This window comes from Pecten maximus, chromosome 15 (assembly GCF_902652985.1).
Source record: "Pecten maximus chromosome 15, xPecMax1.1, whole genome shotgun sequence".
NCBI classification, from domain to species: Eukaryota; Metazoa; Mollusca; class Bivalvia; order Pectinida; family Pectinidae; genus Pecten; species Pecten maximus.
Genome location: NC_047029.1, coordinates 7,645,913 through 7,790,091, shown reverse-complemented (window position 1 = coordinate 7,790,091; position 144,179 = coordinate 7,645,913). Strand labels below are relative to the sequence as shown.

General features: G+C 37.2%; 2 protein-coding genes and 1 long non-coding RNA gene across 3 annotated transcripts; all 3 read right to left on the bottom strand.

The window, feature by feature from the left end:
- Positions 1–24,060: 24,060 nt before the first annotated feature.
- LOC117343952 (protein atonal homolog 8-like) lies at positions 24,061–25,809 on the bottom strand. Its single transcript, XM_033906519.1, has one exon. The coding sequence runs from the start codon at positions 25,448–25,450 to the stop codon at positions 24,758–24,760; it is 693 nt and encodes a 230-aa protein (XP_033762410.1). The 5' UTR covers positions 25,451–25,809; the 3' UTR covers positions 24,061–24,757.
- A 53,865-nt stretch (positions 25,810–79,674) lies between these two features.
- Positions 79,675–83,932, bottom strand: LOC117344375. Its single transcript, XR_004536167.1, has 2 exons — positions 80,801–83,932; positions 79,675–80,748 (listed from the first exon to the last, which is right to left on the bottom strand). It is a non-coding gene; the product is annotated as an uncharacterized LOC117344375 (long non-coding RNA).
- A 6-nt stretch (positions 83,933–83,938) lies between these two features.
- Positions 83,939–141,241, bottom strand: LOC117344130 (kinesin heavy chain-like). The gene is given in 24 exon segments (XM_033906777.1): positions 83,939–84,951; positions 85,494–85,604; positions 86,217–86,296; positions 89,358–89,494; positions 89,954–90,070; positions 93,915–94,040; positions 94,646–94,808; positions 97,062–97,092; positions 97,761–98,070; positions 99,007–99,156; positions 99,620–99,895; positions 100,404–100,542; positions 100,544–100,592; positions 101,159–101,307; positions 101,838–101,986; positions 110,101–110,205; positions 110,447–110,571; positions 110,959–111,046; positions 111,351–111,406; positions 111,796–111,844; positions 112,282–112,386; positions 130,527–130,600; positions 139,345–139,432; positions 140,762–141,241. Coding segments are annotated over 23 exon segments (2,796 nt in total). The 5' UTR covers positions 140,888–141,241; the 3' UTR covers positions 83,939–84,951; positions 85,494–85,500.
- Between the last annotated feature and the right edge of the window lie 2,938 nt (positions 141,242–144,179).

The window sequence follows — 144,179 nt, the reverse complement described above, 5'->3', positions numbered from 1 at the left end:
GTTGTTGTAACACGTGGTCCGGCCTATTGTACACATTAGACTGAATAACATAAATACACATTATTCTGCTTTTTCTTCTTCTCTCTTTCTTTTTTTCTTTTTTTTAGATATTTAATAACTTGCTGTGTTGACCATTAATGACATCGGTGTTCCAGGACAAGTCTCGCTCGAAGTCTCTTCCTTCACGAATGTTTTAAACTTACAATAAAGTCAGATTAAAGACTCATAAAGGCGAGTTCCCCTTTTAATTCAATAATTTGATCCTTCCATTTCTTCTGTTGTTCATGTGGTTGTCCTTACAACCGTCTTGCCGTCCGAACTTTGACCTTTAACGGTAAAATGGCTGTTTGCTATCGATCGTTGCGCCATCTGGGAGCGTATTGATCATGCGTTAACACCGAAATGCAAGGTGTTACCCCAGCAAGTCTCGATATATGATATTCAAATATATGCTGTTGGTTTATGGTAGGGAGAACACTATGTCCCCAACGTAACACGTGTGTTTCTGTGTTTACGAGCTGGTATTAAAAAGAATCTATCAATTCTTCCCATAACAATGGCGACCGTCATCACCATGTCGAGTCTCTACATACTCAACACGTGCAAATGCACGACAGTTATCTTCACACTGCGGCGTGCGGTAATTCTTCTACGCTTGTTTTGTTATAATCACAATTGTTTTAGATTATTGTTTTTTTTTTAAATGTTTGTTAATGAAGAAAGGAACAATAAAAGATAAAAGCATACATTTAAAAAAATATATCCGAAATGTTCATTTCAAACTGAACACAGATCATTGATTTTTAAGTTCCTGGGTGCCACCGCCGTCCTGTTAAATTAAAAGTCTATTAAATGTACATAATTTACTATCCTGGTCATCATAATGCTTCTATATTTGCGATAGTGTGGATTGATATAGTAACTTCACTCGTTTTAAACAACAGATATTTAAAGAGTCTGCCTCCATGACGGATAATGAATTTTCTATTTTTTTTTAATTTATTGTAACACATTGAGTTAGTACTTTTCCGCTGTTATGTCTAAATATTACATTCCCACTCGGCTTATCTCACTATATACACGCCCCCCCCCCCCCCCCCCCCCCCCCCCCCCCCCCCCACCCCCCCCCCCCCCCCCCCCCCCCCCCCCTCCCCCTCACCAAATGTGTCTGTGTGATGACAGTGTTGTCTTGGTATAATATGTCTGTGTGATGACAGTGTTGTCTCGGTATAATGTGTCTGTGTGATGACAGTGTTATCTCGGTATAATGTGTCTGTGTGATGACAGTGTTGTCTCGGTATAACGTGTCTGTGTGATGACAGTGTTATCTCGGTATAATGTGTCTGTGATGACAGTGTTGTCTCGGTATAATGTGTCTGTGATGACAGTGTTATCTCGGTATAATGAGTCTGTGTGATGACAGTGTTATCTCGGTATAATATGTCTGTGTGATGACAGTGTTGTCTCGGTATAATGTGTCTGTGTGATGACAGTGTTGTCTCGGTATAATGTGTCTGTGTGATGACAGTGTTATCTCGGTATAATATGTCTGTGTGATGACAGTGTTATCTCGGTATAATGTGTCTGTGTGATGACAGTGTTGTCTCGGTATAATGTGTCTGTGTGATGACAGTATTATCTCCGGTATAATGTGTCTGTGTGATGACAGTGTTGTCTCGGTATAATGTGTCTGTGTGATGACAGTGTTATCTCGGTATAATGTGTCTGTGTGATGACAGTGTTATCTCGGTATAATGTATCTGTGTGATGACAGTGTTGTCTCGGTATAATGTGTCTGTGATGACAGTGTTGTCTCGGTATAAATGTGTCTGTGATGACAGTGTTGTCTCGGTATAATGTGTCTGTGATGACAGTGTTGTCTCGGTATAATGTGTCTGTGATGACAGTGTTGTCTCGGTATAATGTGTCTGTGTGATGACAGTGTTATCTCTGTATAATGTGTCTGTGATGACAGTGTTGTCTCGGTATAATGTGTCTGTGTGATGACAGTGTTGTCTCGGTATAATGTGTCTGTGATGACAGTGTTGTCTCGGTATAATATGTCTGTGTGATGACAGTGTTGTCTCGGTATAATGTGTCTGTGTGATGACGGTGTTGTCTCGGTATAATGTGTCTGTGTGATGACAGTGTTATCTCTGTATAATGTGTCTGTGTGATGACAGTGTTGTCTCGGTATAATGTGTCTGTGTGATGACAGTGTTGTCTCGGTATAATGTGTCTGTGTGATGACAGTCTTATCTCGGTATAATGTGTATGTGATGACAGTGTTGTCGCGGTATAATGTGTCTGTGTGATGACAGTGTTGTCTCGGTATAATGTGTCTGTGTGATGACAGTGTTGTCTCGGTATAATGTGTCTGTGTGATGACAGTGTTGTCTCGGTATAATGTGTCTGTGTGATGACAGTGTTATCTCGGTATAATGTGTCTGTGTGATGACAGTGTTGTCTCGGTATAATGTGTCTGTGTGATGACAGTGTTGTCTCGGTATAATGTGTCTGTGTGATGACAGTGTTGTCTCGGTATAATATGTCTGTGTGATGACAGTGTTGTCTAGGTATAATGTGTCTGTGTGGTGACAGTGTTGTCTCGGTATAATGTATCTGTGTGATGACAGTGTTGTCTCGGTATAATGTGTCTGTGTGATGACAGTGTTATCTCGGTATAATGTGTCTGTGTGATGACGGTGTTGTCTCGGTATAATGTGTCTGTGTGATGACAGTGTTATCTCGGTATAATGTGTCTGTGTGATGACAGTGTTGTCTCGGTATAATATGTCTGTGTGATGACAGTGTTGTCTCGGTATAATGTGTCTGTGTGATGACAGTGTTGTCTCGGTATAATGTGTCTGTGTGATGACAGTGTTGTCTCGGTATAATGTATCTGTGTGATGACAGTGTTGTCTCGGTATAATGTGTCTGTGTGATGACAGTGTTGTCTCGGTATAATGTGTCTGTGTGATGACAGTGTTGTCTCGGTATAATGTGTCTGTGATGACAGTGTTGTCTCTGTATAATGTGTCTGTGTGATGACAGTGTTGTCTCTGTATAATGTATCTGTGTGATGACAGTGTTGTCTCGGTATAATGTGTCTGTGTGATGACAGTGTTATCTCGGTATAATGTGTCTGTGATGACAGTGTTATCTCGGTATAATGTGTCTGTGTGATGACAGTGTTATCTCGGTATAATGTGTCTGTGTGATGACAGTGTTATCTCGGTATAATGTGTCTGTGTGATGACAGTGTTGTCTCGGTATAATGTGTCTGTGTGATGACAGTGTTATCTCGGTATAATGTGTCTGTGATGATAGTGTTGTCTCGGTATAATGTGTCTGTGTGATGACAGTGTTGTCTCGGTATAATGTGTCTGTGTGATGACAGTGTTGTCTCTGTATAATGTGTCTGTGTGATGACAGTGTTATCTCGGTATAATGTGTCTGTGTGATGACAGTGTTGTCTCGGTATAATGTGTCTGTGTGATGACAGTGTTGTCTCGGTATAATGTGTCTGTGTGATGACAGTGTTATCTCGGTATAATGTGTTTGTGTGATGACAGTGTTGTCTCGGTATAATGTGTCTGTGTGATGACAGTGTTATCTCGGTATAATGTGTCTGTGTGATGACAGTGTTATCTCGGTATAATGTGTCTGTGATGACAGTGTTATCTCGGTATAATGTGTCTGTGTGATGACAGTGTTATCTCGGTATAATGTGTCTGTGATGACAGTGTTATCTCGGTATAATGTGTCTGTGTGATGACAGTGTTATCTCGGTATAATATGTCTGTGTGATGACAGTGTTGTCTCGGTATAATGTGCCTGTGTGATGACAGTGTTATCTCGGTATAATGTGTCTGTGTGATGACAGTGTTATCTCGGTATAATGTATCTGTGTGATGACAGTGTTGTCTCGGTATAATGTGTCTGTGATGACAGTGTTGTCTCGTTATAATGTGTCTGTGTGATGACAGTGTTGTCTCGGTATAATGTGTCTGTGTGATGACAGAGTTGTCTCGGTATAATGTGTCTGTGTGATGACAGTGTTATCTCGGTATAATGTGTCTGTGTGATGATAGTGTTGTCTCGGTATAATGTGTCTGTGTGATGACAGTGTTGTCTAGGTATAATGTGTCTGTGTGATGACAGTGTTGTCTCGGTATAATGTGTCTGTGTGATGACAGTGTTGTCTCGGTATAATGTGTCTGTGTGATGACAGTGTTATCTCGGTATAATGTGTCTGTGATGACAGTGTTATCTCGGTATAATGTGTCTGTGTGATGACAGTGTTGTCGCGGTATAATGTGTCTGTGTGATGACAGTGTTGTCCCGGTATAATGTGTCTGTGTGATGACAGTGTTGTCTCGGTATAATGTGTCTGTGATGACAGTGTTGTCTCGGTATAATGTGTCTGTGTGATGACAGTGTTGTCTCGGTATAATGTGTCTGTGTGATGACAGTGTTGTCTAGGTATAACGTGCCTGTGTGATGACAGTGTTATCTCGGTATAATGTGTCTGTGTGATGACAGTGTTGTCTCGGTATAATGTATCTGTGTGATGACCGTGTTATCTCGGTATAATGTGTCTGTGTGATGACAGTGTTGTCTCGGTATAATGTGTCTGTGTGATGACAGTGTTATCTCGGTATAATGTGTCTGTGTGATGACAGTGTTGTCTCGGTATAATGTGTCTGTGTGATGATAGTGTTGTCTCGGTATAATGTATCTGTGTGATGACAGTGTTGTCTAGGTATAATGTGTCTGTGTGATGACAGTGTTGTCTAGGTATAATGTGTCTGTGTGATGACAGTGTTATCTCGGTATAATGTGTCTGTGATGACAGTGTTGTCTAGGTATAACGTGCCTGTGTGATGACAGTGTTATCTCGGTATAATGTGTCTGTGTGATGACAGTGTTGTCTCGGTATAATGTGTCTGTGATGACAGTGTTGTCTCGGTATAATGTGTCTGTGTGATGACAGTGTTGTCTCGGTATAATGTGTCTGTGTGATGACAGTGTTGTCTCGGTATAATGTGTCTGTGTGATGACAGTGTTGTCTAGGTATAATGTGTCTGTGTGATGACAGTGTTGTCTCGGTATAATGTGTCTGTGATGACAGTGTTGTCTCGGTATAATGTGTCTGTGTGATGACAGTGTTGTCTCGGTATAATGTGTCTGTGTGATGACAGTGTTGTCTAGGTATAACGTGCCTGTGTGATGACAGTGTTATCTCGGTATAATGTGTCTGTGTGATGACAGTGTTGTCTCGGTATAATGTATCTGTGTGATGACCGTGTTATCTCGGTATAATGTGTCTGTGTGATGACAGTGTTGTCTCGGTATAATGTGTCTGTGTGATGACAGTGTTATCTCGGTATAATGTGTCTGTGTGATGACAGTGTTGTCTCGGTATAATGTGTCTGTGTGATGATAGTGTTGTCTCGGTATAATGTATCTGTGTGATGACAGTGTTGTCTAGGTATAATGTGTCTGTGTGATGACAGTGTTGTCTAGGTATAATGTGTCTGTGTGATGACAGTGTTATCTCGGTATAATGTGTCTGTGATGACAGTGTTGTCTAGGTATAACGTGCCTGTGTGATGACAGTGTTATCTCGGTATAATGTGTCTGTGTGATGACAGTGTTATCTCGGTATAATGTGTCTGTGTGATGACAGTCTTGTCTCGGTATAATGTGTCTGTGATGACAGTGTTATCTCGGTATAATGTATCTGTGCTGACAGTGTTATCTCGGTATAATTTCTCTGTGTGGTGACAGTGTTGTCTCGGTATAATGTGTCTGTGATGACAGTGTTGTCTAGGTATAACGTGCCTGTGTGATGACAGTGTTGTCTCGGTATAATGTGTCTGTGTGATGACAGTGTTGTCTCGGTATAATGTGTCTGTGTGATGACAGTGTTGTCTCGGTATAATGTGTCTGTGTGATAACACTGTTGTCTCGTTATAATGTATCTGTGATGACAGTGTTATCTCGGTATAATGTATCTGTGATGACAGTGTTATCTCGGTATAATATGTCTGTGTGATGACAGTGTTATCTCGTTATAATATGTCTGTGTGATGACAGTGTTGTCTCGGTATAATGTGTCTGTGTGATGACCGTGTTATCTCGGTATAATGTGTCTGTGTGATGACAGTGTTGTCTAGGTATAACGTGCCTGTGTGATGACAGTGTTATCTCGGTATAATGTGTCTGTGTGATGACAGTGTTGTCTCGGTATAATGTGTCTGTGTGATGACAGTCTTGTCTCGGTATAATGTGTCTGTGATGACAGTGTTGTCTAGGTATAACGTGCCTGTGTGATGACAGTGTTATCTCGGTATAATGTGTCTGTGTGATGACAGTGTTGTCTCGGTATAACGTGCCTGTGTGATGACAGTGTTATCTCGGTATAATGTGTCTGTGTGATGACAGTGTTGTCTCGGTATAATGTGTCTGTGTGATGACAGTCTTGTCTCGGTATAATGTGTCTGTGTGATGACAGTCTTGTCTCGGTATAATGTGTCTGTGATGACAGTGTTGTCTAGGTATAATGTGTCTGTGTGATGACAGTGTTGTGTCGGTATAATGTGTTTGTGTGATGACAGTGTTGTCTCGGTATAATGTGTCTGTGTGATGACAGTGTTATCTCGGTATAATGTATCTGTGCTGACAGTGTTATCTCGGTATAATTTCTCTGTGTGGTGACAGTGTTGTCTCGGTATAATGTGTCTGTGATGACAGTGTTGTCTAGGTATAATGTGTCTGTGTGATGACAGTGTTGTCTAGGTATAACGTGCCTGTGTGATGACAGTGTTATCTCGGTATAATGTGTCTGTGTGATGACAGTGTTGTCTCGGTATAATGTGTCTGTGTGATGACAGTCTTGTCTCGGTATAATGTGTCTGTGATGACAGTGTTGTCTAGGTATAATGTGTCTGTGTGATGACAGTATTATCTCGGTATAATGTGTCTGTGATGACAGTGTTGTCTAGGTATAATGTGTCTGTGTGATGACAGTGTTGTCTCGGTATAATGTGTCTGTGTGATGACAGTGTTATCTCGGTATAATGTGTCTGTGTGATGACAGTGTTATCTCGGTATAATGTGTCTGTGTGATGACAGTGTTATCTCGGTATAATGTGTCTGTGTGATGACAGTGTTGTCTCGGTATAATGTGTCTGTGTGATGACAGTGTTATCTCGGTATAATGTGTCTGTGTGATGACAGTGTTATCTCGGTATAATGTGTCTGTGTGGTGACAGTGTTGTCTCGGTATAATGTGTCTGTGTGGTGACAGTGTTGTGTCGGTATAATGTGTCTATGTGATGACAGTGTTATCTGGGTATAATGTGTCTGTGTGATGGCAGTGTTGTCTTGGTATAATGTGTATGTGTGATGACAGTGTTGTCTCGGTATAATGTGTCTGTGTGATGACAGTGTTATCTCGGTATAATGTGTCTGTGTGATGACCGTGTTATCTCGGTATAATGTGTCTGTGTGATGACAGTGTTATCTCGGTATAATGTGTCTGTGTGATGACAGTGTTGTCTCGGTATAATGTGTCTGTGTGATGACAGTGTTGTCTAGGTATAATGTGTCTGTGATGACCGTGTTATCTCGGTATAATGTGTCTGTGTGATGACAGTGTTATCTCGGTATAATGTGTCTGTGTGATGACAGTGTTGTCTCGGTATAATGTGTCTGTGTGATGACAGTGTTATCTCGGTATAATGTGTCTGTGTGATGACAATGTTATCTCGGTATAATGTGTCTGTGTGATGACAGTGTTATCTCGGTATAATGTGTCTGTGTGATGACAGTGTTGTCTCGGTATAATGTGTCTGTGTGATGACCGTGTTATCTCGGTATAATGTGTCTGTGTGATGACATTGTTATCTCGGTATAATGTGTCTGTGTGATGACATTGTTATCTCGGTATAATGTGTCTGTGTGATGACAGTGTTGTCTCGGTATAACGTGTCTGTGTGATGACAGTGTTATCTCGGTATAATGTGTCTGTGTGATGGCCGTGTTATCTTGGTATAACGTGTCTGTGTGGTGACAATGTTGTCTCGGTATAATGTGTCTGTGATGACAGTGTTGTCGCGGTATAACGTGTCTGTGTGATGACAGTGTTATCTCGGTATAATATGTCTGTGTGATGACAGTGTTGTCTCTGTATAATGTGTCTGTGTGCTGACAGTGTTGTCTCGGTATAATGTGTCTGTGTGATGACAGTGTTATGTCGGTATAATGTGTCTGTGTGATGACAGTGTTATCTCGGTATAATTTGTCTGTGGGATGACAGTGTTATCTCGGTATAACGTGTCTGTGTGATGACAGTGTTGTCTTGGTATAACGTGTCTGTGTGATGACAGTGTTATCTCGGTATAATGTGTCTGTGTGATGACAGTGTTGTCTCGGTATAATGTGTCTGTGTGATGACAGTGTTATGTCGGTATAATGTGTCTGTGTGATGACAGTGTTATCTCGGTATAATGTGTCTGTGTGATGACAGTGTTATCTCGGTATAATGTGTCTGTGTGATGACAGTGTTGTTTCGGTATAATGTGTCTGTGATGACAGTGTTGTCTCGGTATAATGTGTCTGTGTGATGACAGTGTTGTCTCGGTATAATGTGTCTGTGTGATGACAGTGTTATCTCGGTATAATGTGTCTGTGTGATGACAGTGTTGTCTCGGTATAATGTGTCTGTGTGATGACAGTGTTGTCTCGGTATAATGTGTCTGTGTGATGACAGTGTTTTCTCGGTATAATGTGTCTGTGTGATGAGAGTGTTGGTTTGGTATAATATATCTGTTTGTAGACAGCAATGTTTCGATATAATTTTCGTCATACACTGTGATAATTGTCGTTTTGACGTGTGTGGCCATTTCACCTTGGGCCATGTTAAAATACTTTCCTGTATATTGATTAGATCTGTATATTAGGTCAATTATAAGAAAATGAGCATAATCAGTCTCTAAACTGATCATATCAATAAATGTTTTATTGTATACATGAGTGCAAGCAAGAAGTAATGAGTCTGTAAATACATCGTCTCTGTATTCACACAATGCCCATGTCAATATTGACTTGAGGAGTTGTCACCGCCTTACCACAACCAACACAAAAAATAACAATATGCAATATTTCACTAATAGTGTCATATTCGAGAGCTGACCTAGATATGATAATAGATGCGTGTTGTGGACCAATAAATTCGCCGAAATCACTAAATAAAACATTAAATGGTTATGATATCTTCTTTAAGCGAATACGGTAAGGATGAGTTATAGAGAATTTGAGACGATGCGGCTGGCCGATGACACAGGCACAATAAGGAACTGTCAAGGTACAATGTGGGACTCTTCAGGGATACATTCTGGCGTTCAATATACCCTGATAGTTGACATATACACCCAAATGCAGTTTTACGGCAGAATACGGGTGGCACGCGCCGATAGGTTCTGGTCCAGCGACCCCTCCACCAACCATCACCTGTGATACCATACTACCTGATGAGGTAATGGGAGAGTGTCGGTATATACACGTCCTGTGACACCGATACGGACCTAATCCCCTGCCGGGCACGCGCCAGTCCCCACTCATTTGCATAAATGCGCCCTCTACCAAATTGTATATACATGTATAACATAGACCCGTTGCAGACAGGGTATGCATACCTTCTTTGCCGCAGGTCCAAACACCCTTTAACATATTTGAGAATGTGCTGTGGTGTGTTTTTATACATGTATAAAACTAAAGCGACCAATTTGTGGTGAAGAAATTGGAAGAGGTTATCAATGTCACTTGTGACAGGTGCGCTAGCCGCGAATGGCTACACTCGCAGACGCGTTCCAGAGCACGCGACACGCCATATCTTTTTTCAATTCTTTTAATCTCTCAACGCAGGCCAGCTATGTCGTAACTACACCCCGTTATACCTGAGTAGGCGTTATAGCCAGATAAACCGCCGTCAATCTACGTAATCCACCTTCACCAACCGTCTCAGTCAAATCACACGTTATTGTAGATTCAGATACACTGCAAAACGAACTTTGTATACAAGGTCAAACGTTATGATTATTTGATATTTTTACATTACACCTGAGTCATTTCCGTTTCCAAGGCGACCCGAGAGTTAGGTTTCGCTATTCAAGCCACTGATCTTCATTCGGATGTCTTTGTAGTTTTCTTTGGAGGATTAAAGTTTTGAAACACGTTTGGCATCGCAAATCGGCATATATAAACAGCGTGGGCACTATCAAAAAGAGGTGACGTAGGTCATCATTCTTCGCATTTAAATCCCAATAAAATATGCTTTACGTTCAATGAACAGTCGTCCCGTAATAATGACATCAATTTCAATCGAGACATCGACAACCTATTCTCGTGTCGTCGCAATATCGAATGTGGCTTGATACTCTGTTCGATATAAAAACCGCAGTGCCTTGTTCTCGTCTGGTTACTAGACAAATCATGTCATTGTCATTAACACGATACCTGACCAGGTTCTATTCTCGTTTTGATACTGACCATGTCATATTATGGATTGTGTTGTCTTATTTAATTAGGCTCGTTTCATTTCTTTGCAATTAAGAAAATATCAAGCCTTATTCTCCTAAGTTTTGATTCTGTGTGATGCAAAATCAGGACTTATTTCCGTTTTCTGAATTACATCAAATCAGGGCTTATTATCGGGTTTTTAATTATACAAAATCAGGGCTTATTCTCTTCTCTTGTGTTATATCAAATCAAGACTTATTGTCACTTTTTTTGTATTATACCAAATCAGGACTTATTCTCGTTTTCTGTGTTATACCAAATCAAGACTTATTCTCGTTTTATGTGTTATATAAAATCAGGACTTATTCTCGTTTTCTGTTATACCAAATCAGGACTTATTCTCGTTTTCTATGTTATACCAAATCAGGACTTATTCTCGTTTTCTGTTATATCAAATCAGGACTTATTCTCGTTTTATGTGTTATATCAAATCAGGACTTATTCTCGTTTTCTGTTATACCAAATCAGGACTTATTCTCGTTTTCTATGTTATACCAAATCAGGACTTATTCTCGTTTTCTGTTATACCAAATCAGGACTTATTCTCGTTTTCTGTTATACCAAATCAGGACTTATTCTCGTTTTCTGTTATATCAAATCAGGACTTATTCTCACGTTTCTATGTTATACCAAATCAGGACTTATTCTCGTTTTCTGTGTTTATACCAAATCAGGACTTATTCTCGTTTTCTGTTATACCAAATCGGGACTTATTGTCACTTTTTTTGTATTATACCAAATCGGGACGTATTCTCTTTTCTGGTTATATCAAATCAGGACTTATCTCGTTTCTGTGTTATATCAAATCAGGACTATTCTCGTTTTCTATGTTATACCAAATCAGGACTTATTCTCGTTCTCTGTTATATCCAAATCAGGACTTATTCTCGTCTTCGTTATATCAAATCAGGACTTATTCTCGTTTTCTGTGTATATCCAAATCAGGACTTATTCTCGTTTTCTGTTATATCAAATTCAGGGACTTATTCTCGTTTTCTGTTATATCAAATCAGGACTTATTCTCGTTTTATGTGTTATATCAAATCAGGACTTATTCTCGTTTTCTGTTATACCAAATCAGGACTTATTCTCGTTTTCTATGTTATATCAAATCAGGACTTATTCTCGTTTTCTGTTATACCAAATCAGGACTTATTCTCGTTTTCTGTGTTATATCAAATCAGGACTTATTCTCGTTTTATGTGTTATATCAAATCAGGACTTATTCTCGTTTTCTGTTATACCAAATCAGGACTTATTCTCGTTTTCTGTTATACCAAATCAGGACTTATTCTCGTTTTCTGTTATATCAAATCAGGACTTATTCTCGTTTTCTATGTTATATCAAATCAGGACTTATTCTCGTTTTCTATGTTATACCAAATCAGGACTTATTCTCGTTTTCTGTGTTATATCAAATCAGGACTTATTCTCGTTTTCTGTTATACCAAATCGGGACTTATTGTCACTTTTTTTGTATTATACCAAATCAGGACTTATTCTCGTTTTCTGTGTTATATCAAATCAGGACTTATTCTCGTTTTATGTGTTATATCAAATCAGGACTTATTCTCGTTTTCTATGTTATACCAAATCAGGACTTATTCTCGTTTTCTGTTATATCAAATCAGGACTTATTCTCGTCTTCTGTTATATCAAATCAGGACTTATTCTCGTTTTCTGTGTTATACCAAATCAGGACTTATTCTCGTTTTCTGTTATATCAAATCAGGACTTATTCTCGTTTTATGTTATATCAAATCAGGACTTATTCTCGTTTTATGTGTTATATCAAATCAGGACTTATTCTCGTTTTCTGTTATACCAAATCAGGACTTATTCTCGTTTTCTATGTTATATCAAATCAGGACTTATTCTCGTTTTCTGTTATACCAAATCAGGACTTATTCTCGTTTTCTATGTTATACCAAATCAGGACTTATTCTCGTTTTCTGTTATACCAAATCAGGACTTATTCTCGTTTTCTGTTATACCAAATCAGGACTTATTCTCGTTTTCTGTTATATCAAATCAGGACTTATTCTCGTTTTCTATGTTATATCAAATCAGGACTTATTCTCGTTTTCTATGTTATACCAAATCAGGACTTATTCTCGTTTTCTGTGTTATATCAAATCAGGACTTATTCTCGTTTTCTGTTATACCAAATCAGGACTTATTGTCACTTTTTTTGTATTATACCAAATCAGGACTTATTCTCGTTTTCTGTGTTATATCAAATCAGGACTTATTCTCGTTTTATGTGTTATATCAAATTAGGACTTATTCTCGTTTTCTATGTTATACCAAATCAGGACTTATTCTCGTTTTCTGTTATATCAAATCAGGACTTATTCTCGTTTTCTGTTATATCAAATCAGGACTTATTCTCGTTTTCTGTTATATCAAATCAGGACTTATTCTCGTTTTCTGTGTTATACCAAATCAGGACTTATTCTCGTTTTCTGTGTTATACCAAATCAGGACTTATTCTCGTTTTATGTGTTATACCAAATCAGGACTTATTCTCGTTTTCTATGTTATATCAAATCAGGACTTATTCTCGTTTTCTATGTTATATCAAATCAGGACTTATTCTCGTTTTCTATGTTATACCAAATCAGGACTTATTCTCGTTTTCTGTTATATCAAATCAGGACTTATTCTCGTTTTCTGTTATATCAAATCAGGACTTATTCTCGTTTTCTGTTATATCAAATCAGGACTTATTCTCGTTTTCTGTGTTATACCAAATCAGGACTTATTCTCGTTTTCTGTGTTATACCAAATCAGGACTTATTCTCGTTTTATGTGTTATACCAAATCAGGACTTATTCTCGTTTTCTGTGTTATACCAAATCAGGACTTATTCTCGTTTTCTGTGTTATATCAAATCAGGACTTATTCTCGTTTTCTATGTTATATCAAATCAGGACTTATTCTCGTTTTCTGTGTTATACCAAATCAGGACTTATTCTCGTTTTCTATGTTATATCAAATCAGGACTTATTCTCGTTTTCTGTGTTATACCAAATCAGGACTTATTCTCGTTTTCTGTGTTATATCAAATCAGGACTTATTCTCGTTTTCTGTGTTATACCAAATCAGGACTTATTCTCGTTTTCTGTGTTATATCAAATCAGGACTTATTCTCGTTTTCTATGTTATATCAAATCAGGACTTATTCTCGTTTTCTATGTTATACCAAATCAGGACTTATTCTCGTTTTCTGTGTTATATCAAATCAGGACTTATTCTCGTTTTATGTGCTATACCAAATCAGGACTTATTCTCGTTTTCTGTGTTATATCAAATCAGGACTTATTCTCGTTTTCTGTTATACCAAATCAGGACTTATTCTCGTTTTCTGTTATACCAAATCAGGACTTATTCTCGTTTTCTGTTATACCAAATCAGGACTTATTCTCGTTTTCTGTTATATCAAATCAGGACTTATTCTCGTTTTCTATGTTATATCAAATCAGGACTTATTCTCGTTTTCTATGTTATACCAAATCAGGACTTATTCTCGTTTTCTGTGTTATATCAAATCAGGACTTATTCTCGTTTTCTGTTATACCAAATCAGGACTTATTGTCACTTTTTTTGTATTATACCAAATCAGGACTTATTCTCGTTTTCTGTGTTATATCAAATCAGGACTTATTCTCGTTTTATGTGTTATATCAAATCAGGACTTATTCTCGTTTTCTATGTTATACCAAATTAGGACTTATTCTCGTTTTCTGTTATATCAAATCAGGACTTATTCTCGTTTTCTGTTATATCAAATCAGGACTTATTCTCGTTTTCTGTTATATCAAATCAGGACTTATTCTCGTTTTCTGTGTTATACCAAATCAGGACTTATTCTCGTTTTCTGTGTTATACCAAATCAGGACTTATTCTCGTTTTATGTGTTATACCAAATCAGGACTTATTCTCGTTTTCTATGTTATATCAAATCAGGACTTATTCTCGTTTTCTATGTTATATCAAATCAGGACTTATTCTCGTTTTCTATGTTATACCAAATCAGGACTTATTCTCGTTTTCTGTTATATCAAATCAGGACTTATTCTCGTTTTCTGTTATATCAAATCAGGACTTATTCTCGTTTTCTGTTATATCAAATCAGGACTTATTCTCGTTTTCTGTGTTATACCAAATCAGGACTTATTCTCGTTTTCTGTGTTATACCAAATCAGGACTTATTCTCGTTTTCTGTGTTATACCAAATCAGGACTTATTCTCGTTTTCTGTGTTATACCAAATCAGGACTTATTCTCGTTTTCTGTGTTATATCAAATCAGGACTTATTCTCGTTTTCTATGTTATATCAAATCAGGACTTATTCTCGTTTTCTGTGTTATACCAAATCAGGACTTATTCTCGTTTTCTATGTGATATCAAATCAGGACTTATTCTCGTTTTCTGTGTTATACCAAATCAGGACTTATTCTCGTTTTCTGTGTTATATCAAATCAGGACTTATTCTCGTTTTCTGTGTTATACCAAATCAGGACTTATTCTCGTTTTCTGTGTTATATCAAATCAGGACTTATTCTCGTTTTCTATGTTATATCAAATCAGGACTTATTCTCGTTTTCTATGTTATACCAAATCAGGACTTATTCTCGTTTTCTGTGTTATATCAAATCAGGACTTATTCTCGTTTTATGTGTTATACCAAATCAGGACTTATTCTCGTTTTCTGTGTTATATCAAATCAGGACTTATTCTCGTTTTCTGTTATACCAAATCAGGACTTATTCTCGTTTTATGTGTTATACCAAATCAGGACTTATTCTCGTTTTATGTGTTATACCAAATCAGGACTTATTCTCGTTTTCTATGTTATACCAAATCAGGACTTATTCTCGTTTTCTGTTATATCAAATCAGGACTTATTCTCGTTTTCTATGTTATATCAAATCAGGACTTATTCTCGTTTTCTGTGTTATACCAAATCAGGACTTATTCTCGTTTTCTGTGTTATATCAAATCAGGACTTATTCTCGTTTTCTATGTTATACCAAATCAGGACTTATTCTCGTTTTCTATGTTATACCAAATCAGGACTTATTCTCGTTTTCTATGTTATACCAAATCAGGACTTATTCTCGTTTTCTATGTTATATCAAATCAGGACTTATTCTCGTTTTCTATGTTATATCAAATCAGGACTTAATCTCGTTTTCTATGTTATACCAAATCAGGACTTATTCTCGTTTTCTGTGTTATACCAAATCAGGACTTATTCTCATTTTGTATGTTATATCAAATCAGGACTTATTCTAGTTTTCTGTGTTATACCAAATCAGGACTTATTCTCGTTTTCTGTTATACCAAATCAGGACTTATTCTCGTTTTCTGTGTTATATCAAATCAGGACTTATTCTAGTTTTCTGTTATATCAAATCAGGACTTATTCTCGTTTTCTGTATTATACCAAATCAGGACTTATTCTCGTTTTCTGTTATACCAAATCAGGACTTATTCTCGTTTTCTGTGCTATACCAAATCAGGACTTATTCTCGTTTTCTATGTTATATCAAATCAGGACTTATTCTCGTTTTCTATGTTATATCAAATCAGGACTTATTCTCGTTTTCTTAGGCCTTGTTCTCGTCCCTACATGGCCGAGCCGGTTTGCTTTTGATGGTTTTTATTTTTTTGTTTTGTTTTTGCTTTGTTTGTTTTTTGTAGGTTTTTTTTCTATATATGCATGTATTTTTTGTTTGTTTGTCTGTTTGTTTGTTTTTCATTTCAATGCATTGGAGAGAATAGTCCCGCCACAATAAAAAAAACATTTTATTGCATCACCATTCTTTTGGTTCAAACTTAAGATTAAGATCTTCGTTCTTGTGACTGTCAAAGTACAATTTTCTGTTCTTGTGACTCTGGGTATACGCATGCATGCACGTTGAAAAAAAAACCCCAAAAAACAACAACTAGCTAACAAATCCGTTAATTCATTTGAATCACTTAAACTATATTTGCATGCTGTACATCTCGAGTTTCCCTGATCTTTAAGTTATACAGTGATAGACACAGGTGTGGCAGTGTTCCCTCGTTTCCAATTTCTAATATAGAGGTTAATAATTAGTTTTCTTGAGGATACTTCAATCTTTGACGGAGTTCAACACGGTCACTGAAAAGGCTATCCCGACTCAGCCTGCCCAGGCGTGACAAGCTAATAGGATTTGTAGTAAAAGACAAACCACTGAAATTGTAATGGAGTGAATTGATAAAGTGGGTAAAAAGCCTCCCCGCTGGTGTGGACTTTGGGAGGGGTTGTTGGGGGCTGAGATAGGGAGTCAATACGAGTCGCTTTATCGGATCATTAGTTATGGAATATCAAAGAGGAACATAACCGCACTCGTCACGCCTCGCTCACGCAGAGATGTCAATCGGAACTCCGCAAATGTAACTCGTAAATATCATTCGGAACACTTCGTCAGATTACAGTATGTATGACTGCAGGGAATCGGCAGAGGTGTCCCGAATGCATCCGATGTCAGAGGATCGCAGCGAATCGGCAGAGATGTTCCGAATGTCGTAAATATGTTTTGTGGTTAGCACATTCGAGAAGTTCCGATTGAGCTTCTGTATAACTTAAATGGCATCACGCACCAACGTCATACTTTTGGAAACTTGTTAATCCGAATGCAGAGTGATCACATCACCAGGAACTTTATGTCATACACCTGTCTGAGATATTTCGAGGTTTCTCCTGAAATCTTTCCCCATTTCTTAAGGACGTACATGTATATTGTATATCATGATCTCGATTTTGCTGTAAGTTTTAAATCTTAGGGTCGTTAGTGTATGATATTTGGTTAACTTTATACAGCTCCTAGATCGGGTGTTTATTGAAACTCGAAGCCAACGGATGGAACAATTGATACCAATTAATACTGCTCAATCATACAGAAATGAAGAAAAGGAGGACTGTGTTCGTAAAAACATATGTCCATATGTCTATACATCATACCTTACTTCACTCCATACATCATCCCTTACTTCACTCCATACATCATCCCTTACTTCACTCCATACATCATCCCTTACTTCACTCCATACATCATCCCTTACTTCACTCCATACATCATCCCTTACCTCACTTAATACATCATCCCTTACCTCACTCCATACATCATCCCTTCCTACACTCCATACATCATCCCTTCCCTCACTCCATACATCATCCCTTCCCTCACTCCATACATCATCCCTTCCCTCACTCCATACATCATCCATTTCCCTCACTCCATACATCATCCCTTCCCTCACTCCATACATTATCCCTTCCCTCACTTCATTCATCATCCCTTCCCTCACTCCATACATCATCCCTTCCCTCACTCCATACACCATCCCTTTCCCACACTCCATACATCATCCCTTTCCCACACTCCATACATCATCCCTTCCCTCACTCCATACATCATCCCTTCCCTCACTCCATACATCATCCCTTACCACACTCCATACATCATCGCTTTCCCTCACTCCATACATCATCCCTTTCCCACACTCCATACATCATCCCTTCCCTCACTGCATACATCATCCCTTCCCTCACTGCATACATCATCCCTTCCCTCACTGCATACATCATCCCTTCCCTCACTCCATACATCATCCTTTTCCCTCACTCCATACATCATCCCTTCCCACACTCCATACATCATCCCTTCCCTCACTGCATACATCATCCCTTCCCTCACTGCATACATCATCCTTTCCCTCACTCCATACATCATCCCTTCCCACACTCCATACATCATCCCTTCCCTCACTGCATACATCATCCCTTCCCTCACTGCATACATCATCCCTTCCCTCACTCCATACATCATCCTTTCCCTCACTCCATACATCATCCCTTCCCACACTCCATACATCATCCCTTCCCTCACTCCATACATCATCCCTTCCCTCACTCCATACATAATCCCTTTCCCTCACTCCAAACATAATCCCTTCCCTCACTCCATACATCATCCTTTCCCTCACTCCATACATAATCCCTTTCCCTCACTCCATACATCATCCCTTCCCTCACTCCATACATCATCCCTTCCCTCACTGCATACATCATCCCTTCCCTCACTGCATACATCATCCCTTCCCTCACTCCATACATCATCCTTTTCCCTCACTCCATACATCATCCCTTCCCACACTCCATACATCATCCCTTCCCTCACTCTATACATCATCCCTTCCCTCACTCCATACATAATCCCTTTCCCTCACTCCATACATCATCCCTTACTTCACTCCATACATCATCCCTTCCCTCACTCCATACATCATCCATTTTCCACACTCCATACATCATCCCTTCCCTCACTCCATACATCATCCCTTCCCTCACTGCATACATCATCCCTTCCCTCACTCCATACATCATACCTTCCCTCACTCCATACATCATCCCTTCCCTCACTGCATACATCATCCCTTCCCTCACTCCATACATCATACCTTCCCTCACTCCATACATCATCCCTTCCCTCACTCCATACATCATCCCTTCCCTCACTCCATACATCATCCTTTCCCACACTCCATACATCATCCTTTCCCTCCCTCCATACATCATCCCTTCCCTCACTGCATACATCATCCCTTCCCTCCTGCATACATCATCCTTTTCCCTCACTTCATACATCATCCCTTCCCTCGCTTCATACTCATTCCTCAATCCCTTCTTCCCACACTCCAGAACATCAATCCCGGCGACACGCAATACAGCAGCCCTGCCACACGGCATACAGCAGCCGCCCGCACGCCAGACAATCAGCCCCTCACGCCAGACATACCCGCCCCACGCCAGACAGCAGCCCGGTCCCACACCCAGACATCATCGCGGGCCCTCACCATACACATCCCTTCCCACACGCCAGACACATCCCTCCACACGCCAACAGCATCCCTCCACACTCCATACACCAGCCCTGTGCCCAACACACCAGACAGCAGCCGTCCCTCACGCCATACAGCATCCCGGACGTCACGCCATACAGCAGCCTCCCGCACGCCAGACAGGAGCCCGGTCACGGAACGCCAGACAGCAGCCGCCCACACCCAGGTCAGCAGCCCGGCCCGCACGCCAGACAGCAGCCCGGGCCACGTCACGCCAGACAGCAGCCCGGGCCCGCACCCAGACAGCAGCCCGGCCCCACGCCAACAGAGCCCTGGCCACAAGCCAGACAGCAGCCCGCGACCGCAAGACACATCATCCCTTTCCCTCACTCCATACATCATCCCTTTCCCTCACTCCATACATCATCCTTTCCCTCACTCCATACATCATCCCTTCCCACACTCCATACATCATCCCTTCTATCACTCAATACATCATCCCTTCCATCACTTCATACATCATCCCTTCCCTCACTCCATACATCATCCCTTCCCTCACTCCATACATCATCCCTTTCCCTCACTCCATACATCATCCCTTCCCACACTCCATACATCATCGCTTTCCCTCACTCCATACATCATCCCTTTCCCACACTCCATACATCATCCCTTTCCCACACTCCATACATCATCCCTTCCATCACTCCATACACCATCCCTTTCCCACACTCCATACATCATCCTTTCCCTCCCTCCATACATCATCCCTTCCCTCACTGCATACATCATCCCTTCCCTCACTCCATACATCATCCCTTCCCTCACTGCATACATCATCCCTTCCCTCACTGCATACATCATCCCTTCCCTCACTGCATACATCATCCCTTCCCACACTCCATACATCATCCCTTCCCTCACTCTATACATCATCCCCCTCACCCCTCAAATCCCTTCCCTCACCCATAACTCATCCCTTCCCTCACGCCTACAATCCCTTCCCTCAACTCCATACATCATCCCTTCCTCACTCCATACATCATCCCTTCCCACTCCAACACATCCCTGCCCTCACTCCATACATCATCCCTTACACTCCATACAGCAGCCCTTCCCTCACCCATACAGAGCCCTGTCCCTACTCCATACACACCCTCCCCTCCCAACACATCCGTCCCATCCAGCCATCCCTTCCCTACTCCATACATCATCCCTTCCCACATCCATCATCCTTCACCCCTCCACATCCCTTCCCTCACTCCATACATCATCCCTTTCCCTCACTCCATACATCATCCTTTCCCTCACTCCATACATCATCCCTTCCCTCACTCCATACATCATCCTTTCCCTCACTCCATACATCATCCCTTCCCTCACTTCATACATCATCCCTTTCCCTCACTCCATACATCATCCTTTCCCTCACTCCATACATCATCCCTTCCCTCACTCCATACATCATCCCTTTCCCTCAGTCCATACAACGTCCTTTCCTCACTCTATACGTCTTCATCCCATTCCTTTTTCATCCAATCCCCTACTCCATCGTTCTTCAGCTAACTCATTTTTTTCGTCTGCGAGTTTCATAGACTGCCAGCCACAAAATTAATACATGTATTTAAAATAAAAGCGTCTAAGAGTTCCATTGTTGTAACTGTGATGTTACTTTGGGTGAAATTGAGTTCAGTGATGTCAATTATTTACCCGCTGCACGGGAGCCGGATATTTAATTCGTGTCTTTGCTATTTATTGTAAATGCTTAACTCGATAAAATCAGTCTAGATTGACTGCATAATTTCAAAATAATGAACAATAAATCTTGCAATAAGAATGCGAGTTTAAAATTTATTAAGGATTAGCAATCAGATAATATAATGAACGCATCAAATAAAAATAGTATCCGTTGCTTGGTTCAAATGTTATCAAAGACCATCCTGAAATCGGAAGCTAAATGGTTGTACTAAAACCCGGAACGGAATACGAAATTACGGAATGACTCTAAACTCTTTAAAGAGAAACTGCCAGTCAGTTTGCCGGCACCAGTTCGATGAACAGTGAGAATGATGTAATAATTAAGCTCACCTGCCAGAAGGGCAAGTGAGTTGATGCCGTAGTTCGGCGTTCGTCGTGCGTCAGTCTGTCCGGCGCCAACATTTTCATTTAAACAACACCCTATCATCAACCAAGAGGTACAGAGACCTGGTATTGGGCCTGTGGCATACTGGGATGAAGGGCTACCAAGTTTGTTCAAATGAATGACCTTGACCTATACATTCAAGATTGTATCGGTCAAATATGCAAAAATACTAAAATGATACATTCTCAATAACCAAGAGACCCCATAGCATGGTATTTGGTTTATATTAAGCTGGGGCGAAGTTTGTTAAAATGAATGACATTAACTTACTTTCAAGGTCACAGGAGTCAACTGTGTTAATATTTTATCTAATTGAAGCATGAGAGTTTGGTTCATGATATGGGCCAGGAATATGTCGGGTTAATGGGCTACACAGCTTTCTGAAATGAATAAAATGTAGCATTTTCTCATATTAAGATGAAGAAATATATTATTGAGTTTAGCAGGCACAAAAAATGGCATAGATCAAACATCTAAAATTGAATCTATAGCAGTGAATGATACAGGACCAATGAACCTCTTGTGCATTAAATCTGCGAAACAGGAATTACACAATATCTAGCATTCAGTCGGGATTCGTATGTTTAACAAGACATATCAAAATGAATGTTGTATCATCTACAGGAAATTTAAAATGAGAAACAATATTATTCTTTTATCGTTAACAAATTTTAGATAGACGCAGAAGTGTGTCCTCCTAGACACCCGTCCTCATATGACCCTGTCTGTTGGTGTCCACTACACACCCGTCCTCATATAACCCTGGCTGTTGGTGTCCCCTGACACCCGTCCTCATATGACCCTGGCTGTTGGTGTCCCTTGACACCCGTCCTCATATGACCCTGGCTGTTGGTGTCCCCTGAAACCCGTCCTCATATGACCCTGGCTGTTGGTGTCCCCTGACACCCGTCCTAATATGACCCTGTCTGTTGGTGTCCCCTGACACCCGTCCTCATATGACCCTGTCTGTTGGTGTCCCCTGACACCCGTCCTCATATGACCCTGTCTGTTGGTGTCCCCTGACACCCGTCCTAATATGACCCTGTCTGTTGGTGTTCCCCTAGACAACTGTCCTCATATGACCCCGACTGTTGGTGTCCCCTGACACCCGTCCTCATATGACCCTGGCTGTTGGTGTCCCCTGACACCCGTCCTAATATGACCCTGTCTGTTGGTGTCCCCTGACACCCGTCCTCATATGACCCTGTCTGTTGGTGTCCCCTGACACCCGTCCTCATATGACCCTGTCTGTTGGTGTCCCCTGACACCCGTCCTCATATGGCCCTGACTGTTGGTGTCCCCTGACACCCGTCCTCATATGACCCTGGCTGTTGGTGTCCCCTGACACCCGTCCTCATATGACCCTGACTGTTGGTGTCCCCTGACACCCATCCTCATATAACCCTGGTTGTTGGTGTCCCGCTAGACAGCAGTCTTCATATGAGTCTATGATATGACCCTAGCTTGGCTGTTTGTATTTTCCTAAACACTGCTTTAAAATGACTTATTCTGAACCCTAAATTCTTCAAAAGAAATATTTAATTACACCTTAGTATCAGTCCCTGCTCGTCAATACATAATAATGTCCTAAACACCAACGATTACGCCTTTGTATCCGTCCTTGCACCTCATCAGACATGTCCTACACACTAACCATTACGTCTTAGTATCCGTCCCTGCTGGTAAATAGCTATGTCCTATACACCAACCATTACGCCTTGATATCCGTCCATGCTGGTAAATTGATATGCCATACACACCAAGCATTACGCCTTAGTATCCGCCCCTGCTCGTCATCAGACATGTCCTACACACTAACCGTTACGCCTTAGTATCAGTCCCTGCTGGTAAATAGCTATGTCCTACACACCAACCATTACGCCTTAGTATCCGTCCCTGCTCGTCATCAGACATTGGTCAAATCAGAAAAAGTGATATTTTTCACTAGTGAAATATCACTTTTATAGAATGAATAATTTTCGATATTTCACTGATAAAAATGTAATAAGTATTATATCCTACACGTCAATCATTACGGTTTTGTTTCAGTCCTTGCTCATTAATATATGTTATGTCCTACACACAAACCATTACGCCCCCATCAGTCCCTGTCGTCATCGGACATGTCCTACACACCAACCATTACGCCCCCATCAGTGCCTGCCGTCAACAAACACACCCTATTACCCTATATCGCCTGGTGCATAATCTTTGAATTATCAAATAAAAGTTTTGTATGACAGTATTAATAACGATGACGAGAAAAATAGAAAACTATTGAAATCACTTTCAAATAGGCTGAATAACACCTGTGTTGTCTTGTCGCGTGCGAGGATCAAAGGTCGAGGTTACACCGGTACCCTTACCAGCTGGGTGAGGGATGTTTAGCGGAATGTGTGTACAGACACACCTGGAATAACACACCTGTCCATACAAATCACAAACAATAAAAGTTCGGTAATAGTTTTTATTTAAAAATAATAATATGCATAACAAGATAATATGCTTTCTGTTTTGTCACAAAAAGACAAAAAATAAAACATGTATATACAATAAAATATGTTAAATTAGAGCATCAAGTTATTAATTAATAGTGTCACTTTACATACAAGATAAATCGCACTTTTGGTGAAATAGCCATTGAACACATACAAGGTACATCAAATATTGATGACTTCAGGAATTCATAAAATAATACCTAGATATTCTAATTGCACTTTGGTTGAACACTCTGTGGATTTTTTAATATAAGTATTGTATAGGATATGTTACTTTAACATATAACTATCATCTTTATAACACTGGCGTATTAGCAAAGAAAGCTTCAATTCTGACGGTGAAAATATAAAACAATATACAATAGGATTTCAGACCGTGAAAATATTGTTTGTAAACATTACATTAATATTTATACGATAATTTGATGGTTGTTTTAGCTCTCCAGAATATATCATATTAAAGCTCACAGGAACAGGATGAAGAAACACATTATGGCATCGCAACATAACGATAGCAAAAATGGAATTCGATGCAGTTAAACAATAATCAAATACCTGTTGTAACGCACTGTTTATACGTAAACAAATTGACTAGTCTTTAAGGTACAGTCACGTGCTAATCTCCTTTTCACTACCAATAATCAGTCAAAAGTTACGATGACAGTTTATTTTCTTCCTCCTGTAAGTCTCCGAAAATATCACTGTTGGACTTAAAGGCCTGAAGTTTTACATCTTTCGGGTCCTCGCCATCCGAGATGTCCTTCATGAATCCGATATAAGTCATAGCAAGGCGCAGGGTTTCGATCCGCGATAACCGTTTCTCGTAGTTAAATGCGGGTAAGCGCTTTCGGAGACTGTCGAAAGCTTCGTTTAGATGAAACATTCGTCGTCTCTCCCGGATATTGGCTGCTCTTCGCTGAGGAACGCTCTGCACCCGTTTCCGTTTAGTTTTTCCGGATTTTGAAATATTAACAGTGATGTTGTTTCCGGTTACTATTGGAGTAGGTACGGGGTTCACCAGTCCGGTGTTGTACTCATAGCTGGGTACTCGCTCCATCGTGGTGTAGGAAAAGTTTGATGGTAGTCCCGGGTGCATGTCCCCCTGCCAGAATGACCCTGGGGCCACAATGTCCGTCTGGGGGATTTGGGGGTATGGCACATATTGGTGAAGTTCGGGCTGCTGAGGATGACCCCAGTCCGTGTACTCGGGGTACATACCGCTCGAGATGATTGACCCTGGAGATGATGACGTCGACGATGATGACGTCATGTCGTAAGGAGAGATATTGGTTGTGTCGTATGGCTGCATGTCGCAGTGGTCCTGGTGTTGGGACTGCACCTCCATTACGATACAATAAAACACCTCAGCAAAGTTCTATAACACTTTCCTAACGTCGCCTCGGCACTTTCAGGATTACTAATTCAATTCATCATCAGAATCAGTTGTTTATGAAAAAGTTCAATTGCAGGTACAAGTTATTTTACCTGATTAATTATTTCTTGAGTAAAACTTCTAGTCACTGGTGACAGTTGAAAATGACTGAATTGTCAATTTACACGTACACTTCTGAGTCCACACAGGTGCAAGACTTGTTTAAGCTGTTTGTTCCATGAAAAGTTGGAGACACGAGACATTCACGGGCCAGTCGTACAATTTCAAGTGTCGTCTGCTCAGTCGTGTTGCCCTATAATCTGTGGCACACTTTGGAGCTTGTCTTACTTATATATCCCGTTACCTGTAAAAGTTTTACAGTTGACGAAGTTTTTACAGGTAGTGATGTGATGCAGGTGACAGGCTACTGTCCTGTGATTGGCCGACGCGTTCGGGATAAAGATGTATAAAATCGGCGGATCGTGCTGGGGGCGGAGTTACCGGATGGCACGTGACAGTCGTGGGCCATTTGACGACAAGGCGTATCTCTCTTCAATACGGGAAAGGCATCTGATCACTTGACAAATACCTTATGTTCAGGTGAGGGGCCACAAAGGGGAAACTTTAATTAATAAATTAAAACATGCTAGAAACTGCAGACTGCGTATTGATATACAAATAGCATCAAAGCGGTATATGTACGTTGTTATTTTTTTGCGTAGTGTAAAATATCAAAATGAAAATAAAAAAATAAAAATTGATTTTTTAATAAAAAGATTCTTGACAGTGATAAATAACGTGGGTAATGAACATGCTTAATTACTAAGGTACATCAAGTTGTGCCTTTGATCAGCTAACATGGACGTACCTCTATCTCGCTCTCCATCTCCTTAGCCCTGACCTGGAGTCATAGATGCATTTAAAATCAAATTAGTCGCCTCCTTGGAGCATTATTTGTATATTTTTTTTACGAGCTAAAGATATTTCGGTAATTATTTTGAAAAATCAACTTTGAACAAACACTGTCCAAACAAGAAACGGATCCAATCATTCGTGATGGTTTCCCTCAAATTAGGCAACAAACAGTAGCACATGTTACTTTGAAAATTAAAATTGAGTTTAGATTGGTATAGAAGAAATAAAATCGTGTTTAGAATTTTAACACATAACATAGCCGTTCAGCTGATTCGGCTGCATGAATATGAACGCAGCTGCGTTCATCGATACATAAACTACAGACTGCATGTTGTATTCATACAGTATACTGAACGGCGCGTTCATGCAAATATAGCAATATTAGAATTCTGAGTATACATCTCAATATTGTTTCGTTACTGGTCATAATGACTGATTCCAATATATATTTTCCGTGAGGACAATACATTTTACACACGACTTTAATGGAGCGTCGATTAAGGCTCTGATATAAGATAATCTAAAACGCTGATCAGTTAACATTGAATGTATTTGACGCTTTGATTATCTAGATTAATAAACGAAAGCTTAATGAATTGAGTAGACTAATTCAACACGACAGGAATATTCCCGATACATTTTATTTTAGCACGATTACAAATATACATTCTCCTCTATATCTTTTAGCTTATCATTAGCGTGACGTCATGTACTAATGACGTCACAGCCGTGTTGTAGTGCGTGTTACATTCTTTCATTTTTATGATGCATCTCAAATGACACGTTACCCAATCAGGCTTAGTTATTAGATAAGTTCTTTGTTCTTTGACCACACAGTGGTTATGTATCAAATTTGAATAACACCCATGCTACTATTTCTTATAATAGAAAGTTAATATATCAATTATTTGCTAAAGTTTTACGTTATTCATTAATTCATTCATTCATTCAATCAATCAATTATCCATATTTTACATATACATGTATGAAGGTATATACCTGTATGTAGGTTTCGAGTGCAGATTTATATCTTTAGCTAATCTCTATTGTTGCTGCATTTTACCTTATTGTAATTATATAAAAAAAAGTCTGGAAGACTGAAGATACCCTATTTTTTATACGAAAACTACCTATGTATGGTTACTACTGAAATATCGCCCCGTCATTCTTTTAAAACATTAGTACATAGCGGACGTAAAACCCGTTAAATAAATATATATACTATCCCTTTTCAAAGTGCACGATATGGTATACAGATTAAGGTTGCTGCCGTGTACAGGTAAGTAACACTGATGTACTAGGTGGTTTCCCTGTGTGGGCCCCACAGGTAAGGTATCAATGAAATAGCTGGACTCGTGCCACGCTCCGGTTGACAACAGTGGCCATTGTTGTGGCCCTGCGTACGCTACTACTGGAGTAGGACAGAACGTAAGTGGTCGGTGATGACAGGAGTTGAATGTCACTCCAGAACACGATACGGTCCATATTATTTACTCAACATCAACAGCCTTACAGCCGGGTACTTGTCGGCAAACTCGCGTCTAATAACACACGGAAGCCCGCTTTCTACTGGTGTGCTAATTAAAGGTCCGAACGCATGCCTGTACACCTTATACGGTCCCGTTTCCGGACGACAGGCTAATTCGATGGCTTTGTTATCTTTTAAGCTAATTATTTTTTTTTGAAAAAAGATGTCAAAGCAGTAATGACGCGAGTAAACGAGAATTTTATGTAAGGCGAATACTTAATTGTCGGTTTGAATGTCTTTATGAAAAATATGTACACTTGTTAACAATGTATGAAGACATAAAGGCAAATGATATTAGCCTAAATACACGGATTTCTCTCGGTAAAGTGAGTCCTCAAATTTCTGCCCACTGTCGGCTGACAGGATATTCTCTTCTCACTCTGATTGTTCGCTACTGATAGATTTGTCGAGACGAATAGTGTCAAGAGCTGTGAAATAATTGACATGCAATGATAATGATGTGACAACAACGTCATATCAGAAATGACAATCATAACAAAATTATTAGGCTGAAAACATGGTCCTATTCATGCCACGGTGTCAGGAATTTTTTTGTTATTAATTTCGTCAATCACGAGAAATTGTCGATGATGTTTATTAGACTTAGTGTAATTTCTATAACTTTTAACAACAATATCGAGAGTTTATTTACACCAGCAACGTTACGATATGATTATGTTAAACACCAGTTACAATTTAGTCTGCCAATATCTTTTTCACATTTTTCAGCAGTCTTGGAATAGGAAATAATTGGAACTAGGGAAACTCTGGAAGAAACATGGTTGTCCTTAAAAAGCAAATTAAACCATCAGATTGAAAGATTGGGAAATCGTCTAATAGTTGCTTGGACATGTGATCAAACTTGTGTACAAATTCCTTTTGATGTTTAAAAAAAAAGAATGACAAAATCGCCAAAGAATTCTCAACAAACAGATTAGAATTGCCCGAAAAGGATTCTTTTAGATTGATTGAGCTACGTATATAAAAATCTCCAATGACAATGTGCACTGTGAATGTCCAGTTTCCGTTCCTGATCTCAATGGATACACATGATAATTGTTCAGATTTATAGGGACACTTTCCTTGTGTAAATATAAATTTTTCTCACGTGTCAATCGGCCTTGCTCACCATGTGTCCGAAGTCTGCCGCCAAGTCCTCACAGACAGTTCCCAACCTACCACAGTTATCAGGGTTTAATAGTGACTTCGAACATAAGAAAGAATCAGCCTCTGTACAATGTAACCTCTTACAGTTTTAGAGTTTCCTTTATAACTTAAAATAAAACAGTTATTGTATCACAAACGAGTGTCTTATAAAGGTTTCGGAAATGTTAAAAGTTTGTGTCGGCGCCGATGGTCCGAATTATCTCCCTTTGTGGGGACTATGCGACCGTTACAAATCCCTACAAACTAGGGACCAAGGGAGCTATTGTCACGCGCAGTGTCACTCTATTATCACCCATTGTCTGCTAATCTACTTAACCACTGTGTGCAGTTTTTTAATTGCATTAAAGTTTGATAATAAAAACATTGGTTGTATAGCTGGAATGACCCCCCTCAGACCCGCAACAAATCAGAAGCAATTCTCCCAGACTCATATGTGTAAACAAATTTAGTCCTACTGAAATAGGTGCCCGTATACACAAGAGTTACCTAAAAGGGATTAACTTCGGATTAACTTCGATCAAACTCTCGCCACAGGTGATTATTCGGCTGTCGCAGAAACTCTTTTGTATATTGGATTCAAAACCATAAATACAAAGCGCCCGGCAGATTGAGACTGCACTCTGTTGACTTTAGTCGGATGGATGAAAAGAGAGTTGATCCTGGTCCCTATGTGTATATAGACTCAAACTAGAGGGCGTGGTTTTTCAACAGTCATTTAGACGCGAGAGGATAACCGCCACAAAGCTTGTTGTGGAGATTGCCTATGTTTAACAGACACTCCATTGAGTATCTCAACATGGATCCGAGTCGGATACTCTAGCACGTGCTCAATTCCGAGTCCTTTTGTCAGCGAAAGGTTAACACAGGTGTGACGATAAGGGGATGACGGAGGAAACAATAGAAAACTAAGTGTGAGTGTATGAGGACCGAATGTAAACCATATCGTATATCCACCATGTTTTATATCAAGGATGAATGGGTGGTTGGAGGAGAGGCTGTCAAATAACGAAAACGGGCTTAACATATTATGACTTCCTCATAAACCCATTTATCAGAGAAAATTATATCATCAAGTTGTTTTATTATAAAATTCAATATTACGACAACAACTAGCGTTCTTTGTCGTTTCACATTTACTTTGTAAGTTTGCATATGCATTCCTCTTTCACATGGCAAGATTTAAACATGGTTTACCGTCCGTCATAGATAGGGAGAGGTTTAAAACAGTTTTATCTTCCGTCATAGATAGGGGAGCTTTCAAACAGTTTTACCTTCCGTCATAAATAAGGAGAGCTTTCAAACAGTTTTACCTTCCGTCATAAATAAGGAGAGCTTTCAAACAGTTTTACAGTTTCTCAGCGACAAAGTGGGACCATAAACATAATTGTCCATTCTCCAAAGACGGGACAGATTCAAACATTCCATGAACATTCCTCATCGATGCAAGGCGAATTATAAACATGATTTACCATTCTTTAAAACAGGACAGTTCCTTTAATGTTCCTCATCAACAAGGCGATATCACAGATACAGTTTTCCGTTGTTCTCAGACTGGGGATTTTAATCCTAATACGACACCATTAATAATTAATTCTGTGATCATTGATGAAGATTTAGATTTAATATTTGATGAGAAAGCCCTAAACTTTACTTATCATGAATGACCATATCAATAAAATTTACACTTCTGTTGTGAGAAAAAAAAATGTCTTACGGAAACGACAACACTTTCATATTCGCGACACTCTCTTGAGAATATATAAAACAGTAGTTTTATACCAGTCATTGGATATGCTTGCGAATTGTGGGATGGGAGTTCAATATTTGAATATGAAAAGTAAGAGAAGACACAGAGAGAAACTGCCGGCGTTATTACACGTATGGGCCTTCTATCACATGCCCGTATTGGTGATTCATATTAGAAACCGGCTAAAGAAAGCGACTGAAAAACTCCAAGAGCTACGCAAGACGCACAACAAATTAACTCATGACTTCTTAAATCAACGATTGTCACACGCTTTACTAACACAATAGCTATGGTTAGCGAAAACAGTAATAATTACAGGATTCCTCAACTTAGACTTTCTCTCATTCTTTTTTTCATACCTTCTTCTTTTCATTATCGGAATGTCCTTATTAATACAGTGCGTTCACTATCTTTAAAGGGACTATATGGTTAAAAAACACTATGAGAAAATGCTATAAAACGTTATGTTTTCTATGAGTATGTTACAAAACTAGCACTTTCTTTAAATCTCCCCCGCATTTATATTCTTGGGTCGTCGGGCTTGTACACCGATATAGTTCCTTAATTATGATCTTTTTAGGACAACCCTTGTAGATAATGCAGCATTTACTTGTGGTGACACTTGTGAGAATGTCTTTCACTACTTTTTTAGAATGCCGTCTTTTAATAAATGCAACGGTACTCTTATCCAAGAATTTAGCTCTTTGAATGTTGAATTTTGTTTGGAAACAATTTTATTTGGAAACCCGCATCTTATGATGTACCTGAATTCAGATGTCTTTAGATATGTGTAAACTTTTATAAAGTCCAGTAAGAAATTTTGACAGTAAACATATTGTATTGTAAAAATCTGCATGTTTTCATTGTATTATTAGTCATCTATATGTTAGTATATATAGGGAGAAGACGTAGATACAGAGATATAGAGATTTAATTATGTTGTTTTATTTAGTTCTAAATAAAATAAATATGCATTTTAATCATATAAGTTGTTATAACTTGTGGTCAGTCCTTTGTTATAAGTTTGGCAATAGATCTGTTTAAAACAAAGCAGATTTCACGAACTTTTCATCATAGTGTTTACAATAGTCATATATTAATGTTATTGAAGTATTATTTAAACAATTTTAAGTTATTGCCATCCTTGTTTTTTACACGATGTCTTTATCTATATGCGAAGAAGAATTTATTTGTATATTGGTAGCGACCGATATAAATGTCTTGGTGGGGACAGTCCATTTGCTAGTGACACTCCTTGAAGTGTTTCATCGGGAAAGTTCTGATCAAATTACATCTAAAAATCCATTTCTAAATCAGTTTTGAAAACGCCTAACCTGAACATTTTGAGGACAATAAAGGAGTTCGTGGAATACCTGAATAATATATTAATAGTCATGACGAGTTATTCTGTAGGGCCTTTTGGTACTGACTTGACGGACAGCTGATAAGTACCCTACCACAATGATCTGCCTAATTTGTAGAAAGGCGCTATATTACAGATGATAATAGGTATGTTAAGTGTCACCGTGCCGAGCGCGCGGTCTGCACGGTGTCACGTGTCCAACACTGGACAACGCATGCCAGGTTTGCGTGCGCGAAAACATTTAAAGTCTTAATCACCTTAAGGCGAAGGAGACAATCACGGATGTTTAACGCACGTGCGCCGATCGTTTGAAGCCCACTAAGGTACCAAAATATACCTGGCCTGATCCTATAACCCCATTCAGACTCACATATAAAGGAAATTGACGATGTAAACACCGACAATTCGAAGCGAGGGTGAAAAGTAAGCGGTTTGTTTGGGATAATTTCGCTTCACGTGCGCTTCTTTTCGAATAACAGCGCGCGATCTTTAATTTTACGCTTTGGCCGATGGACGAACACAATTGCCGAAGCGAGCGACTGGCATTTGGTATGATTCGTACGACTGTATAGGCTATTAATACCGTTATTAGGTATAAATGTTATTTACATAGATGGAGATTCACGGCCTCATCACAAGACCGGCACGTGTTTCACTGACTGGCAGTTTTACAGTTGACGGCACGGATATGTTTACAACTTTGACACAGCAGGGAATTTCATTGGTCAAAAGGACCCGGGTACAGTTTAGCTTCCCTAGGAATCGATTAAACGTAGTGCTGTAATTCCGAGGAATTATGGTTATTATGCTCTAAAGATACTTGAGCATACAGATGGCCGCTAGATTCAAATACGGTGTTTATAAAACAGATATGATCAATCATTTAAATAAGTGTCATTCGAGACAAGATATGAGCAGGGAACGTGAATACGCACGAATATAGGTCGCGAAGAATCACATCTTTTCAAAATATATCTGTGTATGGGTATATCTTAAGTATTTTCCCTTTTTTACCTTTATATTACTGGCGAGTCCTAGAGGAATCAAACATTTCTATGACCCAGTTTTTATAAGTGTTTGGCGTATGTCGTATCTAGGTATCAAACACTTCTTTAACCTAGAATCCAGAAACCATTAGTCTTTATTGGGAATGATAATAAATCTTGAAGGTTCTCATTAAAAATTCTATATTTATCTTCAGCATTTATCTATAGAACAATATCAGTACAATGTATATTCATGGTCAGATTCATACGAAATACACATTTATGTACTTACCATCAGTAATATACACGTGCGATAGTGAGTTCATCATCAAAACAAATAGTAATACCTGGCTAAATATAGTACTGTGACCAAACATAGTACAGCGACTAAATATAGTACCACGTCCAAATATAGCACCATGACCAAATATAGTACCATGACCAAATATAGTACCACGTCCAAATATAGCACCATGACCAAATATAGTACCATGACCAAATATAGTACCATGACCAAATATAGTACCATGACCAAATATAGTACCATGACCAAATATAGTACCACGACCAAATATAGTACCACGTCCAAATATAGCACCATGACCAAATATAGTACCACGTCCAAATATAGTACCACGTCCAAATATAGCACCACGTCCAAATATAGTACCATGACCAAATATAGTACCATGACCAAATATAGTACTATGATCAAATATAGCACCATGACCAAATATAGTACCGTGACCAAATATAGTACCATGACCAAATATAGTACCACGTCCAAATATAGTACCATGACCAAATATAGTACCACGACCAAATATAGTACCATGACCAAATATAGTACCATGACCAAATATAGTACCACGTCCAAATATAGCACCACGTCCAAATATAGTACCACGTCCAAATATAGCACCATTACCAAATATAGTACCACGTCCAAATATAGCACCATGACCAAATATAGTACCACGTCCAAATATAGCACCATGACCAAATATAGTACCACGACCAAATATAGTACCATGACCAAATATAGTACCATTACCAAATATAGTACCATGACCAAATATAGTACCATTACCAAATATAGTACCGTGACCAAATATAGTACCACGACCAAATATAGTACCATGACCAAATATAGTACCATGACCAAATATAGTACCATGACCAAATATAGTACTATGATCAAATATAGTACCATGACCAAATATAGAACCACGACCAAATATAGCACCATGACCAAATATAGTACCATGACCAAATATAGTACCACGTCCAAATATAGCACCATGACCAAATATAGCACCATGACCAAATATAGTACCATGACCAAATATAGTACCACGTCCAAATATAGCACCATGACCAAATATAGCACCATGACCAAATATAGTACCATGACCAAATATAGCACCACGTCCAAATATAGTACCATGACCAAATATAGTACCATGACCAAATATAGTACCACGTCCAAATATAGTACCACGACCAAATTACGTAAATGTTGTTAAAAGGTACTGCATACATTTTGTTTATCCTGAAGTACCCAAAATAGTACTGGACCATCCATCACCTTGGTTAATACTACAATTCGTAAAAAACTGCTAATTACTAAGTAAGGATGCAAATCAACAAAAACTTGCACAATAAATATACTGATGTACAAATGTATATATATTGGCATGGAATCCTTTAAATATAGTAGAACTAGTAAGTATGCTTGATGTATGTTCACGTTTTTTCCCATTTTAAAGTTTGTCATGCTCACAGCAGTTGATCAGTTTAATCAATAATAACATAACCTCTCACTACAAGAAGAGGAAAGAAATTATGTTATCTGAGGCAACTTTACCAGCCAAAACGCATTGTCTGTTACATGAATGTACACTGTAGTTGAGAGGTGCAATATACAATGTATGTCCATTTTACTTCTACTAGATGATAACTTCACTTATGTCACAATTGAAATTCTGAGAGGTGTGAATGATGGTTGTCGAAGGGATTTCTTCGTACATGAGGACATCATATTGTACTTTATTGTTATTCTTTATTGTTGAGGTTACTTCTTAAACATTAACATTAACCAAAAACAAACAGACTTGTAAAACATTCAGCTGAAATAAAATCTGCTGTGATTTGTCTATATTTGCAGACAGAGAAAACAACTAAGTTCAGTCGCAATGTACACAAAACACACAGGAGTTAGAAGTGATACTGTGCAGAAGCTTACCTAGTATTTGACCAGCAATACCCTGTGGTAGGCCGAATGTCCCGTGTGTTTTCGAGATTATCTACAGACCTTGGTTTCGGTAATGGAAGTCCATAAGAGAGGTGAGGTGACAACTACAAATCAAATCAATGTTTATTCAGGTGGAATTATCTTTTACCATTCTCACTGGGCGATGGACAGATAATTTTGTAAACATGGCTTCGCTCAGGGGGAAATAATGTCAGCAATTATGTTTTCTTTATGTTAACGACTTTAGGGAGAGTTTAGTTTTTTTTCTGATTATGTATGAAGGTCATATAAACCAGACGTTATCTGTATTTTCTCCCTTTTTATTAACTACAATATATATAATCATTTGATCTTTCAACTGATGTTTTCACAATAGACTTATTGTCATTATGATACGATGTTGTTTTTTGATCATGTCTATGCTGTTATGTAACGTCAACCTATGTATGTATGTATATATAGGTGTCAGATTTATATAAGTATCTTGACACTTGTTTCTGATTCCTTTTTGTATCATTTATATGTTGTAAATATATTGTTAATTGGAAATTGACAAATAAAACACAGTTTAAACTAACTGCACATAAAAATAAATAAAAAACAAACAAACGAACGACTTAATAAACATAATAGATGTATATAACTTACGCTTAAAGCCCTGATTTGTCGAGGACTAGGTAAACCAATATACATGTATGGTAACTAGTTTTCATGTTTACCATTGATAAAGCTATGAATTAATTATGTGACATGTCGAGAATCATTGTGTTATACTGGACAGTTCTCCAAAGTGTCACTTCTACGACACTATACCAAAAGAAAATTCGAAAATGTATTGACAAAAAACGAGTTTAACAGGACAAAGCTTGTTTACTATTACGAATCAGGGAGGTATTCAGATATAGAAAAGTGTGAAACGCACATGTAAAATTTCGTTAATCTCGTCATGATATTGAGGACAAATTTCCTTCAAACTTCGATATTATATTCATAAATATAAAAAAAAAACTACAATTGAGGGGTCCATATCTAACTATTCCAGCTTTTAAGTAGAGCGAGTACAGCCAATGCCAATGTAAGAGATGAATCTGTTAGGTAATTAACTAATTTGAGAAAATAATTGGTTTAATCTGTTGTCTATTCTCCATTGAATGAAGTGCAGTGTGCCGTATATTACACATGAACGGTTGTTATGTACTTGTATTTAAATGAACTGTAAAATTCGGTGTGATAAAAAATGAATTTGAATGTGACGAGTCGGCGATCCAGGTGTTTGTTTATCAAGGTTGTAAAACTACTGAAGCTTAACGTGTAGGGGCATCGTTTATATAGAACACTGATTTGTAAATTATGCTGTCAAATATTTGTAATTTTAAAGAGGATGATCAAAGATTTTTTATTGTACCTCTTTAAAATGTTTTGGGGCATTGTATTATGCTTTCATGTTTTGGTTTTAAACATATTGATCTTCATTTCTTTTGTAGTCTTGTTCACTTTTTACTAATGATGTTTTAATCACATGTTATTATAATCAGACACACATATCCGGAATTATTGTATATGCCCGTCCTATCATGGACGTGATTCTTATCACTGTCCGAAGCCTTACTGACCTAGAATATGTACATTGTCGAATATTACATGCAACGTATTAATCGCGGCCTTCATCGGCTATGCAAAAGTGACCAGCAAAACATCAATCCGATTACTACCACTGAACGGACGCATTAACACCTACACTGGGTCATAATTTCAGTAACAATGACGAATTCCGAAAAAGTAATATTTCCTACCAAGGTCACGTGGCCCGTGCCAAGTTTTTCAACCTACTGGAAACATTTAATGACCCGGATTACTACAGCAGCGCCACACCTGCGGCTAACAAGCAAGCGCCAATAAAACCATGACGACGTTCCAGTGTCATGGAACATCGAGGCTACATTAATATATCTACCAACAACGGAAATGATGCGATGTTTTGTCACCAGGTGGCGCTCACTGGTCAGTTGTACGGGCTGCACGTGCGGAAATTTCAAATCTTACGCGTGTCATTTGGCAGCAGTTAGAGGGATGACGTATTGTTACGTGCGGCGTGTGCGCGTTGAAGGACATTTCGATTGCGGATCCGACTGATCTTTTATGCAACCTACGTAAGATATAACCAGAAATTAAAAACATAAATTGAATAATACATTAAATTCAGAGAAATTCGAATTCTACCCGTGTCTCTCTATTCTGCTCAAGAGACATTTATACAATAATTTCTGGTGCATGACGCATATTGTTTGATAAACTATCTTGATCCATCTTAACTCTGAAAACAAACAGTTATCCCCGAATGGAGGTATAGGTTACCCGCCAGTCCCTCCGCGTGCGACGGTCCTGATGCAGCCGCTTTTAATTCATTTGATGTCTTTTAATCACACGACGCAGGGCTTAAGCTACTAATTGGATGGTATCGGGGCCCGGTACGGTTACCTACTCAGAAGGAAAACAACAATAATACAGATAGGATATGTAAATTAATGGTAATTAACATCCCACCTGATGTAAAATGCAATTAATTATATAGATTTGTAAATGAAGTGTGACATAAAGACAGATAATCGTAAAGATGTTTTTTGATGTATGCATATAATTATCGCGATGAAACTGTGATAAAAATGTAGAGTTAATTATAACAACCATAAAATGTGTTAGGTACCACTTCCATACTTTGTAGTGTTGATATAATCAGAACGTAAACACAAGTGTTTTTACTGTATTATAAGCTAATATGTGTAGCACATATCATTATGTTTATTGTGGATTCAAATGTATTTTATTGTTAAAAACAGCCAAAATGGATGAACAGTTCTTACAATTGACGAGTTTTCTTGTATTAATGACCAATGCTGTTGATAGGAAGTAAAATAAAGGCAGACTTTTTATTTTGTTGACGTTACATAATATCAATTATTAATCATATTATTTTTTTTGTATTTTTTTTCATTAGAACAATAGTTGTGATCAATATCAACTGCAGTACATATGTTAATATCGCACATATCTTATTATCTGTTGCATTTGAAATTCATTGATTTAAACTGATTTGAACATTACAATACATTCTGTACTAAATTGTATGATTATATCAACATTTATAGATTTAAGCATTACAGTTAAGTCATATACGATAATATCGACATTTAAACATTACAATACATTCTGTATTAACTCAGATATCTATGTTCATATAGTTTATGTTAATATCGGCATTAATTGGTTTAAACACAATGATAATACTATGGTAACGTTTGGGGTTGATTATATAATAATTTGTGGGGTAAATATATTATAATTTGTGAAGGTAATTATATAACAATTTGTGGGGGTAATGATACAATAATTTGTGGGGGTAATGATACAATAATTTGTGGGGGTAATGATACAATAATTTGTGGGGGTAATTATATAATGAGTTGTAGAGGTAGATATATAATAATGTATGGGGGTAATAAAAGGACAATTTGAGGGGGGGGGGGGGGTAATTATATATAATTTCTGGGGGTAATGATACAATAATTTGGAGGGGCAATGATACAATAATGTGTGGGGGTAATTATATAATAATTTGTATAGATATATAATAATTTATGGGGGTAATTAAAGGACAATTTGAGGGGGGTAATTATATATAATTTTTGGGGGTAAATATATATTAATATGTGGGGGTAACTATATAATAATTTGTTGGGGTAGTTGTAGAATGATTACACTTTAATGTTGTTCTAGGTATTATCAGCGTTCCTTACAGGAGAGCATTAACATAAATTTAAGGAAAGTTCCCCAACTGAATGTCCCTATTTATCCGATCGATAATCCTTTCCTAACGTAATATAAGGGTTTCCCTTAAATTAAGAGCGTTAATGATAGCGAGTCCTGGTCTTATACAAAACATTATATTTTATGTCAGCTCTTGGCTCCTTTAAGAGCACTTTTATGTGCCTGAATATAAAACGCTTCAACTGGAGTTAATTTTTCAGTAATACATGATAAATACAATTTAGCAATGGTTAATTGATCGCAAAGTCTTATTATAGAAATCTATCTCAAATCATCTATTTTCAAGAAGGTCATGTTTTTCTTGGGAGTCAAGTTGACTAATTGGGGATAAAGGACATTTGTGGAGACAATTTGTAATTGTAGGGTGACAAAGGTATTTGTGGGTATTCTTATCAATGGGAAATTATCAACTAAGCCTACCTACAGAGCGAAGCAATCTGAAGCAATATTCTTTGAACTGTCAGTAGAAGAACGTGCTGACCGGTAAATCCAATTACGACAATCAAATTCTGTTTTGTACAGCTAACACGGGGAGAAAGGCGGGATTACAGAACGGTTGGAGCACTGAGTTATTCTAGACACTATTATTCAAGACACTGTTATTGTTTGTATGGCGTAATATCTGATAACAAAACTTTTTATTTTAGCATTTTGAACTTCTTTGTGTTTTCTTTAGGGTGTCTTCCTCCACTGCGACATTCTTCCATGATTTTATGTCCACTGTTCCGCCATGACAGTGTCCCGTGAAGCTGCTGCGACACCTAACGGATGTTACCATCATGACCTAATCAGGTAGGTGTAATAGTGACCACCTTTACCTGTCCCACTAATCACCTGTTTGTAAAGGTGACAGACTGCCACGCGTCACCGCACTGCAGCACCGGACAACCACCTGACAGGACACTCCGGACAATGCATGGTCAGCGAGTCAGCCGTCAAACACCTGACTGACTGAGATTTATGTTTCATCCAGACGTTTCTATATCCGGTGATAATGAAGACGGGTTTCTTTGACTGGGTCGGGTCGTACGGCTGCAGACACTATGATAGATGTTTTTATTTTAGTTATTGTTCAGACATTGTTGACAAATTGTAGTCTCTTGTAGCTCGCTATTGACGACACTTTGGATGTATAATCCTCACCGTACAGACACATAATGCACCTGGAGTGCATTTTTCTGCATCGTGTTCAAATGACAATCCGAGTTATAAATTGATAATTAACCGACATAATCTGAATGTCCCCATAAATAGGAATCACCATATAGTGCGAAACGATGATACAACTGATTGTACGTCGGAGACAATGATGGCTAAACAGAGCTGGAAAGACAAACGATTAAACGATTATATCCTTCTATGTGGCAGTCACTAGACTTATTCATCTGCTTTACTGTTGATGATATATGTCCGGCAGGATATTTCGTTAGTAATAAATCTGAGCATGTCTTTGTGGACCTCACGCGTTGCTTTAGTAAATGATTCAAAAATGAAAACGGCAATTGGGATACCAATTAAAATTATAAAAATTGCAGAATATTTCCCGAGTCACCGTGATATAGCCCAGTAATTTGACTATATTGACAGATATTTGTATTGAGGTCCTGTTATGATATAAATCTGTATTTCATTACAGTCACATTTGACAGACCAATGTGTAAAAGACACACATATCCCTTTGTCATCACCTCTTAGTATGACAGTTGTGATAGATGAAATATATAAAAAAAAAACCTGAAATAACATTAAAAAATGCACAGATATAGAGGCGGGAGAGCAAAACCCAATCTTAATCAATTTCACGATTAAAGAAATTTCATAATGGAATGCAATCGTTTTATGTTAGGCTAAGCAGGAAGTTAAATGTTGGTAACATAAGCTTTACACTTACTAACATGCCTTTCCATTGCATCTATTTTCAACAATTATCTTGATAATATTAACCTAATTCAATATAGTTATATTCATATACATAATGTACCTATTATTTCTCCCAATCCATGGCACATTAATTTTTGATATAGGAATAGAACGGTGACGAAGTGATTTATGTACGTAGAATCCACAGGTAATGTTACATAATAGGTGATTTAGATTCCTCTTGTTTTTATTCTGCCCTCCACACCTTTGGTTCATTACATCACTGAGGGTCCTAGGAGGAATATGTAGTATTTATTACTTATGTATATCAAAATGTTATTCAAACGTTTGTGCCTTTTTTCAGTCCGGGTTTTGTCTGACGTAAGTTTATAATAGCCTGTATCTTCACGCATTCATTCATCTTATGTTTGTTTCATTCCAGGAAGATAATATATGAGCAGACATAGTATCAATAGGCAAAAATCTCTGTGTGTGTGTATATGTGCAGATCGACCCACTTTTGATCCCAAGCATCAATGACGAGTTCTAACAGAAATAATATGTAATTATATGATATAATGTTCTGCTTATTTTGTGTTTACCATACAGTGACTTCGTCGTTAGAGAAGCAATCGTTCAACCTGTAAGGTAAGTCGATTTATCTCATGGCTATGTCAGCTAATCAGCAATTATTAATAATGCTGTATTGCTTAAATTGTTTTACAAAATATTATGATAACCGCCAGTTATACAACACATAGAAGAGGAATTTCTCGTGTCATTTCATGATCATATGAGTGTCAAACACCGGAACATTATAATAGCCATTATTGAGAGATTACCGGCAGCCATACTGGCAGTCATACAATAGACATCCAAACCGCAAAAAAAAAAAAAAAAAAAAATGAAATAAACACGTGATCAATAAAACTAAAACCATGTAGACGGAGGCGATTCCCTATCATCATTTTACTCGTTTTATGTGACGATGACACCTGTCATAGATACAAACGCACGCATGCGTGACGGAAGTGGTTGCGATGGGTGAACGTCAGACTTCCGCATCAATCATTTGCTAAGTGACCGAACATGTGAGCAAATGACAGCAAAGGCAGCGTGTCAGGCTAAAAGATGCTGCTTCTCGCTTCACTGGCGTCCAATTGTAATCTATCTATCCCCAAAAGTTAGTAATTCTATCTCCCGTAATTATTGTTTATGGTAATTTGATAAAGTTCATGTCTAAATGAAATGTCTAAAAATAAAAATCGATCGAGAACTTTGTCATTGTATTGTATTTACGTAACATGACACAATTGTTGTTAATGAACAGAGTAAGTGTCATACACATATCGCTGACACTCATTCATTCGTTAATTATTTATCTGTTGATTTCAATAATAATTTTTATTGATATATAAAAACCTTTGAAGATTATGATAATATTGTAAACATTATATTTATGGACATATACCTGGTTTTGCCGGAACCTTCTATGACACCTCTAATTCTTTTATGAATAGGAGCACCTGTTGAGAGGGGAAAACAAAGAAGATCATGTCCATTCAAAATTATATTTGTATCTTGTTTATTTATTTATTTATAAGATTTTCATAATTTTCATTCGAGACTTCATACATGTAAATCTCAGATGGACAGAAGAGCTGCATTAGTGGCTGAGGATTGTATGCGACATGTACTGAATCGAATAGTTAAAATATAGAATCCATTAAAAGGTTTTAAAGATATGTTTCGACTTGTCCTTCCTAAGCGATTTCAATATGTGTTATTCGTTCTATTGCTGGGTATCTAACGTTGTTCTATCATGCTGAATTCGTCCCAATTGTCCAAAAGTGAAAACAAGAATTTGTTTAAAATACCATTTATTGTTTTAGTATGCATAACTGTACTGATAATATATATATTTGTTAAAGATATTCGAGTGCTCGGAAATGTTTTATCAATTCAATGAGAATTTTTTACCCAAATTCACAGGCAAAGCGAACAAAACTAATGACAAGAAAATCAACACTGTTTCCTATTTAGTAGTTATAATGATGTATTTAATATTGTCCTGTTATCTATATCTTTACAACAACACAATAGTGACAATAGAAGTTGTTAAATATGATTACGTAACATAAATACCGATGTTAACAGAATATAAAATCACTCCATGAGTCAGGCCTCTACCTATAAACACATGCTCTCATCCCACTGGTGTCTTGTGCACTTCTTTGTACAAGTCATTGACCCTGGTCAAAGTATCGATTCATACAGATCTAAGATGTAATATAAAAGGCATTGATCTATGCAACGCTGGGTGACAGGGTCAAGGTGACCCAAAGTTATACCCATAACAACTGACTGTCGGACAGTTAAACCAATCTAATGTACATTTTGTATTTGTTTCATCTCAAATATACCTTTTTCGTTTAGATACTTAAACATTAATAAATACTACAGTCTTTTTATCAGCTAAAGTGACAAAGTAACATCTGCATTTTAAGTGAAATTTTTCTTATGATATCATCGTGAATCATTGGTATGCCTTGCGCTTGTTTGTTCCTGTGTTAGACCTCTAAGGTTTTTTGTTACTTAACGAGTGTCATTATTATCGAATGATACATTAATGTACCCTATGTCAACAGATCATTCAACATCAACCTGTATTACGTGTAAAGTAAGTGGGCCATGTGTCTGCAGCGCCTACCAATAACCCCTAAATGTTAATCTTCCGTCCTGTAGAGGTATACCTACCAATAACCCGTCCGTGTTAATCTTCTGTCCTGTAGAGGTATACCTACCAATAACCCGTCCGTGTTAATCTTCTGTCCTGTAGAGGTATGCCTACCAATAACCCGTCCGTGTTAATCTTCTGTCCTGTAGAGGTATACCTACCAATAACCCGTCAGTGTTAATCTTCTGTCCTGTAGAGGTATACCTACCAATAACCCGTCCGTGTTAATCTTCTGTCCTGTAGAGGTATATCTACCAATAACCCGTCCGTGTTAATCTTCTGTCCTGTAGAGGTATACCTACCAATAACCCGTCCGTGTTAATCTTCTGTCATATAGAGGTATACCTACCAATAACCCGTCCGTGTTAATCTTCTGTCCTGTAGAGGTATACCTACCAATAACCCGTCCGTGTTAATCTTCTGTCCTGTACAGGTATATCTACCAATAACCCGTCCGTGTTAATCTTCTGTCCTGTAGAGGTATACCTACCAATAACCCGTCCGTGTTAATCTTCTGTCCTGTAGAGGTATACCTACCAATAACCCGTCCGTGTTAATCTTCTGTCCTGTAGAGGTATACCTACCAATAACCCGTCCGTTTTTATATCTAAATGTTGTGTTGTCATATCTTTACAATAAATTAAGTGTAGTTATTGTGGTGACATGTGATATTGCATTATATTTATCAAATTTGCAATAGTTTTTATATTGAAAAGCCATATTACATTACTTATATTTTGTTTTGTTTTGTTTTGTTTTTGCTGTTTTGTTTTGCTTTTTTTGTTTTTTGTTTTTTTGTTTGCTAAAATGTGATATTGTAATATCTGTTTAATAACTTAACACAATTATCATTTTGGCATGTGATATTAGGTTTATAATGAATTAAGTATTATGTTAAATTGTTATATTGTCACGTCTTTATAATAAGCTAAGTATAATTATTATATGTAAATGTGACAATGTATTACAAAAACAGTGCCCGATAGCGGCTATAAAGTCTTCCAGAAATATGTTACAAATTTCAATAAATCGAAAACGAATAATCATTGAACTCCATTCATTGCTTTGATGAAAATCTTTTCTCTTGATGATTTGTAATATGAAGAGTGAATATCAAATGTGGCAACGCTTCCTGTTGACTAAATGCAGTATATGTCATTTACAGCATTACTATTAATGACTCACATCTATTAAATGACTGCTACTGCTTTATTTTGTAAATACGAGTGTGAACGGCTATTTAATGGATTTATAGATGATAAAATTATAAAGCCTGTGTATTTTGCTCTTACTGTAGCTTCTATGACTATGGTTCCAGGCAGAACAGGTTTCCTTATGCAAATGAGGGGCAGCAATCTTGAGATACTACAATTATTTGTAAAATAATTATCCTTTTATAATTTTAAATGAACACAGATATGAGTACGGTGATGACGTCATTGCTGGGTAAATTACCTATTATGCAAGAAAATCAGCATAGTTCGTCGGCATGTTATACGCATTTAATGAAATGTAAGTTGACAACGACTTGGAATGGGTAACAATTCAGTAAATTAACTATGCTATTTAACAAATAAAATTTTGTAAAATAAATTCTAAAGGAACAATTTTCTTCTGCATTAAATTCAAATTTAAATCACGTGCACGTGAGTTACTACACGCATAATCGAACCTTACCTTGAGAGGCCAAGGGTGTATAGTTTGTGACGAGGGTGGTAGACGTTAATACCTAGGACAATAGTTATTTCTCCTTTTCACTAAAAAAAGAACGCCTACCTCGACAAACCTCAACCACAAAGAGTATTACAAGTACACGTAACCTCCTCTAGAACTGTATGATATGATTATCATCTTCCAGATTAACAACAGCCGTTAAATTATGCCAAAATTTTGGACAAATGTCAAAACGTAATCTTGTAACATAATCCACGATACTAAATCATCAGTTGACGGCAAGCATACGACGTTTGGTTAACTGTTACGGAGGTACCAGTCGGCCATTTACACATCCAGGAGCATGCGCATTAGAAGCCTGGTAAAGTCGTAATGAACACTACCAATGCTTTAATCATAAGGCATTCTAATTATGTAATACATCGTAAAATTATTCAGTGCTTTCTTTTTTGAGAGCAACACCGGACAAATATATTTTATGTAACGCGGCGTCAGCATGCGAAAAAGAATACCAGAATGTCGATACACAAGGCGAGAATATATCTCACAAGGATACAATATAACTCACAAGGCGACAATATATCTCATAAGAAGACAATAATTATATATCACAAGGAAAATATATCTCACAATGAGACTATATATCTTAAAAGGAGACAATATATCTCACAAGGAGACAATATATCTCACAGGGAGACAATATATCTCACAAGGAGACAATATATCATAATATCAACACAACTTGGTAAAATGTAAGAAATTGTCGATACAAAAGGACACGGTATGACATTCTTTTTTTTATTATTTTATTTCATGGTATGCCATAAAGTAAACATAGTCAAACATTGGATCAGGCCGCGATCTACATGATCCATGAGGAATTAGAAATATTGCAAACATTGTGATTTCGGCGGTATTTTTAAATAGATATCACGATTTCTATGGGTAAAGTAAACATGTAAATCTGTAAAGAGATCAAAATGTAACCATTCATATATAAGGTTCATGACCAGACTTCCAGTAAATATTACTTGTTTTTAAAATAGTTCTACAAACAACTGGTTGTTTGCGAGATTAGCTATGGTTTTAATTTACCCGTGTTTCTTTTGAAAATGGAACACTCTTGTATTCATAAAGGCCTACCAACTCTTCCTAATGAACCAAACTGCTTGGTTCGTTTACAGCGAAAATAACTAGAAACTTAAAAAAAAAAAATTTTCCTCAAAACAGGTAACAGGTAGGAATTTATACTTTTCTATGAGTAACTATGCGTGTGTACTGTGGTTTGGACAGTTGTTTTATAAGTTTGTTGTGGACGTGTGTACTGTGGTTTGGACAGTTGTTTTATAAGTTTGTTGTGAACGTGTGTACTGTGGTTTGGACAGTTGTTTTATAAGTTTGTTGTGGACGTGTGTACTGTGGTTTGGAGAGTTGTTTTATAAGTTTGTTGTGAACGTGTGTAGTGCGGTTTGGAGAGTTGTTTTATAAGTTTGTTGTGAACGTGTGTACTGTGGTTTTAGAGGCGTGTTGCGAGTGTGCGTGGTGTATTTTTAAGGCTTCACATAGGAATAAAGATTTTTGTGATGTGAGGTAGAGTACCTGCAGGAATAACGTAACTCGAGAGCAGAGCTTAGTTGATCAGACGTCTGAAATATTAGGAGTAGTTGTCGATGTAATATTTCTCGTAAACTGCGTAAGTACGGGGTGTCGGACGCGCCGATTAGGACACAGAAAACAGAAATGTCATGCTTGGTGTGTTTTCTGAAATAGTCGTGTTAATGAGAGTGTCGCGGAATGGCCGCCTGTATACCTGCTTCTAACGCGGACTGGCCAATAAGCGGCGCCCGACCCGCGCGCGCCAATTCATTATACACGTGTGGCGCACGCAGCACCAATGGCGTACGGTCGTTATCAATACCGGATTAAAACAAGTGCTGAAGTATTACCTGTCTCCTGTTCGGTAGCGGGGTATACAGAATTGGAGGAGGCACGTGTTCGCGGGGGATATAGCGCGTTTTGTGAAAAATGATAAAGGAAAAAGCGATTAAAGTGAGAGAGAGGAACTCTTTCTTTAGTTTGACTTTAAAAAACTCTTGACAGGACTAATATGTCTCTGTAAGGATAAATTGTTTTACCGCCACAAAAATAAACAACGAGGACATTCATATTAATTAAACATTTAATACTTGGTTATTGTAATTTCATACATGTGTTTGAAAATGAAGTAGGTTTACAAAGTGCTGTGTGTGTCGGCCACTGCTAAACTATGGAGTGTATTGTCGCGTATAGGGGTAGCGGTGTGTCTGACAGTGGGTACCGAAGGCCGAACCATATTTCCGGAAGGGTGCCTAATTTCATGTCGATATTCCCCAACTGCCTTTGCGAGTACGTAGTGTCATCCGCTGTTTGCTATACATCCATCACTTTTCTCGTTTTGGCATATCCTCTATGACGTTATTATTTTCTTAACACCAGACAAAACAACTCTCTCTCTCTCTCTCTGGATATGCTATGATATAATTTAAGTAAGTGCACGTATGGACGAATCTGTACTTGTTGACCTTATCCGGCCAGAAATGTGTGACGTCACAAAGCTAGAGTCACGTGATCGGGACAGATGGATAACAAATGTTAACATGGTCCGAAGTCAGGTGTAACTAATTCTTAGAAAAGTTACATGATATACAAAACAGTGCGAAAACCTTGTCTTGCAAGGTTAAATAACACATCAATGTATTTTCAAGATACTAAGTGGTTAGATTTCATAAATTTTCTTTAGGTATTTGATTTCCGGAAAGCGTTGTGATACTTGATTCTTGTTCAAAAGACACACCACTGAGAAGCAACGTTAGATGTCATATAAGTATTTCTGTAAACGAAATTATTTTAGCCCGCTCAAATTTTAGCATGTGTACCAAATATTAATTGGTTCGCAGTTATGAATTATCTCAATGATGAATTAGCGCAGTGATGAATAAGCGCATTGATGAATTAGCGGAGTGATGAATTAGCGCAATGACGAATTGGCGATGTGATGAATTAGCGCAATGACGAATTGGCGATGTGATGAATTAGCACAATGATGAATTAGCGCAATGACGAATTAGCGCAGTGATGAATTAGCGCAATGACGAATTGGCGATGTGATGAATTAGCACAATGATGAATTAGCGCAATGACGAATTAGCGCAGTGATGAATTAGCGCAGTGATGAATTGGCGATGTGATGAATTAGCGCAGTGACGAATTAGCACAATGATGAATTAGCGATAACAATATGAAGAGGGTGTAATTAGCGTGATCATATATTAGCGGAATGCTTTTAGCGTTAACATTACATTACATAACATTACCGCTAAATATCTACGTTTTCTGTACTCGTTTTCTCGAGTAAGGACTTGTCAGTGAGGCCACTAGCCAAACGTGAAGGCATAAAGTGAAGAGATAGAAGGCTTTATCATGTTATCATTAAATTATCAAATCAGTATAATGTTTTTATAATTCTTACTTATCATTTTAGCTCACGTAAATGTCCTTTACTTTCTCTTGAAATCCGATATTACATACTAATGGAGAAATATGTGTTTTGTATTTTCCTGTGCAGAATTTGGCATTTCTTTCGCCCTTTTGGTCGCATCCTTTAGCAATACTGACGAGTCATAGAAGGACAAAATATCTGCACTGCAGTCATATTCAATTTGGCTCTACTGTATCTAACCCTCAATTTTGTTGGAAAGGCGCTGCTATCTTTTGTGTGTTTTGTAAAGTCCGTTAAACAGTATAGGTTGCACGTGTACACATGGTATGTAGTGATATTGTAAATATGACACTATCCTCTGTGTCACCGTACCCGCTATAAACATTCAACCTTATAAAGATACTGTTGACTAGAAGTTAGACGCTGCCATTCAAATATCAATTACCGGGTGTGAATTGTCCCTTTCATCAGCAATGAACAAAATGGTTTTGAAGTCAGGTATGTGTCATTCTCCGAAAGTAAGATATCCGCTTCCATGTTTTCTAGTTTTAAACAATGAGGACAGATGTAGCTTTAAAGTTTAATGGCACCCAGCTATGGTTAGGTGAGTTTCATTACATTATCAGATACATTTAACAGAAAACAGACACTGTTAATCCAAGTACCTGTCTTTAGGCTTCACGCCTTTAGGGATGAAAGCATATATTTTAACAGGACAACCAGTTAAGGAATATCAGCTTGGTAAACGTATTGCTCAAGTCCAGCTTAAACAAAACAAAAGCCAAACAATACCTTCCCGTGATATCACATTTGATGAAAATTCAATGATAATGTTTAATTTGGTTCTATTTTTATCATGTTCCTATTTTCAATTTATTTATTTATTTCTATTTTTTAAGCAAGCGTAATTATAAAGAGAACTGCAGCTTTGATTGATAGCATCATAATAAACCCACAACGTGTCTATGGGGTGGTATTGTGTTGGGAGCGCAGAAGCAGGCTAGCGGTTGCCATGCTGCTATCGAGTATCGAGCCGTTAAAAGAGTCATAAATCTATATTTCTTAAAACACTGAATGTCAACTAAAACGTTGAATTTAGAGAGAAAAAACTTGACAAAATAAAAAAATGTAAGAATTAAAATTGCAAATTTTCCATATTCTTGTATAAATTCACAAAATTGCGGCGATCACCTGGTCTTCAATTACAGAAATGAAGAGCACTTGATCATTCGTTGATATTGGAGTTTCCGCCCTGACCGTGTAACTGGACAGTCAGCTGCTGGTCATTATTGTCGGCCCCTTTGATGATAATATATCAGACACAACCTTAAAACGTCTGTTGATGAATTAACCTTGAATTTATAAGCGACATTGTTCTTTGTCTCTCCAACAGCATCCCTTTTCCGTCTGTTGTCGACCATTGTTTTGTATTTGCCGCTTCTATGTTTATTCCGCGAAGCCGTTTTTCTCTCGTGGCGTCTCGCCGATTCTCGCTAGGTAACATGACTATGCATGAGGTTAGTTGTACCAATTAATATTCAATGTTTCCATTTTCGAACCGTCACAAACTTATTGTTTCTTTAGCATATCCTTTATTGAAAGCTATTTGTTAAACTCAACAATTAAAGATCGGTTATGCCGTTTAATGTACCAATAGATAATTTTAATTATGAAGTAATTGCCAAATAGCTTTAACACCTATTCAGGACTAGTTTGTAGTCCTGTGTGCTAGCAGTCGGCGCATTATAATCATCTTAATTTACAATCACAAATACATAAACTATTCTGATTAACAATGACAGTGTATGTTGACTTTTTCATTTCATTGGTACATAATGACTATTTAATTACAACGCAGTAAAAATATCTATTCTATTATTATATATATAGCATTTTTGGCTTAAAAGAATGATATTTTTTAAATAAAAATTATGTAAAGCTACATTTTACAAAGATGAATTATACTGAAGAGACCCACGGGAATAACGAGCTCAATGCTCAATTCATATAATGAAATAAACATTAATTTTTTATGATATTGCAACACATTAAAATCCTAGAATACCTTTATTAGCGATAAACGATAAGATAATTTATTCAGTGGGGAGTAAGGTTTAGTAGAATGGCCTATATATTGTTTCCCCTGTAGGATTGAAATCCGTTTCAATTCATATATAATTTTTGGAAAAGGAAGTAATATAAAAACGTTTTGGTTTTTTTCTTGCTGAATTTGCATTTAGACGTCTATCATGGTATCGAAAAATTGTAAAAACATAAACGTACAAACAGATCCGGCCGCTGGGGTGATGCCGGTAAGGATAACACACATGTTGCTACCCCAGATCCACATTACTCTTAATGTGATGACACAAAGATAAAAAATAATTCTCCAAATATTTAAATATGAATTATTTGTATCGCCCATTTATCCAAGTCACAAACGCAAATACGTTTTTTAAGTTGTACAGTCTCAGAAAAAACAAATTAACATACCATTACGGAAACACAGCAATTGCTTTCACGTCAAAAGAAACTGGATATAATTTCGCTGTGTCTGCCATGGTTTTAAGGGACTGTACCATAACACAACACAGTGTAATAATACTGTCATTATTAAACCGACCCAGGAGTTTATCGGTCTTATCCAGTAACCTAAAAAAATTAAAAATGGTTTAAAGTAATCATTCTCCTCGTATCATCACTATCGTATTATCTGCGAATGTTTTAAAATTATCAGAGCGTTATACATTTTGGAGATAAAAGGTAATATAATGCTGTATCATAAATAATCAAAGTAGCGAAAACCATGTTGCGGTCGCCATTATATTGCCGACAAATACGCAAATAAGACTACCACCTGGACCCAGTTGTTAAAATAGTGATTAGCTTAATCTTAATTAAACTATACTCATTTTCAACTTATTACATTAATAATATATTAATTGTTATTGTTCTTTAAGATTGTTATAAGGTTTATTTTTGTTGACTGTAGATGTATGTGCAGAGAGTAAGTACTATTTTGTAGAATGAATGATGAATTATGTAAGAGTGGGTGCCTTTGTCCTTAAATGTATGTATATTATTTATCCAATAAGTTGTAAAACTTACGGAATAAAGTTGAATTGAATTGAATTAATCATTTAATTATTGAAAATTTCATTTCTTTTTTTACTCCAAAACTGGAGTGTGTGTATTCCTTAAAATAGGCAGCTAGGAAGAGACTAAAGAGAGAATTACACTTTCATAAAATTTGGTCAAATTATGTTACCAGAAATGGTTTTATCAGGATTTTTAGATTGTTGGTAAACTGTGATTAGTCTAATTAATTACCATTTGAACAGCTAGGCCCTGAATATCTAGTCTGAAAGTTAGAAATTAATATGTAAGATATTGGCGTTGATCATTTTAAGAATCTAGATGAAATCATTCCGAAATATGGAAAGTTGTAGAATCTTCATCTAAACATTTGACAGCAATCAATTTCTTGCTCGGTTGATTTCAGAAACGTCATGATTAACAGAGCTGGAAACAAAATTAAGTTTTCTGCATCAAACTGATCAATTTGATTCGCCGCACAGCGTGACGAGCTATCGGCTTCTAAATAGTCACAATTATACATGTACATATGTTATTACTTCCGGGTTAATGGGGCGGTAATGTCCAGTATCCGCTACCCAACACATGGGGGTTAACCGAGTTTACTGATAACATCGGACAGGTAAAATACTCGTAAATATTTATGACAAAACACTCAATTTACTACAGGAAATAGTATAGATGTCATTTAAGATTTTGAAGATTGTCTGCCTCAGCGAGAGTAACATTTTCCCACAATAAATTTTTTCACTGTTGATATTTACAATGATATTGTTATTCTTAAATGTTTGCAGCAATAAATCAGTATTTTGCTCCACTGGTTATGAGATGACCATGATCGTTTAGATAAAATTCGTAACTTGAATATAATCCTTAAAATTATGGCATATGTAGTTTTACTAAATTTTGGATATAATTACCCGCTGCCATTGAATAGCTCCCGAGAGTATCGAAATGAAGGAGGAACAACGGAGGTACTTGGTTTGGTCATAAACCGGCGTAATTAAGATATATGGCCACTCCGACACATCGCACAATATCGAGAAAGGACAGGTTTGGCATATCTAGGCTTTCAGTCTGTGATCGGTGGTGTTCGATTTTTGTGAATTGTGGCATTTAAATGACTTTTATTTGTCAAAAATATTTATAGTAAAATGGCCTCATTGCAGGTTTGGCACTACCACTATACGTGTCATTTTTCTACCGATAAAAATAACATGCTGGGTAAAGGAAAATTTAATTACTATTAATTACTGAAATGTTTTGATGATATTATCATTTTTTCTAGGGGACAAAGAAATTCTATATTTTAGGCGATGTTTAAAGAAGACATTTATTTAATTTATCTCATTAGCACTAGTACCAACGAAAACAATAGCATGTGTTGATGTATACATTACTTTTCTTTAGTGTATTCCTAGTGAAGAAGAAAGATGGCATCAAGAGGAAACATTTACACTGTGTAAATGAAGTTGGAGACAATTTGCTGTATTTATGTAGTTTTTAAAAAGTTCCAAAAGTATTACTTGTTTACATTAACAAAAATAATCTATGATTGTGTACCTTATATTTATAATATTTATATTGTACTTAATCTGCATGTAATTTGTTATTAAAAAGATAAATAAATAAATTAATTAATTAATATCTTTGGTGGATATGATAAGGTTCCTTTCTAGGTTATATGATTGCTTCCTATCATAGTTAGAATTAATGTCTGGTTGTTTTGGTGTGGAGGACTTTGGGCATCACCAAATCCGCTATATTAGACACGTATGCTGTTTACTGACGAAACTATCATTTACATAAGATGATTTGAATATTCATAGATATCGGTGTTCATTACATCTTGATCATCTTTTTGTTCTTTTTCATTCGGAATGGGCTCAGAAGTTAATCAATTTTATAACCCATTTTGCCTCAGATCAAATTTATCATAACATTGAATAGAAATCTACAGCGCAACATTGAGTTAGCAGGTGATGTCACATAGCAAACTTCTTTATGTTTATATATTTTATATTCATTTCAATTATATATATCTTATTATAGAGTATGTATATTATTTATGTTTTGTTTATATGTTTTATCATAAAGCTTTGAATATACATTATGTATTTCATTATATTCCATAGGACTTATAACTCGATCAAATGCTTTTGAAATATCACAAAAGACAACACATGTATGTTTAAATTCTTCAAGCGATAAACATATCTTGTGATGTAGAACTAGCTTATATGCTAATTCCTTCCTTCCCTCTACCATTGACTGTTGGGACAATGTGCCAATTAGCATACGTACCAATGCATCTCTTTCTTGTCTCAAAATCTATCTAAAAAGATGTTCTCCGCCGGAACCACCGAATCATTTCTAGTGTGGGCCACGTCTAGGTCAAGTCTATCAGCCAGATTGAGAATGAACAGTAGCTTACTGAAGTATGTGCAGATTAATGTATATAAATATTAGATGAAGTATGTGCAGATTAATGCATATAAATTTTAGATGAAGTATGTGTAGATTAATGTAAAAAGATATTAGATGAAGTATGTGCAGATTAATGTATATAAATATTAGATGAAATATGTGCAGATTAATGCATATAAATTTTAGATGAAGTATGTGTAGATTAATGTATATAAATATTAGATGAAGTATGTGTAGATTAATGTATATAAATATTAGATGAAGTATGTGCAGATTAATGTATATAAATATTAGATGAAGTATGTGCAGATGAATGTACAGCTGTATATAAATATTAGATGAAGTATGTGCAGATTAATGCATATAGATATTAGATGAAGTATATGCAGATGAATGTATATAACTATTTGATGAAGTATGTGCAGATTAATGAATATAGATATTGATATTAGATGAAGTATGTGCAGATTAATGTATAGTCTTCCTCGTTCGAGACCATGAAGGTAGGCTAGGGAAATCTTATTAGGTATATAATGATGGGTGATTTATGTATGTTGGGTAATTCAGCGTGAATATACGATACAAAACAGTGATGTGTATCTATTTTAACATGGTCAATAAGTGTGACTAATTTTGTATATTATTTGCGCTATAAAAACATTCATGAGACGTACTCGACAACCATCAGCGAAAACCAGCAATATTATATATCATCGTTATCAAACTTACTAAAGGTAAAAAAAACAAAAAAACAGCAAAAAACAAATAAACAAATAAAAATAAAATCAGCCATTGACATGAACCGATTCTAGTAAAATATTAAGTAACCAAGGGCATTCCAACAACGGAATTATATGATAACTTCTTTTTGTACGGTTGGGGTAGTAAGGAAGAAGGATAGTCTGGTGTTTGATTAGTATATTTTCATACAAGAGCTGAAGTTTTCTTCCTCTTCTGGCTGATATTTTTTCTAAACCTGTTTCGAAATTTAAGGAATAGACACCAGCATATGGTTCTAGTAGCTTCACGTTGCGCTTTTTCCATTTTTTTTCTCATTTGAAACTCGAGCATCCATCCCATGGTTCGCATGCATATTCTAAAATGGGTAAACTCAATATTCGGTTTATTCTCAACAGAGCATCCCGTTTTAATAAAAAAAAATAATTGAGTTTCAATACAGGAAGATGAAGATAATTGAAGAGAGGTATTATCTGCGAAAAGACTAGCAGTTATGAATAACAAAATAATAAAGGACCTAGGACAAAACTTTGTGAAACTGCATCTATAGTACTGCATCTAGAGAATGTCTCATTAACACATGCTTTTGAAATATCACAAAATACAATGCGTATATGATTATTTGCTTCAAGTGATGATACATTTCAATCAAATGATACACTGTTAAATGGCCGGTCAAAAACCCAGATTGGTATTGAAAAAGAGAGTTTTCGATGAAATAGTTGAAAATATGTTTATAAAAAATAACACGTAAATAATCTTGCCCACACTAGACAGGGCGATACTGGTCGATAATTTGAAGAAGAATGTTAATCACTTTTTGGAATAAAGGCAAAGCTATTGCTATTTTCCAAAAATTTGGATAAACGCCGACAGACAGTGAGATATTGAAAATTATTTCTAGAGGCTTACAAACAGTATGACAAACATTCTTTAACATATGAGGACTCAATTCGTCATGACCTGAGGCTTTGTCAAGATTCAGTATTAGTACGTCTCTTATTTCAGTATAATTGAATTGAATTAAAAAATTTATTGGATTTCGGCGCAATATCTGGAACTTGGATATATTTCATCAATACGGTAATTCTTAACTAACAATACAACCTTCCCTTCGTGATCGCCGACTGCTTTTTGTATATTTATTATGGAAGAGTCAATACATGATATAGCCTCGCTTAGGAAAGTTGCAATCAAGCTAGATCTAGTCTGACCTATACGGGTAGGTTCGAGTATCGCATATTAAGAAGATTAAAAGAACTACTTATATCTAAGAACATATGGTTTGGTGCTACAGTTAGCAAGTCTGTATCAAAATCGGGAGTAATAGATAAGGTGAAATGTTGAGAGCATTTTTATAGATATTCGCAGATTATCCCAAAACAACAAGACTGCATTTTCGGGTTTATATATGGTACAAATAATAAAACTGGCTTGCTGTAATATGATTTGTGTCCAAATCAATCCGTCGCCAGGACATTCAATATCTGCTAAACGGTTAACTTTTAACAAATTATTACCATAAACAATAACGCTACCTTCTGCAATGTTTCTATTTAATCTAAATGAAGGGGAGTCAAAACCAAACCTTGCTAACTTATAGAAGGCAAACTCATAGACTGTTATAATGTAATATCAACAATGAGAAAAACCGTGCTCTTTGTTACGCTTGACTGATTCCGTCTGGGATATGAATACCCGAGCAGAAACGATAAAGAGTGTTTATTATATTTTTAGAATTATAATACAATTTCGGATCATTTACATTTTTCACAATCTTACAATGCTTGAACAGTAGCAGTGTATAGATATATTCTGAGGGGTACTGATCCGTGCCTATCTTAGAGGGAGACCGTTAGGAGCAATGACTTTCATTATTTCGTCACACAATTCATACATATTTCGGCTCATTAACTGTTAGATCTTGCACCTTTAAACTTGTATGAATAGTCAGATTTGAACTCAATCCATATATATTGATAATATTTCAATGAAATATTGCCATGATGAATAATAATTTTTGATATATTACACATCATTCCAGATGATTTGCTCCGATGTAAAGCTCAAAGTGAGCGGGTATGTCTGTGATCTATCGGGCAGTCTGGGCCTCATAATACAAATGTAACAGTGACAAGACCATGGGTGTCTGGGGGTATATAATGCTGTTATTTTACACAAAGTTTGTCAGAATGGTACATTGATCATCACCTTTGAGCTCAATGATGGCCCAACTCCTATGTAATGCTCTCCATGATGGATGTACTTTTGTGACAAGGAATCACTTTGGAGGGGCCACACATAAGTGGGGGTCAGTGCTGGGCAAACGCAGATCTGATACGATATTAATGGCATCCAGTACCCGCCCTAACATCACTCTATAGCCTCCAACTACAGAAAGATGTGCTACGCACGGGCATGGCTGCCGAAGGTTATTTCAATATTATCTTTCTAACAGCTTTTCCTAATTTACAAAATATTACATATTGACAGCCTTAATGTTTAAACTGGCCTTTCATCTGAACGACAATTGCTTTCATCTTTACCCGCGGCCTTTGATTTTAATCGTCAGTGTAATTAAGTAACTGACTATTCTAGCCAGGATGACAGGTCCAACTCTCAATTTTTATTGAAAGGTGTTAATATCTGGTGTGTCTTCTATACAATCATCAAACATACCTGGGTGGATGTATTGATATTTATAAGAATATATAAATAAAAAGAAGAAATCCAATTAAAGAGTGTGGTTTGCACCTGATGACCTACTGGGTAATGGGGTGTGGGGGTTTGACAGGGACATATTACATTGTCTACCTCACAGGACCAATTGTACCGACACTGTGATAGTCTAACATTATAAAATATAATTCATTTGAAATGAGAACTACTTAATAAATGAAACATGCCCCATTGTTAAGTATACTATATTAATGAAGGGTTAATTATACATTAAGAGCACAGCGTATTCCTTTCTAACAAGCATTTAATGCAACATGATATCAGATTTGAAAAAAGTCTAATCAGCAATGTTTGAATAGTGATATCTTTAAGCTTTTGTTTTAGGTTTACTGCACAGTCCAGAAAGAGTAAGAATATATTAATCCACCAATCATATCTCAATCCAACAGTCATGTAGCGATCTTATGTTATGGTGATCCGTGAAAATATAAGATGCAGTCGGCAGGCACGACACGTGCTTCATCTTCCTATCACTGACACTGCCATGCACGTGAATGCATGTGCACGAAAAAAGACAATGTGGCGCTTCTTTTCATCCGTTTGTAAGGCTATGTATCGGTGAGATCTGTCACCTAAGAGCGTGTCATCCGGATCTTTCCGTCCGGTCTCTGGTTTTATGTTTACTCATCGTCCTATCACGCGTACTTGTCAAGTATAAATAGATACAGTGCACGCGCTGGGATAACATATCCAGTGAATTTCTTATAATTTATGGGGAAGTAGATTATTTTTACCTGAAAAAATAGCACCCACTCATCGGCAAAACGCTTCAGGCCAAAATTATATTCGTATAAATGATAATTAATGGAAACAGTTCTTAAATTGATTGATACACCCGCTAATTGGCTCGTGTATGTGTTTCCCTGACACGTGTCATAATCGAGAGAGGACAACAGATAACCAGGAGGTCAAACGACCGATGTAAGATCAAACGCCGCTACTACCACCCGCCATCTTGTTTTAGTGGAGGCTGCGCAGTGGCATTAATGGCGAGGAATGTCTGATGGGAGATAAATACTACTATTAAAGATAGCTGGTATATCATCATTTTCATTTGACGAAATAAGAGATGTTTGTACTTGCAATAATCATCATCAGCGCGGTCGGTCAAGAGGTTAGTATCAACTTACTGTGTAAATGTATAGCAACGTGAACATTTATGTAAGTATACAACAACAATGCTAAAGTTCAATAATAACTGCTTTTTATGATGTTTCAACAATATTTTTACCACAAATTCGAGGAAAACAAACAAAACGTTACGTGTAAATTTAATATCTATATTTCATTAGTGAAAGGGCAATTGATGTGATAAATATTTAAATTTCACTAATGAAAGTGCACTCATTGTGATAAATAATAATTCCACATTTATATGAGATATTTATATTTCACTAGTGAACGTGCAATCATTATAATGAATATAAATTTCACGTGAATATTTGAATTTCACTAATGAACGTGCAATCATTATAATAAATACCTTTGTTACGTTTATATTTGATATTTGTTTATATTTTAATGGTGTAAATGCAGTCAAATGTTGTAACTCATCCGACGACATATATTGGTAAAAATAGAACACCATCAGGTCAGCAAGGGCCCCGTATGATGGCAATATATCCCCAACAATCATGAAAAAGACTTTTACCCGTATAGCTGGCGTTTGACATTTGGATTTCAAAAATAATCGTAAGAAGTAAATATATATTTCACATTTACTATGATGTGTTTCTTGATTTCCTTCCACCTCCAGTTTCTCTGGTCATTGTCCTATCGCACGTGCATGTCAAATATGAATACATACAGTGCACGTGATGGGACAACATATCGAGTGAATTTCTTATAATTTATGGAGAAGTAGATTACTTGTACCTGAAAAAATAGCACCCACTCATCGGGAAAAAGCTTCGGGCCAAAATTATATTCGTATAAATGTTGATTAATAGAAAAAGTTCTTAAATTGATTGATACACCCGCTAATTGACTCGTGTTGTGCTTCCCTGACACGTGTCATAATCGAGAAAGGACAACAGATAACCAGGAGGTCAAACGACCGATGTAAGATCAAACGGCGCTACCACCACCCGCCATCTTGTTTTAGTGGAGGCTGCGCAGTGACATTAATGGCGAGGAATGTCTGATGGGAGATAAATACAACTATTAAAGATAGCTGGTATATCATCATTTTCATTTGACGGAATAAGAGATGTTTGTACTTGCAATAATCATCATCAGTCGCGGTCGGTCAAGAGGTTAGTATCAACCCGTTGTGTAGATATGTAGCCTCGTCAACAATTATATGAGTATACAACAGCAATGCAAACATTCAATATGATAACTGCTTTCTTCTGGTTCAACAATATTTTCACACCAAAGTTGAGGAAATTGATAATAAAAAAAATGTACGTGTAACTTTGATATTGACAGTACATAAGTGAAAGAGCAATCAGTATAATAAATAACAATTTCACGTGGATATTTGTTTATATTTCACTAGTGAAACAGCAATCATTAATAATAAATAACTATGTCACGTGGATATTTTATATTTTTTATATTTCACTAGTGAAAGTGCAATTATTGATAATTGATTGCAATGTAACGTGGATATTTGATATTGTTTATATTTCACTAGTGAAAGAGCAATCATTAATAATAGATAACAATGTCACGTGGATATTTAATATAAAGTGAAGTCAAATGTAACTCGTCCGAAGACATATATACTGGTAAAACTAACGACGTAAAACAGAAAGAGCCAATACATTTGGTAACAAATGTGATATCTATTTTTTCAATGATTTGAAAAAACAAATTTGGAAACACTTCAAGTGAGATATATCATTTTCATTGCTTGGGTTTTTCTTTTAAATCGCTATGTCCTTATCTTAGCGACTTTAACGAAACTTGGGCTGAGCACTGCTGAATGTTTAAAGTTTGAGAACGAAATTAAACATGAACATAAATAAATAAATGAATAAATAAATAGATAAATATGCTGTTTCTTTCTGGTTATTGACAGTAAACTATGTTTTTAAGATGATACTATTACAGTTAAACTAAGCTGCAACGGACAATGCGATGGAAACGACTGTATATTTTATGTTAACTTTTACAGCCGAAACAAGCTTATATTCACTCTTGTCGTCCCGGATGTAAGCGCGTGAGGGGTCTTACTGTGGGAGGAAACTGGAGTACCCGGAAAATACCCTCATACCTTTTCACGTCCGATCGTGAAATCGAACCCCGGTCGCCCACGTGAAAGGCGAGAGCTTAATCACCGCGCCACATGTCCACTCTATTTTTATTAAGTGATGTTAGCTGAATGGATATAGTACGTATACTAACGTAAGGGCACGTCACCATTTGTCAGGAATGAAGGTATAGTGTTCTTATAAAACAGGCAGTAAAGATTTAGGGGTGGGGTGTCTAAATATAGAGGAACCTGTCCCTATAAAGATAGTTCATGTTCCATAAATCATTGCAGACAAGTTTTAAAAGTCGGACAATACTATTCAAAATTAGAAAAAAAATCTGTAAATGTTAATTATGGGAAGCAGGTGCAGTTGGTAGATTTGCGTGGGAGATGAGGCCAACATTATCATTGATATAATATATCGCTTACTTTCGTTTTACACATAATTAGTCAACAGCCATATTTAACGTTTCGTATTCCTAGATGGTGTTGATACGGTTATTCACCAATCACTGAGGTTGTACATGCTTCAGAGCAATAAAAAGAGAACGGATGAAAATAAGGCTATTAGGGGCTATTAAGACACCAATATGTAATTTGTTAGCGTGACTAGGGAAAACGCCAATTACCGCTTGCTCCCCCACATTAGTCTGAGCAGAGGGAAAGTAGAGGCAGGTATGATGTGTCCCATACAACATTACACTCATTCATACAGACAATTCTATACTGCACGACAAAAACTACTAACAATTTTCAAATTAAAGTCATATAATATTAGCGGTTTTTCTTCAATAGATGGACACCCTTTAAAAATGTTAAATGTACTATATGTAAGCCATTTCTGAGTGACAGGCACGCGATTTGCTGTAGCAGATTGCAATTTTAGAATCGCTCTTGTCAAAACAAAACAAAACAAAAAGAAAAGAAAAAATATTGAGGTTTAAAGGGTATCTATTTCGCCAATGAAAATTAGTTATCAAAATGGTTTTTATCGGTCTCAATTGACGTAAAACCTTTTTCATAAATAACTCTCTTAAATAACAATGACCTTTTATCTGAGGATAAACAAATTCATTACAATCCGAGAAAATTCTACAATAAGATTCAGCATCAAAAGCTGCTGGACCATAAGTAAATATTGATACGCTGTTTTTCATCGATACATGTGGATAAGTTTGATGTAACTGATAGTAATACAGAGTCTGATGATACTGAAAATCAAATACCAATTCATGATGAATCAGATTGTACAGTTACTAATCATGAGATCCCTAAAGCTATAAGATTATCTCATGGAATTGATGCAGTTTTGGAGCAATGTTTTCAGTTGATAAAGAGGTATTATTGTCTGCTCCATGTACATTGTCTAACAAAATCTTAAACTCTGGATGCCTTCCTTCGGAGTGGCAGTTATTACTCCTTGCAGCTCATAAAAAAAGAAGACAAAACTGTCTCGAACAACTTTAGATGTGTTGTTTCAGTTATCTATTAAATACAAGATTAATGAAATATTCAGAATCTTATGGAATCATTTCAATCATGCAATTTACGCAGAGCAATATGAATTAACAGTAAATAATAATCAGGTTAATTTGTGATATATTTATTTTATCAGGTATGGTTTTATAATGGCGAGTCAATGTACATTTGAATTTTTTGTAAAATATTATTTAAAAAAAATATACATGTAATATCACGATATATTTTGAAATTGGTCTCACATTGACAGTTTTAATTGGTTGCACTTCGTAAAATGTGAACCTTTTTCCCCCTGAGGATATGTATGGTTAAATCCTCACATAATGCTTAAGGGATTTCACCACTTCAACAAAGAATCTCTGGCCAATGTCAACAATCTATCAGGGCTACATTAGCGTCTTTATCTAAGTGCTATCTTAAATCAACACATTATAGGACATTTTTTTTCTATTCAATCTTAATTAACGGAATATAATACGAAGAAGTTTATAATAACTTTGACTATGTTACGTTTACCTGAACACTCTATAGCCATACAAACTATAATATCACTCCAATTTATAATACTTTTTAACTTTTGAGGTCGGGGATGAATACCATTTCATTATTATATGTGTACTTTTCAAAATTAATAGCAAAAGCAATCCATGTTTAAACTACTGCAATTCTTGTCTGTTAATAACACCAAGGTATTGTCATCTTGGTTAATTTAGTTTGAGGCTAACAACCTAAGACTATAATTACTCACACTGCACTCTCCATCGTATCTTTATCGTGGTTTGAATAAAGTATTGTACTTTTACATACTTTAGAGCGTTCATGTACCGAGGAGTCGTAAGACGCCCTGGCCTCGCGCCCTGCGTTCCATTCAACATAACACTCATTCAAACAGATAATTATACACTGCACGACAAAAACTACTAACAATTTTCAAATTAAAGTCATATAATGCTATCGTTTTTTCTTAAATAGCTGGCCACCCATTTAATGTTAAATTTAGTGTATGTAGTCCATTATTGATTGACAGGCACGCGCTTTGCTGTAGTAGGTTAAGGCCAAAAGCTTTACTTAATAGTTAATAAACATAGTTTATATACAATAGATCATTTGATTATGTTAGTACCTCTCGACATTTCCTCAGAGTAGCACATTTCTTAACGGTTCATTCAAAACAAAAGGTCGATGTTTCCAGTAAAAATGACTGCAGTATGTTACAAGACAATGTGGAACATTGGTTTAATCGTTTTATTAATTACATGTACATATTACCCTTATTCCTCATTTCTGATGATACATCTGTGAACCAAAAAACAAGATGTCTAATTCAGAAGCAAAATTATTTCGTTCTGACCAACTTCAAAGAGAACTGAACACATTTTAAAATAAGAAATTTGATGCCAATACATTTTAAAACAAACATAACGGTTCAACAATATAGGGGTATTAGATAATACTGGATTAAAGCCCAATCTCCTCAGTTCTAATGACTGTTTCACGAAGGTCTGTGTATAATCTTCTGACTTTTTTAATTTCATGTGATCGGGGTACATTTCTCTAACTTGAGCGTATGCAGGATATTTAAATCCGAGACGCCTATTGTCCGATGTGTGTAATACTTACCCGGAAATAAATCCAATATGTATCTAAACTATTTCCCACTTTTATTAAAATTTCCAGTAAAATTGCAGGATACACAAATCTTGATAAACTACATTCCAAATAAGGTTATCTTCCTTAAAAGTGCTACGTCACCTACAAAGAATTATTATGATCGATTGAAATTAAGAATTGGCTAATGTATATTTCATGTAATACCAAACGTTACAAATACGATATCACGACCATCCAAAACATGAGTTTCTTTATTTATCTTTTAAATTCAAAATGAGGATATAATTAATTGTATCCTGCAACAAATTAATTACCGTGTTCTACCTCTGTATTTGATACTATCGTTCAGTCATACGATCGGTCATTTTGGGCCGGTGTTATTTATCTGTTTATTTTTCATTTGTGGGTATTACGTAATTGGAAATATTCTATACCTTGGTGACATTTTATGTATTTTTGTGACGAACACTGTCGGTAGTGCTCTAAGATGATATTTATTAAGAAAACGAGACAAAATAATCAACACGTAACTATCTAGATAACGAATTGATGGCTTTTGAGAGTAAAACGTCCCAGTGAAAGGCTTGATAGCCGTCCTAGTGCAGCATTAATTCGATACGCCAAAATTACTATTGACATCCTGTTGTAACACTATACTGAACTCGAGGTATAAACAGGATTGTGGAGTCCTGCAAACACGGAAATGATATAATAAACCCGACTACCTCTGCCCTGGCTTCAAACAATAGATGACAACTCAAATGCAGCATTTGCATGTTTAAATTAAGGTATTTGTCTCAGACTATTCCTGGTGACAGCGATGGTTTTTTTTCTATTTGTTATGCAATTGATCAAAGCAATTATTCTAACACATGCGAGGGGGTTGATACGGCAGATATGTTAAAGGCGCTTTATCTATAAATCCACACGACAAACGTGTTCCCCGTATATCCGTGACTCGTGCTTAACAGGACACTATACAATAGGTACATTTTATATTACAGGCCTGATTTACTATACATTAGGTACATTTTATATTACAGGTATGATTTACTATACAATAGGTACAATTGATATTAAAGGCCTGATTTACTATACAATAGGTACATTTTATATTACAGGTATGATTTACTATACAATAGGTACATTTTATATTAAAGGCCTGATTTACTATACAATAGGTACATTTTATATTACAGGTATGATTTACTATACAGTAGGTACATTTTATATTACAGGTATGATTTACTATACAATAGGTACATTTTATATTACAGGTATGATTTACTATACAATAGGTACATTTTATATTACAGGTATGATTTACTATACAATAGGTACATTTTATATTACAGGTATGATTTACTATACAATAGGTACATTTTATATTACAGGTATGATTTACTATACAATAGGTACATTTTATATTACAGGTATGATTTACTATACAATAGGTACATTTTATATTACAGGTATGATTTACTATACAATAGGTACATTTTATATTACAGGTATGATTTACTATACAATAGGGACATTTTATATTGCAGGCCTGATTTACTGTACAATAGGTACATTTTATATTACAGGTATGATTTACTATACAATAGGTACATTTTATATTGCAAGCCTGATTTACTGTACAATAGGTACATTTTATATGACCTGTGGTCCATTATTCTAAGAAATGCCCGGTAAGAAGGGCTATTTTGTCACTACTGAGGAAAGGAACGAATCATGTGATAGCATTCCCTTTGTAGTGTATATTCATATTTTTGACAACTGGACAGTTGTGTGCAGTTGGCGGCTTTTATTTTGCAATGTGTTGAGACGCTACAGCATACATTATGGAAGGGAGGCAACTCGAAAATAAAACTTTGCACATCTTTGGTCCCAACAAGAATATGATTTTTACGTTAACAGACAACATTATGTATCAAATTTAGCCTTGTATAGAGCAGCCATGTCTCATAATTATAATCATTAGGATAAAAATAATAAAATTTACATCTGAATATGTCCTAAAATATTTTTTTTACATAATGCACTACAGCGCAGAAAATATTGTTCATGTGTTGTTTTAAAATACCACATATGACAGATTATACTTTCACAAATTTTCAACAGATTTGGATTTCATCTTAATACGGTCAAATAAGTTCCAGACACAAGCTTACAACAGATTTCGGGTTTTGATAACCCATCCAGTGCATCAACCATGTTTTGAAGGTAAAACGATTCTTAGAAATAATGAGCACAAAGACAATCCCAAAAGCATGATTTGTTTTTTTGTTTTTGTTTGACGTCCTAATTAACAGCCAGGGTCATTTAAGGACGTGCCAGGTTTTGGAGGTGGAGGAAAGCCGGAGTACCCGGAGAAAAACCACCGGCCTACGGTCAGTACCTGGCAACTGCCCCACGTAGGTTTCGAACTCGCAACCCAGAGGTGGAGGGCTAGTGTTAAAGTGTCGGGACACCTTAACCACTCGGCCACCGCGGCCCCTCCAAAAGCATGATGATATAGTATTAAATATATATTTTATATAAGATCATTATACGTCTAAATGTAATTGGTATACATATAATTAATATATAAACATTATTCAATGCAAATAATTCATTTATAATCATTTACGTATCATTTATGTATAGATTGTTGGTTGGAAATTTTGTGCGAAGACCCTGTGAAAGAAAGCTTCTGTTTGAAAACAACAATTTAGTAAAAAGAGACAAACAATTAAACAATACTTACCATGCGACCACCATTTAGGACTCACCAGTGACTGAATATAAAAAGAAAACAATAGCTAACGTGTTTTTAAATAGAAATATAACACAAAGGCAAGACATCGTTTCATTATCTCTGAAAAAAATCTTATTATTCACATCTGATATTTTTGATTTGTATCGTTCCATCTTACAGCTACCAGAATCATACTTAGAGATAAGTTAAATGAATCTGTGATCTATTTACTCATTTTCAACATTATATACAATTCTGATAATAAGGTCCATGGTATCTGGTACATGTATTACATTGTATTAATCGATCATGCCAGAATTAAATCATTATATATATACGGAATCTAGACTTCTTGAGGAAAAGTAATACTGACAGTCCGCGTTGAACTATTATTGCTGTGAGAAGGTTCCATAAGTTGTTATAACTTGGGCAAAATCCTTTTTCCAACTTTGGCCATTAAAACATATATTGAAAGCCATCCATTCCCCTAGCTTCCAAATCATGGCTTCTGTTGACAGTCTAAAGACAAGTCTATCTTGTTTTAACCGTTTGTATCAAAAGTGGTTGTCAATGACATCAATGCCAAATGGGCCCCAAGAACTTTCGCCCCTTACCTGGTTTGATATGCCATGATTAGCACTGTGTAGGCACCTTTCTGGGTTGGTTTTGTTTATTTTGTTTAACATCCAATGAACAGCCAAGGTCATTTAAGGACGTGCCTGGTTTGAAGGTGGAGGAAAGCCGGTGTACCCGGAGAAAAACACCAGCCTACGGTCAGTACCTGGCAACTGCCCCACGTATGTTAAGAGCTCGCAACCTAGAGGTGGAGGGCTAGTGATAAAGTGTCTACCTTTCTGACTGGACTGAATTTATAATCTATCTAATATCTATCTTACCTCCATACCAAATGGTAAGTGATTTTGCAGGATGGTGTTGGTACAAATATATGGGGCGGCGTTTTACTATTTATTCCCATTTGGTGATATCACCTATTCGAATAGGTGATATCACTTAATGAAACGAATAGGTGATATCACTTATTCGAATAGGTGATATCACCAATTGGAATAAGTGATATCACTTAAAAAATATTCTTAAGTGATATCACCTATTTGAATAGGTGATATCACCCATTCGAATAGGTGATATCACTTATAAAATTCTTAAGTGATATCATCTATTCGAATGAGTGATATCACCTATTCGAATTGGTGATATCACCTATTCGTTTCATTAAGTGATATCACCTATTCGAATGAGTGATATCACCTATTCGAATTGGTGATATCACCTATTCGTTTCAATAAGTGATATCACCTATTCGAATGAGTGATATCACCTATTCGAATGGGTGATATCACTTTAAAAAGTTCTTAAGTGATATCAGCTATTTGAATAGGTGATATCACCAAATGGGAATAAATAGTAAAACGGCGCCCCATAAAAATAGTCCTATTGACACTCAACAGACACTTCCCTTATACCTTTTTGATTCACCAAGAGTTTAACATTAACCCATGTTGCTGTAAAACCTCCACGCGATCATTTTCTCAATGGGCATTACCTTATGCAATATGAGACCCGAGAGTAGTGCTTGTCTGGTTGTGCTATAATTTGCGTTGGACATTGTGTTGCACGGTTCTACAAATTACTTTGCCCATATCTAAGTTTGCTATTCGTATTTGCACCGTCTTTCTTGTCGTGGTGGGGTCGATAAAATATCAGAAGGTGCTTAACATTCCTGAATATCTGATCTATTCTGGCCTCGGTTTTAGTCAGAAATAAAGACTGGTTTAATTTGGTTTGGTTTGGTTTATTTTGTTTAACGTCCTATTAACAGCTAAGGTTAAGATTCGGTATACAGTATTTCGTCTGTGTGGGGTTTCCTCGACAGAGTCATATGAGGACGGAAGTCGAGGAGACAGATACAGGAAGGAAAGAAAGAATTGGGAGGCAAGAAGTGCTATAGGCAATGTCAACTAAACAGACACATAGAAGAGAAGAGAGATTCTGTAGGTCATGTTACTATCAAGAAATGGAAAATCAAAAATTGAGAAATTGAAATCAACACGTTTATCATAAAGCTTTTTTGTAAGCTGACCCTGCAGGTCGGAAATAAAGATTGGGGTAACCGGCTGAAAGGATAGTTCAACATAAATGCTGTTATATTTCTATAGGGGTAAAAACCGTAATTCTCAAACATTGCCCTTCCAATGACACATTATTCAAATGTAGGGAAAATTGATCTTTATTGTTTTCATTATGACAACAAAAACCGCCACTTATTACCCAATGACCGGGATATGTGGATAAAATTGGGGAACATCCCCAGAAAACACAGTGACACCGTCATGGTAAACGTTCAGCAAGTCCGCCTCGGCCGGATGACCTCTGTACGGCACAAACAGGGCACAGTGTGGGCCGGGACTAGAGCATGCATTCTGCCAGGTAAGTAGGTACGTCAGCTTATGATGGAAGTTGCCATTCTTCACTACTTTCATCACTTTGTCCGTCCAGAACGTGTGCTGTGTATTGATGCCATTGTCACTGAGACCGATTTCAGTAATGGCGGCCAGTTTCCTTTTAGAGTGAGCATAGTCGGTTACAAGTTTTATATACCGTGACAGCGCGTGCGGACTCGAAGTGTGATTGCTGTAGTAAAAGTCCATCCCCAGGACATCGACGTATGCGTCCCCGGGGTAGTATTTTAAGTAGTCGGAGTCGTGGTGAAGCTTCCCAGGCGAGTATGCATACAGAACATTGTGGACTCCTTTATGGTCTCGGAGGTATTCAACTACGTACCGATACAACAGTATATATTCATGCGCAGTATTTTGAGTCCGGGTACTGGATCCCCACCAAAACCAGTTGCCGTTCATTTCATGGAATGGTCGGAAAATGACTGGAATTTTCTTCCCGTGCGAATCATACAGGTGATGGAGCCAGTTGGCTACGACATCTAGTTGTTTTCTGTATCAACAAAAATATCATTTTATTACAAAAGTTAGTTAGAATTTTATGTTTAGTAATACCTAGATCATATCTATTCATTAAACACGATATCCTTTCGATGGACCATCTGTATTATAGAGAAAGAAATTGAGTTTTGAATCGTGTGTTAGTGTCTTCATTCTAATGTTCAAATGAAGAGGCGACTAAATTTGGGATCTTATATGTTCTCTTCTTTCTGAAAAACTTTCTTCTTCCTACTGTCTCCCTTGACAATGCCTCACTTGGGTCTTTAATTGATCATTTGCTCATGTGAGGAAGGTTTTGAGCTTTGTCTTTTCCCCAAGACGAACCAAAGTCTATAAATCAGGAAGTTACTACCCCAACTAAGAGGTCAGGATATTGGATTTGAAAGACTGGGCTCGTGCATTGTCAAATTATCAGTGATATTGTGACTAGACAGGGTGCCCTGCTGAGTGTCTTTGACAGTATACTTCGGTGAGGTAGCACTATATATTCGGCGTCAGTTTCTCACATACAACAGCCTCTAATACCACGCACACACTCTCAAAGCGCATGTATCTCGCACACAGGGGAGGCCGCCCTTAAATGACCGTAAATGTTGATAGGACGTTAAATAAAAATACATAACTAAACCAAACCAATCAAACTTGAATATGTAAATTTAGTGTCAACATTGAGCACGTTTATACTGGGTGTTTAGATTGGCTGTAGATATCTTCAAATGTTAATATCGATATCGGGGTGTACTTGATTTCGTATTTAGGTATAAAACGCAAAGCTATCAGACAGACATTTCAAAAGACATCTTACCTCATGTCTTAAGATAATGCATTAAAGAGAAATGGTATCAATAATGAACATTTATCACTAATATATACATAGCCTTCATTATCTCGAAATCTGATACATGGAAGTCCCTGTTTAACTCGAACTAAAACACGGCTCCGAGATTAAAAATAATATATACTACTCGATTAACTCGAATACTCGCGATGTCTCGAACATTTCCCATGACCCCTGTCGTCGAGGTAACGAGGTTCAACTGTAATTACATCACTATATACTTGCGTGAAGTTGGCATGATGATCTCCCCCGGGAAGTATTTTCCTGATGGAGTGTAAGACATCGCCATTGTCTTTACTCAGATAGAATGAGTTGCCAGTAACCGGGTTTGTGTTATGCCAGCTGACCGTAATTATCATTCCCCTGTCGGCTGCCTTTTTGGCTAGATAGGCCGAGATGTGGCGCCGGAAGTCCGCTAGAGAGCCAAGATCCACACCGAGTACAGCTGGATATTCCCCGGTCACTCCCTTGATATCACAAAGTTCATCGGGCTGATGGCTGTCTACCTGGTGTGTCTACACAGAAAATGTTGATATAAAGGGTGCATTAGCAGACATTACTAAATAAACAGGTCATTATTGTTTTTGTTGACATTGTTCTAACAATTGTATATTATCATATTAATGTCCCAAAGACGAGGGGGAATTCAACAGAAGCAAGAGATGTCTTGGTGACACCGACGGATGGCTGGGTGTCTGGTGAGAAACCAAACAGTAGGACGGGTGTCTATGGGGACACCGACAGATGGCTGGGTGTCTAGTGGGAAACCAACGGTAGGACGGGTGTCTATGGACACACCAGCAGTAGGACGGGTGTCTATGGGGAAACCATCAGTAGGACGGGTGTCTATGGGGATACAAACTGTAGGACCGGTGTCTATGAGGACACCAATATTAGGACAGGTGTCTATGGGGAAACAAACAGTAGAACGAGTGTCTATGGGGGAAACCAGCAGTAGGACGGGTGTCTATGAGGAAACCAACAGTAGGACGGGTGTCTATGAGGAAACCAACAGTAGGACGGGTGTCTATGGGGACAACAACAGTAGGACGGGTGTGAAACCAACAGTAGGACGAGTGTGAAACCAACAGTAGGACGAGTGTCTATGGGGACACCAACAGTAGGACGGGTGTCTATGGGGACACCAACAGTAGGACGGGTGTCTATGGGGAAACCAACAGTAGGACGGGTGTCTATGGGGACACCAACAGTAGGACGGGTGTCTATGGGGACACCAACAGTAGGACGGGTGTATATGGGGACACCAACAGTAGGACGGGCGTCTATGGGGAAACCAACAGTAGGACGGGTGTGAAACCAACAGTAGGACGAGTGTGAAGCTAACAGTAGGACGAGTGTGAAACCAACATAAGGATGCGTGTCTATGGGGACACCAACAGTAGGACGGGTGTCTATGGGGAAACCAACAGTAGGACGGGTGTGAAACCAACAGTAGGACGAGTGTGAAACCAACAGTAGGACGAGTGTGAAACCAACAGTAGGACGAGTGTCTATGGGGACACCAACAGTAGGACGGGTGTCTATGGGGATACCAACAGTAGGACGGGCGTCTATGGGGAAACCAACAGTAGGACGGGTGTATATGGGGACACCAACAGTAGGACGGGCGTCTATGGGGACACCAACAGTAGGACGGGTGTATATGGGGACACCAACAGTAGGACGGGCGTCTATGGGGAAACCAACAGTAGGACGGGTGTGAAACCAACAGTAGGACGAGTGTGAAGCTAACAGTAGGACGAGTGTGAAACCAACATAAGGATGCGTGTCTATGGGGACACCAACAGTAGGACGGGTGTCTATGGGGAAACCAACAGTAGGACGGGTGTGAAACCAACAGTAGGACGAGTGTGAAACCAACAGTAGGACGAGTGTGAAACCAACATAAGGATGCGTGTCTATGGGGACACCAACAGTAGGACGAGTGTCTATGGGGACAACAACAGTAGGACGGGTGTCTATGGGGAAACAAACAGTAGGACGGGTGTGAAACCAACAGTAGGACGAGTGTGAAACCAACAGTAGGACGAGTGTGAAACCAACAGTAGGACGGTGTCTATGGGGACACCAACAGTAGGACGGGTGTATATGGGGACACCAACAGTAGGACGGGCGTCTATGGGGACACAAACAATAGGACAGGTGTCTATGGGGACACAAACAATAGGACAGGTTCTATGGGGACACAAACAGTAGGACGAGTGTGAAACCAACAGTAGGACGAGTGTACATGGGGACAGAAACACTAGGACGGTTGTCTGTGGAGAAACTACAGTAAGACGGTTGTCTATGGGAACACCAACAGTAGGACTGGTGTCTATGGGGACACAAACAGTAGTACGGTTCTCAATGGGGAAACCAACAGTAGGACGGGTGACTATGGGGACACAAACAGTAGAACGGGTGTATATAGGGACACAAACAGTAGGACGGGTGTCTATTGGGAAACCAATAGTAGGACCAATAGTAGGACGGGTGTCTATTGGGAAACCAACAGTAGGACAGGTGTCTATTGGGAACCCAACAGTAGGTAGGGTGTCTATGGGGACACAAACGGTAGGACAGGTGTCTATGGGGAACCCAACAGTAGGACGGGTGTCTTTGGGGAACCCAACAGTAGGTAGGGTATCTATGGGGACACAAACGGTAGGACAGTTGTCTATGGGGAAACCAACGGTAGGACGGGTGTCTATGGGGAAACCAACAGTAGGACGGGTGTCTATGGGGACACAAACAGTAGGACGGGTGTCTATGGGGAAACCAACAGTAGGACGGGTGTCTATGGGAAAACCAACAGTAGGACTGGTGTCTATGAGGAAACCAACAGTAGGACCAACAGTAGGACGGGTGTCTATGGAGCACAAACAGTAGGACGTGTGTCTATGGGAAAACCAACAGTAGGACGGGTGTCTATGGGGACACAAACAGTAGGAAGGGTGTCTATGGGCACACCAACAGTAGGACGGGTGTCTATGGGGAACCAACTTGCGGGAATGGTGTCTCGAGTGGGACAATATATTACCTGTCGTCGAGGTCTTCTATATGATTTCGCCTCTCTGGCCCATCACAATATTTGTTTCCGGTTCCGGTTGGTCTTCAAATGCATGTTAATATTAGGAAGCTACTTAAGGTGGGGTGGGAATAGCAGAATAGGGGATCATCTAAAATCTGAATTTTAATATAAAGCTAAAATTGTGTAACTCGTGATAATACCGAAAAGCTCCAGCCGCGTGCGCCATCTTGCCCGGCATCCATCACTTGGTAAGGGCTATGTCCGCCTTGAGCTCCATAACCTGTAGCCATCTGTTGTCCGAACATGACGTGGCGATTATGTTGTAGGGTCGACAGTTGACTGTACATGTGTCTTGTCTCCGCTGTTAGGTTACTGTCGACCGTACCGGAAGATACTTCGGTTACCATGGCAACCACAAACGGAAAATAAACCGCAAAAATAGTGGCCATCTTGTTTCCGTCTCACGAAATCGGCTTGTAAGTTAGTTATCGCCTACATAACTCCGCCTTTTGCACCAAGTGAGGGGCTTATCAATGCCTTATCATAGCAGTTAAGTAAAGCGACAATCAGATAGGCGATCGGTTATATCTTTGTTCAGTGAATACTAGAGATTGTGTTCAAAATGATACAACCAGTTTTCTCAGTATGCATGACATTTAAGATATTTAGCAGATAGATAATATATACTGATGCTTATTAAATGTCCTGTTAGTATATAAAGCTAAAGACGATGAGTGGCGATGATGGTTACACCATTATCTGTAACACTAAGGCAAATGTGATCACCATTTATAATTACCGTGTGGTATATGATCTTCACTGTAGAGTCATGTTTATATTAGGGGGGAATCGGCAAAAAGTTATATCAAATTATAGTTACAAGAACAGGCTGCAAGTTTCCAGGATTTTATATATATATTTTTTTCTTACTTTTCCATGGTGACATATTTTCGTGAAATAATATTCTTTATTACCGGAAGGCTCTGTCTGTCTTCCTTCCATAAGGAGCACATGTTGTTTCCACTTTGCTATCGTATGCCCTGCAGATAGGCGTAAGAATTGTACCTGCTGCCCCATTGCATGATCGTAAGAGGCGACTTAATTTGGGATCTTCTTCCTAGGTTCTTTCCTCTGGCCGAGAAATACCAGATTATACAAAAAAAGTGGTTACTACTCCTACTTAACGCTGAGCATATTGGAGTCGAGACGACTGGTTCGCCTGTTGCCACTATAATCTGACCGGGTGGGAAGTCCGAGTTTCCTCTGGTCCTGACACCATATCTGCCTACACCAAACATGGTGTCAGGGTCAGAGGAAACTCGGGCTAACCGGGTGGGGTGTCCTGGTCCGGGAGTATTCTTCAGTGAAGTAGCACTATGAAGTCGACGTTAGTTTCGTGCTATCACAAGGAGACCAGACACTATCATACCGCAGCCTCCCAAAACTATGGTGTTTCGTTAGGGCCAGATTTTCAACATCGCTCCTTCGACCTAAACGCGAAGGAGCGAAAACACGATGGCGAAGGAGCAAAGGAGCGATGAAGCGAAGCATCGAAAATACAGTGGCGAAGGAGAGAAAACACGATGGCGAAGGAGAGAAGAAGTGAATTAAAGGAGTGAAGAAGCGAAGGATCGAAGTTCCATCGCTCCTCCGCCATCGTGTTTTCGCTCCCTCGCGTTTAGGTCGAAGAGCTGAGCGATATTGGAAATTTGACCCTAACGGAACACCACACACTCACTATACGCACGCATCTCGTAGTTATAGAGGTTACATAACGAGTGATTGTTGTATATGGTATTCTTTCACTCGAGTAAGTTATTTTTCAAAACTTACAAATAACACGAACTTTAGCAAGTGCTTTTAGTAACTTTGGGAAAATAATTACGAGAGTGAAAGAAATACCATATACAACAACCACGAGTTTGTGTGACCTGTTTCTGCCACAATAGAAAACCTATTCTGAGGATAAATTGACCTGTTTTGTGTCAACATGTTTTCTTTTCACAGTATCAGTTGAGGTGTTAGGATATGACCTAAAGTGAAATACCGGTAATTATATGCAAAACTGACAATTTCGGAAATGTGTGGAAATATTACAATTTCTTAAAAATCGTAACTATTAATAAGCAAGGTTATTATTTTCAAAGCAATAAATTGATATAAATATGTATGATTTTAGAATATGACAAATAATAACTGCGAACTTCTTTGTGTGCAGTATCATTTCCAGGACCTCGTGAAGCGGCATTCAATCGTTAGCCAATCAAAACGGATTCAAATAACTAATTCAAAAACATTTTAGGTCAAAGGTCACTGTGTGAACCAATTAAAACACATTTAGAGTTTATCCCACGTATAGTATAAAGTGAATGTTATTCAACAGTTGTAATGATTATTTCATGAATTGTGAGTTAAATAACACCCACCTATTGCGGTAGAAAGGACCTTAAACAATACTAAACCAAACCTTGCGAAAGCACGATCAGTAAAGCGTCCATCTTGACACGTTATAATGCAAAACAAGTCTGTGCGGGCACTTTATATGATGGGTCCAAAATATCGAGACGACTTCTTCTATTTAATGGAATGTCCACATTAATATACCATTCGAGTACGTACAAAACTACGCCTGTTTGTGGGGGAAACGACAACATTCGTTCAGAATGGAATCTAAGGGAAACAACAGATAGAGAAGGAAATTAATGAATTTGTGTCTGCATACCCAAGAAAAAACGCATTTCCTTTTTTTTCTCCGTAAGACTAAATACCAGCTAAGCACGTTATATATCGCACTATCTTCCCAACTATTAACAATTGATGGTTACATAGAGACATTTTATAACCAGCTGTCGCAAGACTTATTACAAGAGGCCCAGAGGGCCTGTATCGCTCACCTGGTTTCATGAGTATGAAACAAGAATGATGCTTAAGTATATTTGTCGTTGGTATTGCTATGTCAATATATATCATAAGCATTTTATATGGGTACATGTACATTGGTTTTATTTTAATACTAAAAATGCCAAAAAGTGCATTAATCCATGAAATGAAATTGACTTTTGGCACGACCCCATAAGGATGTTACCACATAAATGTGAGTGATATCCATTGCTTAGTTTCAGAGAAGTACTTGTTTAGACCAATTGACCCCTTTTGACCCTGCCCTCTGCCCCCTGGGGGGTCAGCTCCTTCCTTTATACAATTTTGAATCCCCTACCCCAATAGGATGCTACCAGTCAAACCATTGCTAAGTTTCAGAGAATAAGTTGTTTAAATCAAATTGACCCCTTTTGGCCCCACCTCTCAGCCCCCTGGTGGCCCGAGTCAACCCCAACATTCGTACAATATTGAATTCCCACCCCATAAGAATGCTACCAGGCAAATATGAGCAATATCTATTGCTAAGTTTCAGAGAAGAAGTCGTTTATATCAATTCTGCAAAACTGACCCCTTTCGGCCCCGCCCCTCAGCCCCCAGGGAGGTCGGCCCCATCATTTGTACAATTTCAAATTCCTACCCTAAGGTGATGCTACCAGTAAAATATGAGAGATAGCCATTGCTTGGTTCCAGAGAAGAAGTCAATTATATGAATATAGCCAGATTGACCACATTTCGCCCCGCCCCTCAGCCCCATCATTTGTACAATTTTGAAACTCCACCCCATAGTGATGCTACCAGGCAAATATGAGCGACAGCCATTGCTCGGTTTCAGAGAAGAAGTCGTTTATATCAATATAGCCGGATTTACCACATTCGGCCCTGCCCCTCAGGCCCCTGGGGGGTCAGCCCCATCATTTGTACAATTTTGAATCCCCACCCACTAGTTATGCTACCAGGCAAATATGAGCGACAGCCAGTGCTCGGTTTCAGAGAAGAAGTCGTTTATATCAATATAGCCCAATTGACCACATTTGGCCCCGCCCCTCAGGCCCCTGGGGGGTCAGCCCCATCATTTGTACAATTTTGAATCCCCACCCCATAGTGATGCTACCAGGCAAATATGAGCGATAGCCATTGCTTGGTTTCAGAGAAGTCGTTTATATCAATAGCGCCAAATTGACCCCTTTTGGCCATGTCCCAGAGGCCCCCAGGGGGTCAGCCCCATCATTTGTACAATTTTGAGTCCCCTACCCATAGGGATGCTTCTGACCAAATTTGTTCAAATTCCGATCAGCGGTTATGAAGAAGTCAAATAAGTCAATTGTTGACGGACGGACGGACGACGGACGCCACGGTATGGCATAAGCTCACCTTGGTCCTTTGGACCAGGTGAGCTAATAACGAACTACATAGCCTTCATCTAAACATCTTGATTACTGCCATTATTTGTACTGCTGTTGTCTTGTTACGAGGTCTACAATGTACATATGTAGATTTCATTTCTAAGACAGGCGAGCGGTGTTATTTCGTACAAAACATCACTATGGTCAAGATGAAATGGTACTGAAGATCGTTGTAATGATTTAATTCCTGGATGACAATATAGGGAGTTTGATTAAACAATAGGAATATCCTTTGTAACAGTTCGGTATCATGAAACAAAGACCTTGCCAAGTCCTAGATATTCATTGACAATTTTATCCTCCCGCTCTCGATCTTTACTTGCATCTCATTGATGTCGCATTGTAGCTTTGATGGTTTGTTTCGAGAAAATAACAGCCTCCGTAGAATAAACAGCCCCCCCTCCTCGAGAAAATAACAGCCTCCGTAGAATAAACAGCCCTCCCCCCCCTCCGTTAAATATACAGTATAGCACTCTCCGTAGTAAATACAGCACCCTCCGTAGTTTATATAACATGCTGCGTTGTATATAAATAAAGCATGTCTGGAAATGAGAGAAGAATACAATTGTTTTACCTACTACATTGTAGCGTAGCGTAGTGCAATCAACTGTGGGTATCAGACAATGGATGTTACCGGTTTGACATCCTAACGTATCCAGGTATCGCATCTCAGTGTGACACATATCATCCATTATTTCCTACATGTGTATAGAATGTCTGTCATAATCAACAACTTGATGGCTCATGTTGTTCGTGGATATGAACCTTTTAATTTGTTGTCCAATGCAAATTCCTCAGTTTTGAACCCTTCAGGCTTCTGTCCTTGCGTCTGTTCCTGGTTGACAGACAGGTATGAAACTAAAGGATTGTCAAAGAAAACTTACACAAGTGAATAAGCTGCGAATTTACCAAAATTGAGACGACGGGTGTGTGACAATACCAAGTTTTCACCAACATTAGGTTGACAGGTGTCGGTATTAAAACAGAAGACGTTTACCCTTTCAGAACACCTGGCCTCATGTCCTCATTCTCTTTCAAGGGTGCAATTTTTACAAATCTTTTATCTGCTTTGAACAAGAATAAAATTTACGAGTCAGTATTCTCCTTTTGGATTTAAACCTCTCACCAACTCCAGTGACATCAACCTCCCTGTTATCATAGTGTTTCAGACATACCCTTGTAATATTATTATGGTATATATATAATAAATATGACAAAAGACCCATAGGCCTTAATGGTCATCTGACTTCAAAAGATTGAAGTCTGCAATATCGTATGTTGGCCATGGTGGCCATCTTGGATTCCTGAGTAACCCAAACATAACACTTGGCCAGAACCATCTTCGAATCGTTACAGGTAAGTTTGAGCTGAATCCCACAGGTAGAACTTGAGAAGAATAATGATAAGAAGTCGCATATATATACCAAAGACAACACGACAGTCGACTAAATCATGATAGGAGTCACACATATATACCAAAAATAACACGACAGTCCACTAAATCATGACAATAATATTTATTGTTTCGCGCGAATCTGTTTCACAGTTGGTTACATGTAAATTGAAAACAACGGATAAAAACGTGACTGGCATAGACAATGGGGGAAGCAACGGTATGGAGAGGGGGCCGACAAGTCTTCAGCAATTCCCTCAAACTCATACAAACCAATCAGGTAGTGCCAAGCTAACCCTCTTATAGATTCCATAAAACTTTGGCAGATTTCACATAGCGTAATATTATATCCATATGAGCTGTCAAAAATGTTTTTATCTCTTTCTATTCTACAGCAGTAGATATTTTACAGTTGTGTAAGTTACCGGATATATCCTTATATGTAATCTTGATTTTGAGATATTTTGTTCATGTTTTGTTTCAGCATTTTGTAACTTTGTATCAGTTTGAGAGAATTACCTGGAGTTTGCCATGACTATAAGCATTCTCTGAATGGCAGTTTGGTGTACAAAGTACAACATCTCTCAGAGATTCACAGATGAAAACACCCAAGAAGAATGAAAATGAAATCTCCTAAAATTTACAAAAACCAAATTTATATAAATGGAAAGACTGAAGCACATTGAGTTACTATATCCATGGTGTGGAATTGTCATCATATCAACAATCACTTAATGATTTAAATATAATCACAAAGTACATGTAAGAATTATATAATTATCAACTCGCAATCAAGACAAGTCAAAAGTAATTGTACTATATTGCTTTCCTATGTCTATGACCTTTGACTTCACAAATGACCTTGAACACATGACCTTGACACCTAATTACTAAATAATTGCTTCAATAGGTCGTAAGTTGCTTTTTTTACAATGTAAAGTCTGATGGTTTATTTGTACATGTAAAAAGAACACTTGGTAGAAATAAATGTACACTTCACAACAGCAAAAGATGTCTAGCACTGAGGACATCCGTGTAAGCTTAACTGCAACCATGAGATCAACGTACATGATGAAAATGTGTTCCTTAACCCTCTCACCTTTAATTTGTTTTAATATTTTACATGTACTGTCACTGAAAATATCTAAACACTATTAAAAGTGGGATAATATTGTTTACCTCAAGGCCTAGGATTCCAGCATTTGTTAAACATGACTGGCTATTATTATACCTCAAGGCCTAGGACTCCAGCATTTGTTAAACATGACTGGCTAAGTTCAGCTGAAATCTTGTGAATTGTGTACCATCAAACCATATTGCCAGAAGAACATATTACATAGCATCACCCAATATAAAAATCTACTACTGATCATTCAGTAAAATCTGGTACTGAACATCATTCCATAATAAAGCTACATTTATTAAAGCAACCGAGACGTAAATATTGAAGATTGCAGATTAAACACGCAGATATCTGGGAGAGTGATAATGGATCATTCAGACTCTGTCTCTAGGATTTTCAACATCATACCGTCTTCCCCTGTTCACTAAGTTAGGCACATATCACCTGTGCAGTTGTTTACACTTCGTCTTTGAACATGGTAGTATGCAATTTTAAGCAAAAAAACATTTAAACATATCAAACTTTCAGCTATAATTCACCCATGCATTTCAATAACAAGATATGCAGAAAATTTAATTGACCTCTGAGGTAAGTAAATCATGATTCTATAAAGTAATATAAGAGGTCAGGGGTCATTATTATTGACCTCTGGGTCACAGACCAAATCTCCAGTAATATTCTCCTGATATTGTCTTATTAACAAAATCTACCGTAACAAAAACAAATCCATGTACAAGCATTTGGTATCTACACAACTAGGCAGCAATGGGCTAGGTAGCAAAAGTTACGAAATTGAAAAAAAAATATTACAAATAAATAAATAAGAAAATATCTCATAACCTCATTCACATGGCTTTTTCCACAAACCCTGTTTTCAATAATGTACACCAATATATTTGGAAAGACATTTTATAAACATATCTTCACACAAAAAGTTGATTCACTATCAATATTTTGCAGATTTCATAATGGGAGTTTAATCCCTATTTACTATAATTTACATCTGATTTTTTACATCTATCTTTCTTAATTTCATATGCAAGGGAAGTAACTCCACTGTATTTTTTTTCTTTTTTACAATTGTAACACGTGTTACCTATACAAATCTCATCTGTACATTTATTGAATCACTTTGTTGTACTGGCGTCTTGGCACTGAAATAATGTTTTGTCAAAAGATTGCAGGGCTGACTAGACAATTTAAAAAGTCCGAGGTATCTATATGGCCAGCCTTCAGCTCACCCTACTGTATCACACGCAAAGCTCCATTGCGACTCCTACCGTGTTAATGTATGTAATGCTTTGTCGCAACAGCCTATCCTGTTATAGTTCAAGCCGTTGTGAAAAGGAAATGTTGTCTAGGGCAAGCAGACATTGAACATTTACAATTGCATAAACCACAACCATTTAAAATCAATTTTGCCAAAACAAAAATTAAAACTGCAGAAAAAAAAACCTTGTACCTGTCAATGTTATATTGGTGAAGTCTATACACCAAGTATGAAGCAAAATGGCTGATATACAGATGTATATAACCAATGTTAGATTTCTAGTTTTTTTAACAGTGGATAATACAATCTCATCCAAACAAACAGAAAATGAATTGTATCACCAACATCTTCCAAAGCATCGTCTGAATGTCTATTATAGCTGTAAAGCTGAATTTGACATAATGGATAAGTTCTCAACTATTAAATGAAAATTTGTGTGGCACTTATTCATCAATCCTGACAGTCTATTACCATTTCATTGTTACTTCGACAAAGTATTAAAAGTCAAAGAGAATTTTACATTGTCAATAACATCAGTTAATATACTGTACAGTGCTCCGGCTCTGTGTAAAAACACAATACCTTTGAACTTGTAACTTGATACCCATTTCAAAAATCACATACACATTAAAACAAATTTACCATAGTAATGAGAAACTACTGTAAATTTATAGATTTTTGCGGTGATGTTATTTTAGCACTTTTCGCGTTTAAGACTTCCGCTAAATCATGTCTGAGTTAATCGAAGTTTCTGTACATTCTCTACACATGTACTGTGGTTGTGTCGATATATCAATTCGCCAAATCTGTTGAAATTTAGTTTTGCGCTAAAAGTAAGTGTGCCAAAATAAATAACTTTACAGTATTAACTCGTCTACCATGAATATAGATCTGATCAACTGGATCACATACAGCTGGTCAATGGAAACCGAGGTAAGCACGGTACAGTATAACCGCCATAATCACTTCTACACAAGACTCGTCCTCATCACAAAAATCTCTAGTTTAACTAGATGTTATATCTAAACTGCTGCTACAGATCTGTTCCAGTAGCACTCAAATGTCCTACGACTTTTATTTTTAGAAAACAACTGTTGTCGTGAAGACATTTCAATAGGAACACACAGATTTGTAAGAGAAGTTATCCCTGTCAGTGTCGGCCATTTTCTTAACAAATAAACATGTCTACCCCAGCAATAAACTTTCCAAAAGTCTTCACCTTATCTTTCACTTCTGAAAGGTATCAATTTTGATTGACAGACACGTCCCAAACTTGTAGGACCTTATCATACACTTCTTCAGACTGCACTTTTCGAAAGTAAATATTAAGGGTGACTGTTTTCAGCTGCAAAAGAATGAAAATCCTTTTTTCCAGCGACAATTCGGTTTTCAATCCTTGAAACTGATGAAATTGACAAATATCTCTTGAAATGTTTCAAAAATGTCTTTTTTCACATACAAGATTTGTATGCGGGATGCCTCAAAAACACAATAGACTATGTAGAGTTACCTTATAGACTATAGATGATAATGCAATAACATTGTAAGGTTAATATAAGTATACAGGGTACATCATATAATGATATATTGCCCCAACAAGAGCTATAGCTGTATATCGCCCATTACAGTTAAGTATTAATAGATATACAAATCACCACACTTTGTCATCACAAAAGTAGCATGATATTGAAAATCAATGGAATTATTGGCTATTTAAGGATGATTTCTATGTTATTTTCAGGATTATAAACCAATACGATTTCTCATGTAACATCTTCAATTAGAGAATCTCTTTGACTACCGGTATCAAATATTTGCTGTAATTTTCTTAAGCTCTGACAAACTCATTTTTTCAGATTTGTTCGTGGAATAACATGTTAAATTTGTCCTTAAATAGCATCAACACAACATATAATACATAAAAAACATGGATTAATACTGCAACAATATACAATCACGGCAGATCACCTGGTTCATATTCGCCTACGATACGATCACAGCAGATCACCTAGTTTATATATTCGTCTACAATATAAAATCACGGCAGATCGCCTAGTTTATATATTCGCCTACGATATACGATCTCGGCAGATCGCCTAGTTTATATATTCGCCTACAATATACAATCTCGGCAGATCGCCTAGTTTATATATTCGCCTACAATATACAATCACGGCAGATCGCTCAATTCATATATTAGCCTACAATATACAATCTCGGCAGATCGTCTAGTTTATATAAACGTCTACATTGTTCCTGCAGCATTGCAATGCAAAGTAAGACATGGCAGTGTACAATCGGTCTCTTCCGTAAATCTCATCCAATTAACATAGAAAACCTTAGTAACGTCACACTCTGATAAATGGTATTTGATGAAGACGCAACACAATTGTGACAGAAAACATCCGTCAAGATCTACTGTAAAATAAATAGTCACTAAACCTGTATCTGTCCATATACAACTTGTCTTAACCCAGGTAAAACCTAGGACCCTTTTTATTTGACATTGTAAATAGTGACAGGTGAAACTTAACAAAACTATATATTATATTTATATAAGAATTTTCCAATGGAAAATAAATCATTTGTCTCCCAATTAAACAGAATGGACATTCATCTTGCACAATTCAAAATTTCATATTAAAATAATTCCAGAATCTCTTATTTTATCACATAGCCACCGAAAGCTTTCAAGCGAGGCACAGTGTTAAGACAAATGGCAGATGGACAGACACATCTCCTAGGTAACACAGTAACAGATACTTGTCATGACAATGAAACAACACATGCAGCCAGACTGAGATGGAATGCAGTTTAAATTTTTTGGTGTATGACAATCATCTACAATAATTCTAAAGTGTATGTTGCCATGGCAACAAACTTGTGCTGTTGCCACGACGATGAGGCAGGTGTTCCTTGTGCCTGTATCAGACAATGATGAGACAAGAAGCCATCACTGCCACAGTAACGTCTGACACGGTACAAATACCTGTAACAAAGGTCAGAAAATGTGGTGAAAATCAAGCCTAACAAGGAACAAACATCATACAGATTTATCTAAGAACAGAAAAAGGTTTTTATAATAACAGAAAAAACATCTGCAACCTTTATATTTAGAAAAAAAATTTCACAATTTGGCCAAAATAAAAATACATGTATAGTCGATAGTCAGATTGGCTTAATCCGCCCAATCCAGAAAAAATGTACCGACTTAGAAAATTTTTACTGTGAAAATATATAGAGGATATTTAACAGTGTCTTCAGTAATACCAAATATCACAAAATAAATAATGATTTCCTATATTCTGGTTTGTTTTCGTATCAAAGGTTGACAATCTGTTTTCAGAACTGAATAGAAAAATTTCAGTCCAACCTCTACCTTCCTATATAAGACCATTTGGTAGGGTTACAGTAAACCAAGATATTTTTGAAGATGGCCTAAAAAAGCCATGTCACTCTAGTCCAGTGTTTAACTAATAATATACTACGATATAAGAGATAGCCTGTACATGGAAATCAGTTGATACTCACCAGGCATCTATGCATGAGGCTCAGCTTTAGCCGGTACGACCATACCACCCCCGCGGATAGCTGCTTGAGAGGTGGACCCACCAGGTGGGTGTCCGGGGCGAATTGGTTTGGCTGAGATAAAATTATATTTGAAGTTATGAAATATGCATTTCACAGCAGCACTGTAGTAATTTTGTACAGATAATTTGCCTTTAACCATAAACATGTACTGAATTTATATAACAGTTCTACAACATTTAGGACATGTTAAATATGTCATCATCCAAATACACATATGGTTATTACAGTGAAACATTATTTAATACAGGTACACAATGTATCTGGGGAAACTTGAAAAAAAAAAAAAAAAAAAAGTACAATATCTTAAAGATATTTTTATTTAACATAATGGATATTGCTAAAGTAATAAATGTCCTCTAACAGAAACCTAAAATTAGTGACAGTGACCTTGACTCAGACCCAAAATTCCTGAAACTCAATCTTGACTTGAGATATTATGGTCCTTTATCACTGTGTGAAGTTTTATCAAAATCCTTCCAGGAATGAAGCCGCTAGAGTGTTGACATGACAATCTTTGGCATTACATTCATATGTACAAGACTACCCGCCCCCCCCCTTCCCCCCCATAAGATGTTTTATTTACAGTGTTAGCTCCAACATCAAAAATCCAAACCAGGCAATATTTCAGGAGTTTTAATTTCAGATACAAATAAGGAACCTCACCTATCTGGGCAGCATGGCCCCGCCTAGCCAAATTCTTCTGTCGGACAGCTTCTTTAATTCTGTCCACTTCATGCTGATATCTGTGAAATGAAAATAAGCCAATCAAAATCAATGTTAGTATAAACTAATCAAAACCATGGTTACAAAACAGTCAGTGATTCTTGTATAAAACCACTGAAAATACAAAATCAGAATGGAATGTGTCGTACAATAAATGTTGATGGCTTCTGTAAGACATCCTAGAAGTGTTTCATGACAATTAATTTGTTAATGACACATATTATTTAACATTTTTTATTCTAGTGTTCAAATATATTTAGTATTAAAGTCCAAAACATATTTTCATCTACTGATTTGCGATTCCCACCAGATTGAAATTCTTATATAAAAGTGTCGGTTTAATACATGTGTATTAATAAAACCAGGTATCCACATAGTAAAATCCTGTTGTTTTTTGTCTCATTTTTTTCCCTTGTTTGACATTATGCATATTTACAATTAAATTGCTCTGAATGAGCGAACAATGAAATAAGTCTTTATGCCACTATGTACAACGATAAGTAATTTCATCATCAATTATATATATCAAACAATACAGGTTTCAAAGTGTTATATCAACATAAAATACTTTTATAAAAGACTTTGTACAGTAAATCATTGTGAGCTATCAATAAAATGGTGAAAGTAGAGGAAATCTGGGTAAATAACATTCAATAAAGGACAAAAAAAGGATCAATTCACAAATAATTGTCATGAAACTTCTAAGATGATAAGGCTGGCTCTAATGGTTGCAAAAGCATGCTAGCAAAGCTGAAACAAAATCAAGCTTTGGAATACCAGGCCATTCTGGTATACCTTGACTAAGCACTGGACATTTTCTCACATAAAAACCAAATGAGACATGCTCTGGAGGGTGTGCTGGGCCCTCCGCAGTGTACACTCCAGGCATATCTGTGCAGTGGAAACGAAAAATCACGTGATTCTAGAAACATACATAGAGTCTCATACAGAACCACAATCCTCCAGCTCCACTCATAAATTGCTTGATTTGATTGGGACAAACCTTTTTTTTTTTTTTTATTGTTTCTGGAAGTTTAAGGGGGATTATCTTCCATACACCACTGTCTATCATTGGTCAATGTTCCTGAAGTAAACTAGCCAATGGGAATTCTTTGCTGGGTTAATTCATGAAACTTTTTATGTGACCAATATCCAGGAAAAGGCTCATGTAATCAGTCTACCATTATAGATTATCAGAACCACATCCAAAATCAGCTATTCATCCAAGTCACCCAAGATATAGCTTTGTTAGTTAATGCTACAGAATATGACATCACATGTGGATAACGAGTTTAACAAGCACAGAGGGTGTGGTCCTGTAGAAGATGATATGTACACAAGACAACATGACAGGATATGGGCAGGAGATACTTTCAGGTAAGATGTAAGGCCACAGTGGTGAGGACAGTCGCTGTCCAAGCTAGGAGGGAAGACCGGGATTAACCCGGTCTGTCGCCGTCCGTAAAAAGGCACTAGTTCCAGGCTCCGTGTATCCTTAACATGTTGTCTCATACTGGCAATGAGAAAACAACACAAAGTCTTTATCTCTGGCCCGTCCTACTGTTCTTCATTGCTCTCATCTACATTTCCTCTTTGTTATTTGTCTACACTTTCCCATTTTTCTCCTCTAAACATCCCTTTCCTTCACATTTCACATCTTTCTCCTCTAAACTTCTCTCTCCTTCACATTTTATTCCACCTTCCTCTAAATTTCTCCCTCTTTCACATTTCACAAATACCTCCTCTAAATTTCTCTCCTTCACTTCACATCTTCCTTCTCTAAATTTCTTCCTCTTTCACATCGCTCTCCTCTAAACTTCTCTCTCCTTCACATTTCCCTACTCTAAACTTCTCTCTCTTTCACATTTAACGTCGCTCTCCTCTAAATTTCTTCCTCTTTCACATTTCATATTGCCCTCCTCTAAACTTCTGTCTCCTTCACATTTCCCATCTCCCTCCTCTAAATTTCTCTCCTTCACATTTCACATCTTCCTCCTCTAAATTTCTCTCCTTCACTTCACATCTTCCTTCTCTAAATTTCTTCCTCTTTCACATTTCACATCTTCCTCCTCTAAATTTATCTCCTTCACATTTCACATCTTCCTCCTCTAAATTTCTCTCTCCCTCACATTTCACATCTTCCTCCTCTAAACTTCTCTCTCCTTCACATCTCCCTCCTCTAAACTTTTCTCTCCCTCACATTTCACATCTCCCTCCTCTAAATTTCTCTCCTTCACTTCACATCTTCCTTCTCTAAATTTCTTCCTCTTTTACATTTCACATCTTCCTCCTCTAAACTTATCTCTCTTTCACATTTCACATTTTCCTCCTCTAAACTTCTCTCTCCTTCACATTTTTTTTTACCCTCCTCTAAACTTCTCTCTCCTTCACATCTCAAATCACCCCCCTCTAAATTCTCTTTTACATTGCAAATCACATGCAGTTTTGCATAAAAAAGTCTCAAAGTCAAAATGAAGAGTCATGTATTCAAAGTACTGGCCTGTTGTATAGAATGAAGGCAGGGGGCTATGAAGTGGCTATATATATGTAGAACACCAAGAGGAAGTCTTGACTAGGATTGGTTATATGAAACAGCCGATTATTAAAGCATGAGAAGGCAATGTAACTCCTGACTTCTGACCTAACAACAGTCACACAGGTACATTGTCATAGACACAAATACAGCCTTTGGCACAAACACAAGAAATCGTCAGTACGTCACCAGACAAACTATGTGCACAAAAGCCAGCAAATGTTAGTGAGGTGCTCGTACAACATGTATTATATCTACATCAGCCATGTTGAGGATAGCCGCACAACGTATAAATCAACAAATTGATATTGCTGTAAGCTTCAAGTCTTTTTAGAAGCCATCAACATTCACAGGCAAAATCTCCATTGACAAAATATGAACATAATTTACACTTATGCAGACAAATTTCAATAATATCTAGATTTCCATAGACAGATGTCAAAATACTGATATCTACAATATCTACACTTGATGAAACACCGTTTAATTATTCAAATCCCTGTGAATGTGGTAACGAATATATAAACAGTATACTTGACGAGGCTCACCGTTTACGATCACGCATGGCGCCTTCCTTAGCCTCCTTGAGGGCTGTCTCCAGAGACTTGACACGATCCATTGTTGCACGTAGCCTCTTCTCCAGCTTTGGTAGTTCACATCGCAGGTCAGCGTTATCACGCACCAGCTAGAGAGTTAAAAGTTTTCATAAACACAAAGTCTACAATGTCCATTCTTATTCAATTATAGCTATATGCGGTTTGCCAGTTGATAATTTTCCAAAAATATTATTGACAAGAATATTAAGCCCATGGGTCTTATAGGTCACGGACCATATAATTCACAAATTTGGTTGACTTTTGGCCATGGAAGCTTCCTACCAAATTTCATCTACCAAATTTCATTGAGTTCAGTGGTTTTGGTGAAGAAGTAAAAAATGTCAATTGTTCATGGACGGACAAGGCACAACGACGGACAAAAGACGTTTAGAATAGGCCAGTTGAGACTTCGTCTAAGGTGACATAAAATGAATATTTCTTGATAATATACACAACCAATATTAGACATACTCATATAATATTTTAACCTGACTTATCAGACAGGGATACCTACTTTCTGTAGACCTACTGAAACACCATGAACCTACCTGTTTGTGAACCTTGGTTAGCTGTTCTAAATTGTTCTCCAAGAAGGAGATCTTCTGTTTCTGGGCAGCATTGCCACCAACATCTTCTTCCTCCTCGTCATCCTTCTTATTGGCTGACTGTAAAACAAGGCAAAAAAAAACACATACAGATTTAAAGCAATCGTCCAACTGTCAAACACAACAAAAACCCACATACAGATTTATAACAATGTCCAACTGTCAAACACAACAAAAACCCACATACACATTTATAACAATGTCCAACTGTCAAACACAACAAAAACCCACATACAGATTTATAACAATGTCCAACAGTCAAACAACAAAAACCCACATACAGATTTATAACAATGTCCAACTGTCAAACACAACAAAAACCCACATACAGATTTATAACAATGTCCAACAGTCAAACACAACAAAAACCCACATACACATTTATAACAATGTCCAACTGTCAAACACAACAAAAACCCACATACAGATTTATAACAATGTCCAACAGTCAAACAACAAAAACCCACATACAGATTTATAACAATGTCCAACTGTCAAACACAACAAAAACCCACATACAGATTTATAACAATGTCCAACTGTCAAACACAACAAAAACCCACATACACATTTATAACAATGTCCAACTGTCAAACACAACAAAACCCCACATACAGATTTATAACAATGTCCAACAGTCAAACACAATAAAAACCCACACACATTTATAACAATGTCCAACTGTCAAACACAACAAAAACCCACAAACACATTAATAACTATCGCCCGAGGGTCAAACAACAAAAACCCACATACACATTTATAACAATGTCCAACTGTCAAACACAACAAAAACCCACATACAGATTTATAACAATGTCCAACTGTCAAACACAACAAAAACCCACATACAGATTTATAACAATGTCCAACTGTCAAACAACAAAAACCCACATACACATTAATAACTATCGCCCGAGGGTCAAACACAACAAAAACCCACATACACATTTATAACAATGTCCAACTGTCAAACACAACAAAAACCCACATACACATTTATATAAATAATTATCTGACTGTCAAACACAACAAAAACCCACATACACATTTATAACAATGCCCAACTGTCAAACACAACAAAAACCCACATACACATTTATAACAATGCCCAACTGTCAAACACAACAAAAACCCACATACACATTTATAACAATGTCCAACTGTCAAACACAACAAAAACCCACATACACATTTATATAAATAATTATCTGACTGTCAAACACAACAAAAACCCACACACACATTTATAACAATGTCCAACTGTCAAACACAACAAAAACCCACATACAGATTTATAATAATTATCCGGCTGTCAAACAACAAAAACCCACATACAGATTTATAACAAATGTCTGACTGTCAAACACAACAAAAACCCACATACAGATTTATATATAGATATTCTGTTTATTACATTTTTTATCAACGAAAAACCTACCCCGTATGATAACTAGGCCTACAGCATAATTTGTAAACAAAAAAAAGTAGTTCCCCCTGTCCAGGTGCTGACATATATGTCGGGCTTTCTGATTGGTCAATTATTTTGGTATTTTCTAATCATTAATTTGATTGGTCAAATCAGCAAAAGTGAAAAATATCACTTTTATAGAATGAATAATTTTTGATATTTCACTGGTAAAAATGTAATAAAAATAATTATCTGACTGTCAAACACAACAAAAACCCACATACACATTTATAACAATGTCCAACTGCCAAACACAACAAAAACCCACATACAGATTTATAATAATTATCCGACTGTCAAACAACAAAAACCCCACATACACATTTATAACAAATGTCTGACTATAAAAATAACAAATGCTCACATACAGATTAGTAACTATGAGTGAAAGATATTTCTTTAATTTCTTTTTTTCAATTGGCACTTACAACTTGTTAAATTTTACTGACGTTATTGATCTTCAATAGATTTGACACATGTAAGATATTTAATTCATAAATCACAATACTCGTTAGGTACAGTTTTCTCAGTAAATACCACAAAATTTCTCTTTCTTTAATGACATTTATAAGGAATACAAATGCATGTACTTCAAAGAGTTAATGAACAATTCACAAATCACTTGATCATTCAAAATATAATTGAATATTTGATTATAAAAAATTCCATTCATAATATATTCGATACAATAGTAGCATGCATGTAACTACTGAGAAAATTATAAATAAATAAATAAACCAATGAAAGTAATATTGAAAACAGAAGTACAAGATTATGTTTCCGCCAATTGCATGAGTTGCGCCTTTTGAAAAGATCCAGATTCTATTCCAATGATTTTATAAGGTATGATTTGCATAACAGTGGGGATAGAACTTAATTAGATACAAATGTATCTTTTTTGTTTGTTCTGAATGCAATTCGAACTGTATTGTGTAACTCATGTCTAAAGCTAAACAGAAATTATACATGGCCGTTTTTATGAACTGTGCTCTTCCTTTGTATCTAAGGCATTGTCATTTTCTAAGAATTGACAATTTTTTTACAGGAGCCTTGTAAGCATTTATAAATACAAAATCTTTATTATCTAATGGCAAAAAGACAGCTATTCTCTCTTCTTCTTTTTTTTAATTTCCTGTAGTAGCTTGTAATTGGAAAATAATGTTAGAATATTGTTGGACATTAAAACAAGCATCAGAACAATCTTGTTTTTAGGATCTGATAATGCAAAATGGAAACAAACTCAATAATATGTAACAGATTTCAGCAGTGCAGAGAAGGAGGCAAAATTTATAACAAATATGTACACATAAAGGCATATCATATACCACTTCAACAGCAGTGTACAGAGATGTAACTTGTCTGGTTTACAGGTTTATAACACGGGTGAAAAGTAGTTATAGGAATCCGTTTCACTTTCAGAATCGATAATCAGAAACCTCAAAATCGACCGATTATCGATTACAATTAGTTTTTAAAATCTAGCACAGAATTGCCCTTTTCTAGGAAATGTATATACATCTCAAGTTCATTTATTATATGTCTTAGACTTTGTTATCAATATTCTGAATACTGAATTTAAATCTCCTTAATAGTAGGTAAACGACCAAAGAATATATCGATAAAGAATATATCGGTAAAATATAAGATCACTACTTCTTCGTTCGGTAACATTACAAAAATATGCCAAGACGAAGATTTACCAACACTATCAGAAATTTTCGATAAACTGTCTATTCAAAACTATCATTGATGATCATTTTTCTTTTTTTCCAACCAACTTTCGATTATTTTCGATCAATAGCCCACCACTAGTAAACAGATTGAATTAGTCTAGTTTCAATTTATTTAAAGTTTCTGTACAATTTCTGTAACACCTAAACATCCCTATAAACCATTTAAAAACATATGGGACTAAATCGAACAGTGTATCCCTAAACAAATGTCTTTTTATCCGTGAAATTAATGCCAGTCAATTTATCAAATTTAAGTGCGACTAATAAAGGATATACAAAGACTTAGGTTTTATCACAGATTAAAAAGATGATGATGTTAAGACTAGCATATTTATATTAAAAAAAAATTACGTATTTTTTTTTTTAGAAATTTCAAGTGTTATAACTGGATTGTCAAACTTAATTGGATGTGATAGTCTGTGATGCCGGAATGATTATCTGTCAAAAGAAGAGCGTTATAAGACCAGGCCAGCCTGGATAGACTGACAGCGGTCACATATTAGTCCATATAGGCCATAAATTCTAGTCACTAGTTAAGAGAATTTAACATTCTATGAATAACTCAACTCAGTTCTGGAGTAAGAAGGAACGGATGCAATAAGAGTCAGTGAGTCACTGAGAGCGAGTCTGCATTAACGAGTTACATCTCTGTGTTGAGCCACCAGACAACACCTAGGGGAGGATAAGTTGTGGGTTGTACCTCGTCAATGAGGGAGTCCCAGCCTGACAGCACAGTGTTGTTGTTTTTACCCACCTTCTTAACCCGATTCTGTAAGTCCTGCACAAACAGCTTCCGCAGATTGTGTAGGGTCTGCAGTTCCTTGGCCTGATACAGAAACATACCTTATCAATGTCATGTGGAAACTATAATACGGCAAAGAAGCAATTACTATCCACAGATTAAAGAAAGTCAGAATATCATTTTCTTTCCTCAAATATGAAATACATCAAGTAAATATAATAAATTAATTTAATACCATTTTCAGGTTACACAAAGTATATAAATTATCAATGACTTTAAATTTTGAAATATGAAGTGTGACAGGAATCGGTTACTATCATCAGATTATTTTAAGTCAAATCATTAATTCAACAAGATAAAAAAGATTGAATAGATCTATTTACATGAACATAAAACAGCAAGACAGCTATATACATTATCAGTAACTACTACCACACCAAGACAAACAACCAATTCAGGAAATGTCGATGCAGACATAAACTTTAAATTTAGACCCATTGACATGGAAAAAACCTATACAGCAATAGTACATATCACTGTATCACCATTTATAATGATCAAGATGGTGGCTCTCAGGATTCTGAAAACGTCATGAATAAAGTGCATCTTTCATCAGGGCCTTTACAAATTACATTATAAATAGAATGGCTAACAATTAGGACCAGCTGAGCCAAGCCCTGGCCACATACCACTGTCTCTTCTAGACCCTTAAGGTCTTGTTTAGCCTGTTCACGGCGGTCAAGCTGTAGAGATAGTTCTGCCAGTTTGGCTGACTTCTCTGACTCTTCCTGCTTGAGTTTGTCATAATCTGACTGCAACTTGTCCAGGGCAAGCACAACTTTCTGGTTTGTACTGAAAAAGTAAACATTATAATTAAGTTTGTTTCCTTTAGTGTGATCTATGATGAAAATGATTCCAATTATCAATTAATGTAGTAGGTCTCAAAGAACTGAAATTCATCAATACCATAACTTGATTAATGATCTATGGTAATAAAAATATCAAAATTATATAAATAATACATGTACAGATCTAAACTGTATAGATAATATTTTCAACTGTGAAACTTTATCTGTGAACTAAACAAGAAAAAAAGAAAGAAAAACAAAAAATTGTACAAATATATCCATGACATTTGTTTCTTAGCAATTAAGGAATAACCACTTCCTTCAGCGTTCAAAGGTTTGTTTGTCAGATCTGTCACTGAGAGATTGAGCTGTTCTGAGTTGAGCTGGCTTCTCGTGTCTTCTCAATGATTTGTCATATCATGATGAACTTGTCCAGGAGCCCATCTCCTTCTGGAGGCTTTGACTGACAATAGCTTGAACCACTATCATTAAGTTTTTACATCAGGACAAAACTATTGACGTATAGCTCTTAACCAAGTTATCATTAAGGTATTAACTCAAAAAGAACTGAAATTCACGTCAATACCATAACTTGTAACTGAAGTCATAATGGTAATTATACATCAGGACAAAACTATTGACTCAAATACGCTCTGTACACAACGTCATATAAGGTATTTACATCAGGACAAGAAACTATTACTGTCAACGCTCTGTAACCACACGTCATAAGGTAATTAACATCAGAAAGAAACTATGACTATAATGTACCACATAATCCATGGTAATTATACATCAGGACAAGAACTATTGACGTCATACGCTCTGTAACCACACGTAATCATAAGGTATTTATACATCAGGACAAAAACTATTGACGTCATACGCTCTGTAACCACACGTAATCATAAGGTATTTATACATCAGGACAAAAACTATTGACGTCATACGCTCTGTAACCACACGTAATCATAAGGTAATTATACATCAGGACAAGAACTATTGACGTCATACGCTCTGTAACCACACGTCATAAGGTAATTATACATCAGGACAAGAACTATTGACGTCATACGCTCTGTAACCACACGTAATCATAAGGTATTTATACATCAGGACAAGAACTATTGACGTCATACGCTCTGTAACCACACGTCATAAGGTAATTATACATCAGGACAAGAACTATTGACGTCATACGCTCTGTAACCACACGTAATCATAAGGTATTATACATCAGGACAAGACACTATGACGTCATACGCTCTGTAACCACACGTAATCATAAGGTATTTATACATCAGGACAAAAACTATTGACGTCATACGCTCTGTAACCACACGTAATCATAAGGTAATTATACATCAGGACAAGAACTATTGACGTCATACGCTCTGTAACCACACGTCATAAGGTAATTATACATCAGGACAAGAACTATTGACGTCATACGCTCTGTAACCACACATAATCATAAGGTCATTATACATCAGGACAAGAACTATTGACGTCATACGCTCTGTAACCACACGTAATCATAAGGTATTTATACATCAGGACAAGAACTATTGACGTCATACGCTCTGTAACCACATGTAATCATAAGGTATTTATACATCAGGACAAGAACTATTGACGTCATACGCTCTGTAACCACACGTAATCATAAGGTATTTATACATCAGGACAAGAACTATTGACGTCATACGCTCTGTAACCACACGTCATTATAAGGTAATTATACATCAGGACAAGAACTATTGACGTCATACGCTCTGTAACCACACGTAATCATAAGGTATTTATACATCAGGACAAGAACTATTGACGTCATACGCTCTGTAACCACACGTAATCATAAGGTAATTATACATCAGGACAAGAACTATTGACGTCATACGCTCTGTAACCACACGTAATCATAAGGTATTTATACATCAGGACAAGAACTATTGACGTCATACGCTCTGTAACCACACATAATTATAAGGTAATTTATACATCAGGACAAGAACTATTGACGTCATACGCTCTGTAACCACACGTCATTATAAGGTATTTATACATCAGGACAAGAACTATTGACGTCATACGCTCTGTAACCACACATAATCATAAGGTCATTATACATCAGGACAAGAACTATTGACGTCATACGCTCTGTAACCACACGTAATTATAAGGTCATTATACATCAGGACAAGAACTATTGACGTCATACGCTCTGTAACCACATGTAATCATAAGGTAATTATACATCAGGACAAGAACTATTGACGTCATACGCTCTGTAACCACACATAATCATAAGGTATTTATACATCAGGACACCACCTAAAAAGTAACGATTAAAATTCTCGAACTCTGGAACTTGTTTCATCAATCTCAGATGAAATGAAAACAAAAGAAGGAAAAAAGTTTCGAGTATTTTCATTTCATTTTGATATTATGAAACAAATTCAAGAGTTTTTTTTCCTATTTAGCTTGTTTCTCCTATATACAACCAAGATCTGAGTCAGTATGCTATTTATGGCGATAACATGGTGTTTATGTAATGTTTGTGTTATAAAATGTTATAAACTATTTCTGTTATCATGGCCTGATATCTAGAACATTAACCTGACACCTTAAGATAGAACCCTTACCTGACGCCTTAAGATAGAACCCTTACCCGACGCCTTAAGATAGAACCCTTACCGACGCCTTAAGATAGAACCCTTACCTGACGCCTTAAGATAGAACCCTTACCGGATGCCTTAAGATAGAACCCTTACCCGACGCCTTAAGATAGAACCCTTACCTAACGCCTAAAGATAGAACCCTTACCGGATGCCTTAAGATAGAACCCTTACCCGACGCCTTAAGATAGAACCCTTACCCGACGCCTTAAGATAGAACCCTTACCTGACGCCTTAAGATAGAACCCTTACCTGACGCCTTAAGATAAAACCCTTACCTGACGCCTTAAGAGCTGTGTATTCGTCGTTAAGAGTATCCACTTGTTCCTCCAGCTGACGCTTCTTCAGGTCCATGTCACGGATGGTCTCATTCAGCGAGCTCATCTTGGCCTCGTGTTGGGTGATGAGCAGCCTACAGTCAGAAAGCTCCTTCTCTGTAATCTCAAGCTTCTTCTGGTTTTCAGCGTGGTTGGCATCCAAAAGTTCAGTGCGGGTGACTAAGGTCTTTACTTCCGACTTCATCTTACTGATGTACAGACGTGCCACAGTGAATTCCTCCTCTAGTTTCTCCGACGACGAAATGTTTGGCTAAATACAATACATATATAATGTAGCTATTTAGCTTAGTTTTCTGGCAAACATTTACATCAAGGGCTTATCTTACATTTTATTTTGTTTCACAACATTCCAACCAAGACAATATCAGTCTTACTTGCACAATGCACAGCTCCTATATCATATCCTCCTAACTCAGAAAGCAGCTTTTTTGTTTAAATTATTCTATTGATAATTTGTATGAAGCAAAACATTTTTATCACAAGACTGGCCTGTTCTACCATATAATACAGCTATGTCATAAATCATTTACGATATCACAATAAAGATATGTCGTCTTAAGATAACAGTACTGTTCAAGTGGAAATTTGTTTTATATATGAATTAATTTGAGAATTTTCCCTTATATTCCCATAAAAATGAGTTATGTGATAAAAAGAATCTTATATTTGTGATTCTTATCTAATGAGTTAAATCCTATATGACATAGCCACTTAATGTAATTAGCTATAGGGTCCTCAATATACACACTTCTCACATTAAATTGCATTATCAATATTTAATTGTATGGTAATGTTAAGCTTAACCAAGAACCATTTTGTATTTACACCGATTTTCTTTTCTTTCCATGTACCCATCAATCTTTGTTTTCTGGGTCTAGGTTTGCTGTTCAAGATGATATTTGAAAAAACGAGATTTGCAGCCACCAGCTATTCCATGTTACCACCTACCTTAGTCCCCCAACAATTGTTCCGATGTCACCACCTCAGACTCGGCAGCATTTCCCCTAACAATGGTTCGGATGTCACCACCTACCTTAGACTCGGCAGCATTTCCCCTAACAATGGTTCGGATGTCACCACCTACCTTAGACTCGGCAGCATTTCCCCCAACAATGGTTCGGATGTCACCACCTACCTTAGACTCGACAGCATTTCCCCCAACAATGGTTCCGATGTCACCACCTACCTTAGACTCGGCAGCATTTCCCCCAACAATGGTTCCGATGTCGCCTAGATCCTTCAGCAGGCTGGCCATCATCTCCGCAACACGTTTCTTCTGGTGTAGTGTTGAGTCTCTCTGGCTGTCAAGCTCTGTCTGCAAGCTGTTCACTTGACTCTGAAAACATCAAATTTCAGATATAGCATCACAGGAAGATAAATAACTTTTTAATCAGGGTGGTCAGATGGTACAATGTAATGCACTCTACTTTCACTTAGGGAATCTAGGTTCAATTTCCAGATTGGACATGAAAATGTATAGAGGTCACCATCCCAAGTACTTTTGATTTTCTGGGTACTCTTTAAGTCCAATATAATTTAAATCTAAATGGTCATTTTCACTACGTTACATGAACATCTAACAACATCCCATAAGGGGTCACGTTCAATGTGAGAATGACCATCTAGATTTTAATTAGATTGATGTGCTAAGTATATAGAATATACCCTCGAAATATCCTACTCTTTTAGTCCTGAGGCCATCTATTCTATTAAGATGAAGAATTACCCCCAAAACAGACAATAAAACCAAAGAACTATGGAACTATAGTATAAAAAAGAAATGCAAAACCTGTTCCTACCTGGTTAGTACTCATTTCTTCGAGCAGTGTCTCGTACTCCTTTGATTTGAGTTCAACCTCCTGTGACTTCTGGTCGTAGTTCATGGCTAGCTCCTCCAGAGCCTGCAGTACCTCCTTGACTTCGTCCTTGGCCGAATCATTGTCACTCTGGATACGGGACATATCAACCTGTAACATATCCATGTCACGCTTGCCGACTGCGATCAGCTCCTCCTGCTCCAGCATCTGTTCCTTCAGTCGCTCAATCAACTGTGACTGGTTGTTGATTTCATCATCCTGTAAAAGGTTTTTGTTTGGACATGAAAGGTAAATTACCAAAATTTGAGGATTTTATTCCTGAATTTAATTGAACTCTTTCAATTCCGTTGTCAACTATAGACAGCAAAATGTCAAGCTCCCTCTTCCCCGTTGTATACTGAAGTCAACAGAATTTTAAGTGTCTGGTTTATTACGCCTACCTGATAGGAGTTTGATCGGAAACTATAGTGACTATGGTCTAACTAGAGTAAGATCAAACTCACTTTGGTCACACATAATGTTCATACATAGAGAAACAATAAGTTACGATACCCATGTCTAATCAAATATGGCACAAGGCACCAACTTAATTTACTTAGGTCCGAATTCAGCAATTACCGATCATCTGCACACGTGTCACTAGTTGGAAGCATTGTTACAGTAGTGATGTTGACTAGCACATTAGATATGACATTATATACTATAGTAACTGGTTGATGAACCATTGTCTAACACTTGTACTCAAGTTCGTGTTGAATGTACCTACCTTATCGTCCAGTTGCTGGTAGAGTTTAAGCCGCTCTGCCTCAAACTGGGCCTTGTCCGCATCATTGGTACTGGAGGACATGAGTTTGGCAGCAATATCATTCTTCGGTGCAGCATTAGTCTCAGCCTCCTGGAGGGATGTCGGTACTGGCCTTCATGTCAAATTGTTCATCCTGGGACACATTCTGGCCTGCACAGATGGACCACACCATTCATATAGTTCTGTCTGTATCAATATTCTTAACTGTATAGGAATGATATACTGGATATAGACTTTGATTTATTTTGTTTAAAGTCCTATTAACAGCCAGGGTCATTTAAGGACGTGCCTGGTTTAGAGGGTGCGGAAAGCCAGAGTACCCGGAGAAAAACCACTGACCTACGGTCAGTACCAGGCAACTGCCCAATGTGGGTTTCGAACTCGCAACCCAGAGGTGGAGGGCTAGTGATAAAGTGTTGGGACACCTTAACCACTCGGCCCCCGCGGCCCTGGATATAGACTCTTTATGTATAGGAATGATAAACTGGATATAGACTATGTCCTAATAGTATCCTGATCAGCAGGGTATTCCAGATACTTAAAGATATTCCAGAAACTTAAAGATTAAATTAATTACTCAGAAAATTAGGGGATATGTCTCTTATTTTAGCTGTGTAAAAAACAAAGCTTTAATTTTATATTGATGCAAAAAGTTTTTATGATCAGCTTCAAACATGGAGAGGACACCCTGGTGAATGTCTTGTATTTTAACTTACCTGAGCGCCACATCTGTAGCTCGGCTTCAAACTTGGCGAGGACACCCTTAAGTCTGCCATTTCTCTCCTTCTCCTTCTCGTACCTCCTCTTCCATTCCTCAGCAGTCAACTCCTCGTTCACAGATACAACATTCTTGATGGTCTTTGCTCTATAAGAGATATATCAACACATATTTTTAATTTTTCACTCCTTTAAAAAAAAAAAAATTTTCTTCAGAACCTGCAACATTTTTATGACAATTTATAGTCTAGATAAGACATAACATTTTCTTAGTGTAAATCACTCTTAAGATTTCGCAAATGCTTTATTTCGCAACCTCAACTCTTCCGACATATTTGCCAATACACGATTTCATGAACTCTGATCCAGAAATGACTTTAAATTCACTAATGATTAGCTATATTAGAGTCATGGACTCGCAAGATTCTGATTGTTAACCAACAGCTTATATTTAGTTGCCATCCAGTTGTTACTTTCGTACAAATAATCGAAAAATAGTCTATATGTTAACAGCAAATCATCAATCTGTAAAAGTCAAAAAGACATGTCCTTGCAGACTCTAGTCTTTAGAGTAAAATAAAATAATGGGGAGTCAAAATATACTCTCAATATAGAGTAAACTGAAGTCCTCTGTATATTATATACATATCAAGCTTTCAGTACACATTTACAACTGACCTCTGACCAAACAGAAGTGTGGATTTAGTTTCTGACTCATTGTAGGAAGCTGGTGAACAGCATATGATGACTGTAGTCCGGGCGTTACCTCCCAAACTCTCCTGGAGGATCCTAGTCAGTTTACTGTCACGGTACGGCACGTGGCTTTTCTGTATAAACCAAACATACATACAATGACATGTATTTGGGGGAGAAAAATCTTCAGAATTGGGCCATACTTGTTGTAGTTAGTATGTGTAGTGTGAACTGTGATGTTGTTCACCTTTGATGTAGTTAGTATGTGTCGTGTGAACTGTGATGTTTTTCACCTTTGATGTAGTTAGCATGTGTCGTGTGAACTGTGATGTTGTTCACCTTTGATGTAGTTAGTATGTGTCGTGTGAACTGTGATGTTGTTCACCTTTGATGTAGTTAGTATGTCGTGTGAACTGTGATGTTGTTCACCTTTGATGTAGTTAGTATGTGTCATGTGAACTGTGATGTTGTTCACCTTTGATGTAGTTAGTATGTGTCGTGTTAACTGTGATGTTGTTCACCTTTGATGTAGTTAGTATGTGTCGTGTGAACTGTGATGTTGTTCACCTTTGATGTAGTTAGTATGTGTAGTGTGAACTGTGATGTTGTTCACCTTTGATGTAGTTAGTATGTGTCGTGTGAACTGTGATGTTGTTCACCTTTGATGTAGTTAGTATGTCGTGTGAACTGTGATGTTGTTCACCTTTGATGTAGTTAGTATGTGTCATGTGAACTGTGATGTTGTTCACCTTTGATGTAGTTAGTATGTGTCGTGTGAACTGTGATGTTGTTCACCCTTGATGTAGTTAGCATGTGTCGTGTGAACTGTGATGTTGTTCACCTTTGATGTAATTAGCATGTGTAGTGTGAACTGTGATGGTGTTCACCTGTGATGTAGTTAGCATGTGTAGATTGAACTGTGATGTTTTTCACCCTTGATGTAGTTAGCATGTGTAGTGTGAACTGTGATGTTGTTCACCTTTGATGTAGTTAGCATGTCGTGTGAACTGTGATGTTGTTCACCTTTGATGTAGTTAGTATGTGTCGTGTGAACTGTGATGTTGTTCACCTTTGATGTAGTTAGTATGTGTCGTGTGAACTGTGATGTTGTTCACCCTTGATGTAGTTAGTATGTGTCGTGTGAACTGTGATGTTGTTCACCTTTGATGTAGTTAGTATGTGTCGTGTGAACTGTGATGGTTTTCACCCTTGTTGTAGTTAGTATGTGTCGTGTGAACTGTGATGTTGTTCACCTTTGATGTAGTTAGCATGTCGTGTTAACTGTGATGTTGTTCACCTTTGATGTAGTTAGCATGCGTCGTGTGAACTGTGATGTTGTTCACCTTTGATGTAGTTAGTATGTGTCGTGTGAACTGTGATGGTTTTCACCCTTGTTGTAGTTAGTATGTGTCGTGTGAACTGTGATGTTGTTCACCTTTGATGTAGTTAGTATGTGTCGTGTGAACTGTGATGGTTTTCACCTTTGATGTAGTTAGTATGTGTCGTGTGAACTGTGATGGTTTTCACCCTTGATGTAGTTAGTATGTGTAGTGTGAACTGTGATGTTGTTCACCCTTGATGTAGTTAGCATGTGTCGTGTGGACTGTGATGTTGTTCACCCTTGATGTAGTTAGTATGTGTCGTGTGAACTGTGATGGTTTTCACCCTTGATGTAGTTAGTATGTGTCGTGTGAACTGTGATGTTGTTCACCTTTGATGTAGTTATCATGTGTCGTGTGAACTGTGATGTTGTTCACCCTTGATGTAGTTAGCATGTCGTGTGAACTGTGATGTTGTTCACCTTTGATGTAGTTAGTATGTGTCGTGTTAACTGTGATGTTGTTCACCTTTGATGTAGTTAGTATGTCGTGTGAACTGTGATGTTGTTCACCCTTGATGTAGTTAGCATGTGTAGTGTTAACTGTGATGTTGTTCACCCTTGATGTAGTTAGTATGTGTCGTGTGAACTGTGATGTTGTTCACCTTTGATGTAGTTAGTATGTGTCGTGTGAACTGTGATGTTGTTCACCCTTGATGTAGTTAGTATGTGTCGTGTGAACTGTAATGTTGTTCACCCTTGATGTAGTTAGCATGTCGTGTGAACTGTGATGTTGTTCACCTTTGATGTAGTTAGTATGTCGTGTGAACTGTGATGTTGTTCACCTTTGATGTAGTTAGCATGTGTCGTGTGAACTGTGATGTTGTTCACCTTTGATGTAGTTAGTATGTGTCGTGTGAACTGTGATGTTGTTCACCCTTGATGTAGTTAGCATGTGTCGTGTGAACTGTGATGTTGTTCACCTTTGATGTAGTTAGTATGTGTAGTGTGAACTGTGATGTTGTTCACCCTTGATGTAGTTAGTATGTCGTGTGAACTGTGATGTTTTTCACCTTTGATGTAGTTAGTATGTGTCGTGTTAACTGTGATGTTGTTCACCCTTGATGTAGTTAGTATGTCGTGTGAACTGTGATGTTTTTCACCTTTGATGTAGTTAGTATGTGTCGTGTGAACTGTGATGTTGTTCACCCTTGATGTAGTTAGCATGTGTCGTGTTAACTGTGATGTTTTTCACCTTTGATGTAGTTAGTATGTGTCGTGTTAACTGTGATGTTGTTCACCCTTGATGTAGTTAGTATGTGTCGTGTGAACTGTGATGTTGTTCATCCTTGATGTAGTTAGCATGTGTCGTGTGAACTGTGATGTTGTTCACCTTTGATGTAGTTAGCATGTCGTGTGAACTGTGATGTTTTTCACCTTTGATGTAGTTAGCATGTGTAGTGTGAACTGTGATGTTGTTCAACTTTGATGTAATTAGCATGTGTAGTGTGAACTGTGATGTTGTTCACCTTTGATGTAGTTAGTATGTGTCGTGTGAACTGTGATGTTGTTCACCCTTGATGTAGTTATCATGTGTCGTGTTAACTGTGATGTTGTTCACCTTTGATGTAGTTAGCATGTCGTGTGAACTGTGATGTTTTTCACCTTTGATGTAGTTAGCATGTGTAGTGTGAACTGTGATGTTGTTCAACTTTGATGTAATTAGCATGTGTAGTGTGAACTGTGATGTTGTTCACCTTTGATGTAGTTAGTATGTGTCGTGTTAACTGTGATGTTGTTCACCCTTGATGTAGTTAGTATGTGTCGTGTGAACTGTGATGTTGTTCACCCTTGATGTAGTTAGTATGTGTCGTGTGAACTGTGATGTTGTTCACCCTTGATGTAGTTAGTATGTGTCGTGTGAACTGTGATGTTGTTCACCCTTGATGTAGTTAGTATGTCGTGTGAACTGTGATGTTGTTCACCCTTGATGTAGTTAGTATGTGTCGTGTGAACTGTGATGTTGTTCACCCTTGATGTAGTTAGCATGTGTCGTGTGGACTGTGATGTTGTTCACCCTTGATGTAGTTAGTATGTGTCGTGTGAACTGTGATGTTGTTCACCCTTGATGTAGTTAGTATGTGTCGTGTGAACTGTGATGTTGTTCACCCTTGATGTAGTTAGTATGTGTCGTGTGAACTGTGATGTTGTTCACCCTTGATGTAGTTAGTATGTCGTGTGAACTGTGATGTTGTTCACCCTTGATGTAGTTAGTATGTGTCGTGTGAACTGTGATGTTGTTCACCCTTGATGTAGTTAGCATGTGTCGTGTGGACTGTGATGTTGTTCACCCTTGATGTAGTTAGTATGTGTCGTGTGAACTGTGATGTTGTTCACCCTTGATGTAGTTAGTATGTGTCGTGTGAACTGTGATGTTGTTCACCCTTGATGTAGTTAGCATGTGTCGTGTGGACTGTGATGTTGTTCACCCTTGATGTAGTTAGTATGTGTCGTGTGGACTGTGATGTTGTTCACCCTTGATGTAGTTAGTATGTGTCGTGTGAACTGTGATGTTGTTCACCCTTGATGTAGTTAGTATGTGTCGTGTGAACTGTGATGTTGTTCACCCTTGATGTAGTTAGTATGTGTCGTGTGAACTGTGATGTTGTTCACCCTTGATGTAGTTAGTATGTCGTGTGAACTGTGATGTTGTTCACCCTTGATGTAGTTAGCATGTCGTGTGAACTGTGATGTTGTTCACCTTTGATGTAGTTAGTATGTGTCGTGTTAACTGTGATGTTGTTCACCTTTGATGTAGTTAGTATGTCGTGTGAACTGTGATGTTGTTCACCCTTGATGTAGTTAGCATGTGTAGTGTTAACTGTGATGTTGTTCACCCTTGATGTAGTTAGTATGTGTCGTGTGAACTGTGATGTTGTTCACCTTTGATGTAGTTAGTATGTGTCGTGTGAACTGTGATGTTGTTCACCCTTGATGTAGTTAGTATGTGTCGTGTGAACTGTAATGTTGTTCACCCTTGATGTAGTTAGCATGTCGTGTGAACTGTGATGTTGTTCACCTTTGATGTAGTTAGTATGTCGTGTGAACTGTGATGTTGTTCACCTTTGATGTAGTTAGCATGTGTCGTGTGAACTGTGATGTTGTTCACCTTTGATGTAGTTAGTATGTGTCGTGTGAACTGTGATGTTGTTCACCCTTGATGTAGTTAGCATGTGTCGTGTGAACTGTGATGTTGTTCACCTTTGATGTAGTTAGTATGTGTAGTGTGAACTGTGATGTTGTTCACCCTTGATGTAGTTAGTATGTCGTGTGAACTGTGATGTTTTTCACCTTTGATGTAGTTAGTATGTGTCGTGTTAACTGTGATGTTGTTCACCCTTGATGTAGTTAGTATGTCGTGTGAACTGTGATGTTTTTCACCTTTGATGTAGTTAGTATGTGTCGTGTGAACTGTGATGTTGTTCACCCTTGATGTAGTTAGCATGTGTCGTGTTAACTGTGATGTTTTTCACCTTTGATGTAGTTAGTATGTGTCGTGTTAACTGTGATGTTGTTCACCCTTGATGTAGTTAGTATGTGTCGTGTGAACTGTGATGTTGTTCATCCTTGATGTAGTTAGCATGTGTCGTGTGAACTGTGATGTTGTTCACCTTTGATGTAGTTAGCATGTCGTGTGAACTGTGATGTTTTTCACCTTTGATGTAGTTAGCATGTGTAGTGTGAACTGTGATGTTGTTCAACTTTGATGTAATTAGCATGTGTAGTGTGAACTGTGATGTTGTTCACCTTTGATGTAGTTAGTATGTGTCGTGTGAACTGTGATGTTGTTCACCCTTGATGTAGTTATCATGTGTCGTGTTAACTGTGATGTTGTTCACCTTTGATGTAGTTAGCATGTCGTGTGAACTGTGATGTTTTTCACCTTTGATGTAGTTAGCATGTGTAGTGTGAACTGTGATGTTGTTCAACTTTGATGTAATTAGCATGTGTAGTGTGAACTGTGATGTTGTTCACCTTTGATGTAGTTAGTATGTGTCGTGTTAACTGTGATGTTGTTCACCCTTGATGTAGTTAGTATGTGTCGTGTGAACTGTGATGTTGTTCACCCTTGATGTAGTTAGTATGTGTCGTGTGAACTGTGATGTTGTTCACCCTTGATGTAGTTAGTATGTGTCGTGTGAACTGTGATGTTGTTCACCCTTGATGTAGTTAGTATGTCGTGTGAACTGTGATGTTGTTCACCCTTGATGTAGTTAGTATGTGTCGTGTGAACTGTGATGTTGTTCACCCTTGATGTAGTTAGCATGTGTCGTGTGGACTGTGATGTTGTTCACCCTTGATGTAGTTAGTATGTGTCGTGTGAACTGTGATGTTGTTCACCCTTGATGTAGTTAGTATGTGTCGTGTGAACTGTGATGTTGTTCACCCTTGATGTAGTTAGTATGTGTCGTGTGAACTGTGATGTTGTTCACCCTTGATGTAGTTAGTATGTCGTGTGAACTGTGATGTTGTTCACCCTTGATGTAGTTAGTATGTGTCGTGTGAACTGTGATGTTGTTCACCCTTGATGTAGTTAGCATGTGTCGTGTGGACTGTGATGTTGTTCACCCTTGATGTAGTTAGTATGTGTCGTGTGAACTGTGATGTTGTTCACCCTTGATGTAGTTAGTATGTGTCGTGTGAACTGTGATGTTGTTCACCCTTGATGTAGTTAGCATGTGTCGTGTGGACTGTGATGTTGTTCACCCTTGATGTAGTTAGTATGTGTCGTGTGGACTGTGATGTTGTTCACCCTTGATGTAGTTAGTATGTGTCGTGTGAACTGTGATGTTGTTCACCCTTGATGTAGTTAGTATGTGTCGTGTGAACTGTGATGTTGTTCACCCTTGATGTAGTTAGTATGTGTCGTGTGAACTGTGATGTTGTTCACCCTTGATGTAGTTAGTATGTCGTGTGAACTGTGATGTTGTTCACCCTTGATGTAGTTAGTATGTGTCGTGTGAACTGTGATGTTGTTCACCCTTGATGTAGTTAGCATGTGTCGTGTGGACTGTGATGTTGTTCACCCTTGATGTAGTTAGTATGTGTCGTGTGAACTGTGATGTTTTTCACCTTTGATGTAGTTAGTATGTCGTGTGAACTGTGATGTTTTTCACCTTTGATGTAGTTAGCATGTGTCGTGTGAACTGTGATGTTGTTCACCTTTGATGTAGTTAGTATGTGTCGTGTGAACTGTGATGTTGTTCACCTTTGATGTAGTTAGTATGTGTCGTGTGAACTGTGATGTTGTTCACCCTTGATGTAGTTAGTATGTGTCGTGTGAACTGTGATGTTGTTCACCCTTGATGTAGTTAGTATGTGTCGTGTGAACTGTGATGTTGTTCACCCTTGATGTAGTTAGTATGTGTCGTGTGAACTGTGATGTTGTTCACCTTTGATGTAGTTAGTATGTGTCGTGTGAACTGTGATGTTGTTCACCCTTGATGTAATTAGTATGTGTAGTGTGAACTGTGATGTTGTTCACCTTTGATGTAGTTAGCATGTCGTGTGAACTGTGATGTTTTTCACCTTTGATGTAGTTAGCATGTGTCGTGTGAACTGTGATGTTGTTCACCCTTGATGTAGTTAGTATGTGTAGTGTGAACTGTGATGTTGTTCACCCTTGATGTAGTTAGTATGTGTCATGTGAACTGTGATGTTGTTCACCCTTGATGTAGTTAGTATGTGTCATGTGAACTGTGATGTTGTTCACCTTTGATGTAGTTAGTATGTGTCGTGTGAACTGTGATGTTGTTCACCTTTGATGTAGTTAGCATGTCGTGTGGACTGTGATGTTGTTCACCCTTGATGTAGTTAGCATGTCGTGTTAACTGTGATGTTGTTCACCTTTGATGTAGTTAGCATGTCGTGTGAACTGTGATGTTGTTCATCCTTGATGTAGTTAGCATGTCGTGTGAACTGTGATGTTGTTCACCTTTGATGTAGTTAGTATGTGTAGTGTGAACTGTGATGTTGTTCACCTTTGATGTAGTTAGTATGTGTCGTGTGAACTGTGATGTTGTTCACCTTTGATGTAGTTAGCATGTGTCGTGTGAACTGTGATAGTTAGTATGTGTCGTGTTAACTGTGATGTTGTTCACCTTTGATGTAGTTAGTATGAGTCGTGTTAACTGTGATGTTGTTCACCCTTGATGTAGTTAGTATGTGTCGTGTGAACTGTGATGTTGTTCACCCTTGATGTAGTTAGCATGTGTCGTGTGAACTGTGATGTTGTTCACCCTTGATGTAGTTATCATGTGTCGTGTTAACTGTGATGTTGTTCACCTTTGATGTAGTTAGCATGTGTAGTGTGAACTCTGATGTTGTTCACCCTTGATGTAGTTAGCATGTGTAGTGTGAACTCTGATGTTTTTCACCTTTGATGTAGTTAGCATGTGTAGTGTGAACTCTGATGTTTTTCACCTTTGATGTAGTTAGCATGTGTAGTGTGAACTCTGATGTTTTTCACCTTTGATGTAGTTAGTATGTGTTGTGTGAACTGTGATGTTATCCCCCTAAGTGAACTAGATTCTGATTAATGTTTGGTAATGTTCGTGCTTTGTTTTTGAGTTGGCTGTTTGCTTCATAACCTACAAACAGTGTCAAGTTATGTTCAGATCTCTAAAGTAGCCATAACCTTCTGTGTCATATCATGTCTACACCATACAAGAACATAAAATTAAGATTTTACAACATTTACAGAAATATGCATACAGAAACCATTTCTTCTCTTTAATAAGTCAAAGATTTGATAAATGTCCACCTTTTCTACAAGACAAGATTTTTTTTGTATGAAATTTACATTTTTTGGACATCTGTCCAGTTGACCTTTTCTTGACAAACTGTTTTTAACAGTCCAATAGCACTAACCTGTTCATCAGCCAGGGAAGCGATCACATTACCCAGGGCCGACAGGGACTTGTTGATATTTTTAGCCTCGTCGAGTACGGCTCCCTCAGCTCCGGTCTTACTGACCTGTCAATTCATCAGACATATTTTGTCAAACATTTTGTTCCTAAATATGTAATGATTCATCATTTAGAATTATTTCTAGAAATATAAATTAAGTTAACGGTATTAAACAGGAAATTAAAAATACAAAAAAAAAAAAATTCAATTTATAGAAAAGTTCTAATTTCTGTACTTTTCACAACCAGCAAGATCTAATAATAGGTATAGTTTGCCATTAAGCTGTTTCTGTTTAAACATTTCTTACCTTCTCACTACCAGCAAGATCTACTAGGTATAGTTTGCCATTAAGTTGTTTCTGGTTCTCTAGATGTTCTTGTTTTACGTTGATCAGGAACACACTGTGGCTTCGAGAGCTGTGTTCATTCATATCTAAAACCAAGAACATCCCAAAGTGAATTGGTGACTGTGAACCACTGCAGTTTTTTCATTTACAATTTGTTAACACAATAGCATATTTGTTAGTAGTCCTTTCCATTCCAATCACCCTTTCCCATATGTCATTCAAAACCTGTGACAATGATGCGTACATATTTCATAATACAGTAAATTCTTCAAAGATCAGCACAAAAATCATCAGGGCCCAGCTGTCTAAAAGCTGATTATCTTATTTATTAATTAGTAAAAATTTCATTTCTCCTTTACTTCAAAACCTGAGTGTATTTCCTAAAATAGTCAGAATAGAAAGAAATTGATGAGTGTATATTTTCATAAATATACAGTTACTTTATTATATCTAAACAACACAAAATGACTTACTTGTCACAGCTACATGTCGATTTGATTTGCCCTCGTCGATGGCTTCCATCACCTCGTCTGGACTGGACACAAACCTCTCTGTTGCACCCTGTCACAAAAAAGCAAGGTACCATAAAATTCTGTTATAACCAAAAATACTTCTAGGGATAGTCCACAAAAAGTTGGAAAATTTCAGTCTATTTCTGTACCTTTTAATGACTTTAAAAATAATGTCAACATCAAAATAATTTTCCTGTGGTCAGTTTGGACAAGCAAAATTGTGTACATCAAAGGGGATCCTCCCTACCTGACATCTGGTAGGATTTTGATATCACTAACAAATCGACTCTTTTAGTCTTTGATTAATTATAAGACACAAAAAGGGTGTTTAAAAGCTTCATTATGGTACTGACCTTGACAAAGGGCACTCTGTTCTTATCTTCATGTACAGCCAAGTTAGTCTTGGAAACTGCAGGAAAAAAACAATCATTATTCCTTAATCTCTATTAATTGTACAGTATATTCGAGACAAACATGACAAAAGTTATAGTAGTATATCACAATATCACAAACCAGGATTTTCCTTGTATCATTTCTCATAATTATGTAATTATATATATATATAACGAGGCAATCCTACAAATTAGAGGAAACAGGTTAGATTGAATCTTTTGAAAATTCATGATGTCAAACTAATTCAAATATATTAGAAATTCAGGTCTTCATACCGCAATTTAATCATAAAGCACAACAAAAATGAATTTGTATAATTAAACAAAATTTTAAATCTTAATGCTTAGCTAATTTTTCTTCTGCAGTATATATATGTAAGACTTAGTGTGAATTATCTGTACTTACTATCCAGCAGGTCCCGGATCTTGTCCATGTAAATCTCATAGTATGACACCTGTAATTCACAAAGTTGAAATAATCAACAAACTTAAGGTAGATATGCAAATTATTCTAACAAAGGTATAGATACGCAAATTATTCTATTTTCATTTTTAATATGATCTGTTGATAAATTTACATCTACTGTAATTGTACTGCATGGTGTATATAGAACTAAATATGTTGATGGAAAAGTTTATCGATCATGATGATGGATTCAAATTCTTTTCAGAAAATTTAAGCTGATGGGTATTTTCTTACATTCTTTGAATATTATTGTTTTCAAATGATCTTTCAGGGTTTGATATACATATATTATATAGAGAGAGAGGCATATTGTTATCAGATTAATGACAGATGTCATAAAAATAATAGGTGGGAGCCATAACTTAATTTTTTAAAATGTTAACTCTTTGACAGGCCCAATCCCATATGCCCTTTACATGAAGTTACCTTGATGTGGAACTCGAGATTCTCATCCATGCCATATATGTAGTTGAAAATGTCCTGTACAATCCTCGGAATGATTCCCTGCATGTGGTTATCCCCAATGACTCCCTGTAACACAAATTTGTATACATCATGTAATATCAAGTTGTTAATATGTTTATTGTTAGTAAATCATGTACATTGTATAAAGTTGTTAATCAATACACAGTACCAGTTGGTTTAGATTTGTATCCTGGGAGTTATGGACTATCCATTGCGGTAAGTACTATTTAGATAAGTACAAATAATACATTACATTGTGCCCAAACTACACATTTCATCATGAAGTATATTTATATACCACATGCCAATATGTTCTGAAGTGATCCAAATTGTTAATTTTCAGATTTAATAATGTCATTTCTCAAGAAACTTAAAACATTTATCATCTTTCTTTTATAAAGATTTGAATTTGTTTTGAATTCAATGAATTTCTATTTATGTCACTCTTATCAATAAACATGAACCCTGGAGCTGATACATATACCGACACAATGTTTTTCATTCTTTATGTAATGTTTCATTTTTATCAATGTACTGATACACTGTATATTTTTGTATTCTATTAATTTAATTTTTATTGATAAACATATATATCCTGCAGCTTATACATATACTGATACATGGTATTTTTTGGATTAAACATCACCGAGTTTAATTTTTGAGGACAATATCTGATCAATACGGACACTTTTCCAACAAGATAACCAAGACTTGCCTATGTTTACAGTAAGTCTGTTGTATGTGGGATAGTTTATTGAGGTGTATTGATGAGAACACTGCCATCTGATCACACAGACCATCATTGTGTATCCCTTCTATTGATTTTCTACATTGTGTAGTTTTCACATTGATACAGCAACAGAATGGTTCTCAGGCATAACAGTAAAATGCTGACAACCTATTCCTCTACACATACTGCCAGTTATACACAGCAACAGAACAGGTTCTCAGGCATAACAGTAAAATGCTGACAACCTATTCCTCTAGACATACTGCAAGTTATACACAGCAACAGAACAGGTTCTCAGGCATAACAGTAAAATGCTGACAACCTATTCCTCTACACATACTGTCAGTTATACACTACTCACTACTGTAGTTCAAACCTTTGTTCAATCCAAAGAATACTCTTAAATCACAGAAAATGTCAATTTTTTTAATAAATACATATTTAATGTGAAGCTCTTAAGTGTTGGAAATCTATAAACATGAATCAAGATCTAGTGATCAATGGCCATGGTCTACTTAATTTGTTATGATCGAGATGCCATGATAGTTGTCAGTCGCATATAATGGACCACTAGAGGCAGTTTGTTATTCTCTAGAAGCTGATCATGAGATCACAGACCATAATTAGTGCTGTGAAGGCCATGTCTGTGTGACAAAACATACAGCTTAAACTCCAATTGTTGGGATAGTTAGCATGCAACAAGTCTCCAATATATTGTTCAGTGAGGTAGCCACCAGCTTCTACAAAGAGATATAGACCCCTACCCTGACTCAAGCGAAAGATCAGTTGGTTAGAGTGCCGACCTAGTAACCTCAAGTGAAGGTCTTAGGTGCATGGTTAAATGCTCCCTATATATATATATATAGCTACCTGTGCCGATTTATGTTTCTCTGGAAGCTGAGAAATGGACCAGTGTGTGCGGTCTTTGTTGTGTCCTTGGACAAGACACTTTACCCTGATGGCCCTGGAGGGCATGAGAAGGGCCTCCCATATGTTGTTCAGTGAGGTAGTCACTAACTACTACAAGGAGACCCAATTTAAACCTCAAAATAACCTGGCTGTTCATGAGGCGATAAACCAGCAAACAAACAAATACACTGACTTTTCAGGGGAGATAACCTCATCAATCAAATAGACAATCCTAACTTCATGCTGTTTCCTTAATTTGAAGCGCAAAACTTCCAAATTCAAAGGAACCTTGAACACATACTTAGCTTGCAACAACAAAAAGCAAAAATGTATCATTCTGAAAACACTCATATTTTTGACAGCTTCAAGATGATCAGGGCCTAGTAAAATATATTGTCAAGCAGAAGCATTTGTTTCCATTTCCTGAGACTAGGTAGCAGGTTATAATCTAGATCTAGAGGTTAGCAGGTTATAATCCAGAGGTAGCAGGTTATAATCTGAAGGTTGGAACATCCTTGGTAGTTGAGACTTGATGTTGAAGACTTCAGTTCAAAATCAGAAATCTAAAGATCGGGACATCTTTGGTAGTCGGGCTTGATGTTAAAGACTTCAGTTTAAAATATGAAGGTCGGAACGTGCTTGGACGTAGTTGCATTGAGATTTGAAAGCATACTTGCTGTGTGTGTTGGATTGCTAGAGAAATTTTACATTCAGAAACATGCATATTTAATAAACTGCACCAGTCTACAGAATTATTATTTAATCAATCTTTTCTGAAGTAGCTGGAAAATCTAATATGTTGCTCACATGTTGAAATGTAATGCCTGTTGCAGACTTGTCTGTATTGCAGACAGACTGTGACAGAAAATTACATAATACTCCACACATTGATAGAAGTGATCTTATAGCTAGCCACAGAAATTGATCACTTCACCTCTACTTCCCAATGTATCTGTACAATAAACAACATTTACACTTTGGTCAGCCGACCAGGCCCATATATTACACGGTGGGGCTATAAAACCATCCTCACTTCATACCAATATCCATTTCCTCAGGGCTAATGTACTTATTAGGCTTAGCTATGATTTAATTATTTTGCAAAGAAAAAGGTTTCATGTGATATCAATATATTTACATATGAAATACACAGTAGCTCTGAGAAGTGTTGGAATCACTATAAATATCATGATTAATCATTACCATTTCTTAAACGATTGAAAGGGGATTTTTCTGCAAAAACGGTCACCGAAATGATGGAAAATATTACGGATATGTTTTAAGGCATCTAGAGCTTTATAATGTTTGAAAATGTTGTAGAATGCGTTTTTATTTCAATTTACCAGTGCTATGGTTCAATTATTAAGTCAGCTGTAAATCTTGAAAATGTCTAGATTGATTAGTCATAGAGGTAAAACGACTAATCATCAATTAAATCGATTCATTGGAACAACACTAATAGAAGCTCTAAAACAAACAATGATAACATCATCTCTATTCAATTAACACAAAGTTCTCTTTCAGAAATGACAAGATATTTTGTGAATTATTAAATTGCCGATCCTTATCTTGCCTGATGAAAATATTTAGAACCCTGTGGTCTGACATACATTTGAGGACAGGGTTCTGGTCATTTTAGAACCCTGAGGTCCGACATTTGTGGACAGGGTTCTGGTCATTTTAGAACCCTGTGGTCAGACATTTGTGGACAGGGTTCTGGTCATTTTAGAACCCTGAGGTCCGACATTTGTGGACAGGGTTCTGGTCATTTTAGAACCCTGAGGTCCGACATTTGTGGACAGGGTTCTGGTCATTTTAGAACCCTGTGGTCAGACATTTGTGGACAGGGTTCTGGTCATTTTAGAACCCTGTGGTCAGACATTTGTGGACAGGGTTCTGGTCATTTTAGAACCCTGTGGTCAGACATTTGTGGACAGGGTTCTGGTCATTTTAGAACCCTGTGGTCAGACATTTGTGGACAGGGTTCTGGTCATTTTAGAACCCTGTGGTCAGACATTTGTGGACAGGGTTCTGGTCATTTTAGAACCCTGTGGTCAGACATTTGTGGACAGGGTTCTGGTCATTTTAGATTCCTGTGGTCAGAAATTTGTGGACAGGGTTCAGGTCATTTTAGAGCCCTTTGGTCAGACATTTGTGGACAGGGTTAACATTCAGGTCATTTTAGAACTCTGAGGTCAGACATTTGTGGACAGGGTTCAGGTCATTTGCACAGCAGTTATATAACAATGTCTACGTTTAAACTACAAATCTAGTTAATATCAAGATGTCAAGATCTAAAGCGGTTGTACAATTCAGCATTGCAGTTTTGCTATTTTTCCATAGAACTGAATTTGAAACAATACCACATGCACATGTACAGGCAGTGCCATATATGGTATCACGATACACTAGGAATAAGACAATGATTTATTGTTCTCCATGGAAACTGCATCAAGCTAAGAGAAATCAATATACATTGTATTTCCAATTGAATTAGGAATTGTAACTTATTTCACCAGTTTAAGTGATCCAAGCCTTTTGTCTCTCCAGTATTAGGTTATGAAAACTACATGCATTTATTGTGATAAAGGATTTCTGTAAAGATGTTTTTTTAATATCTTTAATTCTACTATTATTAAACTAAATGTAGATACACTAAAACGTGAAATTGAAAATTATTTTCAAAATTTATATTTAACAAAAGATTTCTCCAGTTGTGTATACATATTATGTACATTATCTAAAATCTTCAAATGTAATTTTGAAGAGATTTCCTCCACAAATCTATTTCAAGTTTGGTCCAACATAAAACCAACAACTTTAAAGAAGAAGCTTAAGAGATTGGTGAAAAACAGTTTCTCATTTAATATCAAGACCGTTAACACAAAGCATGAAGAAGACATTTGATCATTCATGTACAGTCAAACCTGTCATATGTGACCTTCCAAGGGAGTCAATAAAAAAGGTCACATATGACAGGTGGTCTCTTAATCCAGGTTCAAAGAAAATTACCCGAAAAGGAAAGTTCATGATTAGTCTGCCACATATGTAAAATTTAACAGCTACAAATATTAGTACATATATGAAAAGGAATTACCTCAGTCATCAATTAAGATTGTGAATATAATCAAATCTGTAAGAGACCTCTTGAGGAAAACGAAAGAAAAAAAGAAAAAGAAAAAAAAAAAAAATCACTATTCACTTAATGAAATAAAATGCTTATAATATTAATAATGGACAATATATAGAAATATCCCCATTTCTACATATGTAGTACAATATCTATTTTTTTAAATTTAATTCAGTTTCTTTATTTTCATTAATATATATATTTAAATTCTTTTAGCATGTTACAATAATTTTTTAAATTTTAAAATACAAAAAATAATCAAAGAGTTTGAATGGCTAATTTGATTATTTCTAGTGCCGGATACATTTACAAAAAAAATTTTTTTTTTTATTTTTTTCATTCCTGAATTCCTGGTCCGGACTTCCGTCCGGATTATTAGTCACGTAACTGCATTTCCTTCATAACGATGGAGACGTTTTTAACTGGCAAATATCTGTCCTAATGTCTCAAAAAGAACATAAATTTCAGTTAAACAGTAAGTTGACTGTTTATTCACTCTTTTTCATACTTGTCAAGCAAATGTTTGTATTTTTATCTATCAAAATTTCGTGAAAATCGTCTGAATGGCGAGGACGTTTTTTCGCCATATCCCATCTCCTTTCATTCTTTAGAAGTAAAGTACAGTTTCGTTCGTTTTTGGGTGTTATCAGGGCAAAGATAATAAATTCAATACATTTTTTGAGACAGAATAAGACATTTCATACATTTCTAAAGTATTTTTTAATCTTTGAAAGCAGACAAGTTCGTCCGGTTTCTTCTTGATTATGACTTCTGCTTCCGTTTTAAAACTCGGAAAGTCGCTGAAAAAAGTCGTTTTTCAGCATTTGGGACACGGAAATGATGGTCGTTAGTCGCGTCTGACAGGTAGTCGCTTAATTCAGGTCACTAGTATAGTAAATAACGTTGGGAGGAAAAAATACGGTCGCATATGAAAGGAAGTCGTTTAATTCAGGTGGTCGCTAAGGCAGGTTTGACTGTATAACTGTTGAAAACAGGTTTTCAGTTGAGTGTGAAGGTTAAATTTGATTTCAATACCTAAATATTTAATAACTACAGATGTGATTGTCTGAGTGTTGGTTTGTTTTTGTTTAACGTCCTATTAACAGCCAGGGTCATTTAATTATAAGGACGTGCCAGGTTAAGGAGGTGGAGGAAAGCCGGAGTACCCGGAGAAAAACCACCGGCCTACGGTCAGTACCTGGCAACTGCCCCACGTAGGTTTCGAACTCGCAACCCAGAGGTGGAGGGCTAGTGATAAAGTGTCGGGACACTTTAACCACTCGGCCACCGAGGCCCCTACTGAGTGTTGGAAGTAGTGTTACTTATTATAACTACTTCACTGATATTACACATTTCTAAGTTGTCAGGAACTGACTCTATTCTCTTTTCTCTTCTCAGTTTGCTCTTTAATTTTCCTGCTGTTTTTTGTTTTCCTGCTCACAGGATACAGAGTCTTATTTAATATTGAACAAGTCATGATCAATATATCACCTGTCTGGGACATAGGTTTCACAAAAGACAGCACTTTTCTGTTTGTTTCATCTTTCATGACAACATCTTGCTCTTCCTGGTCAAGAAGCCAGCTGGTAATTAAGATAAGGGTGGTAACAATACACTTGGTCTTTCACCTAGGTGGCAGAGTTCAATACCCTGATCAGATGAGAAAAGGTAGTGGTAAGGGGTGGGGAGCCGAGGGCTGGGGGGCTGGGGGCTGGGGGCTGGGGAGATGCCCGACCACGTGGGTTTCTCTGGGTAATCTGGTTTCTGGTTTCATGGTGTTATGCTCTTCCATGCATCCAAGCATGATCAATTTAAGTCAATGTAACTTGTTTTGCAATTATAATTTAAATAAATTTAAATTACATTAAGATTTCAAACACATTTTACATTGTGCATTTTTTAATTCCTCGCATTGCATCCAAATCAGTTGGTGTACAATATTTATCGAGTTTACAGTTGGACTGCAACTTTGACCATATTCCAGTGTACTAAATACACTTGACAAATCATATATGAAGGCAGTACTCTAACTACGCACAGCACAAAGAGTTTTACCAAGTCAATATATCACCTGTCTGGGACAAAGGATTCACATGTACATAAGACAGCAGGGTGATATTAAGTTTTATGCAGAATCAAACATTCCCAAATGTCCTTCTGACATCTTCCATTGCTTGGAAGAGGAACAAGATCCATCTCCTGATTAATATATCCTGGCTAAGATACAGGTATTAACTGCAGTACTACCACAAGGTTAACTACAACGAACTGACTTTGAAAAAACAATGATTTTTTTTTTGATTTTTTTGATTTTTATAATTATGACCTTGCCTCCAGACTTTCATTGAAAACAGGAGTCTGTACATGATGTATACTGTTTATCAGAAATCCTGAAATCTGCCATGGATACCTATATTGTATACATGCAGCCTTTTCAGATGAGACTAACTGAAACTGACAATGATCAAACCGATTCTCCATATTCCTACTTCAACCTGAATCTATTCTTATCATGAAGCCTGCAGGGTTTCCAAGAGAGAGTTGCTGGAAGTTTTGTTACTTCAGGGAAAGACTGTTGGATCAATGATGGTGGTGTTGGTCATGTCGGGCTACAGCAGTCCCTGATCGATACACAAACTACTCCATTACAGACAATCCATCTCTCTCCTCCACATGTTTATATCTCTCATAAAGACAATCCATCCCTCTCCTCCACATGTATATATCTGATACAGACAATCCATCTCTCTCCTCTACATGTATATATCTCTGATACAGACAATCCATCTCTCTCCTCCACATGTATATATCTGATACAGACAATCCATCTCTCTCCTCCACATGTATATCTCTGATACAGACAATCCATCTCTCTCCTCTACATGTATATATCTGATACAGACAATCCATCTCTCTCCTCTACATGTATATATCTGATACAGACAATCCATCTCTCTCCTCTACATGTATATATCTCTGATACAGACAATCCATCTCTCTCCTCTACATGTATATATCTCTGATACAGACAATCCATCTCTCTCCTCCACATGTATATATCTCTGATACAGACAATCCATCTCTCTCCTCCACATGTATATATCTCTGATACAGACAATCCATCTCTCTCCTCCACATGTATATCTCTGATACAGACAATCCATCTCTCTCCTCCACATGTATATATCTCTGATACAGACAATCCATCTCTCTCCTCCACACATATATATCTCTGATACAGACAATCCATCTCTCTCCTCTACATGTATATCTCTGATACAGACAATCCATCTCTCTCCTCCACATGTATATATCTCTGATACAGACAATCCATCTCTCTCCTCCACATGTATATATCTCTGATACAGACAATCCATCTCTCTCCTCCACATGTATATCTCTGATACAGACAATCCATCTCTCTCTTCCACATGTATATATCTGATACAGACAATCCATCTCTCTCCTCCACATGTATATATCTGATACAGACAATCCATCTCTCTCCTCCACATGTATATATCTCTGATACAGACAATCCATCTCTCTCCTCCACATGTATATATCTCTGATACAGACAATCCATCTCTCTCCTCCACATGTATATATCTCTGATACAGACAATCCATCTCTCTCCTCCACATGTATATATATCTGATACAGACAATCCATCTCTCTCCTCCACATGTATATATCACTGATACAGACAATCCATCTCTCTCCTCCACATGTATATCTCTGATACAGACAATCCATCTCTCTCCTCCACATGTATATATCTCTGATACAGACAATCCATCTCTCTCCTCCACATGTATATCTCTGATACAGACAATCCATCTCTCTCCTCCACATGTATATATCTCTGATACAGACAATCCATCTCTCTCCTCCACATGTATATATCTCTGATACAGACAATCCATCTCTCTTCTCCACATGTATATCTCTCTGATACAGACAATCCATCTCTCTCCTCCACATGTATATATCTCTGATACAGACAATCCATCTCTCTCCTCCACATGTATATATCTCTGATACAGACAATCCATCTCTCTCCTCCACATGTATATATCTCTGATACAGACAATCCATCTCTCTCCTCCACATATATATATCTCTGATACAGACAATCCATCTCTCTCCTCCACATGTATATATCTCTGATACAGACAATCCATCTCTCTCCTCCACATGTATATATATCTGATACAGACAATCCATCTCTCTCCTCCACATGTATATATCTCTGATACAGACAATCCATCTCTCTCCTCCACATGTATATATCTCTGATACAGACAATCCATCTCTCTCCTCCACATGTATATATCTCTGATACAGACAATCCATCTCTCTCCTCCACATGTATATATCTGATACAGACAATCCATCTCCCTCCTCTACATGTATATATCTGATACAGACAATCCATCTCTCTCCTCCACATGTATATATCTCTGATACAGACAATCCATCTCTCTCCTCCACATGTATATATATCTGATACAGACAATCCATCCCTCTCCTCCACATGTATATCTCTGATACAGACAATCCATCTCTCTCCTCCACATGTATATATCTCTGTTACAGACAATCCATCTCTCTCCTCCACATGTATATATCTCTGATACAGACAATCCATCTCTCTCCTCCACATGTATATATCTCTGATACAGACAATCCATCTCTCTCCTCCACATGTATATCTCTGATACAGACAATCCATCTCTCTCCTCCACATGTATATCTCTCTGATACAGACAATCCATCTCTCTCCTCCACATGTATATCTCTGATACAGACAATCCATCTCTCTCCTCCACATGTATATCTCTGATACAGACAATCCATCTCTCTCCTCCACACATATATATATATCTCTGATACAGACAATCCATCTCTCTCCTTCACATGTATATATCTCTGATACAGACAATCCATCTCTCTCCTCCACATGTATATCTCTGATACAGACAATCCATCTCTCTCCTCCACATGTATATATCTCTGATACAGACAATCCATCTCTCTCCTCCACATGTATATCTCTGATACAGACAATCCATCTCTCTCCTCCACATGTATATCTCTCTGATACAGACAATCCATCTCTCTCCTCCACATGTATATATCTCTGATACAGACAATCCATCTCTCTCCTCCACATGTATATATCTCTGATACAGACAATCCATCTCTCTCCTCCACATGTATATATCTGATACAGACAATCCATCTCTCTCCTCCACATGTATATATATCTGATACAGACAATCCATCTCTCTCCTCCACATGTATATATATCTGATACAGACAATCCATCTCTCTCCTCCACATGTATATATCTCTGATACAGACAATCCATCTCTCTCCTCCACATGTATATCTCTGATACAGACAATCCATCTCTCTCCTCCACATGTATATATCTCTGATACAGACAATCCATCCCTCTCCTCCACATGTATATATCTCTGATACAGACAATCCATCCCTCTCCTCCACATGTATATATCTCTGATACAGACAATCCATCTCTCTCCTCCACATGTATATATATCTGATACAGACAATCCATCTCTCTCCTCCACATGTATATATCTCTGATACAGACAATCCATCTCTCTCCTCCACATGTATATATCTCTGATACAGACAATCCATCTCTCTCAACATGTATATATCTGATACAGACAATCCATCTCTCTCCTCCACATGTATATATCTCTGATACAGACAATCCATCCCTCTCCTCCACATGTATATATCTGATACAGACAATCCATCTCTCTCCTCCACATGTATATATCTCTGATACAGACAATCCATCTCTCTCCTCCACATATATATCTCTGATACAGACAATCCATCTCTCTCCTCCACATGTATATATCTCTGATACAGACAATCCATCTCTCTCCTCCACATGTATATATCTCTGATACAGACAATCCATCTCTCTCCTCCACATGTATATATATCTGATACAGACAATCCATCTCTCTCCTCCACATGTATATATCACTGATACAGACAATCCATCTCTCTCCTCCACATGTATATATCTCTGATACAGACAATCCATCTCTCTCCTCCACATGTATATCTCTGATACAGACAATCCATCTCTCTCCTCCACATGTATATATCTCTGATACAGACAATCCATCTCTCTCCTCCACATGTATATATCTCTGATACAGACAATCCATCTCTCTCCTCCACATGTATATCTCTGATACAGACAATCCATCTCTCTCCTCCGCATGTATATCTCTCTGATACAGACAATCCATCTCTCTCCTCCACATGTATATATCTCTGATACAGACAATCCATCTCTCTCCTCCACATGTATATATCTCTGATACAGACAATCCATCTCTCTCCTCCACATGTATATATCTCTGATACAGACAATCCATCTCTCTCCTCCACATGTATATCTCTGATACAGACAATCCATCTCTCTCCTCCACATGTATATATCTCTGATACAGACAATCCATCTCTCTCCTCCACATGTATATATATCTGATACAGACAATCCATCTCTCTCCTCCACATGTATATATCTCTGATACAGACAATCCATCTCTCTCCTCCACATGTATATATCTCTGATACAGACAATCCATCTCTCTCCTCCACATGTATATATCTCTGATACAGACAATCCATCTCTCTCCTCCACATGTATATATCTGATACAGACAATCCATCTCCCTCCTCTACATGTATATATCTGATACAGACAATCCATCTCTCTCCTCCACATGTATATATCTCTGATACAGACAATCCATCTCTCTCCTCCACATGTATATATATCTGATACAGACAATCCATCCCTCTCCTCCACATGTATATCTCTGATACAGACAATCCATCTCTCTCCTCCACATGTATATATCTCTGTTACAGACAATCCATCTCTCTCCTCCACATGTATATATCTCTGATACAGACAATCCATCTCTCTCCTCCACATGTATATATCTCTGATACAGACAATCCATCTCTCTCCTCCACATGTATATCTCTGATACAGACAATCCATCTCTCTCCTCCACATGTATATCTCTCTGATACAGACAATCCATCTCTCTCCTCCACATGTATATCTCTGATACAGACAATCCATCTCTCTCCTCCACATGTATATCTCTGATACAGACAATCCATCTCTCTCCTCCATACATATATATATCTCTGATACAGACAATCCATCTCTCTCCTTCACATGTATATATCTCTGATACAGACAATCCATCTCTCTCCTCCACATGTATATCTCTGATACAGACAATCCATCTCTCTCCTCCACATGTATATATCTCTGATACAGACAATCCATCTCTCTCCTCCACATGTATATCTCTGATACAGACAATCCATCTCTCTCCTCCACATGTATATCTCTCTGATACAGACAATCCATCTCTCTCCTCCACATGTATATCTCTGATACAGACAATCCATCTCTCTCCTCCACATGTATATATCTCTGATACAGACAATCCATCTCTCTCCTCCACATGTATATATCTGATACAGACAATCCATCTCTCTCCTCCACATGTATATATATCTGATACAGACAATCCATCTCTCTCCTCCACATGTATATATATCTGATACAGACAATCCATCTCTCTCCTCCACATGTAAATCTCTGATACAGACAATCCATCTCTCTCCTCCACATGTATATATATCTGATACAGACAATCCATCTCTCTCCTCTACATGTATATATCTCTGATACAGACAATCCATCTCTCTCCTCCACATGTATATATCTGATACAGACAATCCATCTCTCTCCTCCACATGTATATATCTCTGATACAGACAATCCATCTCTCTCCTCCACATGTATATCTCTGATACAGACAATCCATCTCTCTCCTCCACATGTATATATCTCTGATACAGACAATCCATCTCTCTCCTCTACATGTATATCTCTGATACAGACAATCCATCTCTCTCCTCCACATGTATATATATCTGATACAGACAATCCATCTCTCTCCTCCACATGTATATATCTCTGATACAGACAATCCATCCCTCTCCTCCACATGTATATATCTCTGATACAGACAATCCATCTCTCTCCTCCACATGTATATATATCTGATACAGACAATCCATCTCTCTCCTCCACATGTATATATATCTGATACAGACAATCCATCTCTCTCCTCCACATGTATATATCTCTGATACAGACAATCCATCTCTCTCCTCCACATGTATATCTCTGATACAGACAATCCATCTCTCTCCTCCACATGTATATATCTCTGATACAGACAATCCATCCCTCTCCTCCACATGTATATATCTCTGATACAGACAATCCATCCCTCTCCTCCACATGTATATATCTCTGATACAGACAATCCATCTCTCTCCTCCACATGTATATATCTCTGATACAGACAATCCATCTCTCTCCTCCACATGTATATATCTGATACAGACAATCCATCTCTCTCCTCCACATGTATATATCTCTGATACAGACAATCCATCTCTCTCCTCCACATGTATATATCTCTGATACAGACAATCCATCTCTCTCAACATGTATATATCTGATACAGACAATCCATCTCTCTCCTCCACATGTATATATCTCTGATACAGACAATCCATCCCTCTCCTCCACATGTATATATCTGATACAGACAATCCATCTCTCTCCTCCACATGTATATATCTCTGATACAGACAATCCATCTCTCTCCTCCACATATATATCTCTGATACAGACAATCCATCTCTCTCCTCCACATGTATATATCTCTGATACAGACAATCCATCTCTCTCCTCCACGTGTATATATATCTGATACAGACAATCCATCTCTCTCCTCCACATGTATATCTCTGATACAGACAATCCATCTCTCTCCTCCACATGTATATATATCTGATACAGACAATCCATCTCTCTCAACATGGATATATCTGATACAGACAATCCATCTCTCTCCTCCACATGTATATATCTCTGATACAGACAATCCATCCCTCTCCTCCACATGTATATATCTGATACAGACAATCCATCTCTCTCCTCCACATGTATATATCTCTGATACAGACAATCCATCTCTCTCCTCCACATATATATCTCTGATACAGACAATCCATCTCTCTCCTCCACATGTATATATATCTGATACAGACAATCCATCTCTCTCCTCCACATGTATATATATCTGATACAGACAATCCATCTCTCTCCTCCACATGTATATATCTCTGATACAGACAATCCATCTCTCTCCTCCACATGTATATATATCTGATACAGACAATCCATCTCTCTCCTCTACATGTATATATCTCTGATACAGACAATCCATCTCTCTCCTCCACATATATATATCTCTGATACAGACAATCCATCTCTCTCCTCCACATGTATATATCTCTGATACAGACAATCCATCTCTCTCCTCCACATGTATATATATCTGATACAGACAATCCATCTCTCTCCTCTACATGTATATATCTCTGATACAGACAATCCATCTCTCTCCTCCACATATATATATCTCTGATACAGACAATCCATCTCTCTCCTCCACATGTATATATCTCTGATACAGACAATCCATATTTCTCAACATATAATGATAATCTGTGTATTTTAATCAAATTAGGGATACAATTCACGTGCATGGTGTTGTGTACACTTCTAAACTTCGTAATAAACTGATGAAAAGTTTACTGTTACAACCCTAACATGTTCAAACTGAACAGGAACCAGACTCAAACATCCTGATAACTACCTCCCTTTTATTTGAAGGAAAGACATACAATCAGTAGAGAAAACCGTGCTTGGCCTATACACAGACACAATAAACTGCAGTAAAAAGCCTGCTCATATAATGCCTGGCATCCACTACTGATAACTGGTATTGATTAATAATGGATAGCTTCCCCAACTTTCCACCTACAGCTCCAACAACCCAGGCTGTATAACTCTCCATCTACAGCTCCAACAACCCAGGCTATATAACTCTCCATCTACAGCTCCAACAACCCAGGCTATATAACTCTCCATCTACAGCTCCAACAACCCAGGCTATATAACTCTCCCACAACCCAGGCTATATAACTCCATCAACAGCTCCCACAACCCAGGCTATATAACTCTCCCACAACCCAGGCTATATAACTCTCCCACAACCCAGGCTATATAACTCTCCCACAACCCAGGCTATATAACTCTCCCACAACCCAGGCTATATAACTCTCCCACAACCCAGGCTATATAACTCTCCATCTACAGTCCCACAACCCAGGCTATATAACTCTCCCACAACCCAGGCTATATAACTCTCCCACAACCCAGGCTATATAACTCTCCCACAACCCAGGCTATATAACTCTCCAATAACCCAGGCTATATAACTCTCCATCTATAGCTCCCACAACCCAGGCTATATAACTCTCCCACAACCCAGGCTATATAACTCTCCCACAACCCAGGCTGTATAACTCTCCATCTACAGCTCCCACAACCCAGGCTATATAACTCTCCCACAACCCAGGCTATATAACTCTCCCACAACCCAGGCTATATAACTCTCCCACAACCCAGGCTATATAACTCTCCATCTACAGCTCCCACAACCCAGGCTATACAACTCTCCCACAACCCAGGCTATATAACTCTCCACCTACAGCTCCCACAACCCAGGCTATATAACTCTCCACCTACAGCTCCCACAACCCAGGCTATATAACTCTCCACCTACAGCTCCCACAACCCAGGCTATATAACTCTCCACCTACAGCTCCCACAACCCAGGCTATATAACTCTCCCACAACCCAGGCTATATAACTCTCCCACAACCCAGGCTATATAACTCTCCCACAACCCAGGCTGTATAACTCTCCCACAACCCAGGCTATATAACTCTCCATCTATAGCTCCCACAACCCAGGCTATATAACTCTCCACCTATAGCTCCCACAACCCAGGCTATATAACTCTCCCACAACCCAGGCTATATAACTCTCCCACAACCCAGGCTATATAACTCTCCCACAACCCAGGCTATATAACTCTCCCACAACCCAGGCTATATAACTCTCCCACAACCCAGGCTATATAACTCTCCAACAACCCAGGCTATATAACTCTCCATCTATAGCTCCCACAACCCAGGCTATATAACTCTCCCACAACCCAGGCTATATAACTCTCCAACAACCCAGGCTATATAACTCTCCATCTATAGCTCCCACAACCCAGGCTATATAACTCTCCCACAACCCAGGCTATATAACTCTCCCACAACCCAGGCTATATAACTCTCCCACAACCCAGGCTATAACTCTCCCACAACCCAGGCTATATAACTCTCCATCTACAGCTCCCACAACTCAGGCTGTATATAAGATAGAGCTGAGTCGACTTTAATACAATGTATGCTACATCTACTTCTTCTGTTGATGTATAAGATTCTTCATATATAACTTAATCTATGTATTAAGTCTATTAACACAGTAGCATCACAAATTCAAATCTTTAACTTTCAGATTAACAACAAAGACCAATAATGAAGCATTAACATCTTTTTAAAGATTTATTTAGTAATTCTTCTGTTGGGCCTCACCATGATTTGATCTAGATCTAGAAAGGATGTATTTTTATTTCCTTATAGCCCATAAAAGCTAGTGACATCAAATTTATGTATCTATTTGGTTCTACTTCAACATAAACTTCCTTGATATGCAACTCTAATGTTCAAATATATGTAATTCATTTTAAAATTTAAGAGAATCATTATAATTAACGGTTTAATGTCCGCTATTACAGCCTATTGGCGTTTCAGTGGATGAGTTAAGTAGACTAAAGAGAATGGAAATCCAGACATGATTACTCAATCAGAAGCTAGAGCTTATGTATATTTACATGGAATCAATGTTACAGTCAGAGACATTAAGAATGCTGAAATGTGTTTGGAATCTAACAAGACAGCTCCCATCAATATCAATTAGCCGGATAAGTGAAGTCATGAATATTGTCATGAAAAAGGACAGATCGAACAGCCAATCACAGCCAAGCTTCTATACAAACAACCTCTAGTTGATGACATCTAAGCCAATCACAGATGCACTACTACTTAAACAAACTTTAAACCCAGACAGTCTGTCAATATACATAATGCATGTCCAGTCTGCAGTGCCAGGTTCGCAAGTCACAACAACACAACCACTTAAGGAGGCTGGAGTTAACACGACAAATCAATACAGAGATAAAGTTTGTTCTAGGAAATGCAGGTAAACCTTGCTAGTCGTCCAGAATGTACTAGACCGCAATGTTATCACCTATATAGCTATGGTAATTATATAATTAGACTGTATTAATCACTAGAGCTTAGAAAAGTGGAAATTTCCTTGTCCCAGAATGAAGTTTCTTCCACTTTCTGCTAAATATCTTACCAGATTTTGATTACTACCACCAGTTTATTATCATTACCACTAGATTTTGATTATTACCACCGGTTTGGTTACATTACCATCAATTCGATAAAACTTCCACTAGTCCGCTAAAACTTCCACCAGTTTCTGAATACTTGCTGATGGCCATATTTTGTACCTTTCTATAGTTTTATACACAATACTAATTATAAACATCAATTATACTTTTTCTGGTACAACAACTCAAGGGTATTCTGGTAATAAGTGCCTTGCTTGATCCCAATTACTCAGTAACACACATACCAGGTATATATGCATTGCAAAACATGAACTGCAGCAGTATCTCCATGAAATTATATTTTGGTGGCGTGAAATTTTAGCTTATTTTCACATTTAACATAACAACTATAGCATATTGGTTTAAACACACTACATGTATAATATGATACAGAAAACAACATACAAAGGCTGTAATTTGTAAAATCATGTTATAGGGTTGTTTCCAGAGTTTACCACTTATAACCTTGTTAATGATCTGGGTCATTTTAATGGCGTAGGGGAAGCCCCTTGTAGTAGCTGGTGGCTATCTCACTGAGCAAAATAACCAGAGGCCTGTCAGATGCTATTCAGAGCAATTGGGGTAGAGTGACTTTCCTGCAGACATAATCAGAACGCTGGACATTGACTTCAGTCTCCGTGACAAACAGGATGTACAGATCGAACCACACCCTTCCGATCTACACCCGAGGTCCATTAGTCTGACGCTCTACTGTCTGAGTTATTCACTCACTAGTGCCCTTCACCATCATATTATATACAGTTCAATGGTTCAAGAGGCAAAAGCACTAAAATGGGATAAACTGGATGTCTCCAGTACCCCAATGCTAGGATATCCATATGGTAGTGCATGTACAACGAAACGCATCATCTTCTCCATCACAGATAGTGTTGTCCTTAAAATGACTTACCTCCATTGTATGTGTTTTACCACTGGACGTCTGACCATAGGCAAATATAGTTCCATTGTACCCTCCAAGTACATCTGTAATAATGAAATAATACAGGCTTGTTATAACAGTGTATTGATACATCATGATCAGTGACAATCGTACATACAAGTAGATACATATATAATGATCAGTGACAATCGGACATACAAGTAAATACATATATAATGATCAGTGACAATCGGACATACAAGTAGATACATACATCATGATCAGTGACAATCGTACATACAAGTAGATACATATATAATGATCAGTGACAATCGGACGTACAAGTAGATACATACATCATGATCAGTGACAATCGTACATACAAGTAGATACATATATAATGATCAGTGACAATCGTACATACAAGTAGATACATATATAATGATCAGTGACAATCGGACATACAAGTAGATACATAATGATCAGTGACAATCGGACGTACAAGTAGATACAAAATTACAGTCCTAATCCCTTTGGACACCTACCAGACCCATGTGACACAAAAGATATAGAGCAGAGTCTCTTGGGTTTCCAACGATGTCCTGATCCAAGACTCCTGCTTCCCTATAATGGTTGGACTCCCTCACACTAAGAGAACCCAGTCCACTGCATATATAAGCTCTTACAGTATAAGTAATAACTATTTATGGAGCTTAACTTATTAATATTATGAAAACAATGCTGAAGACCTGCCTGAAAGAATTATCTAAAATCACTACAATGTAGACTCACAACTTCCTAGTAGAAGTTCATCTTCTTATAAAAGTGAAATTTTATGATTCTTATGGACAATCTGAAAGAAATACTGTAAATGTAATATTTTAGTGGCAATATTATTTTAGAGCATTGGGCTAAATTTAGTTTGCACAAATTACATTTCCTATATAAACAATATTTTCTTTGCCAATCTATAACTGTGCTAATGTGCTAAAATTTGGTACTGCACTAAAATCTGAGTGCCTCAAAATTAACATGTTTACAGTATGTACTTCCAACTCCTTAATAGAAGTTCATCTTCTGAAAAGCAGATTATATAATCCTTGGGACAATCTGATCTGTTGAGAGGTAAAACTGTATTGTTTCTGTTTTCTAGATCAACAAAAATCACACTTCAATATTAGGTATACTATATATGTACTACTGGTGTACATTGAGTTGTAATTGTTGTGAACTCTGACCTTCATTTGTTTACACTCTTAAAAAATTTTACATTGAAATTGATTTGTTAAAACACCATCCCAATTTATTTGTAAAATACTACGGTAAATAAAACTCACTGTTTTCTTCAAAATGTTTCACAACTTTAAGGAATTTAAAAGAAATTGTTTGTCTTTTCTTTAATTCAGAAGCAATAGAAATGTATGCACAGAACAGCAACATTTGTTTTGAGAGTAACCACGTGCACTGCCTTCAAAGATTTATAACAGTGTCTGTGTGATGTAAACAAAACACCTAAAGACAAGAGGAGATCTCAGCTATGGTGAAATTCCAGTGAATATTTCCCGGTGTTGTTATAGCAATAATCCTTCAGCAGCTCTACCCAGAGACAGAAATCTTACAGCTACGAAATGGGGAATAAAACCCTGTATTACATGTGCTCCATTAGGTTACTACATGGAATTGGATCATCATTTGCACTTCACTAACATGTTTTACACTTTAACAGAGTTGATAGCTAACTTCCATCTACTTAACATTTAAACGTAGTCATGATGTCTGGAAAATTTCAAATTGTTCTTTTTTCCATGTGTATTTCAATTTTCTTTCAAGTTGGCATGAAATGTCACTTGTGTCTCACACAGACAAACATTATATAATACAACTTGTTTATAACGAATCCTATAGGACCAAAGGAGATAGCTATAGGTCATTATATTGGGAATTACTTGTAAGGTCTCAAAATATATAAAGATGAGTCAAACTGGGGATTTCAATAGCAGAAATTTGTATCAAGCCTGTTCGTCTTAAGAAAGTTTTACTAGATAGATGAAAGTTTTACGATTATCATTTTGTACAGGAGCTAAATTTCTAATGACACATGACATGTACAGTATACTAGTAATATACTGTATCAATGATGTATGATAACGACACTCTCAATTCCAATTTTCAAAACAACAGAAAATTTGTTTTATTCAATTTCAACTTATTTGGGAAACTTTGCAATGAGATGTTTAAAATACAATTCTATTAGAGAAACCAAAATCCCATGCTTGATACAATCTGTTTGACAATTACAATGTATCTTTATGAATGTGCCTATATATACCATTCATTCTGATCACACCCTAAAATTATCTGTAAACATAAGTAAATGCAGGGCAATTTATATAATTATATTATAACCACTTGTTTCAAAATCAGATATCTATTCATATATCCTGTAATCGAAAAGGAAGCAATTTACTGCATATTACATGTAAACTGTTAAGAACATTATGGGGAAGTCAATTCAGCTATCACCTATATAGCTAGTCAATGTTATGAAGGCCATTCTACACAATTTCCTGATCTGTAGCTATCTGACACAGAACTCAGGAATATTTAATGGAGTTGGAGAAGGAGTACTTATGTTATCTATAGGCTAGCAGGATGGAATATCTCCACATGGGAATATATTGTAGGGCAGGTTATGGAACATTCCAGAACAGATCTGGATAAAACCTTTTTACAATACAACTGTGAGTCAACAGGCGCGCAAATCTGGAGTCAATGGACACAGAGGTTGTGTTGGGTATAAGTCTGAATGATGGCATTCCAGGAAATTAAGGTTTCCTTCTCAACACCTATACATGCATATAAATTATAATACACTTTATTCAAAGGAATACAAGCAAGGATTGCTTAAATGCAATTTGCAAGACTTGACCGGATGGAATATAATTACATCATAATGGGGCAGCAGATACATGTACACTGGTTCACAGGACGACAGACATTCTCATGATTAACCAATGTCACTACCAGTGGAGACAGAAAAGCTATCTAACATCATGTCATCTGTCTATTGGGTAATAATTCAGAGAAATTTCACATCAATTTTACATCTGTTATCAGATGTTCTAAATATCAAGGTATATAGTAAATCATGGTGGCATTTTATACAGTTTTATTGTGACCAAAAGTGATGTATAATGTATATTGGTTTCAACAATCTTTACTGAAATAATAAAAGGATTAGACAACATTAGGTATGGTTTAGCATTGTGAATACTTAACATATGACATTTTTGTGGTGTGACTGATATTAACACCAAACGGTGACGCACAGAGACAAATCTATAGAAAATTCTTATAGTTAGTATAGTTTCTGGTTTACCACCGGCCCATTTTTAGGTTTACACTTTAGTCAGTGTTCTACCATGCCAGTATAGAGAAAAAATTCCAACCACGCACAGTTACATAACATTAAGTACTACCTGTCAGAAATTTATAGTCTTCTTCAAGCAACGATAATTTATTATACCCAGATCTAGAAATACTGTCTATGGCCTACTGGGAGTGTATGTAACCACACTTTTTCCATGTCAGCCTGTACACGACTTCAGTATACGTAGCTTGTCTCCTTTCCCCGAGTCAGTATGTATATTTATTTTGGAGCAATGATTGATCTATACCTAAACAAACTTGTTATATTGTAGAACCTACATGAACATCCAACAATACAAGAATTCCTGTTAGTTGTCTCTATACTACCCAGTTAAAGGTTGACAGATGTAGACGTTCCTGAAATGCCAGAAGTCACAATAATGGTCTGGTCATACATTGTGTGGTGTCTGTTCCTTATAGATCTATAAAATATATCACAGGTTGTGTACACATTACTCTGGCAGGTGTCCAGACAACTAGCATGTTACTCATCATCGGGTAATTGTTATATGCAAAACACTTTTCAGCATAAATTCATTCATTAAAACAGCATTAAATATTTTATGTCTGGAGCTCCTCAACACAACTTTTAAGGGCAAAATAATTTCGATTTCTCTTTTTTCCCTACTCTAGTTCTCTGTGTTAATAGAGTAAATGTTGATCGATGTTTAATATAACTCGTGAAAATATAGAATGGAACATTTTCACCAGCGTACACCTAGCTAGGACCTATACCTATGATAAATGCTGCCTACTTATAATGCTGCCATATAAGATCCAGGTGTGAGTTTTACCTGTAACTAGTATCACCCATGAATATCCTCAAATTGTTGATTATAATGTAAATGGTAGATTTATATTTCAATTATATCATATTAAAAGTGTGTTTCTATTGCTTTAAATGTTACATTCATACTAATTACTAATAATTAGTATATATCGTCATCATTGCATGATGCCAATTTGAATTATGTGATCAATTAATGTATCTATATATAGACACAGTGACCTATTTTATCTGATATGAATAGAGGTGGGGCAGCCAGAAAGTAGGCTGTAATAAGGCAAATGTTGTAGTTCGAATATTAATTCCTATGAAGTTTGAAATAGATGTTATATTTCCTAAAGCTTGAGGCAACATAGTGTATAGTCTGTTTACATGAGGAGTAAACACTTACAGCCATACAACGGCCATCAACATTCCCCAGCTAGGCTGATACCTGCACATGTACAATATGATGATGCTCATCACTTAGCATGTATCAGATTCTACAATACTACACTAGTGTCCTCCAGATCATATCAACATTTTAGTAAACAAACTCCATATCCCAATTATTTCAAAGATAGTGCTAATGGTAAAGACTATACTTAACAATATTATATATCTACAGCTAAAAATAGTAAACAAGGCAGTTCCCATGGTTGAGCTCACACAATAATGACATAACCTCTGAGAAGATATGTGTACATACCCCCTCCCACATCTCCCAGCCACAAAATGCCCACACAACAATTTACTGCACAGTTACAGCTAATCTGCCTGATAATGCTGAGGGGGGCTACTGCCAACTAAGTCATGTGGAATACACACAGAGGAGGATCATCTCAATGGAGTCAGCACTCCAGGATGCTAAATACATGTTGTTTATATACCGTTCATGCTACTTAAAGTTTATGTTTATGTATATAATACTTACTAGAAGAATGCATAAGTTAACAAGACTTGGGGGGAAAACCAGGTTGTTTTGAAAAACGGTAATTTTGGAACAATATACCGGTAAGCTGCAGGGGCCTTGCTGATTATGTAAAATGTGGACTAATTAAACCCTTTGATCAATTTTAAAATTCGATTCAGCCATTATAAATCTTAACAGACAGGCAATGTTAATACAGGCCTTGAAGTTCCTTGAGACTAGCTGAATGTCCATATCCTTATTTTACAAACGAGACAAACAAGATAAACGAAAGCAGCTTATTTTCTGGTCAATATTGTTCGCTTATAGGCTTCCATTTGCACTCCCAATCCAATTACGTAAGTCCATGTAAGCAACAATATTATGTCTGAAAATAGTTCTAGTCTGTCCTGTAAGGCATTTTTGACAATGTATAAGTTTGGGTTATGTAAAATGAAATTACCAAAATGTTTGAATAATAAAAAGCATGGTCATGAAATAAGAGTGAATCAAAAACACTAAGAAATGTCTGATTCATACAAAAACTGTTTACCTGAAATTAAAATTCACCACTGAAAACTTTAACATGAATGAGCATTTGACTAAAGCTCGGGGATCCTATACAGGAAAATTTGTCTGGCTGTACATGTCAATTAATGATATACTTGGGCTCCTATACAGGAAAATCTGTCTGGCCATACAATTAACGATATACTTCGGCTCCTATACAGGAAAATCTGTGTGGCCGTACAATTAACGATATACTTCGGCTCCTATACAGGAAAATCTGTCTGGCCGTACAATTAATGAACATTATATGTCTTAATGTGAAAACTGACCATTTGGCTTCATTAAACCTATATAATTATAATATATAACTAATTTACATTATTTTGAAGGTGAATGCTAGTACAGACAACACTGATGATAATTACATGAACCCACATTGAATTACCCTAGACAATGAAGTGAATCAGAATATCAATGGGTGATCAAAACATTTAATACCATTACATCTGAAAGTTAAGCCGGATTGCACAGGAATTAGAGCTATTTTCTGTAGTGTTATAAGGCACTGCAGCCTTGTATACTGGAACTTCCTGTGGTTTATCTACTGCAGTATAAAATGTGTGTTCCAGCTGCTGGCCCAATAATCAATACAAGGTTAGATGGGGCAGAGTCTTAGCTAGCACTGACTCACTCATTCTTTCACTCTCACCTCGCTCCGATCAACCATGTTACATTCAATGCTCTCACCTCCATTCAACCATGATATGTCCCAGCCTCTCACTTACTCTCTCACCTCCATTCAACCATGATATGTCCCAGCCTCTCACTTACTCTCTCACCTCCATTCAACCATGATATGTCCCATGGCCAGTCTCTCACTAACTCTTTCCCCCATTTAACCATATGTCCCAGACTGTCTCTCACCTCTTTTCAACCATGACATGTTCCAGTCTCTCACTTCCATTCAACCATGATCATGATATATCCCAGTCTCTCACCTCCATTCAACCACGATATGTCCCAGCCTCTCACTTACTCACCTCCATTCAACCATGGTATGTCCCAGTCTCTCATGACCACTTACTCTCACCTCCATTCAACCATGATGTATCCCAGTCTCTCACTTATTCTCACCTCCATAAACCATGTTCCAGTCTATCACTGACTTACTCTCACCTCCATTCAACCATATGTCCCAGTCTCTCAGTAACTCTCAACTCTTTTCAACCATGACATGTCCCAGCCTCTCACTTACTCTCACCTTCATTCAACTATGATATATAACAGTCTCTCACTTATTCTCACCTCTTTTCAAACAAGAAATGTCCCAGTCTCCCATTTACTCTCTCACCTTCATTCAACCATGACATGTCTCAGACTCTCACTTACTTTCACCTCCATTCAACTATTTTATCCTTCAGTCTACCTTTACTCAATCATGTTACACACAAGATTCTTGTTCTCACATCTATTAAAGTATAAATCTCTCACTCTTTCCTCCATTCCATAATATGTAATTTACAGTATCACTATCACCAGTCCTCCATTCAACCATGTTACATTCCAGACTCGCTCTCACCTCTGGATCCTTTCAACCATTTTACTTTTTAATCTCTTAGCCTTTATATTATCCAACCATGCCATACTCTAGTCTTTTGTTCTAGCATACATTCAAACATGCATGTACATTCCAGACTCACCTGCCCTCCATTCAACCATGTCACACTCCAGACTCACTAGAGTGCCTTCCATTCAATTGTGTCACACTCTAGACTCACCTGCCCTCCATTCAACCACATCACATGTACACTTCAGGCTCATGATCACCTGCCCTCAATTCAATCATATCACACTCCAGACTCACCTGCCCTCCAATTAACCATTTCACATTCTCATCTCCATTCAGTCAAGTTACACTGAGGTCAGAAACAGCTGAATATCATGTAACACTGCCATTCCAAGACTCAACCCGCATACAATAATTAAATATGCCAGTTGTAGCTTACTATTACAGACAAGATGATTACAGACTAGTAAATTTCGTTCCCTAGCTCAACCCTACATTCTGTACAAATCTGTAGTCCCCTCTAGATTTATGATGTACCAATAGTTGAGTAAACAACTCCCTACATCAGGGTTTACACTGGGTATTTAATGAATGGGTACTTATTCCTGATGTATGTTTTGGAACAGAATTCCTGAAAATATCTGGGGTCCGCTTTTGTTTTCTATGCCTCAAAATGTTACAGGGACAACTTGAATGCAAACCCTGCTATGTTTTGCCACATCATAAATATTTATTGTTGTTTTGAGATGCCTGTTGTCTCTTCATATGAAAGCCACCCTGTTCTTTCTATCGTTGAACAAGATTGTATATAAAAGTAATACACAATCTGATGATAATTGTGTTGTGTATACTACGTCAAAGCATCACACATATACACTACTTGTCTAAATAAATGGCTCAAAGTCTCTAAACCTTCCTGGTTCCTCAACAAAGCCACAAAATCTATTTGGCTCATAGTTATAGATATAGATATATTTACAATCTTGGCATTTCCTCAGTATCTCACATCAAGGGATGTTCTATACAAGCTACCTGTGGCAAAATGGTCCATCAAATAATGATTTATTGTTAACAAGTCACACATGCATAGATTATAAAGATGTGTGGAGGCTGGTAGCAATAATCAGTCATTACCCAAACAAATAAGTATGTTAATATGTTTGGCTTCCAAAACATGCACTAAATATACTACTTATGTTGGTAAATACTCAGGAGAACACTCAGTGGTTTCAATAGCAAGACAGCTGCTGGTAAAAATATACCCTCTGTACGTACCTATCGTATAGATATTACACTGAAGTCTGCATGTGTCAGGTGTTAAATTTATTAACTTTGTTGGTAATGCGTAAGGACCTCAATGAGTTACTTCTAGTATAATCCATAACTTTCCTCTCTATTTTTACTTTTTATAATCAACATATGATTTATTTAAGAAGCTAACTCAGTAACTGTATACACTAAAATTATTTTAATGTATTTCAAAAACTTTTAAATTCTGAAAAATGTCTACTAGTACTTTGCATTATATATGTTTTGATTTAAATTATAACTAACTGGTCGTTAGGCCAAAGGTAATAAAAGAATTGAATATAGATCTAATCTACACAAACATTTAATAAGACAATGAAATACTAATGTTACTCAATATTACAGTATCATTTCTTACCAGCAACAATGGGTTTGGCAGCAGTCTCATAGACATAATCCTGACTCACGTTAGGCTTCAACACTTTATCAAACACAAACAACTTTCCCTGGAAAACAGAAATTCTCTTGTTAATATTGTGGTGTTACGTTGTTACTGTATTGATTAATATGAAGGATATACGTGTACAAAATACATGATATCAGTACCTTTAAATAACAATCATGACAGACTATTAAATATTTATAGCAGAGCCAGAAATTGATTTTTAAAAACTACATCATAAACTAAACTGCATCTTTGGTCACTTTGTTATTTGGGGATAATCTTGATTATGTAAAAACAAATAGGAACTAGCTATAATTATAGTCATAATGGTAACACTATAGTGTCACTGTGTCACATACAGATTTTTTTTGGAGTATTTTCATTTTTGGAAAAAAAACTGAAGATTTAATTTCATGGAATCACATAAGAGTGTTCATTTTATTAAATTTTATGAGATTATTTCTTCCCTGCATGTTTTATGTTTCCACGATTAGAATTTTTAAATTTGAAATTAGCAACATAATGACATAACGAAAAAATATTGAACATAACACACAACCTTAATATAGAGACATTTTGAAATTTCAGAAAGCAGAATGCAATTGATGCTAAAGTGTATGTTTACTTATAATTAGACATGATTTTAGTGGAGCGAAATCTTCATAATGATATTTAAATTTCATTTCAAAGATTTCAATCAAAGGCAATAAATTAACAACACATGCATGTATTTAGGTTTGTATATTGTTCGATTCTCTGTAGTCTGCTCTAAAAACTGTTTACCTTATCATAAAACAACAAGAAAACAGCAACAAAGCGTTAGAGCAATATTGATAATGCTGATCATAATAACGGAATATTTCACAAATGTACTACACATATTTATTTCCAAACAAACTAAAAGAATGTTTTTTAGCATTATTATTATTCATGTCCATGTGAGTGTTATTGTAGCACTAAGCTATATTACACACTCAACACTGCCAGATGCATGTAGTTGACAGCTTCATCACCAGTTACCATGATGTAACACTGCTGCAACAGTTACCAATCAATGAAGCTCTAACGTGTCTGCATCAGAGGTCGACTTGTTGACCCCTCAAACCAAATATCAGCACCAAGGAATATTTCACTTGTGGAGAATTATGATAATTAAGGATTAAATTCTATATGCATTACGTGATTTATTCCATCATTAAAACAACAGTATGATTTATACTTGTATTGATCCAGAACCGCTTCCACCGCATATCTTGTCATGAATTATGATGATAAGATTTGTCATATAAATTATAAATAACAAATGTGAATCACGAGTTACGAATCCCATTTAAATGTGATACAATATGTTTTATAACACGTAGGTAATGACGACAATTGATATACTTACCCCACAGTGTATCGAATCGTCCGTTGGAAACTTGAGGACAAATTTACTCCCTGTTTTTTCCTCCGAGGAGTTCAGGGGTCGAACACGACACACCACTTTAATGCCACATTCATCGCCCATTTCCATTTTGAGGTTGTGGAATGCCTCTAAAGCTTAAAATATTCTAATTATATACATACAATTGGCAGCTAAGGTATAGTTCGTATCATAACATGATTGGGGCACTCAAGCATCCCCCTCCATTTGTCGGCCTAATGAGAATGCAGGTGAAACCTGGCCTCGGCCCTCGATCGAGACAATCGATGATGACTGACTTCAAATACAACAGATCGGTACAATTTCTACACTGTTGATTAAAAATGAAAGAAAGTAAATACTTCAACACCTAGTCCAATCGCAGTTGCCGAAAACTCGTTGAAAAGCAGACATTTGCGATGCGAGTGTTCGTGGATCTATCCTCTTCCTTCCATCTTTAATCCATTGAATTGTGGGAAATGACGTTATCCTACCATTCGGAACCTCTTTCGTGTTTACATAATAAAACACGGGAGGCTGTTTTTTCTTTGGTGTAAGAAAGTTCAACTCGATACCCGAACTCACCACTGGTCAATGTTTTGTTAACTAGCCTAGATGGGGCCTACCTCCCTGAGGCGACTTCGTCATCCATTGTTAATGTTTTAGTTATTTGTTTCTTTATGTCGTTAGTTTACCTGTGATACGCCTTCTTAATGCATTTAATTGCCAATAGGTGGTTTTCATTTTCAGCTCACCGGTTAGGCCTACGAGTAACCGTGAGCTAATGCTGTACCCCCGGCGTCGGCATCGGCGTCGGCGTCGGCGTCACACCCCACTTTGAAGTTTTTGGGATCAGTTTTTGGAAAACTTCTAAGTCCAAAAGTATACACCCCACGCCCTTCTAATTTGGTTTATAAATACAGTCATTATAATGTTATGGCAAAATCATGCAGAAAAAAATGTTGATTTTTTTTTTCACATTTTACCATTTCGTGGACTTGACTTTTTTGGCACCAACACTCACTTTTAACCAACACTCACTTTTAAGTTTTGGGGATAAGTTTTGGAAAGTTTGTAAGTCCACACCCTTCTTATTTAGTTTATACATCCATTAGAAGTCTAGGAGCAATATTATGTGACGTACAATTTCAAAATGACATGCATAAATACATACATAAAAAAATGAATGCATAATGTGATTGCTGCCGCCGGTGAGCTTTCGCAATCATTGATTGCACTTGTTTTTACTCCATTAATTTCAAAACCTCTGCAATATCTGTAGAATCTACATGGAAATTAATTATTACCCCAAGAAAAAATCACATCTTCTCTAAAAGGAAATGTGCAAGAAACCCCTGTACCCCATCCCCTAAAAAAGTAGCTAGAATCTAGCTGTCTAGGTTTATATTCCTCAAATTCTAATTCCATTTTTGTACAGTTTTTTTAAACAATAAAAACAGCTGAGCAATCACAGAAATCGGGTTTTGCTCTTTACAAGATACATGTACATATCTACAAGTTGATCTACAAATGAAGAGATATTTTACGCCAGTTCTCATTATGTATTCATTAGAAAAATATGAAAGTGGTCCATATTAAAGTTCTAAGAGAGATTTTTGTACTTAATGTACGTTTAACGTCCTATCAATAACCCCCAGTCCCCCTCGTGTGACTTTGAGATGACGCGGTATGTATATACACGAAACTGATGTTGACGTGCTGCTCGAATACAGCCAATACACTCCCAATCACTCGACGTTATTTACAAGATTTTATTTTTTCTATGCTATATCACTGACAATGTATACAATACTAAGCACCCAAGTTATAAAATCATACCTAAAAACCTAAAATCAAGGATTGAAAAACTTTATACAAGAATCCGGGAAATGACCATAAATAGAACGAAATTTATGTAAAAATAAAAATATGATGGCGGAACACGAACGAATTTCTTTGGAGGTGCAAGATAAAAAGAGAAGCGCACACTTTGGGGGGTGGGGGGGGGGGGGGGGGGTGGTAATAGCGTGAAGTATGTGAAGTATTGCATGTAATTGGTATCTATCAAAATGCAAACACGCAACGATCTTAATTACTCCTTGTCCGAGACGTACGTAAGTATATCCAAAATGTCCATCCAGTTCGCATACAAGTTTTAGTGTCAAGTACTGTATGTTGATTTCCCTTAACTGAATACAGATAAGACTAAAGTAATTGTTTTTCGTAATGGTGGAATTGTGAGAGACAACGAATACTGACTTATAATGGGGTGAAATTAGATATAGTAGACGAGTTTAACTATCTTGGTGTTTTATTGAATTATAATGGAAAGTTCCATAAGACACAACAAAGAGTAGCAGAACAGGGTCGTAAAGCATTATTTGATATTTCTAAAGTGTGTCAGAAACATTATTTTAATTTTGAAACAATTTTGTCAGAATTCGATACATATGTAGCAGGTATTCTAAACTATGGGTCTGAAATATGGGGTAATCACAAGGCAGTGGATATTGAAAAGTTACACTTAAGTTTCTGTAGAAATTTGCTCGGAGTTCGTAAAACTACCCCAAATTGCATGGTATACTCTGAATTAGGAAGATATCCAATGGAAATAAGTCGTAAATTAAGAATGTTTAAAGGGACATCACGGTAAAAACGTTGTAATTTTCAATGAATGTACGTGTTTTGTTCCTTTCCAGTTATGTGTCTGTGCTGTCCCAATGTTCAAAGTCGATCCTCATGTCCAGCTTGACCACTTGATTTAGTTGGGAATCCCCCTCTAAATTTAGCGCGGAAATTATTTTTAAATCATCACGTAACTGTTTTGAAATCGAGGCAACACAAACACACGATAGTTTACAAGGTGAATTATTAGTTGGACAATGATATTATACAGTGGTTTAAATGTTAAATAACACGTTCTGTATATATTCCGGCACATATATTTATGTGTAAATAAGTGTAAACACCGTACATATAGTATAGTGACAGTAGCGATGTACTGGTACAGACTGTATAAATATTACCGAGTTTGTGTAAATATTACCGAGATTGTCATGACCCACTATCCAGCAATCAAGCAGAATACGAGCAGCGTCCGTATTACTGCTGTTTTCATGTTTGAACTGTATTGTACTGCTTCGGATCCCCAGTTTAATTCTAGGATTGTGTTTGACCCATTTTCCAATTATTTTCTTCATTGCGGAAGCTGTTATCGTTTTCAACCGCAGTCGATTCACATTGGAAGCCATTTTTGTTTCCAGGTGTTTTAGTGTGTTGTGCGCATACGTGTTATCGTATATGTCTCAAAATTTGCATATTCAGACTATTGATCAACGAATTGTGATAACCTTTTTATAATTAATAATTGATGTTTTTTATATACATATATCATCAAATTTGA

Excerpts from the sequence above, each read along its gene's own strand:
- LOC117343952 (XM_033906519.1), bottom strand. The coding sequence starts at position 25,450 with ATGGAGGTGCAGTCCCAACACCAGGACCACTGCGACATGCAGCCATAC.